The sequence below is a fragment of the Dipodomys spectabilis genome, unplaced genomic scaffold (assembly GCF_019054845.1).
Source record: "Dipodomys spectabilis isolate Male_0828 unplaced genomic scaffold, ASM1905484v1 ptg000009l, whole genome shotgun sequence".
Taxonomy (NCBI): domain Eukaryota; kingdom Metazoa; phylum Chordata; class Mammalia; order Rodentia; family Heteromyidae; genus Dipodomys; species Dipodomys spectabilis.
The window spans coordinates 16,484,736-16,628,914 of NW_024870686.1; the positions used below are offsets into that span (position 1 = coordinate 16,484,736).

At 37.7% G+C, this 144,179-nt stretch overlaps 3 protein-coding genes and 1 pseudogene across 4 annotated transcripts; 1 reads left to right on the forward strand and 3 right to left on the reverse strand.

The window, feature by feature from the left end:
* Window positions 1–250: 250 nt before the first annotated feature.
* Window positions 251–92,919, reverse strand: Snx25 (sorting nexin 25). Of its 2 annotated transcripts, XM_042700064.1 has the most exons (19): window positions 92,419–92,919; window positions 68,170–68,254; window positions 65,505–65,721; window positions 58,890–59,062; window positions 58,590–58,776; window positions 41,634–41,704; window positions 33,469–33,650; window positions 30,910–31,041; window positions 28,741–29,013; window positions 25,719–25,883; window positions 19,551–19,682; window positions 16,165–16,305; window positions 12,648–12,761; window positions 11,517–11,681; window positions 9,053–9,170; window positions 5,301–5,367; window positions 2,341–2,522; window positions 1,698–1,798; window positions 251–853 (listed from the first exon to the last, which is right to left on the reverse strand). In XM_042700064.1, the coding sequence occupies exons 1-19, from the start codon at window positions 92,833–92,835 to the stop codon at window positions 773–775; spliced, it is 3,003 nt and encodes a 1,000-aa protein (XP_042555998.1). In that variant the 5' UTR covers window positions 92,836–92,919; the 3' UTR covers window positions 251–772. The 2 variants fall into 2 exon arrangements, with proteins under 2 accessions (XP_042555998.1, XP_042556001.1); XM_042700067.1 differs by lacking the exons at window positions 251–853; window positions 1,698–1,798 and adding an exon at window positions 1,856–2,257.
* Window positions 92,920–96,872: 3,953 nt separating this feature from the next.
* On the reverse strand, window positions 96,873–110,090 carry LOC122125567 (annotated as a pseudogene).
* Cfap97 (cilia and flagella associated protein 97) lies at window positions 100,630–128,464 on the forward strand. Its single transcript, XM_042700072.1, has 5 exons — window positions 100,630–100,706; window positions 108,683–109,719; window positions 118,196–118,461; window positions 124,318–124,468; window positions 125,476–128,464. Exons 2-5 carry the CDS (start codon window positions 108,699–108,701, stop codon window positions 125,601–125,603), a joined length of 1,566 nt encoding a protein of 521 aa, XP_042556006.1. The 5' UTR covers window positions 100,630–100,706; window positions 108,683–108,698; the 3' UTR covers window positions 125,604–128,464.
* An 8,122-nt stretch (window positions 128,465–136,586) lies between these two features.
* Window positions 136,587–141,328, reverse strand: Slc25a4 (solute carrier family 25 member 4). Its single transcript, XM_042700081.1, has 4 exons — window positions 141,085–141,328; window positions 139,112–139,598; window positions 138,384–138,524; window positions 136,587–137,117 (listed from the first exon to the last, which is right to left on the reverse strand). Exons 1-4 carry the CDS (start codon window positions 141,193–141,195, stop codon window positions 136,960–136,962), a joined length of 897 nt encoding a protein of 298 aa, XP_042556015.1. The 5' UTR covers window positions 141,196–141,328; the 3' UTR covers window positions 136,587–136,959.
* Between the last annotated feature and the right edge of the window lie 2,851 nt (window positions 141,329–144,179).

The following is a 144,179-nucleotide window of genomic DNA, read 5'->3' on the forward strand; positions in this document are numbered from 1 at the left end:
ATAAATTGAAGAGAGAAGAGGGGAAGAATACAGTCAATAATTCAATGTATAATCCTATAAAATTAAAATGAATGATGAAAGGGGTAGCTAGGGGAGGGATGAGTGGGAATTTTAAAAAGGTGACACTGCTTTGTTAAATGGCAACACCTCTGTACAACTACCTACAGATAATAAAAAATATTTTGAATTGCTTGAATTATTTCAACTTCTCTTTTTGAGATATAAACATCTTTAATATTGAGCACTATAATTCATTTTTATATTTTATTGCTTCAAATGCTTCAAACTATGGTAAATCTTTGGTAAAAATAAAGACAATAAAATTTTCACAGTAACTTTACACAAAGCATTGCACAACAATGTTTCTCATACACATGAAATAACACAGGAATGTCTAGAATCCTCAGTGAGGAAATTAACTGTACAATATTCATAGTTCTTCATTTTAAAACAAAACTGATTTCCATAAATATTTAAAATATGTCCTAGATTCTTATCACCTATTAACATTTGTATTGCAACCAGCATGTTGAACTTTAAAGTATTTATAGTATTTAAATAAAATCAATAAACAATTTTGTTGTGGCCTACTATAGTATCTAGTCTCCCTCCCCGCCCCTCAATTCTGCTTGTTTTACATGAAATTAGAGGGAGGATCTAAAATAAAAATAAAAATTGCTATGGTTCTCAGTCAGGCCCTCTGTGGAAAAGAGGAAAATGTTTCATGTCTATTATTACACAGACATTTCTCTGGTGGCTGAATTGTGCAGTCTCAGACTTGACCAGCCTTGAATTGATCTAAGTGAGTTCTTAGCTCAGGACACAGTTCAATTAGCAGCAGCTCCATCAGCACCTGTACCAAGAAAGAAGAAAAAGAAGGATGAGGGTTCTTCCAAGAGTTTGCTCAAAGATCCTCTATGTCTAAGATCAAAGTCCAATTTTAGTTCCAAAATTACTCTTAGTACACAAGGGACTCTTAAAAGGAACTGAACCTATATAAACTCAGTTTATTTCATAGCCTAACCACTGTCATGCCATCCATACTATTTAATATTGGTAACTCTAATCAGATGACTGAGAGGAAGTGGAGGTGGAGCTCAAGTGGTAAGAGAGTGCTAGCCTTGAATAAAAAAGTCAAGTGAGAGTGAGACCTTGAGTTTAAGCCCCAGTGTCAGCACAAAAAAGAAGAAATAAAGATGAATGGCAAACAGAATATGTTATAAGCTAAAACTAAGCAATCATTGGAAATTTGCATCAGAGTAGAAAGAGGAGATATGAAGATGATCGTGCTGTACACACTGTGGTATTTTGTTTTTTTCTAATTAAAGAACAGACAAAAAAAATGAGGCAAGGAAAATAGATACAACATTGTCACAGTAATTAAGAATATAGGGGACAGGCACCAATGGCTCATGCCTATAATCCTAGCTACTCAGGAGGCTGAGATCTGAGGATGGCAGTTTAAAGCCAGCCCTGGCAAAAAAGTCCATGAGACTCTTATCCCCAACAAAAACTACTCAGAAAGAGCTAGAAGTAGCACTGTTAGCCTTGAGCACAAAGAGGCTCAGGGACAATGCCCAGGGCATAAGTTCAAGCCTAGGACTAGCAAAATAAATAAAAGGATTAACATTTACCCATATTTGAACAGAAACATAAAATTCAAGAAATAATTATCTGATAGGCTTTGATTTACTCACATATAATAGATGCTTGTTAGCTCTTCTTTCTTGAAGTGCCTTGAATATTTTTATTATACCATGACGGGCATTCTGCTGTCCAACAAGGCTTTGAAGTGTATCTGTAAAATTAACACTTCTGTTTTTTGGTGCATTGTTGAAAAGTGAATTCTATCACTAAGCCACATACCCAGCACTGAAAACCATCAAGATTGTGTCTAAAGTGGCTACTGACAAAATGCAGTGTGCATTCAGTGGGAGATGTCTTCAGATACATATATAGTTCAAAAAAGCACCAGTTAGTACTAACGTGGTAAAAGTGTGAGTGGTCAGTTCTTGCAAATGTTTAAAATAATGTCCATTTAGAAATTTTCAACATAAGGTTTTTATAAAAAACAATTACTATTGCTATTACTAGTTTACAAAATGTATGCATTTTGCATTGCACAGTAGCCTGATCTCTAAAGCACATTTATTATTAGCACATTTCTGTATACATTCTTAAGATTCTCAGTATAACTTCTTAGTAAGAAATGGCTTTAACAGAAAAGCCTGATGTTTAAAATTGTAAATAATGTTTCCTGAGAGACAGAAATGAAAATATTTTCACAGTGCTGCCATTTCCTTCTTATCGCTGCATCCCCTGGTAGCCAGCCAGCCTCACCTGGAATGTTTTCAAGTAGCTTTTGCTGCGCCTTCTGTTTTGTTTCCTGACTTCCTGCATCACTTCTAATTGCAGATGGTGCTGCCAATTTCCCATTTGGCCAAAAAGCATCCCGGAAAACACCGATGTAGTAAACCAACATTTGCTCACTGAAAATCCAGTTCACTGTGTCCCGGATTTGTCTTGTAAGAGGAAAAATTTTGCTTAGATGAGGTTTTTCAAAAAGTGTGTACTCTGTTTTGAAAAGGTATGCATTCAAGGGTAGGTGAAGATGCAACCTGATCGAAATGTTTGATAAATACAACTAGAAATGGAATTTTCCAACTCTGGCTATAAAAGCCTTTTTCTCATTTTCGTGGTTCATGTTTTCATTGGCACCAGCCTCTCTAAACATTTGCCCTGAAGTTCCAGTCTGTATGACAAGAACCAAGAGACTGATTTGTTTAAGCTTGTAACTGCCCTAATTAATTTATCTATGAAGCATTATAACCTGAAATATAAATCCACTTCTTCCTTTTTGGGGTTTGAACTCAGGTGACATATTTTCTAGGCAATCTATCCCTTGGGTTACACTTCCAGGCATTTTCTACACTGCTTTCTTTCAAATAGGATCTTACTTACTGTCTTGAGTACACACCTAGACTATAATCTACCTATTTTAGGCTTCCCATCATGGCTGGGATGACAGGAGTGTGCCACTTCTCTAGTTTCTTCTGTTGAAATGGAGTCTTGCAAACTTTCCTGTGCCCAGGCTGGTCTGGAATCACCATCCTCTGATTTGAGCCTCCCATGTAGCTAAGAAAAGAGATGTGTACTCCTGTGCCCAGTTATGGGTTGAGAAGGGAGTCATGTGAATTTTTATGCCTGGCTAGTGTAGTACTAGCTAGACAATTTCAAATATTCATGGGAATGAAAATTGGCAAGTATTTTACTTGCAGTTATGCATAAATGGATTTTATCTAGTTACTAAAGTCTTTCATACAATCCTATTAGTTGGTCAAATTTTAATCAGTTCCACTACCAAAAGACAAGTAAACAGAAATGAATTTGGAAGGAGGAAGCCTTTCTGTTCAAAATGAGAAAAGAATTTAGACTGTTAATGCCAGAAAGACCTAAAGCTTCAAATTTTTATAATAAATTTATAATAATAAAAAATTCTTTAAAGAATCTGACTTCCAACCAAACTTTTAAATACGATAATTGTAAGAGTTTCAGAAATGGCTCCAAAACCAGTATTTCAAACCTAGTACTTTGCACATCTTATCAGTCACTTTTGAATGAGTATTTAAACTCTACTGAGTCAAGCTGTAATATTAATTCTGTTCTAATATTGTTTCCTACGATACTTCTTTATGTTGCTTAGAACTCTACAATTCAAGCCTAGACCAAATAGAGCCATTCTATTAGTTTAGTGGAATTTCTGTGCTTTTTTATATAATTAAATTTTATTGAATGCCACCCGGAGTATATTACTGTTTATGGCTGTTTTGGGTACATAGAGTTGATAGCTGAGTTTTGGGTTTTTTTTTTTTGGATCCGGTCGTGAGGCCTGAACTCTGGGCCTGGGCATTGTCCCTCAGCTCTTCAGGTCAAGGCTAGCACTTGACCACTTGAGCCACAGCGCCACTTCCGGCTTTTTTTTTTTTTTCTGCTTATGTGGTGCTGAGGAATCAAACCCAGGGCCTCATGCATGCAAGGCAAGCGCTCTACCACTGAGCCACCTTCCCAGCCCGATAGCTGAGTTTTTTGATAGCTGTGCTGCCCCAAGGATTTTGAATTTAAGAGAACACCTGCTGACCTGCTTTCTTTTTTTGGTCAGTCATGGGGGCTGACCTCTGGACCTGGGCACTGTCCCTCAGCTCCAGCTCAAGGCTAGCGCCCTACCACTTGAGCCACAGAGCTACTTCTGGCTTTTTTCTGCATATTTGGTGCTGAGGAATCAAACCCAGGGCCTCATGCATGCGAGGCAAGCACTGTACCACTGAGCCAACTTCTCAACCCTGACCTGCCTTCTTAATTATCTTTTAAGAAAAAGCCATATCAAAGCAACATCATGGTTCCCTCTGTAGTCTTTGCTTTGAGTTAACCATGGTACTCCCAAGAAGTCAAAGGACAGAATTTCACTCTCTGATTTAAAATCAGGTAACTCTTACTTTCCAGAAGTTATTATCTAAATAGATTCTATCAGCCAAAACCTGTAGGAAGGTATGTGAGACTCTAATTATTCCAGACCAAAGGCCTATGCTGCTTAATGTTATATCATCATCTGCTAAAGGCAAAAATAACAAAGTACCAGGTGCTCCAAAACTCTCCACCTGATAATGAAAAGACTAAAAATTCTCTAAACCTTCTCTCCATTTCCATGAAAACAACAAGCAAAGTAACTTCATCACTCATAAACCACAGCTGCTCATTTTACAAGTAGAAGTCAATATCATAAAAAGGAACAAGAAATGTATTCCTGATTTTCTGAAACTGACAAGAAAAACAAATAAGCAACACTGAGGAAAAGAAGGCCATTTTGGAAATTTTCTACTAAGGCCCATCAATACTGAAGTTTGCCTAAGGTGGAAATAAGTTAAACATACTATTTTTATGGTAAAACAAAATACCAAGGCAACTAAACAATCCTCTGATGGACAACTGAAACTATTTTCATTATAATTCTAGTGTTATTTCTCTTATGGAAAGTGTCACCCCTTCTTTCGCTTTCCCTACTTTCCTCTTCCTCTTCCTGCCCTCAAGTTACATATACAACTTTTTTTTTCAATCTTAGAAATTTGGTTATGACCACAAGGAAAATATAATCTATTTGTAAATTAATATAAAAGAACACCACATTTTCTTTATAATTCCTATATAATTTATAAATTTTATATAGTAAAATAAGAGAATCATTGGCTATTATTCCTAAAGTATTTGATTGTCATGTATTCAAACACTGATTTTGTTTAACTTACTTGTTGATGGTTCTTCCAAATGTGACCTGAACAAGAGCAATTAATGTTCTTCTCACCCACTTAAACACTGAAATGTAAATCAGAGAAAAAATTTATCACAGAATAGCACAATTATGCAGATTTTATAGCTGTACAAAACATAAATCTTATCACTTAATTCAGTCTGGGTCCTGACATCAATTAAAATTTGCTTTTTACAGAATTTGGGTTTTAATAGACACAGTTCTGCTCAGGAAAATTCCTCAGACCAAGTTTTCATTTTATTACTAAGCAACTGATGAGATGAAATCTAAGAGGGCACCCCCCAACCCAACTTCCAGTCCAGGGTCTACAGAACAGCTGTGCTAGCATGTGAAAATAATACTTCACTTTCTATGTCCCGAAGCTACTGACAACATGCCTGTTTCCCACTAGCAGACAGTAGAGTTCTAAATTTAGATTTCTGTCTGGCTTGCTGAACCCAATTTTCTAACGCACAATTCTGAATGAGAAACATCTATAGTCAAATATTGTAGACAAATATTGTCGAATATTGTAAAATGGCATGTCTAACTGTTCCCATTTGAATAGTAGCCTGTAGAACATTATGTACTTTTACGTTTTATGTATTTAGGGTAAGAAAGGAAATCCTCAGCCAGAATTGTGAATGGGATCTGAATTCCACAATCTCCAACACCACTTTCTAAAGCAGGTAGTCAGACATTTGTCAGAACCTCAGATTTTTCATCTGGAAAAGGATGAGATTAACATGGGCTTTATTTTTCCCCCCTGAGGGTCTTCTGTGTGAGAGGGGCTCTACAGATTCCAATTTTTATTATTGATAAGAGGATACATTTTGTAGGTCCATAATATGAACATAAACTACAAAAGGTAAAAAAAGCTATGATTTCATAAAATTTATCTCCAGCTCCTGAAATGCTTAGCTAGTAACATTTGAGGAAAAGAGAAATTCAGACTTGGCTATAATCGAGACAAAAATTCAAGCCTCATGCATTCATCAACAAAACCTAAAAGGAGCAAATTCACAAAGAAATTTTCATTGGACCAGCCACAGAAATAAAGGTCAAGAACATAACTGTAACCTCCCTTTATTTCACCTTTATAATAACAATTAAAAAAAAAAACATCGACAAAGAATAGATCTATTACTAGATAAAGATATCCAAAGTCATTTCTAATTTTAAAAAAATTATTTTTAAGTGGTTGAACAAAAGAGTTACCTTTAAGAAAGCAGCTTATAATTACAATATACCTTGATTTAAATGCCCAGTTAACCTACTATTAATCCTCCAAATTAACAGTCAATCCTTAGAATCAGATCCATGCCTCAAAACTGCCTTGAACTCTTAAGACGAAATTTGCTGGAATACTGTCAAGTATGTAGACATGTTTATTTTAGGCCCTCTTTTAGGCTGGATTAGCATGTCCGTTATGATAACTTTTCTGCCTTTCTGGGACAAGAAAGTAGCTCATACACAGAGGGCCTGAGGACAAAAGCAACTTCTAGGAGACTGACAGCTAAGCAGGTACAAAATAAAACAAAATGCTGCTCCTGAGTCATTTTTATATACTGACCTTGAGCAGAACCCCAACTCATTTTATTACAAATACTCTCTTATCACTGATATCCTCCTGCTCCAATTTTTCCATGCCTTCAGGATCCCTCCCTCACAAAATAGGCCCATTCCTCCTTTCTCATTTGTTCAAAGCCACAGAAGCAGCTGCAGCAGCATGAAGATTTTGCTGATGGCAAATATATCACATCTCATTATAAAGGATGTTCTATTTATTCCCCTTTGAAATGTCCCTGGAGAATCAAACATGCTTCTGAACAGGCATTCCATGGAAGACATGCACACTGTGAGGACATAATTTTGAGCTCTATTCTGGCTGCTGCCTGGCTCTGGCACATCTACCAGGTCTCTTAATCTCTCAGTATTTATGGAAAGGGGCACGCCAGCCAAGGCTAGAATAGTGCATCCTTCATGTTTAACAGCACAAGGGACACTGGGAGAATTCATGATTTCAGGGGCCAGCTTTCTTTGAGGAAGACACAAATCTTAGGTGGAAAACTCTGTTTCTCTTCTTACATTAAATTAATAGTGTATATAGCTTTCAAAGTCCAAATATGGAAATGTCACAGATTTTTCAAATGAAAGAATCTTTAATATTTGTATGATATTCTACCACATGGATACTTCTAAAATAACTATTTCCCACTCCTAAAGTTTAAGTTTATCTTAGTTCTAACTTTCATTATTGAAATTGTGCTAAAATTATGAAATTATGCTAAAATGAACTTCCATATATATACATATATATATATATATCTGCCTTCAGTGCAGAATGCAATACATTGATTGCTTAATGTCAATTATGCTTTTGGATTCTTTCAATGCTAATTTATAGAAAGAAAAATCCATATCAATTTTTGTTTCCCTACAAAGTATTTTATAAAACATATATATCCAAAGTGATGATGATTGAAATTATGTATTTTCTTAGTTTTGGCTTTGATGAAAAGGTTCAATGAACAAAGTTTGTTAATTCTGGCACTTGAAATTCTCATCTGTTTACTTATCAATGTAGCCATCTTATTGATGTATACATTTTATTGATCACCCACTCAAGATCAGGTGCACTGTAAAAGACACTGAAGATTAAAATACATAGAAGATATGTTTAGGATTATATTAGCACTTTTTCTTCTGGTAATAATTTTTACATATCTAAGTTACATGTTAGGGGATTTATAAGTGTGAAAGATACTCAGCTTCATTTTCTATGTAAGACCACTCTTTGCCTACCATATTTCCCCTCAAGAGACAAGGATGCTTGACTGAGTAGGGGAAGCCAGGATAATCATAGGTTAACATTTTATTAGTGGGTGACATCAATGTGTCTCATATACTCTTGCTCTTTTCCTTTGCTTCCTCTTCTAAGTGGTTAGAAGGTATGTAGGCACATGCCGTATCTCCAGGTAGTACTGAATCTCCAGGCATGACCAATTAGACAGGTCTTATAAGTGTGAGTGTTCCAGAGCTGTGAACAGGTGAGCAGAGAGTACTAAGTTCTATTCAGGACTCAAGACTAAGGCATGTAGTTTACCTTTCACCAAAACACCGTTCTGGGGCAGGCACTCATGTAACTCTTAAGAAAAGAGTATTTTGATCCCAAGCTTGTGAATGTTTTTTTAGGAATCTCTAGGGCAGGATTTCTCAGCCCAGCACTGTCACTGTGGCTAGCTAGGTGCTATAGTGAGCATTGTAGCATGTTTTTCAGTGTCACCCACCTCCCTCTACCAAGAATCACTGCACTATAGGAATGAGAATGAAAAATGGGATAAAGGCTTTTCTACCATCCCTGGCCATAATGCTATCCTGGCAACAAAACTATACCTTTAAACAAGAAGATTCTCCCTCTGTTAGCAACATACAAAATACCTTTTGTATGTTGGATCCCATAAAAGAAATGAACTGCATTTTATCCTTTTGTATTGAGAAGATACTATAGGAACAAATCAGGATCAAACTTGGGAATACAGAGTTGCTGTCTATCTTAAGTGTCTTCAGCACTAACATGAAGCTCAAAGAATACCTTCATCATCTGGTTGGTCCTTCAGACTATTTGCTAAATGAATGAATGCATGAACATAAATACATATCTGATGAATTTTAGGAATAAAGCAAAATTAACTGAGCCTCACTTACCCAGGCAATACTATTAAACAATAACAAAAATAACAAGCTTACTTCCTCGAAGTTCAAAAATCTCTCCAATCAGCATGAAACATGGTTCAGCCAAGGAGTCTTTCTTCCCATCCACATCATCACCATAATCTGACAGGTCACTGTCTTCCTCTATCTCTTCCTGGGGATATGACAAGTAATAGGATACAGGTCACTTATCCATGGAAATCATAGCTGTTTTCCTTCTTCAAATATAAAGTAGTTGCTCTTATTTTAGCCTTACATAATTCCTCAACGTTTATGCAGAGATCCATCCTTTTTCAATGTGGAAGACAAAGTGCTTTTTCTGAAGAAAATGTTTTATTCTTAAAGCCTCATTCAAAGTTTAATAAAACAAGCTAATAAAAAAAAATACTCTCTACCCCTGGACTAAAATTTCAATTAGTAGATAGGACACTTTTCTAAAAATTATAGAAAAGTATTAAGCTTTTCACACAAATGATTTTGAGTTCATAAACTACTCTTTTTTAATCTAAATATGTGTATTTTAAAGTCATAGACTTTTTGTTTTGTTTGGTTTTTTTGTCGGTCTTGGGGCCTGAACTCTAGGTCTGGGCGCTCTCCCTGAGCTCTTCAGCTCAAGGCTAACGCTCAACCACTTGAGCCATAGTGCCACTTCCAACTTTTTCTGTTTATGTGGTGTTGAGGAATCGAACCCAGGGCCTCATGTATGAAGGGCAATCACTCTACCACTGAGCCACCTTCCCACTTACAATTATTTTTGAAGCTCTCCTCAAGCTTTCACTATGTAGGCTCATTTCCTGTTCTGCACATCATCAAGTTTCAGCTCTAAGATTATTATGGGCCACATACCAAGTCAGTACACATGAATGCAATGGAGAATATAAACTTTTAGCAGTGATACACACACACACACACACACACACACACATACACACACACACACACACACATACACGCATACAGAGCTATTTCTTTCTTTTTCTTTTTGTCGGTCGTAGGGCTTGAACTCTGGGCCTGAGCACTATCCCTCAACTCTTCAGCTCAAGGCAAGCACTCTACCATTTTAGCTATAACACCACTTCCAGTTTTCTGAGTGGTTTATTGGAGATAAGAGTCTTGTGGACTTTCCTGCCCAAGCTGGCTTTGAACCGCAACCCTCAGATCTCAGTCCCCTGAGTAGCTAGGATTACAGGTATGAGCCACCGGTGCCCGGCACACAGAGCTATATCTATAGAACAAGATGACGTGCTGTCATGAAGGCCCAAACAACAGGCAGTGGAAGACCTGAGGATGTTCAATTATGTCTGCATAGAGGTAAAAGTCATAGGATCAGACAGTGGGCTATGACAGGCCTCTGGAAACATCAGATAATAAGAGTAAAGGACTGAGAATTCTCAGAAGCAGCATCACTGAAGTCCAACAATAGCTAATATCTACGAATCACTTCACAGAGTGACTGAGCCACATGCATTTCCCAAGGGGTGGTACGAAAGGGAGGCAATAGAGGTAAGCCATAGAGCCTCAATGGAAGGCTGTGGGAAGGAGTTGGGTGGGAGAAGTTGATTTATACACAGACTTAGTCAGAGATGTGGGCTTGTCTATGGTGAACAGATAACTCCTGACAAAGAACATAGCAAAGCAACATATTCCTTTCAGTGTTCAGTCCCTCTTTGCAAGCTCATTAAGCCAACCCTGGTAAAGAGCAGAGCTATTTGGCAAAAGACTAAGGAAAAGCCAAATTCTGGACAGGTTTTCTGCAACTTTTTACCTATGGATCAAGACATCCAGGTCAGAATATGAGATTGAAATGAATACAGCCTCGGCTAGGAAGGTGACTCAGTGGTAGAGCGCCTGCCTTGCATGCCTGAGGCCCTGGGTTAGATTCCTCAGCACCACATAAGCAAAAAGAAAAAAGTCAGAAGTGGCGCTGTGGCTCAAGTGGTAGAGTGCTAGCCTTGAGCTGAAGAGCTGAGGGACAGTGCCCAGGCCCAGAATTCAGGCCCCACAACAAGACCCCCCCTCCATAAAAAAAAAAAAGAAAGAAGAAAATGAATACAGCCTCTCTCTCTTTAGACATTTCTTTGGCCATATATATTGCTGCCAGGTCATCTTGCTTCAAAATAATCCATGTTCTCCACTTCTTAAAATGAAATTGAAACTCCCAGCCTGGCATAAAGCCTTTCCTTATGTATTAGGAAAATAGCACAGAAACCTGCCAATTGTCTACAATCCAATGACTATTATCTCATAAATAGAACCTGAACTTTCTCCCCTGAACTTTCAACACAGCCAACTCCTCTACAGTGATGGTCCTGTATCTTCATTTTTCCAGCTGACTTACAAGGGGTAACAAGAAGATGATCCAAAATACGAGAGCAAAACATTACAGAAAATGGATGCATTTGCTTTGCATTAGTAGCAATATTTCAAGCAGTATGTTACTTCAAACAGACTTTTGTAGATGAATATTCTACAAGAGAGGTAAAACCTTTTGACCACTCACCTCCTGATGGGAGAAAAAGTCACGAGGAAGTTTTTCCAAAAATGAGGATAATGAAAAGGAGTTTTTTTTCCCCTGCACATCAATAACCTTGAGGTAGTCAGGAGAAGGGCTCAAAAAGGCATAAAGTGCTTCGCTCTGACACAGTCGTTCATCTGAAAGTAAATTCTGTGGGAAAAGGAGGATTGATGCATTGATTACTGCTACACAGGAAATTCTGAGCTGGTGGGAGCCACTACAAGCATGGCAAACAAGATAAAAGTGGACGTGTCAAATTCTGAACTTAAAAACTGTTTCCCTTTTTCTCTGCAATAAACTGTATGTGATTATTTTCAGTAATTTTAGTGGCAAATGTTCCTGTCTGGGGTAAGTCACTCTGTGCTAGTCATTCTGCATGGGAGAATCCCATGCAGAGAACAGAACTCCCTCTACTCAGTTCTGCTTGGTGCCACAAATGGTTCTTACCTTGCTCCTGACTCACAGATATAAGGAGCTATTGCCTTGAAAGACAATTTCCTCATTTGTGTTTGAGCAACTTAAGAGTTTTGCAAATTCATAGATATCACTAAAAATTCTTATAATTGCATTCAGACTTTGTATGCCTGCTGAGAGTTATGACAGGGTGGACCCACGTACCATTCATTTTCACTGTATCATTCCACTGTATCCCACCACTTTCCAAACATTGTTTGTTTATATAATTGTATAACTGTTTTCATTGACCTGTGAACTGAAAATCTCCTTGAGATTTGTACATATTTATCTGGCCTAGGAAAGAGGGAACCAGAAAATAAATCAAGTTTATGTATAAGCCTTTTCTTATACATAAACATAACATGTTTATACATGACAGTAAGATGCTGTGTGCACTTTGATAAGACAGAATTTATGAGTGAATAACCAATGGAAACTATCACCCACTGGTGGCTGTTCATTAAGATCCACGGCAGCTAGTTAGTTATCTTTGGTGGTGGTACTGGCAGTGATGGGGAGAAAACTGTATGCCACTAGTGATAACAAGTTTAGCATGTCTTGTAAAAACAAAAAGAAAACTAGTTGGCTCTTAGGATGGGGCTGTTTAACTCCAAATATCAAACTGTTTCCTCTCATAGCCAAAACCTTTCAGTTGCTTACCTGTAAAAACTTATTTAACTGATTCTTTGACTTTTCCAGAAACTTGTGATCTACAGATTTGAAAGGCAGCTTGCTAAGAGAAGGCAACTGGACTTTTTTTAAAGAAGGGACACACTGAGAGGGGGAAAAAAAAATAAATGTTAGTGCTTTGAAAATACACTTCAGTCTTAAAACATGTTTTACAGTAATAATCAGAACAAACCAGTATCTTCGTTTTGAATTTCTCTGCTATTTAAGACTCTGATTTTTTTTCTGCTTTCGTTGAGACAGTTTTGCTATGCAGTCCAAGCTGGACTCAAATTCATGATCCTCCTGCCTCAGCCTTCCGAGTACAGGGATACTGATGTGGATCACCATACCCTGCTAAAATCTACCCATTTAAGCTAAATTTGATGGACATATCATCCACAGACCTACAAATTCCTAGAAACTAAGAAATCATAAGGTCATGCTGACAATGCTATATATGTTAAGTACAGGTCACAGAAGTTTTCTCTTAGAAGTGTATTTTGCTGCAGACTAGTGGCCCACATTTGTAATCATAGCTTTAAGGAGGCTGAAATCTAAGGTTATGGTTCACATCCAGCCCAGGTAAAAATGTCTGCAAAATTATCTCCAATTAACCAGCCACAAACAGAAAACCAAGCAAGAGCTTGAAACCCCTAGTTCCAGTCCCAGTACCAGGAAAATAAATAAATACAAGTTGTATTTTTAATACTTTGAAAACAGTTATCAACACTAATAGAAACAAATGAAAAGAAAACCTCGTCTTCAGCTTTATTACTGTCATGAAAATTAACATAAATAATGTATCAGTGATATAATTATTGACAATGTTACTTTTCTTTTTTTGGTGGGGGGAGGTCCGGTCGTTGGGCTTGAACTCTGGGCCTGGGCGCTGTCCCTCAGCTCTTCAGCTCAAGGCTAGCACTCTACCACTTGAGCCACAGCGCCACTTCTGGCTTTTTTCTTTTTGCTTATGTGGTGCTGAGGAATCAAACCCAGGGCCTCAAGCATACAAGGCAAGCACTCTACCACTGAGCCACCTTCCCAGCCCCAATGTTACTTTTCATAGACAAAAATCTTACGTTCGATCAGACACTGTGCTAGAAATTTGCTGTTATTTTATCCTTAAGACCAGCCATATGAAATTTTAGAGAAATGAAACAGGCAGTGACATTTGGAAGGCAAGATTAAAATCTCCAGGGTCCCAAAAGGTGCTTCCAATTACAGCTGTCAACAGGAGATGTTCTCATAGTAGGAAGACAGACATAATCAGAAATAGCAAGGGTAAGAAAAGAGCCCAGCCATCAGGCCACAGATAGGAAAGATGCTAATGAGGCAAAAGGATAGTCACAGAACAGTAAAAGGTTTGTTTCTTCTTCTAATGCTTCAGGGTATTTATATCCTAAATACACTTCACTTTTCAATTATGTTTTATTTCAAAATCATCCCCAACTTATTTTTCCTTTCTATATTTATTAGAAACTACACTAAACTTTAGTGATTTGTCATGCAGTAAACAATGCAGGTTTCTGTACTGTCAATTTTACTTAACAACCTGGGGAAGAATTTACTCTTACCTTGAAATAAATATTTTGTTTTCTATTCTATGGAATGACCATAGGATGAGAAACAATAGTATGCTTTTAAAGTAGGTATAGCGTGCAGAAGTCAATGACAAAAATGGAGGAACATAGACTAAACAAATGTAACAATAGTACTTTGTAGAAACTATGTTGAAAATGAACTATATGGCTTGGGGTGGAGATGGCAGGGAAAAACTGGGAAAGAACAAAGGAAGGAGTAATATTGTCCAAAAAGGAGTCTGAGAGTTGACCACAGGACTCTGGCAGTATTAGTTTATTCTGAGCAAGAGAAGAATGGACATAAATAAAAGTGGAAGTGATTGAAAAGCTTTTTATTACTGGACTAAAGGGTAATTATATTCAACAGAAAGAGAGTTAGATGCAGTTCATCAGGAAATGTGAAAGTGAGATGACTTAGATTGTACTCCTGATTAGTCTACTGTATATACATCCTATAAATCAATTAAGTTCTGGAATTACTTTCCCTCATCTATCAAATAAATAAAATTGACCTCAATGAGTGGCTTTCAAACATTGTTAACTAAAATCGATAGCAGGGATGTACTGCAAACTATGGATGTGTGTATTATATGTGAGTGTGTGTGTGTGTGTGTGTGTGTGTGTGTGTGTGTGTGTGTAGGTTACTTTGCACTGGTTATTTTCAAGATAGGATCTTGCTCTTGCTCTATGCCCAGACATGTCTGGACTGTAATCCTCCTATTTGTGCTTTCCCAGGTTGCTAAGAATGACAAGCTTACACCTCTATGTCCAACCACTGTTTGAGATAGCTTCTCAAGAAGGCATTTGTTGTTGTTGTTGTTGTTGTTTTTTGGGGGGAGGGCCTGAGGCTGGCCATGCACTGTCATTTCTTTTTCCCAAATAGCTAGAATTACAAGATGAGCCACCACGTCTGGTTATGTGCCATATATTTTTCTACATGCTTTGTATATATTTCTTCTCTTAATAAGAACTATTTTCTTAGGGACTATGAATATCTGCAGCTAACTGATGAGGAAAAAGAAATCCAAAAGGTCCAGTGCAAATCTCAGGTCACAAAACAAATTAACAGCACACTTGGCATTCAAGGTTGAGAACAAGAACTTTTCTGTGTCCTTCAATGTATGTGATAAAAATCCAACATAATGGGAGCATGCATGAAACCCTGGGTTCAATTCCTCAGTACCACATAAACAAAAGGGAAAAAAAAGTGGTGCTGTGGCTCAAGTGGTAGAGTGCTAGCCTTGAGCAAAAGAAGCTCAGGGACAGTGCCCAGGCCCTGAGTTCAAGCCCCAGGACTGATAGAAAAAACAACAACAATAACAAAAATACAACAAATTCTATTCTATTTCTATTGCTGCAAGTCATAATTGCATTCATTACCCATTAAAGGGTCACAATAGGCAGGTTCAAAACCACTTGCCCTAGATAATCCCTGGGATCTCATCTCTGGGCTTTTGTGGTAATTTTTAATGAAATCAGACAATAGTCCCGAAGAATTTATCTAAACTAGGTGGTTTGATCTATGAGTAACCTTAAAATGTCAGGCTGAAAATGTCACCATGTCAGTATCAGCAGCAAGGAAAAAGATTAACCAGTATCCTAATTCATAGAGCCTGCAATAAACCAGGTACCCGTGGCTCACTCCTGTAATCCCAGCTACCCAGATGGCTGAGATATGATGATAGGGATTCACATAGGCCGGAAAAGTCTGTGAGACTCCTCCAAATAACCACCAAAAAGCCAGAAATGGAGCTGTGGTTCAAGTGATAGAGTGCCAGCCTTGAGCAGAAAAGCAAAAAAGCACAGTACCCAACTCATGAGTTCAAGCTCTAATACCAACATAAAAAAATGAGAATAAATCCTGTTGTAGCCTCTGGGATCTGTTGGTGCTCAGCAACTTTAGGCTCTGTGTTCATATGCATCCATACCTCACTAAGCTTCCGGTGTAAATTCTGAAATTCACTGAGTCTTCTTGGGACAGTCCAATTCTTAGTTTCAACTCCTCCGACTTCTTGTAAGCTCACTGTGACAAAGTAACAAGGCATCTGCTCACCATTCTCTTCTGTAACCTTGAGAAGAAATCAAAATCAACAACAAAGACAAGGTAAATGAATGTGGAATGAAGATTTGAAATTCTCCAACATTTTCCTCTTCCTCGTATGCCTTCCATGAGTAACTCCAGGATTATGAATGTGGAGGGTTTTATACTTTAAAACAGAGACATTCCTTGGGTGGATCTAATTTTTTTTTGGGGGGGGGAGGTCCAGTAGTGGGGCCTGAACTCTGGGCCTAGGCACTGTCCCTCAGCCTTTCAGCTCAAGGCTAGCGCTCTACCACTTGAGCCACAGCGCCACTTCCAGCTTTTTTCTTTTTGCTTATGTAGTGCTGAGGAATCGAACCCAGGGCCTCAGGCATGCAAGGCAAGCGCTCTACCACTGAGCCACCTTCCCAGCCCCGTGGATCTAATTTTTTAAGTGAAGAAGTTTGTCTGGCAAATAACAGAAAATAAAGTCAGAAAGATTGGAAGTCCAAGAAAGAAGCCATGAAGAAGCCAGAGTCGTTAGATCTACAATCACAAGAAAATAAATTCTGCCAATAACCTAAAAAAAGTTTGGACAAGTTTCTTCCCCAGTCTTCCAGACAAGAGCTAGGTTGGGCCAATACCTTGGTTTTCAGTCATGTGATCCAATGAGCACAGAATACAGTCTTATGCTGAATTTTTTTGTCTTTACAACTATGAGCTGATAAATGAATGCCATGATATGTTACATAGCAAAAGAAAGTTAATACAAGAGACTTAACCTTCTGTCTGAGGGCTTCCTAAGCTTTACTTCAGGATTCAAAAACCATGATTTCTCTTTTTTTGAAACAGGGTCTTGCTACATAGCATATGCTATCCTTGAACTTGTAAACCTCTGAAGTGTGAGAATTACTGGCATGTTACTACCATACCTAGCCTCCAAAATTCCTCAGGAAAAAAATTTTTTTTGCCATGAACATAACTTTACCTCATGAAATTTTATAGAGAAACATAACTTGTTTACTTCTCAACTTAGACATCACACACTTCAACAAGTAAGAAAAAGAAAACAGAAAATGCACTGATCTGAGCTTCAATTTGTACCATAAAACTAGAGAGCCGTCCGCAGGAAAGCCATGTAAGGTTGAATGAGCACTCCATTATTCTTTGTGAGGGAAAAATACTATCCCTCTGTGTGGATGGAGAAGTAAAGTCACTGACAGGGTCAGTTTCCTGGAACCACATATATAGTACAAGGTTTGGCTAGGATGAAAAGTCAGGAGTCTACCTCAAAATAAACAAAAACGTCCACATACTTCCTATTTGGAGTGATCTGTGAATGCTTGAGGTCAGCTGACCTCTCTCACTCCTATCTATTTCCTTTATCTTTTCAGCAAACTTTTGAATAAAAACCTGATTTCTAGGGCAAAGTTCTTTGTAGATGTTTCTACTGCTTCCCTCCCACCTTCCATGTCTGCCTTTGTAAGATGATTTCAACATATTGAGAAATGTCACAGGCAGCTCTAAGTAAAACTGAGTGGCTCCTCCCACAGTCCTCTTCTATGACCGTCTGACACATATCTCTGAGTTTAGCACATTCCTATCTATACTAAAATAGTAGTTCCATCCAAAGTTATCAATTATTATATTTTCTATATGATATCTAAGGTTGAAAACAGTTTTCCCTGTTCTACTGCTCCCTAACTTACCTCAAAAAATGTGTGCAATACTGCAATATAGCTTAATGGGAGTACTAGTAAGTGCCAATAAGTACTTGATTAAACATTCACATACTATAAATTCTTCCACAACAGTTCCCAGAGAATATATCCTGTTTTGCTATCTAGATGTGAAATTAAGATTATAAATTATAAAGAGTGCCAAGCCACTGAGAAAATGAAAGAGACGAACAACAATAAGCCTTTCAAATAGTGATGAAACATATCACTAATACCATCTTGCTCGGGATCTTGCTATGTGAGCATAATGTGAATGATGTGACTTTCATCTTTCACTTTCCACTTCACTGATAGGTGGGAGGGAGGAACTAGCAAGAATAACAATGTACAGTCAAAGCTTAGAAGCATCTTTACTCCAACCTGCAATGTTTTATAGACAAATGAAAAGGGATCAAGCATAGTCTGCAAATTAGTATCCCACAGTCCTTGAAGAACATTTAGACAGTAAAAAGGAAAAAAATTCATTATTAAAGATCTTTAAACTTCTGAGATTTAAGTTACTGAAGTCACAGCAGCAGAATGGAACAGACGTATCTAAACTTTTAGTTTTTTATTTTCACATTTCAAAAAATATTTTCCATTTATTTCAATCATCAATAAAAAAATAAATAAGTATCTCAGGGATCTTAAATAGTCTCCTACCAATGTTGCTGATAATTTTCCAGTGAACAGGACAATTTTCTGTTTGAGGTGGGTGAGATCATTCCAAGCTATGCTTCCAGGGATACCTTCTAATCATGGACAAACCAGAGTGAAACAGAGGGGAAGGCAATGGGCAAATATGATCTATAAGAATGTGGACAAAATCTTGTCTTATAAAGTCAAATTTCCAAGCACAGGTGGCTCATGACTATAACCCTACTTATTCAGAATGGTGAGATTTGAGGATCACTTTTCAAAACCTGCCAAGAAACTCACCTGTCCAATTAGCCAGAAGTGGAGTTGTGACTCAAGTGAGCACAAAAGCTCAGGGAGAGCACTCAGGGACAGCATTCAAGCCCCAGGACCAGCATGAAAGACAAAAGAAAAGAAAAGGAAAGGAAAGGAACGAAAAGAGGGAGAGACAAAGACAGAAAGAAAGAGAAAGAGAAAAAAAGAAAAAAGAAAGAGAGGGAAGGAGGGAAGAAGAGGGAAGAAAAAAGAAAGAGAATGAGAGAAAGGGAGGAAGGGAAGAAGGGAGGAAAGGAGAAAGAGAAAAAGTGTGAGAGAAAGAGAGCATGAGGAAGGAAAAAAGAAGTGAGAAAGAAAGTGTGAGAGACAAAGAAAGAAGAAAGGAGGAAGGAAAGGAAAGAAAGGAAAGGAAAGGGAAGGGAAAGGGAAAGGGAAAGGGAAAGGGAAGGGAAGGGAAGGGAAGGAAAAGGGAAAGGGAAAGGGAAAGGGAAGGGAAAGGGAAAGGGAAGGGAAGGGAAAGGGAAAGGGAAAGGGAAAGGGAAGGGAAGGGAAGGGAAGGGCAAGGCAGGGCAAGGCAAGGCAAGGCAAGGCAAGGCAAAGCAAAGCAAAGCAAAGCAAAGCAAAGCAAAACTTAGGGAGTAAGTGGAAAAGCAGCAAAGCCTACCTCTCCACTGGTAATGGAGGCTTTCCACATGCCAAGGTTCTCACACCACCAGTCTGTTCTTGCCATGTGCAGCTGAAGATCTGTGCGTTCTTTCTCTATTAAAAGTATTTCATCCTTCAACTTGGAAACAATCTGCCACAAGAAAAACATCCTGGTGTTTATGGAAACATTTTAAAAGCTATGCAACTTGTCATACACAAGCCAGTTGTTTCTATAAGCTAACAATGAGCAATCCACAAATGTTATTTTAAAAATTCCATTTATAGTAGCACCAAAAAGAATAAAATACATAGGAATTAACCAAGGAAATGAAATGTTCCTATAAAGAAAGCTACAAAACATTGATAAAAGAAATTAAAAATGACAAATCTTCATAAGGCATTCCAAGTTCATAAAGATATAATATTTTTAAGGTATCAGTACTAACCAGAGCAACCGATAGGTTCAATGTAAGCACTACCATAATTTTAATAACATATTTAGTAGAAATAGAAACATTCACCCTAAACTTCATGTAGAATCTCAGGGGACACAAAACAGCCCCCCAAAAGTTGATGGACTTATGCTTCCTGACTTCAAAACTTTTAGAAAACTTCATTACTCAAAACATTACAGACTTGGGGGGCTGGGAAGGTGGCTCAGTGGTAGAGCGCTTGCCTTGCATGCAGGAGGCCCTGGGTTCGATCCCTCAGCACCACATAAACAAAAAGAAAAAAGCCGGAAGTGGTGCTATGGCTCAAGTGGTAGAGCGCTAGCCTTGAGCTGAAGAGCTGAGGGACAGCGCCCAGGCCCAGAGTTCAGGCCCATGACCGGACCCAAAAAAAAAAAAAAAAACATTACAGACTTGGGTAAAGACTTAGGACAGGCTGAGCAGGATGGCTCATGCCTGTAATCCTGACTAGCAGAGAAGTAGAGACTGAGAGGATCACCATGCCATGCCAGTTTGGGCATAATGTTACTGAGGTTCCATCTCAACAAAGGAGCCAGGTGTGATAATGCATACCTATGATTCCAGTTATGCAGGAGGTCATAGTAGAAGGATCATGGTTGAAGAAGATAGCCTTTGACAAACAGACCTTATCTGAAAAATAATTAAAGCTCAAAAAAAAAAAAAAAAGGCCAGGAGTATAGCTCAAATGGGAGAATGCTAGTCTAACAAGCATTAGACCCTAAATTCAATCCCTAGTACCAACAACAACAACAAAGAAGAAGAAGAAGAAAATAATGATGGAGAAGAAGAGGAAATTAAAAAAGAAGAGAAAGAGGAGGAGGGGGCTGGGAATGTGGCTTAGTGGTAGAGTGCTCATCTAACATGCATGAAGCCTCGAGTTTTATTCCTCAGGACCTCAGAAACAGAAAAAGCCAGCTCAAATGGTAGAGTTCTAGCCTTGAGCAAAAAGAAGCTCAGGGACATTGTCCAGGCCCTGAGTTCAAGCCCTTGGACTTGAACTCAAAAAAAAAAAAAAAAAAAGAGGAGGAGGAGGAGAACAGAGTCCATTTACCTACAAGGATAACATGACCACTTAATGTGGAAAGAAAAATGTTTTCAACAAACTGTGCAAGGCATCTATCTCCACAGGCAACGGAAAGAAGTTGGGACCTTACCACTACAATTAATTCAAAATGAATTAAAAACCTATCAGATACAGTAACATCAGGGGATATACCATAGGGGGAAGAACATATAACAGAAAACAGAAAAATCACATAGTACATTAAAAACAACAACAAAGAAAAACCTCTTGTGTCCCTGTCTTGGAGTTCATTTCACTTAGCATCATTTTACATGGTCATATTCAGCTATTCTGCACACATCTGCTAAGATCATCCTAGATGTATAATAATTATTTCAAATAAGGAAAACCCTGGGACATATGTTTCTTTGGGTCTGGCTTATTTTACTTAATATGATTTTTTTCAAGTGATTTTTTGTTTCTTTTGTATGTTCTTCCCCCTATGGTATATCCTGTTGTCACTGTATTTGATTTTGGTACCGTGGTATTGTAAGTTTATTTGAATGAGTGAAGGTAAAGGGAACAACAGAATGGTGAGACAAAGAACCAATGCAATAGCAATATACACAAGACACTATGTTGGGAATTATCTGCACAACTTAGGGGTGAGGAGGGTGGGGCGGAGGGAAAGCAGGAGAAAAATGAGGGAAGGGGTAACATATTTGACAAGAAATGTACTTATTACCTTACTTATGTAACTGTAACTCCTCTGTACATCACTGACAAAAATCTTTTTGAAAAAAACAGAACTATAAAAATTAAAAATCTTAGAAGAAAACACAGGGGGAAAGCTTCACAACATGAGTTTTGGCTATAATTTAATAGTATGATCCCCAGAGACATGGACAACAAAAGAAAAATGAACAAAGTGTATTTCATCAAAATTCAAAACTTCTGTACATCAAAGAGCACTAACAATAAAGCAAAAAGGCAAACTGCAAACTAGGATCAAACATTTACAAATAAAATATTTGGTAAAGTTTTATAGTCAGAACATACAGGGAACTTCTAAAATTCGACAGCAAACAAAAAGGACAAGCTAGGCGCCAGTGGCTCATGCCTTTAATCCTAGCTACTCAGGAAGTTGAGATCTGAGGACTGCGGTTCAAAGCCAGCCTGGACAGGAAAGTCCGTGAAACTCTTATCTCCAATAAACCACCAGAAAACCGGAAGTGGAGCTGTAGCTCAAGTGGTAGAGTGCTAGCCTTGAGCTGAAGAGCTGAAGGACAGTGCTCAGGCCCAGAGTTCAACCCCCAAAACCTCCTCCCCCCCCAAAAAAAGGGACATGAATAGGTATTTCTCTAAAGAAGATAAAGAAATGGTTAATAAACACATACAATCATGCCATTCCACACTATTTAGTGGGGAAATACAAATTAGAGTCACAATGAGTTGTTACTTTATAGTTTTTAGAATGGGAGGAAGGAAGAAAGGCAGGAGAAAAGCAAGAAAAGGAAGGAAAGAGAAGCAAGAAAGTAGTGAGGGGAGGGAAGAAAGAATAGGTAGTTAATAAGGGAGTAAGTAAATAAGGGACATAGTTCAAATGCTGTGGAAAATAGTAAGGTAGTTCTCAAAAATTAAAACAGATTACCATATGACCCACCAATTCCACCTCTAAGCATACACACCAAAGAAATGGAAACAGGATCTCTAAAAGATACCTGTATAAACACCTCCACAGCAACATTACTAGTGAAAAATAGCCAACCGATGAAAACAAACTGAAATGTTTATTGATGGAAGAATGGTTCACACAATAAAATGTGATATATTAGCCTTACAATGTAATGAAATTTGAACACGTACATAAAGAAAACACTGGAGACATCGTGCAAAATGAAACAAGCCAGCATAAAGAACAAATACTGTATGATTCTACTCAAATGAAGTAGTTAAAATGTTTTAAAATGCTATGCTTGTTATCTTCTTGTATTTCACTCATCTTTTTATGAACCCCAAAGGGTAAGAACAGCATCTTTGTCCCTAAACTCTTCTGAACACACAGTCTACCAGTCTTCCTCTTCCTCAGAAGACCTACAGGAAGTGTCTCTTGTATATACCATCATCCTGCATCTGATCATCAAAAAAGATTGTGACCATTTTATTTTCATGAATGTTTTAATTCCATAGTCATGGCTGCTCCTTTAGAGCAGGTGTGTCAAACTGTTTCACTGATTATTCATGCATCATGCATTTACATGTTACTTCTGCTACTAAGATCCTAATGATTTACTCCCAATAATAACGCAGAATGGACAGTTTGCTTCAGACTCACAAAATCTCTCCAAAGAAATAAGATAAACCCTGACAGTAGATTTCAAGCAATCAAACTACAAGACTAAGTTCACGTTCAGCAGCTGGTGCCAAGATCTGAGAGGAGTTCTAAGCATATTCCTGGCTTGCTTCTCTGGGGAAAGAAAACTTTCACCAGTATTAACACATGCAAAAATGTTCTGACTCACAATTACATATTTAATACAGAAAAATCATTCTAATAAAAGTTCCTTTGAGGCATGTATTAACTTCTAGATCATTAAAACCTTTTCAATGTCAGTCTTGAATATTAAAACCTTAATTTTATATTTACATTTCATATTTACCAACATGAATGAAAAGAGTACAATGTCTGCTTCTGGAGTCCTGTGAACTCACACAACAGTGGACAATTTGATTTATCAGGAAATGTAGCCTGCTTTTGGAGGGATCAGAGACTAGCATTCAAATTAAACCATCATATTAGTGAATCTTTCCAAGTCTCCTGAGAATTCTTTCATGTAATTATAGCTCAGAATGTACATTCCATGGTTTTAAAATTTCTTTTAAGACTAAAGACTGTCTTTCAACCAAATTATGAACCAAACAGAAACTAATTCAATAACATTTTCTAGTTCATCTTTCATGCTATTCTCCATAAATACATTTTGATTTACAATGAGTTCATAACAAATAAGATAACTAGTCTTCGGGAATCTGCCACATTGAAGATACTGATTATTTACCGGTCCAGCTAATTCTGTTATCTCATAGCTGTTGTTTTTACCAGGAATACTCAAAGCCTCTACAAGTTCTCTATGCACAAAACCTGTTTCTTATGATGAACCAAGAAACCTAGCTGTTTCTTTTCAGAGTACTATTAGGATTATTAAAATGAATTGCATATTAAACTTCTTTTTGCCTTACAATTTTGTAAAAAAGATAACTATTGACAAATATTGTACTCCTATATAAGACTTTCCCTTTTTTTTTCTTTCTAAAAAAAAATAGTGAGGGAAAGGTAGTGGATGGGCTACCCAGCATGCAAGATGAACTAGATTCTACCTCCTGTAATGCAAAAAACAAAAACAGAAAGAAAAACATACAATGGTTTTAACTAGATAGTAACTGGCTTACCTATGAATAACTCTGCTGACTAGATCATCAATAGGTTCATAATATGCCGATTTCTCTACATTTTATCTCAGGAATATTCTTTCATTACAAAAACATTCAGATATTCATGATAGTAGTACATAAGTACTAAAAAGTACTAAAAAAAAAAAAATGTGATTCACTAAATTTTTTTAAATTCAAAGTTGCCTTCCTGTCACATGAAGTAAAGTGCCAGAGGAGACCATGTGGCAGAGCACAGAGCTTTATTACCACCTACATCAGAGAGACCTCCTTGTTAGACTTCAGAGGTACACAGGCAACGCAAAGCTTGGTTTAAAAAATGCCAATTTAGCTGGACACATGCCTGAAGCGGTAGACCTAGCAATCGTGAGGTCCAAAGTACAACCCTAGTACAGCAAACAAAGAAAAAAAAAGAAAAAAGAAAAATGCCAATTAGCAAGATCTGTTAGTTTTTAGCAAAACAGCTGTTTGAGTAATTCTGCAAAGTTCCTTAATTTGTGTTTGTGGCAGGTGAAATGAAAAAAAAAAGCTCCACCATTTCAGGTAAAAAAGAAAAACAACAGTGGAGCTGTGGCTCAAGCGGTAGATAGCTAGCCTTGATCAAAAAAGCCCAAGGCCTGGGTTGAAGCCCCAGGACCATCACAAAAACAAACAACAAAACAAAACAAAACAAAACAAAAAACCCAGCCTTACCCCCCTTCCTTAAAAGCCCTATAGTCAGGCTAGTTAGAAAGAATAGTCAAGTCAAAGATGATGGTGAGAAAGAATTCCAAACCAAAAGAATTCCAAATTCTTTTCTAACACTATTCCAGAAGCAATAAACAAAGCCATAACAACAACAACAAAAAAAACATGGAACTTGCTCTCAGTTAAAATTCTTTTTAAAGCCGGGCACTGGTGGCTCATGCCTGTAATCCTAGCTACTCAGGAGGCTGAAATCTGAGGATAGCGGTTCAAAGCCAGCTTGGGCAGAAAAGTCTGTGAGACTCTGATCTCCAATAAACCACTAGAAAACTGGAAGTGGCGCTGTGGCTCAAAAGGTAGAGTGCTCGCCTTTAGCTGAAGAGCACAGGGACAGGGCCTAGGCCTAGAGTTCAAGCCCCAGGACTGACAATAAATAAATAAATAAATAAGTAAATAAATAAGTAAATAAATAAATTCTTTTTAAAGAAAGTAGAACTTCTCAATATAAACTGAAAAGCATTATTTATCAAAGGAGACAAATGGAAATATTCAGAGTCAGCTTTGACAGCACAATATTTACCTTCTTGTCAGGTTTTGGCGCATTCTGAATAGAACTTAGAGCTTGTTTTTTGTATTCGAGTTTCTCACTTAGCTCTCTTAGTTTGCTTACAGTAAAGCTGGCTTGTTCACTAATTCCACTGGTGCCTTCATCCACTGTATCCTCCCCAGCCTCACCTCCTGGAACCTGGGGAAAGTTGCATACCATCATCTTATGATAACAGAAAATTCAGTAATCATCTACTTTAAAGATCCTGTATCAGTACAAAACACTCTTCCAAAGGGCTAGAATGTTAGAATGGGGGATTTTTTTCAGTCAAAGAGAAAAATCAAAGTATCTGGAACCAAAGTAACTGGCATTCAGAGTTGTAGTAAAAAAGGAAATGCATAATAAACTAAAGAAAGGAGGAGGATTCCATGCCATTATTTCTCATTTGGTACATCCAAGGGAATCCACACAGAAAAAGAGAAGGCCCCTAAGTTAACATTGCAACTCTATCTGAATATTATATGCCTCATCTTTGACAAAGATCTAGCTTTTCTGGTCTTCTATCAATACTACAAAAAAATGAATGCAAATCATTTTAAAATAAAAATTTCAAAACCCCACTAGTATTTTCAGCATGAATGTTGTTCTTGAAGATGTATATTATACATCTGAAGACACTTTATTGTACAAGTAAAAACATTAGCATTTAAAAGTGGCTTACAAAGAACTATGAAACGTAGGAAAATCTGAATAGCATATTAATTAGTGTCAGAAACAGCCAACAGCATTCAGGGCACTGAAACAAACTGCTGCTAAGGACTATTTCTAGTTTGTTCACTACCACCTTTCTCCTAGATTTTTTCTTGTAATTTTTATTAGTTATAACAAATTAAAGATGTTTTAAAGAAAAACTACAGATAGTTCTAAAGAAAAAAGCTGATTTCAATTCTGTATTTTGGTTCTACTTATGTATAAATATATACACTTGACAAAATCCTATGACTTGTAGTCATTCACAAGAATATTCTCTTTTTTGGAAAAAAAATGTTTTTTTTGTAATAAGCTGTTATAGGCTTACAAATTCTAAATTTTACAGATGCATGGTCTTATACTGCATTTTTGAGGTATCTTCCTGCTGTGGGTTGATTTTGCTTGTTTTCTCAGATATACTAAAATAAACTACAACAAAATCATACTTTCTACACTTTAATTATTTTCTTAGGATACATATCTAGGATATTCCCACTTCTAGGGATTATTGGAATACAGAATGCTAATAGCTTCCAAAAGTTCAGCTGTATAAACTGACCTTCTTTGAGTCCTGGGAATATGGATATTTTTCCATCTGTTTACTAATTCCTCTCATGTGAACTGTCAATTCAAGTATTTATGCAATTGACTTATTAGGTATTGACACTTTTATTGATTTAAATGACCTTATTTAGACATTTGCCAAATCACTTTATTTCTTTTTTTTTTTTTTTGTTCCGGTGATGGAGCCTGAACTCTGGGCCTGGGCACTGTCCCTCAGCTCTTCAGCTCAAGGCTAGCACTCTACCACTTGAGCCACAGCGCCACTTCTGGCTTTTTTTCTTTTTGCTTATGTGGTGCTGAGGAATCAAACCCAGGGTCTCATACATGCAAGGCAAGTGCTCTACCACTGAGCCACCTTCCCAGCCCCATCACTTTATTTCTTGCAGTAGAAAGACAACACAGTTAAAACAAACTGTGAACTATCAAAAATAAACTATAGTAAGCTCTCTCTGCTCTTTTCTAGCTCTTTCTCAGCTCTTTCCTAGCTTGCTCTTTCCCACCTGCTCTCTTTCCTAGCTCTTTCCTCTCTTTTCTAGCTCTTTTCTCTCTTTCCCAGATCTCCCAGCTCTCTTTCCCAGGCCTTTTCCCACCCCGTGGAGGGCCAACCTGGCCTGGTCCCAGCAGGTCTACTAAATAAACCTACCCCTTACCTGAAAAAAAAATAAATAAATAAATAAACTATAGTAAGTAGTGAGTTTGGACCTATCAGTTCAGTGCTTTTATATATAAAACAAAACAAAACAGATAACAAAACCAAAAGAAAGGAAGTCTATATGAACATCATGGAATTTAACAATAGTTCAGAAACCTCAAACTGACTTCTGATACCATCAAAAACACTCACTTGATTCCCAAGGGTTAGAGATACAGTGAACTGGGCAGGAAAAAAATCCAAGATACACTATTAGCATTCTATATATCAGTCTTAAAGCTTATAAAAATCACTATGCTAGGAAATGAGAAATGTTAACTGAAGTTATCCACAATGATCAAGTATACTATAATAAAGTTAGACTGAAGATATGGCTTTATAAGCTTCTTTTGGAACATTATACTTTTATCTGGTTTTTCTTAAACTCCCAATCATTTTCTATAATTCTTCCCACATTACCATCCTTTATTCATCTTTTCCTCATTCTTTCTTTCTTTATTCAAAAGCAGGACACTAGCCTACTTATTCTCTAAACTGGTGAAAGGCACAAATACCTCACACAAAGATTTTTTGCCTCCCATTTAGGAGTCAAACTAGGGGTATATCAAAGACACTTAGAAATCTCTGACTCAATGGAGTAGGGGCAGCAAGTGAGTAAGCACAAGAGGTGGACAAAGAAGTACTCAAGCTGGGTACCAGTGGCTCATGCCTATAATCCTAATTACTAAGGAGGCTAAGATCTGAAGATCATGGTTTAAAGCCAGCCCGGGCAGGAAAGTCCATGAGACTTTTATCTCCAATAAACCACCAGAAAATTAGACATGGAACTGTAGCTCAAGTGGTAGAGTGCTAGCCTTGGGCTGAAGAGCTGAGGGACAGTGCCCAGGCCCAGAGTTCAAGCCCCATGACCAACAGAAAACAAAAACAAAAACAAGTATTCAAGACTACAAGAAACATGGTAATTTAAGTTACTGTTTATATTCCACTTAGTCTTCTATGTTAAAAGACTGTTGCACACCAAATTTCACTCATCTAATTATAAAGTTTATCTAATTAAAAAAGAGGAACAGCAAATTGTGTGTGACTCACCATTTCATCCTTGTTGGAAATCAAATGGGAAGCATGTTTCTCTTCCTCTTTCATCATCAATTTCTCATACAGGTCACTGACAATAAATGAAGGGTAGTACCTCTCCTTTAGTATCTCATAAACATCTCCCTGGATTTTATAGAATACCTCAATCCCCTTATTTCCTACAAGACACTGCTGGATTTCTTTGTAAAGGGATTTTTCCACTGAGATTTCTTTGCTTTCCACAAAGAAATTCTGGTAAATTTCACCAACTAATTGTGGGATTTCATTCTGAAAAGACAAAGAGAAAAAAGACAAAGATAAAGAATATCATCTCCCAGAAAAATTCTTTCCACTAAATTGTGTGCATGTTAAAGATGAAAAGGAGTTATTTGGGATATACCCTGCTCCTAGTACAGTTGTGGGACTTATGCTTCAGAAACAGCAAGATCCTTAAAATGAACACTTTATATTGAGCAATTTCTTTTAAGTGCTAGAGAAAAAAAAAACAAATAATTATGAGAATACTCTACCTTCAATGGACTGTTTTCCATAATGTCAATTCCATAGATACATTATATAAACTAAACTCTATTTGATTTTTAACTAGTATAAATCATTGAAGTGCTCACTCCACAAATATAATTTCCCCTGAAGTTGGTATAATTATTGTACATTTTAAGGAGATTAATATCTTTCAAAATCATTACTTCAGGATAATTACATTGTCATCACCTATATTGGGCAGCTTAATCTTAGGCAGTATACCTGGGCCATCATCAGCCTTCTTCATAAATACACAAATAATTTAACAAAATTATTGCATTTTCTCTAGGAATGGTATACAAAGTCCTTCACAGTAGCAGTAAACAAAGAAAATATGAGCGACTAGTCAGTGTACTGTTAATGTGCTTTACTTCACTGACAGTTTCTATGGTACTCAGTAATTTACCCTAAATCATTCTTCATGATATCCTTTTATGAGCACCCCAAAGTCAGCTGGGGCCCAGCCTGATAATTAATAACCTTGGCAAACACCACACCAACTCTGGGTAAATTGACGTAATTTGTGGCTAGTAACTGAGCAATGAAAGGTATTCCTATTAAGATTTTAAAATACTAGTGTAGGGTTGTGGTATGTTTTAAATTTATATTTTGTCCTAACAGCACTCATGCAAATAAGCAATATGATGTATGAAATATTCCTTTTACTTTGAAGAGGGCAAAATGAGTTTCCAAGTTATATAAACCAAAGTCTTGATTTAATAAATATCTTAATTAATGAAATGTCTCAAAATTATATACTTGATATATCACATACATTTATATTTTACATGGTTATATACATTTATAGATACTATACATATATTCATATATGTGTAATGATAATGTTTTTAACATTTTAAAAGGGTGACATTGATCAAGAGACACTGTATTCAAACTGCTCTGTTGAATGGTAATTCCTTGTACAACTATCTAAAGGAAATAAAAATATATTTTAAATGCTTTTACGCTCCTTTACTTAATAATAAGTAAATTATTTCATGAAATAAAACAAGACTAATGCAAAAATGTACATTATGAACGAAGATAAGAATAAAAACACGAGGAGGCTACAATGCTTGATAAGAAATGTACTCATTATCTTGCCCATGTAATTGTAACCCCTCTGTATAGTATTTTCACAATAAAAAATAAATTAATTAATTTTTTAAAAAAGAATAAAAACACAAAGAGGAAAAGTATGTATTATAGCAAATGACAGTATTAGGAGACTGATAGGTAGGTGACAAGCTTATTGTAATAGCAATGTGGATATATACCTGCATTTTTACAGTGTGTTAAAAATAACTACCTGAAATAAAATTCAACCTCTTAGGACATCTATAAATGACTTGCTTCCTTGCTATTTATTCAGAAGCATCTTCATAAAAATGTAGTGTATTACAGTAAAGCTATTATTATAAAAATAACTTCTATAAAAATAAAGTACCATAATGGGCTGAGATATGTTATTATTGTTAAATTGAATATTTAAATGAACATTTAAGATGTACGCTTTTAATATTTGTTTACCTTAACAGTTTCATTAAAAAGAAGATTGCTGACTTTCTAACATGCAAGTTTTCATCAGCTAGGCTTAACATTAAGCTAGTGGTTAATAGCCTTTAAGCCTATTTGCCTTACCTTGTTAGCACTCTTTAAATGTTCCACAGACTCCCAAAAACCAATCAGAGCTCTCTTGTCCATCCTTTCCATGTATATTCGAAAGTGTTCTCTATAGAAAGGACTGCCCAAAATATCTTCAAATTGAAGAATCTATTAAGGAAATTGAACAGTAGGTTTTTGCAAGTCACATTTTAAATAAGTTTTCTTTAGCTTCCAATTAATTAACTTCTCCATTCATGGAAAAATACACTTTTACAATCTTAGCCAATGTAATAGAGTATCTCAAGTAAATTGAAAGATCTCTTTTATCACCTTAAATCTTAAATGGAATAAAGTTTACTGAATATTAAAATGCACATATTCAAAATATACCAAGTTCATATTAATCAGTCACTTATTCAACAGATTTTGACATCTACCTGATATCAAACACAGTACTTGGTAACAACAGAAAAAATCCTTGCACTATTGCATGGATGTGGTACATGAAAAGCAGTAGTTATCAATCATTTTTTTAAAAAAACTGAAGAGAAATGGTTCGACATCCCGCCTTCCTCACTTTTTGTAACACCATACTCATTTAAAAGAAAAGTCTTTTTAAGCCAGACGCTAGTGGCTTATGCCTGTAATGCTAGCTACTCAGGAGGCTGAGATCTGAGGATCGCAGTTCAAAGCCAGCCTGCAGAGGAAAGTCAGGAAAGTCTGTGAGACTGTTTTCTGCAATTAATCACAGACAAAGCCAAAGTGGCATTGTGGCACAAGTAATAGAGCGCTAGTCTTGAGCAAAAGGAGCCCAGGGATAAATGCCCAGACCCACAGTTGAAGCTCTAGGACTGGCCCCCAAAAAAAGTCTTTTGCAAGCATCATTTCAATTGTCCCTAATATTCCATTGTATGGTTATAAAAATAAATTCTATTATATCTTTAATATTTAATGTTCACACATAAAAAAGAGCCACCTTTATGAAGACACAGTAGGAACCATTTTGAACATTGACTGTTGTACTGTAAGAAAGTAGGTGACTCTCAATGATTTATGACTCAATTAGAAGAAAAGTCTTAAATTAATTTAGAAGGAACTTAAGACATACATTGTTATTCTGAATTAGTAGTAAGTGGTATCTAATAAATGGGACTCCAATTCACTTAAATAAAAAATTTACATTTTGAGATATTATGGCAGTAGCAAATTTTCTGAAGTATTACCAGTACAACAGTATTTCTAAAATCACATAAATGTGATCAATTCAACTTTTCTATTACGGATAATGACCTATTTTATGAGATGAAAGGGAAGAGCATTCTTTTAACAAGTTCTAGTAGCTCATTCAAGGAGATGGCTATTCATTGCTATAGACAACTAATAATTAGTTTCCAGAATTGTTTCAGACCACTACTAAGTAGTTACTTTACTAACTTTGAGAGATCGCAATATCTGTCTTTATATTCACATAGCAATGAAGCATTATTTGAAGCCTCCACCATGCTCTAAGAAGTTCATACAAACGTGGATTAGGGAAGATGAGTCAGAAATAATTCTACCAACAACAACAAAAAAACTTCCTTCACTCTAGCATAGAATCCTGGGGTACATTCCAGTGTTGCTGAAGAGGCTTTGGTGCAGACTGCACCAGGAAAACGTTCAAAGACAAAAGCTCATCACTGGAGCACGGGGACAGGGGAAAATCACAGAACTTGAACTTAAACCAAGAGATAAACAGGAAAACACCCTGAGACTAAAAATCAGAACAGGTAAATGTTAAGAGGGATATATCCAGGTAAAATTATACTGATATTAGTTTTTTTGTGGTCAACTGTCATCTCACAAAAGTGGAGTGTGGCATTTGCACAAAGTCCTGGCTGGCATAGTCAAGCTTCTTAGAAATACTGTGGCTGTTTCTTTTAATCCTAGCTTGCTTTAGTTGTTGGAAGACAAACTTGGTCTTCAGAGTTAGGAGAAGTCCCAAAATAGAACATTCCTAGGCTCTGTGATTTCAGGATAGTCCAAAGGTTTGTTGTACCAAAACAGCCATTGTTACCTGAGTGAGAAAATTTTCAGATTTGTGAAGCAACCTATACCTAGGCTTTCATCTAGTTCTGCTTCATCCTCTTTATGTAGTCTTAGGTAGTTTTTATATAATCTTAGTCTTAAATTCACCACAAAATGGACAAAATTAGGATATCAAGTAAGAAAAATAACTTTAAGATGTCATCTACTTCATAGTAACTATTTCTGCCCAAATGATAATGTGACTTCACTGGGTACTTTCAAATATAAACGCGCTCATCTTTGACCACAGGAGGACAAAGGGGAGTTGAAAAAACATGCAGGTGAGTGTCCAGACAGACTGATAGACAGATACATATACACACACACTTCCCACCTATCATATCTATTACAATTTACAGAAGACAAGGACACAAAGTAACAAAGCTCTTTGACTTATAAAACTATGTGAGGCTGTAGATATGAACTATGTGTATTAAGCTAAATATTAAAAGATTAAATAACTATATATGCTTATGTTGGATTTATGGAAACTTGTTATAGCAAAAATAAGAAACTACAAAGCTGTACCTTCTGACTTTGAGGCCCTTCCCCATCATCAAAGGCCCCATCATCCTGCTGATCATAGGAGGGACCTCCAAGGATTCTTATTCTCTTTTCACACTGTTTCTTGGCCACAGTCAGCTGGTTAATGTACCTTTTCATATTTCTGGCCCTCAGGAGATCAGCTTTCATTGCAGCAGATTCCTTACCTTGAGTCAGAGTGATGAAAGAACCCATTTAGAGGACAAAGTATAAAAGAGGGAATACAATAGCTCTCAACTAGATTAGTGCCTGATGTGGAATATTCTGAACAACTGGATTCTACACAAAATGATAGAATTCATAATAAATAGATGTATATTCTCAATACAATACGAATAGCTTCTAAATATAATTTCTAAATATATCACTGACAAATTATTCAAATAGAAAATATTTTATAAAACTCATACAATAAGTAACATCATATAAATATAGATATATAAATATAGATATTTCTTTTTAAAGTTAGATCTCCACACTAACTTTTAGATTCATCCCTATTAGCAAATACAGGTCTAGTTGGTCTATTTTGAACACTGCATAGGATTTTAATGTATGAATATGACATAAATTCATTATGCATTTAGTGGGGAAAAACCTGTTAATATACACATAAATTATCTTGCATGTATATACATATTTGATGTATTTTTTTCTTTTAGGGCTGGGAAGGTGGCTCAGTGGTAGAGTGCTTGCCTGGCAAGCATGAGGCCCTGGGTTTGATTCCTCAGCACCACATAAACAGAAAAAGCTAGAAATGGCACTGTGGCCCAAGTGGTAGAATGCTAGCCTTGAGCTGAAGAGCTGAGGGACAGCACCCAGGCCCAGAGTTCAAGCCCCAAGACCGACCAAAAATAAAAAAGAAGTATCTGAATCTCAAGCTAAATACTTAGCCAGGTGCCGGTGGCTCATGCCTGTAATCCCAGCTACTAAGGAAGCTGAGATCTGAGGATTGTGGCTCAAAGCCAGCCTGGGCAATAAAGTCCATGAGATTCTTATCTCCAATAAACCACCAGAAAACCAGAAGTGGCACTGTGGCTCAAGCGGTAGAGTGCTTCCCTTGAGCTGAAGAGTGCAGGGACAGTGCCCAAGCTCAAGCCCCATGACCGAAAAAAAAACTATTGTTATTATAAAGGTGATATATAGAGGGGTTAGTTACATCAGTTAGGTAAAGAGTACATTTCTTTTTTTTTTGGTTAGTCATGGGGCTTGAACTCAACCTGAACACTGTCTCTCAGCTCTTCAGCTCAAGGCAAGCACTCTACCACTTGAGCCACTGCGCCACTTCTGGTTTTCTGGTGGTTTACTGGAGGTAAGAGTCTCGTGGACTTTCCTGCCTGGACTGGCTTTGAACAGCAATCCTCAGATCTCAGACTCTGAGTAGCTAGAATTACAGGTGTGAGCCACTGGTGCCTGGCAAGAGTACATTTCTTTTTTTTGTTTTTATTGTGAAAATATCATATAGAGGGGTTACAATTACATGGGCAAGGTAATGAGTACATTTCTTATCAAGCATTGTTGCCTCCTCCTTTGTTTCCCCTTCCCATCCCTTCTCATCTCCCTCCTACCATTACCCTCCCCTCCAAGAGCACATTTCCTTTTGGAAAATGGCACCCCTTTCCTAACTCTCTCCCAGTTTTTCCCTCCTGTCTCCACTCATAAATTGTATAGCTTGTTTTCAACATAGTGTCCAGTATCAATGCTGCATTTGTTCACCCTTTGTCCCTCTATTTGATGGCTTTGTATAGGTGTGCAGGTATGCATATTCTTTTATAACCATGTATTTATTGGGTACTCATTTTCTGTCAGGCAGAAAGCATTTTATTTGGAGAAAGTTTTACAAAACAAATGACCAAGTGAACATTTTCTTGGGGTCTTCATATCCCTGGGAAAGTGAAGAGGCCTGACCTCAGACTTTGATTATGTATAGGAAATCTACTGTGGCACCAGCCAATCAGAACAATGCTGGGAATGAACATCCATCACCATGATCTGGCACAAAATGAGGTGAAGGAATATCCCAAAATATTGACTACTAATACTCAAAAATATCTGTAGGTGACGTAGCTCACAAAGATCAGAATCTCACTCCAACTTGTAACTAGTTCTGTTTTACTATGCTTTTTTTTTTTTTAAATCAGTCATGGGACTTGAACTCAGAGCCTGGGCACTGTTCCTGAGCTCTTTTGCTCAAGGATAGTGCTCTACCACTTTGAGCCACAGTGCCACTTCCAGGGTTTGAATGGTTGATAGATATGAGAGTCTCACAGGGACTTTTCTGGCTTCAAACTGTAATTCTCAGGCCTCAATCTCCTGGGTAGCTAGGATTACACCGTGTGAGCCACTGGTGCCCAGCTAACATATGATATCTTTTTTAAAAATTTTATTTAATAAGTTTTTTTATTGTGAAAATACCATACAGAGGGGTTACAATTACATGAGCAAAGTAATAAGTACATTTCTTATCAAGCATTGTTGCCTCCTCCTTTGTTTTCCCCCTACCATCCCTGCCCTCCCATCTCCACGACTATACTCCCCAGCTCCACCAAAGTTGTAAAGTTCATTTTTCAACATAGCATTTTGTACATCTTATTGTTGCAATGGGTCCACCTGTATCCCTATTTAAACTATTTGTTTTATTCCCTTCCCCTCCCCAAATTATACCAACATCAAATACAGCGAAAAAGGGCTGGGAAGGTGGCTCAGTGGTAGAGCGCTTGCCTTGCATGCCTGAGGCCCTGGGTTCGATTCCTCAGCACCACATAAGCAAATACAGCGAAAACAGGAGTGATACCATGGGAGAGGGACATACAAAGAGCCAGGCCCAAAGAAACATAGGTCCCATGGTTTCCCTTATTTGCAATAACTAGTATATGTCTGAGACAAGCTGAAAAGGTTAAATAAGATGATGTTAGGCAAAATGAACCCCAAGATAAGGACACAAGTGTTTTTTTCTTTCTTGCTATTGTTTCTAACATATTTATAAGATATCTTGACTTCTGAGTCATGCCAAGTTTTGCAGAGTTTTGTGAATGTATTTTTCTTAAAGCCTAGGTTAGAATCTCATGTCAGTTTAATGGAACTTGCATAACCCATCTTACACATTTGTGTGTGTGTGCTGGTACTGAGGCTTGAACTCAAGACCTAAAGCTCTGACTAAGCCTCTTCTTTCACAGCTGGAACTCTACCATTTGAAATATCTATACCTCACTTCTGGCTTTTTTCTGGTTAATTGGAAATAAGAGTCTCTGCAACTTGTCTGCCCAGGCTGGCTTCAAATCCTCTCATCTCACACTTCTGAGTAGCTAGGATTACAGGCATGAGCCAGGGGCACCCAGATTCACATTATACTTTTAATTGTTCATTGTCTTCGATTTCCTTTCATGCTAGAATCTAAAAAACTTGCCTGGGATGAAAAAAATTGGTCTTTGAGTCTCAAACACCAAGTTAAAAACTTGCACACAGTATCATAAAACATGTTTACCTGTCAGAAAAGTACTTACCACAAAGAGTCACAGGTCAATAGAAAATATTATTCAATGTGCTGCCAAAAATTATGGAATGTTTTCCCATATTCACTGAAATGTTTTTTATTTGACTTCAATAATGGCTTCTGAACCTACCCTATGCTTGAATGGCCAAAAAAACTCACTAACTTAGCATTTATCTCAACAGGAAAAAATTAGTATGTTGGAGTCCCTTTGTAAAAGAAAAAAAGTAACTGTATTTTGCCCCAAATAAGATTATTGCAAAGTAAGATACTTTGTGTGTGAGAAACACTTGCCTGGAAAGGCCAAATTTTCAGAAAAATGTTTGCTTTCAAAACATGTATCTTTAAACTGTAAAACTGTGTGCAACATTTAAACTAACCTAAAACTTTAGGGCCAAAAATTGTTTTAGACAACAAACCTGGAACTTAATTTTAGTTTGGACTTAAAACATGCTAATAATGAGAAAGAGATCCAGGAAGAAATTGACATTCATCTATCAACCACCACATTCTTCTTCCTCCCAAGAAAGCTTAAAAGCTGTTCTAAAGAACAAAAACTAGAAGCAAGTTCCAAAGAGATGGAAGAATAAGAGAATAAATCTTCCCCTAAAACCCAGCTGCAAGGCTGAGAATATTTTCCCACTTAGCTTGAATGTAGCCTTCTCACGTGAATGCAGTTCTCTGTGTTAAAGGGTAATACAATACCACTGTCTGATCACAAAGCTTGACAGTAACAAATGTAATCACTGCTTGTTACACAGACAATTCTGCTTATTTTGCCTCAGAAAATGAAAATCATGTTCAGAATTAAATGGCTAACACAGAACTAACTCTTGCATCTATGCTTCTGGCATGAAAAAAATCCCTATAAATCCAGCAATGAAGATGAATACGTTTCTTTTGGCCTTAAAGCCCATTCATTGAAGAAATATTCATGTCAAGAAAAGTATAAGCAGTGGGTGTGCGGCAACATGCTGTGACCCAACTCAAGCCAGACTCAGAGCTATTTTTCTACAGTCCTAAGTAGTAATGCTATCATTGTTAAAACTGGGTTAATCACAAACACTTAATCTAGTTTAAAACAGAAGTCAAGATAACAAACAGTGGTGGACTACAGTGGTTCCTTTAAGTTGTGCCAGGATGAATGTACAAGTGATAGAATATTCTTTCTCTTAGACAGTCTAGTTTCTACTGAGATTACAACAAAAGAATATGGGCTAATCTGCTCAACACATTTCAATTAGACATTTAGGTGAATCCTTCTGGCTATAATGACATTACAATAAATTTCTGTGGACATATCATAGAAAGTATTTTCCTATAAGTCTTCTGTCCAGTGTAAGTTCTTCCTTGAGGCAATGAACGACCTCAAATAAAACACCCACGAGCAATTATTGGGTGCTTTCTTTCATGAGGCACAAGAGTACAATGTAGCTTACAGTACAAATTGGTGACTCCAGAAAGAGTACAAGAGTATCTACCACTGTGGTTTTGAAGTATAAAAATTGTAGACAGTAGACTGTTCTCTGGTAGCATGATACCATGTTCTAAGGGATTTACCAACAACAACATTTTCAACAGATTGTATGGGGAGCTGTGGGGTGCTGTGCTGTGTATAGTAGCAGAGATTTTAGTAGTAGAGTAGTAGAGATTTTAGTAGCATCCCTGGCTCTACCACTAGATGCCAGTAGCATCCTTGCTCCCAGATATGACAACCAAAAATGTCTGCAGACACTGTCAAATCTGCTACACTCCACTTCCAGTGAGAAGTAAGATAAAGAGGCAACTGTGTGACCATGGAGAGGGCAAGGCTACACAAGCTCCCTTTCCCTGACTCCTCAGAGGTTCTCATTCTCTCCCCAGGATCCACAGATCTTCTTAAGGCCCAGATCATCAAGGTAAGAAAGGGGGACTGCCTCACTACTAAAACATACTTGATGGCCTCCATTCCTCAACCAATATGCACCCTGAAAGACCAGCCTTTAACTGTTCTTACACATTGAAATAGAAGTTTCACCAAATCCTCTTGATGGGAAGGTTCCAGAAAGAGGTTATGTATTTACTTAATGATTAATCAAGGTTTAAAATGAGTTAAGGGTGCTTTAGCAGGTAAGATGAAACTGGCAACAATTCTCATTAGTACTTACCTGAAAATCACCTCAAAACTGACCAGAAACTCAAAATTATTTACCTTGCTTTTCAACTCAAGTCTGGTTCCTTTTTTTTTTTTTTTGAAAGAGCAAATGGGACTACCACATCAAACGTCTGAAATTTCATAATCTAAAGTGTCACTCCATTTCAGTGAAAAGCCTATTTAAGAAATAAGCAGACACCATGGCAGGAGTAGCCAGTGGAACCATGCATTTGCTAATGAGCAGACAGAGACCTTGCTTAGCCTTGTCAGTAAGCCTATGTAGCCTGTCTTTTACTAAGACCTATAGGGAAAATAATGGTGGTGAGAGGAAATCCAGTATTCTCCTTAAAGTATCTGTCAAACTGTTGAAACTGAAGCAACTGTCTTGCAATAAAAATGAGAATAAGGAGAGGAACGGTGCCTGTCACCCATCAGATTTCCCGGGACCTTTCAGAGCCACTTAAGCTTCCTCACACAGCCTGCAAGTTTAGGCCTAGGGATTTATACTTGCCCTTCTTTCCCCAGTTATGCTCAAGGCCCAGCTCAATGCTGGGCAATGGTCAGATAGGGGTTAGTTCTTCCTTAACACACCATTTGAATACAAAAATCACCCTGGGCTCTAGCTGAACTAGCATTTCCTATCACTGCATTCATCCCCCAAACCCATACTTTGTTTTTCTCTGAGGCACATATCACCATCTAAAGTAACACTGTTTTGTTTACCTTTGTATCATTATCATGTAAAAAACAGGTGTTCAATAAAAGTTTCTCTTGTAGGCAGAAATTAAGAATTAGTGTCAATTCATACCCTCTACCTTCAGTTCCTTTCTAAAAATATTTTCAATTTTATTTTTTATTATCATTAAGTAGTTGTACAGGGAGGTTTCATTTCAACATGTCAGTTCATGAGTATATTACATCTTGATCAATCTCTCAAATTTCCCAGTTCCATTTTATGATAGATAGATAGATAGATAGATAGATAGATAGATAGATAGATAGATAGATGTACACATTGAATATTATGACTGCATTCACCCACCCTTTCTTTCTCCATTTCTCTACCTTCTTCTCCTTGATACCCTACCTGATGCCACAAATTCTAGCTTCTTGGGATTCATTTTGTTAAGGTATAAGTTAGTTATTCAAAGGAGTTATACCATTGCAATCTTCCCCTAGGTACACCATACTTTAGTTGATATATATGAGCATATATGCTTATGACACTTCCACATGAGAGAAAACATGTGGCCTTTGTCTCTCTGAGCCTGACTTACTTTACTTAACTATGTTTTCTTCAAGCCCATCCATTTTCCTTACAGATGACATATTTTTCCCTGACAGATGAACAAAATTCCACTGTGTGTGTTACATTTTCTTGATCCATTTTTCCACTGAATGGCATTTGACCACTTCCCTTCTAATAGTTCCTACCTCAGTTAGTGCCTCATGGTTGTAAGTCTTGAGACATTTCTTTTGTCTTTCTGTGATAACTAGAAACTTGGGGAGAGAACAGATCTAAGAAGTTTTGGATCAACTACTCATAATTTAGCATTCTGCTCCCTGACAAGGACTGGAGTAGGTATGGAGATTTTTGTGAAAGTTTCATATACAGGTTTTAAGAGCAAAACAAGATTTTTCTCTGCATGTTCTCCAACTCCACATATACAAAGGTGCATATGCTAGCATGAGGCCAACGACAAGGACTGAAAGCTATCCACATGCCTAGCCCTTCCTCAGAATCTGGCCTCAGTAAAAGTTTCACTTCATTCGAAAAGAAATAAACAAAAGAAAAAGTAAATCCAGAACCCAAATGTAGAAATAAAGAAAGCTATTAACAATATTTCATGGGGAAGATGAAGTGAATATTAAACAACTTGCTGGGGTTGTTTATCAATAAAATGCTTTAAGACTAAAAGATGAACAAATATCAAGTTTCAATTTCAGTGTAAGGAAAAGTATGTAGTCGTGTTTCATTTAAAATCAAAAGAGAAATACTACACGGTCAAGCACTCCAACCTTATAAAATCAATGACTTACACATAAAAAAGTTGTAAGAGAATTAAAAAAATGCAAACCAAGATTCTTGATAGAATAAAATATCATTTACTTTTTTAATATTAGGGTGTGTATGTGTGTGCATGCGTGCACACGCACGTGTGTACGCACACGCATACATGCCTGCGGTGCTCCTGAGGCTTGCTCCCAAGAGTCTGGATGCCATTCCTGAACTTTTTTGCTCAAGGCTAGCAATCTATCACTCCAGCTGCAGTTTTGGTTAAATGGAGATAAGAATCTCATAAACTTTCCTCCTTGGCTGGCTTCAAAATGCAATCCTCAGATCTTAGCCTCCTGAGTAGCTAGGATTATAGATGTGAGGCACTCAAGTCTAGCTTATTTAGCTACTGTGAGATTGAAATATAGGTCAGAAGAATGTTCATTATTTGCCAAAGGTCTGATAGGAGACAGAGACTATGGATAGACCCAGAACCTTTCAAATGTATAACAGAATAAATTGGTTCTTACCCTTGTGTCTCTTCAGTTGGGGAAAGCTGCTAATTGTAGTCGCTTGAATTATTTCTACTACAATCTGATACCTGGTGTTAGAAAGAGAGAGAGAGATTAAATAGTAAGAAAAAACTATTTTCAGAGACATCGCTACACTGCATTTATACTAAGCAAATATAACATAGGAGCTGTGAATCCCGCCTCATCTCATCAAAATTACGTACACTGCCAGGTGCAGTAGTGTGAACCTGTAATCCCAACATTTAGGCCTGCCTTAAGTACAAAGACAATAATGAGATACTATCTCAAAAACCAAAAACCAAAAAACAAACTTGTAGTTCTTTAGTCACACTAGCCAATAGTCACAGTGCTCAATAGTCACATGTGATTTCTGGACCACACTAGACAGTAGGAATAAGGACATTTCCATGTGTGCAGACAGTTCAACCAGAAAATGCTTCCTAAATAGTTTTCAAAGTTATCCCCTCTCCTCTTGCCCTACTACCCCTGCTTCAATGTACTCCTTCATTACTTCTCACTTATAAGACCAGGCCAACCCAAAAGTTAGAATGTCTGCATTGAGACTCCAGCATCATTTTTTTTCTAAAACTCTCTCAATAATTCTAATTTGCAGTGAGAGCTGAGAACTATTAAATTAAATCACCAAGTATATGTGTAGATAACTAAAAGACCTGAGTCAGGAAAAATAAACAAAATTTTACATTTTAAATATTTAATATATCCTGGAACTGTGGCTCTGTTAAGCATATGCAGCTGGGTTTTATAAAGACAGTTCCTAAGGGCCAGACAATGGTTATTAGGTATTTCCTTAACCAAAGTGATCTGCCCTGAGTGTTTCTTAGCCCTTAATTTCAATAACTAAAATCTGCCAGCAATGAAGTCATTTATCATTAACCCTTACTGTGAATGTACACTTTTGCAATATTCTAGAATTCAATGCTACATTTGCTGGCTTTTAAAGAACAAAATATCATATGTCCTTTTTGCTTTTCAACTGAAATCCAAAGGAGAGAAACAGATTCATCAAAGTCAGAGCTATTTCTAGACTCCTCTCAAATTTGCATCTTTTGTTCTTCATATGTGTAACATAAATATCAATGTCTTCCTCACACCAACCCAAGAGCTGGCTGTTAGGAGCTTTGTTGGTCTGTCACCTGAAGATTGTGCCAGACACCATGTGCCTGTCCAACATCCATGCATCCTTCCTCCTTCCTACCTTAAAGGAATGACAGTTCTATCAGGGAAAACAATACGTCCAGCCAAAAATGCTAGCCTTCCCCTTAGTGTTGAGTGATGGCCATCTGATACACTTCTAGCAGAGGAACTAAAATAAGAAATACCAGGGCAGCAGATGCCATTAAAAAAGCACTTGTAACCTTCTGTCCTTACCCTTTGTGCTTTTTGTCTTCTATGAAACAAAGATACATAGGACAAAGGTACAATATCTACTTTCATCCTTCAGGAAATATGAGAGAGAGAGACTGCAGACTAAAGATGGTGCAGTCACAAAACAGGAGGTATTTAGGTGCTTTCATTATTCCAAATAATGGCAAGCACAAAAACAGTTCACTGTATGAATTTTCCTGCCAGTTACTTAATGGACAAGGAAATGGCTTATAAGAAACATACAAAAACCTAGACCTATCAAAGCCCAATATCTTCTAATCAAGTCCTTAATTTAACTTTGGGGACTAATTTTCACCAAACTTCAAAGCATGTCTTCTAATAGCAACTCATATTGGCATCTGGATGTTCTGCTAATAGATTCCATGTCTACCCACAGCAATTCCAACCTTGAAAATTTTAACTTTGAGAATTCATCATAAGGAAACAATGTAACAGAAGCAAAACAACCAAAAATATCATATACGTATCTGTGGTAGCAATTTTTATAAAGAAAAGTATGAAAATAATGTAGGGGGTCAGAAGTGGACATATGTTAGTATTTTCCTATTTTCTGGACACAAAGGCATAAACAACATCAATATGGTCCCTGCTTTCAGGAAGCTCTGGGGAAAGAACAAATTAAAGGTAAAGTACTCAGCCTTATAATTATATAAAAATCAATGTGTACAAAACATTTTTAAAATGCAAAATGGCATATGTGAGTATAAAAACTAGGACTACAAGGCAAAGTGGATATGAAGGAGGGTCAGTTGTGTTAAAATGGCAGAATTGTGAATCATTATTTTAACTTTTCCCAAACTCCTCTCCTTCTCCCTCTCCATCTCTGTCTCTCCTTTGATGTCCATATCTTAGCTACTCGAACTACTTTCTTTCCTGCCTGAAAGCTTTCCTGACCTCTCCATTTCTACACAGATATCATCTTTTTTCTCAAAATCTTATTTTAGCCATCTATTCTATTAGTAAACATCAATCTCAAAGTCCTACTTATTCATTCATGGATTTTCCATCTTTTTTTTTTTTTTTTAATTCAGGTAAGGGGTTGGTTTATTCAGTAGACCTGCTGGGACCAGGCAAGGTTGGCACTCCACGTGGCTGGGAAAGGTCTGGGAAAGAGCAAGAGCTGGGAAAGAGAGGACAGAGAGAGAAAAGAGCTAGAAAAGAACAGAGAGAGAGCAGAGAGAGAGGAGAGAGCAGAGAGCAGAGAGAGCTAGAAAAGAGCAGAGAGAGAGCAGAGAGAGAGAAGAGAGAGAAGAGAGAGAGAAGAGAGAGACTCCACACGGCTGGGAAAGGCCTAGGAAAGAGAGAGAGCTGGGAAAGAGAGAGAAAAGAGCTTGAGAAGAGCTAGACAAGAGCAGAGAGAGGAGGATTTTCCATCTTTAAATAACCTTCTTTTTAGTCTCCCCTCTGGCACCCATCTGTTTTGGGCAACCTCACATGTAAGTCACTGAACTGACGAAGTCTCGTAGTCTCTCTGGTGTCATGTAACTGGCTATCATGGCAACTTGCTTGAGCACTGATCACATCACCTTCCTTCAAGACCATTTTCACACCATCTTCAAAGGAGTAACTCTATATTCCAGCCTGCCACTCCTTTCTACATGCAAATTGACTCTGGCTCCCTTGTTTTTTCCCTAGAGGTTCTTTCTGCATGGACTTCAATCACATCAGTTTCTCTAATGCCCTCTCAAAATTGGTCTCTAGGTTGTTGCTTTCGTTCTGCTTCCTTCAGGAAGGTGAAGATTCTACATGTACTTACTTCTTCCCTCCAGTCTTCTCCAGTACTTGTAATTCACATTACAATCTGTCTTCATTGAAATTTTAAATTATTTCTATTCTGTAAGAGTGCTGATTCATTTGCTATTCTACCTTGCTGTTTAAAAGAGTCATATTTCCACAAAAATTGTTAAAATGTGTTGAGTCATTTCAGAGCCTAATGTGGCCTAAAAAATGGTGACACATTTTTGTACCAGATAAAAATTGTGGCCTAGTCTATAATAAAAATATAGGCATATTTGTCTTTTCCTCTCCATCTAAAAGATAAACCTCTTAAAGAAATCTTTTGTGTCTTGTTTTCTGTTCCAGTACAAGCTGGGAACTAACATATGGTAAATATTCAATAAATATTAGTGAACTAAATTAACAAGAGTTAACATCTCTAATACCTAACAGGTACACATAATATTCTGAACAGTTTGTTCTTCTGATATTCTTAGTGATTCATCTTTTTGGAATAAATGAGTCACCAACAGAATTTTTAAAAATATACACTACCTGAATAAAGAGTTAACTTTTTTTTCAGCAAATCCATAACATTACAACATAATTCCAGCTAACATTTATAAATTTCATTAGGTGTCATGTGGCTTGTAGATGTTTTAATTTATGTGATCTCATTTAATCCTCATAATTGGTGCTATAATTATCTCCATACTGCAGGGGAGAAAACTGGAATTCAGGTGGATTAAGAAATCCATGTGATGTTCTATTGCTTTTAAGTACTAAAGCCAGAATTACAACTAAAGTTGTTCAGCTTACAGCTTATGCTATTAACTAATTTTCTATTCTAAAATTTAATATAGGTCAATACTTAATCTTGTCAAAAGTTTTTCAAAGTATATAATCATGGCTAGTAGCAGATAATGTTTCCAGACTTACTGCCCTGTATCACTTCTGGCTACTCTGCTTCTAGAGCTGTTGTGTCACACCTATAATTCGAGCTAATGAGAAGGCTTTGAGGTTCAGACCAACCTGAACAGACAAGTCCTCAAGACCCTTATCTTCAATTAACCAGTAAAAAATCTGGAACTGGAAGTATGGCTAAAGTGGTAGAGATCCAGTCATGGAAGAAGATGTTGAATGAGAGCTCAAAGCTCCAAGTTCAAGCCCTAGCATCTGCATTAAAAAGAAAACAAAACAAAAAAAAATACACTCTAGAACTTGGCTGACTCCCTTCTTCTTTTGCTCTCGTTTTTTTCTCTCTCTTATACACAGTCATCATTACTGCCTTCACATCTGTTAAAATCCCATTAACTCTTAAACACTCAATTTATGGCCATCCCTCTCTGAAGCTTTCTTCAGATCTTCTCTCTCATAACAAAATATTTGCTCTATCCACTTCTGAGTTCTTCACACTCCACTCTGGGCCCTAACATCCTGCTTAAAGCCTAGCTATTTATATCCGTATGAGTCTCCTATGTTCGATTATTTATAGCATAATCTCAAAGGCAGAGGATGGAATCTAAGGACCCAGAATCAATTCATCTTTACATACACCACACCTTCTTAGTAGTGCTTTGCACCACTGGAACTTTAAGATGATTGTTAAATCTTGTTGAAATAACTTTCACTTGGCATGTTTAGAAAAGTCAAAAATGGATGGCTTACCCGGGCAAGAAAGTCCATCAGACTCTTATCTTCAATTAACCACGAGAAAACCAGAAGTGGTGCTGTGGCTCAACTGGTAGAGCACTAGCTTTGAGCTGCAGAGCTCTGGGAGAGTGCCTAGCCCCAGAGTTCAAACCCCACAACCAGCTCCCCATCCCCCCAAAAAAATGGATGGCTTTTTTATTTTAATTTTTCGTAACAAAACCATACATAACATCTAAAAGCTGAGAACTCCAGGAAGATATTCAGAAGTACTCAGCATTCACACAGCTTTCTTCTTACAAAAAATATCGCCTTACTAGTGCTGAATATGTTAGGGGAATCATGAAGACATACTTGTAAATATCCTCCCAATCTCTGCCTTCCCAGTGGCTGGGATTACTAGTGTGAACCACCACAGCTGGACGAAAACCTAAAAACTTTAAATGCATATTCTCAGAGTTGCCATAGGCTAGGGAGAATGTTTTAATTAAAGCAACTTCAAGCCAGGATGTTTACAATCAGCTAAGCCAATGCTGTTTCTCATATCTATGGTACTAATCCAAGAACCCAGTCACAGTACTTCACTCTCATTCAGATGAGCCTATTTTCAAACCCTATCCCTAACATACACTGTGTCAACATAGGAAAATGACTAAAGTTTTCTAAATTTCAACCTCTCTCATCTGCAAACACAGTAATAGCAGTATTTTGCCTCACAGGGTTGATGATATTTTAGATAATGCTTTAAATAATACTTTAGATAATACTTTAAAAATATCTACCCAGTACTTACATTCACAGTAAGAGCTTAATAAACGTTAATATTATTGTTCTTTACTACTGTTTTTGACTCTTTAGGTATGTATGATATAGGGAGGTGGTACATATGTTTGTAAAATAATTGTTTTTAAAGTAGTCATACTTTGTCCTGAGACCTAAGCCTACAAGGATCCCTGCAATCTGACAAACCAGGTTTATGGCCCCTGCAATGGGCCAGAGGCTACACACCAGAACTATAGGGTCCCTCATATAAAGAAAAAAATAAAGTTACTCTGGGGTGTAGGGAATAGTGAAGTTTGTATAGAATGCAAAATGATCAGCGGTTTTGGTGGGAACAGTACTGAAGTTTGAACTCAGAGCCTAGTACTTGCTAGGCAAGCACTTAAGCCATGCCTTCAGGACCTCTTTTAACAACTTTTCAGATAAGTCTTGAGTTTTCACCTGAGGCTGGCCTTAGATGGCAATCCTCTTACCTATGCTTCCTACGGACGAATGTGTGAAGGATGAACCTTCACACCTGGCTTATGTCTCACTAACTTTTTTTTTTAATCCTGGGTTGTCCTTGAACCAGGACATTCCTGGTTTTCAGCTCCCAAGAAACTAGGATTATATGGATGTACCAACACATCAGCCACAAAGCAGCATTCTGATAGACTCAAAGCAGGGCTATGCAAAAGCTCTGCAAAAGGCTGGCTCGTAAGGCTGTGCAACTTGGGTTTGAGGACTATGAGCCATTAAGCCCACGCACTGCTCATCTGCAGCTTTGCATTGGGACTATATATCAAAGCTGCTTCTCAATGTGTCAAACTGACTCAGTCTCCCCAAGAAAGACTAGAATGTGTCATTGTGACTGACACAATTCCAAAGAATTAGTGTTAGATGGTCTAACCTTTTAAAGAACTAAATGTCTTGGTGATTAGGGAAGCTCAAAGGGGATTATATGACATTTTATAGCCATGGTGTGTATTGGGAGAGTGGGAGACAGTGTTTCCTGAAAACTTTATAGCTGGCTCCAGCATCTGTTATTCCAGCCTGATAAATGGATGAGCAGACTTTATTTTCTCAGGCCAAGCCAATCTTTATTTCCTCAATCCTTCCTTTTAAGTAGCATATGTTCACTTAAGAAAATAAGAAAACATACAAAGTACACTATTCCAAAGTTAACCACTGTTATTAAAATTGGTACAATGTCATCTTTCATTTTTTTCTATGTGAAAATCTACTTTATAAGACTGAGTTTATGATACACATACAGCCTTAGAATTCCTTTAACTAATTAATTTATAGTATAGCAGTAGAAATTATATTTAAATATGCTAATGCAGAGTAAATAACAATATATGTAAATTCACTGTATAAATTTATCATTCCTTTTAACCAAACCTTTATTGCTCAAAGAAGCATTCTGGTTATTTCTAGCTTTTCTGCACTTACAGTAAAACTGCAAGAAATAGTCCTGGGTGGGGAAGGAAAATCTCTCCATAGATCAGGATGATTTCTTTAAAGTATCAGTAATAATGGATAAACCAGAATGTACATTTTCACAGTAGAAATTAGTGTTACAGAAAGGTAGTAATTTATTCACCTATGAGTAAACATGAGATTGTCTATTTCCCACATCCTTGTCAACATTAGCTGTCATTAAATGTTTTAATTTCATCACTATCGTGGTTAAATAAAACGCATCTTTATTTTACTTCCTGTCTTTGTGTACTATTGAGAATAAAAAGGTTCCAAGCTATCTTTTCATGAGATATGTTCAATGGTGTTACTCAGGGAGTGTCAGGAGCACAAATGAGAAGTATTTTAAGTTTGGACTGGAGAAATGAGAGGCTGTGTTTTCTGTCTTGTAGTGTGCAAAAGGTAGTAGATTTCACACAAATCTTGAACTGTCTTTCCTTCTAAATGGACTTATATGTGTCATCTGATATGTTTGCCTCCCACTCCTGTGCCCTCTGCTGCCTCTCACCCACCAACAGGAGGAAGTACACACTGAAGTCCATGTCCTTCCATTTCTTGGTAAAAGAAAAGATCTTTTAGGATGTTTTTCATAAGCAGACTCACATCTTATTGCAGTTTTCTAAAAGTAAACTTATATTACTTATTATTATTATATTACATATTATTATTATCCTTTTCATAAAACTTGTCAGAGTTCTTTTATACTTGATGTTTTTCCATCTCCTTGTCCCCCACACTGATTTTTCCTGGGTGGTTCATGTGTGCTCAGACTTCTGACATGATACATTAGTTTGTTTTGAGGTACACTCAATTTCTTCTTTTACAACTTAATTTTATTTTATTACTCAGGATTCACAGTATGTTTCCACTATTCAAAACACTAAATAATTCAAACAATTTAAGTCCTCCACAAAACTATGTAATTTTGAGAATTTTACTATTTAATGTCTTCACGTACAAATGCACCTAAGCCATTCAGAGGTTAAAAATTCACTTTCTAAAGAGAAATATCTAGCAAAGTCCTCCAATAACCTGCTCCATCCTTATGGTCTCTTAAATTAACCCATTTATTATGTCCATGCCCTCTTACCTCTTGCTTCATTTTAGTAAAACAGAAACACCGTCTTAATCTCAGTGGTTTCCTTTTTATCTTCAAGTTAAATAACCATCACTCTTTCATTACTTTTGGTTAGTTAGTTGCTTGGTCGGTTCGAGACATGGTCTTGCTATGTAGCACACAGTCCCAAACTCTAGATTCTCCCTACTTCTGCTACCCTAATGCTGGGATTATAGTTATTGCACACATGTCAAGCACCCTTCTTTTTTGTGTGTGCTGGTCCTGAGGCTTGAACTCAGGACCTGGGCACTGTCCATGAGCTATTTTGTTCAAGGCTAGTGCATACCACTTGAGCCACAGCTCCATTTCTGGCTTTTTGGTGGTTAATTGAATAGTAGATTCTCATAGACTTTCTTGCCCAAGCTGGCTTTAAACCATGATCCTCAGATCTCAGGTTCCTGAGTAGCTAGGATTATAGGTTGGAGCTACTGATGTCCAATATCCTTTGTCTTTTTTAAAAAAATGTGTTTTATTGTTATTGTAGAAATGATGTAACTGAGGGCTTACAGTTATGTAAGTCAGGTAATGAGTACATTTCTCTTTTACTTTTTTCTAAAGTTTTTAGTTCAAGTTTCATCTGTACTATATAGTTTCATAATTTCTATTTTACTACCTAAATAAATCTGAAATAAATAAATAAATCTGAACAGCATGGTGGCACATTGTTATAATTTCAGCACTTAGAAGGTATAAGGAAGAAGATTACTAAATGCAGGGCCAACTTGTACTATACAGTTCTAATCTTAATAGGGAGATCCTCTATTAAAAAATGAAAACAAACACAACATAAAAACAAAGAATGGAAAAAAGAAATATAGAACTGAAAAGCCCAATAAAGGCCAGGTGCTGTAATCATTGCTCCTCAAGAGGCTGAGATCCTCTGGAGTCCTAGCCACTCAGGAAGCTGAGATCTGAAGATGGCAGTTTTAAGCCAGTCCAAAGAAACTCCTTGAGATTTCTTTTTTTTCTTATTGTGAAAATACCATACAGAGGGGTTACAATTACATGGGCAAGGTAATGAGTACATTTCTTATCAAGCAAACTTGTTGCCACTTCCTTTGTTTCTCCTTACTATCCCTTCCCATCCCCTCCCCCTCCTTGAGACTTCTTATCTCTAATTAACCAGCAAAAAGACAGAAGTGGAGCTGTGGCTCAAGTGGTAGATTGCTAGCCATGGTCAAAAGAGTGAAAGGACAGTGCCCAGGCCTGAACTGGCACATACACACAAAAATCTAATGAAGACTGGATTGGTAAAAAATGAAATGTAACAGTGATAAGCAAAGGCAATTCTAATTTTACTACTACTTGTTGCTTTGATAATCTATTAGTATCTTAACAATAGACAATGGTATTTCAGATGAGAGCCACAACTCACAGTAGATCATTACCTCTACACTTGGTGGGAACCCCACAAAGGTGTGGCCATGTGTCATTGCTGTTTTCTGCCTGGCTAACAGGCCATTCTTCTTTAAATTTGAAGTCAGGCAGAGCTGAGTTCAAATCCCACCCCTATTCACTCACTGGCTTTGAGATCCTGGGCAAGTGACTTTACTTTCTTTGATCACAAAATAGAAATGGTAGTATTTAACTTACATGGCTATTATAATGATTAATAAAACAGTAGTGTTCAATAAATAAGAGATGTTCTGCAAATGGTAGTTTAAAAGAACAAGTTTTTCTGTGAGCATGTGCTTGAAATCTCTTAGGCCCTGGTAAATGCCCAGTCTAGGAAAGCTCATATTTTTCCAATGCTTGTACAGAAAATACATTAGATCTGTGGTGCAGTAGTACAAACAGCTCTTTACCATTCTTTCCTCCTTAGTAACACAACTTGGCCTAAGAGTGTCCAATTGCCTAATAAATATCAATGATTCTGGTCAATAAAACATAAGCAGAAATATCATGTGGAAGCTTCCAGAAATTTCTTTAATAGCCTGGACTTATACATTACACCATCTTCCTTTGCCTTCAATCTGCTCCCTGGATCAGGTGTGATGGATAGCATTCTGGAATCATCCAGGACAATGAGAACTATGAAATTTACAGGCAACAGAACAGTTAGTTGGAATTAGCCTAGGTCTTTGCAGAGGACAGAGCCTCCAAGCCAGTCCTGGATACATATTTTACTATTATTCAGCAACATATGAGAACATGGAGGATACTATGTTGCAGGAATCACAAGGCAGACACCAAAAGGCAAATATTGTGAAATCTAAAAGTCAAATTTATAAAAGCAGGGAAGACAACAGTAGTAATTAAGGGCTGGATGTCAGAGGAATGGGGGAGATTCTAGCAGTACAAATATCCAGTTCTGCAGATAAATAACATCTGGAACTCTAATGTATGAACAGTTGTGACAACTAAGAATGTTTGAGACATCATTAAATGTCCCTTTAGGAAAAAAAAGTTGCCCCTGATTGAGAACTACTTTATGAATAATTCATCACAATGGTAAGATACTACTAGCCTCCTTCTACTGAGGCCAGGAATTCTGTTAAGCATTCTACAATGAAAAGAACATTCCTTCATTATAGACCTATCTAATCCAACATGCCAATTTTACCATAATTGGAAAATTTTAAGTTAAACATCTCTCTTAAAGGTAGGTGATTTAAAGAAAAGAGCCTTTGGTTCATTATATGTAAGAAGAATGAAGTGTTTTGATTGTCCTCGTTGATCAATATTCTCTTCAACAGAATTACCATGTATCCAAACTAGCTGTCAAACAATTAGAATATACTGAATTATATATTGTGACACCTAGCCAAGACTGTAGACTGATAGCATTTGGAAGAATTTTTCATTTAAAGTAGATAATACTGTTACATATTAAAATCAATTGGGAAGTATTCTAAAAATACTAATGCCACTCCCCTCCCTGGCACCCTGCTTTGATCTGGATATAAAATGATTCCCAAGGTTCATGTGTTAGTCTTGAACACCAGCTGGTAACACTGTTAATAGATGCTTGGATCATGAAGGCACTAAGTTATTCAATGGGTTAACTCATTGATGAGTTCATATTGAGTGAGCTATTCAAAAGGCTGGCTACTTAGTAGGGTTGTGCCTTTGAAGTGTGTATCTTTTTCCTGCCACCTTCTTGTCCCTGTTTCCTGTCTGCCCTTAGGTGAGGAGCTTTTGCTTTGCCACAAAAACAAAGATGTTCTGTATAACCATGCACAGTCTCAGAAGCAATGACACCAATTAATCATAGGTTAAAACCTCTGAAATTGTGAACCAAAACAAATTCTCTCCCTCCCTGTTTGTCTCAGGTATTCTGTTACAGTGATGAAAGACTGACTAAATCAACTACTTAAAAATTCCTGACTTATGGAATTGTAACCAGTTTGTACAACTACTTAATAATTTTTAAATTTCTTCACTGTGAAGCCCAGAGAGGTATTTTCTGAAAAGCAAATAATTTCCAATGGATTATGTCTTACAAATAAGCTGTAGAAGTATAGAGTAATAGGCATCACTGAATATTTTCTGGATTATAATAGGTTTCACTCATTTGCAAAAGGTTCTGTAAGGACAGAATCTTTCATTCTCTCCTGTACTCTGTATTTTGACCCTACTTTATCTTCATAATAAAGGAATACTCAGTCCTTCCTCTAGAATGATTCTGAACTCTAGTTTGCCTTCTTGGAATATGGCAACATCTCCCACCACACCAATAGTAGTAGGTCTATCTAGCTGCACTTTAAAGTCTGCACCAATGTGGCATTCATATTCTTAGCTCCTGTGCTGTAAGGAAAATTGATCACTGCTCCTACTAGAAACCAGGAAGAATCAAACTACTACATCAGTGTAACCACTGGATCTTGACTTCCACATCTTAGGTGCTAGAAAAGAAGAAAAGAAAGTAGCTATAAAAAACAGTGTGATGTCCAATTGTAATTTTGTTAAAGCCTAGGAGGCTCCAGTACAGAGCTAGGGTTAAAAACAACACTAGTAATGTAGAATATGACAGAAGCATTTCCAGCTCTATAATCCTTCTGTGAAAGTACTTCATGCTGACACAGAAAATAAACAAACCTTCCTAGAACTATAAATACCATCTTCAAGGGTTTGTTGTTGTTGTTGTTTTGTTTTTTAAAACACTGCAACCAAGCTGAGTCTAATGACTTTATTCCCTTTAAAAATATGCAGCTATCTTCCAAATATGTAGAAAATAAAAGTACATGATTTCATCAGCTGCTGAGTCAAACTAAAACACATTCGCTACCTTAGGCATCTTTTTCATACATTTTACTGAGAGCAATTTGAAGACAGTTATTTAAACACCAATAAAGTCTGACAGTAGAGTACTCTAATTGTACCAGAAAAAAGCAACAGAATAGTTCCAGCTTTTACTGAAGAAATCAGCTCCATTAGTGCCAGGAGTATAATAAGCCTCAGCAAATTTAGACAAGTATCTAATAAAAAGAAACTATGGCTGTCAATAACAGTAAACCGTAAAACAGTGAACAGTTTACTGTTCTCTACCCTTGAGTAGAGAAAATTTTTATGTCAAATTGTAACTAACTAAATCACAAGATTATTTACAGAGTATCACCTACATTTTGGAACAAAGGGATCAATTTGTTTGTTATGGTCATTCCTGATAACCTTTCTAGTTACACCTGTACAAGAAACAGAACATAAAGGTTCATCTATCTAGGATGCTGTAGATAAAGAAAAATAACTCATTAATAAAGATACCTCAGTGCCATATCCCCCAGAACTGCCTGAAATTCTACCATACAATAAAGCCCAAAGAATGATCTCAGTCACAGTTACAGGGAAAATGGCTCTGGATATGTAATATTTACAAAAGTATTCAAAACATGACTCTGGATGTGTAGCTATCACTAAGAAAAATGATTTCTATATTATTTACTCCCAGGGTTGTTTGATAAGGTTGTTGAGGGAATTAACATGATTTCATAGTTAACGTCAGTTGTATAGATTCTTTCAAGGGAAAGACCTTTTCAGCTGCTTGTTATTTGAGACATTTTTTTAGCCCTTCTAGAGGAAGACATCAGTATATTTCCCAAGACTTAAACAAGGAACTGAGAGTTTATAAAGGGACAGAGGTCAGCAGAACTGTCATTCTAAGTGGACTCAGTTCCTTTCTAAACTTAAACCTGAAAAATGTACTTGCCTTCTAATAAGTCTTCTCCCCATTGAATGTAAATTCTGCTGGAAATGCAAAATCTAACAGTAAGATGGAAGATACAAATGGTAATATGATATATGGATCAAGAATAATATAAAAAAGCATTATCCCTTGTTTTCCAATCACTCCTTGGTGGTAGGCACATGGTAAGGGGTACATGGCAAGAAAAAAAGATTAAGAATCTACTACATTTAATGTTACTCCCATTTATCATCAGTCAATAATAATGCTTCTAAAATACTACAGAAAATAATGTACTCAAAAGGCATTCAACTCAAATTGTCCATTAAATGACAACTGGATAAACAAATTGCTTTATCTTTAGCCAATGGCAAATTATTTAGCCAAAAAGAGGAATGAAAGTACTGATACATACTGTAAAATGAATAAACAGTGAAAATATAATGAGTAAAAGAAGCCACATACAAAGCTACAGAGTGCATTAATCCATTTATTTGGAATAACTACTATAGGCATAGTACGAGAGATATAAGGTAGATTAGTGGTTGCCAAGTGAAGGGGAAGGGGAAGAATGGGAAGTGACTGTTAATGAATGGATACAAAGTTGCTTTGACAGTGATGGAATTAAATATAGGTACTGGTTGTCCAATCTTTGAATACACTAAAAAAAACCACTAAGCTCTACACTTTTTTTTTGGCATCATGGGCTTTTAACTCAGAGGTTTATACTTGCTAGACAGGAGCTTTACCAAATAAGCCACATAGCCAATCTGTTGCTTTAATTCTGAATTGCTTTATTTTGAATAGTTTCACATTTATGTCCAAACTAGCCAGGATCCAGATCCAATTTATGCTACTGGGATAGCTGGAATCATAACTACATGCCACCACACTCAGATTTTTATTAAACTGGTATGGAGTCTTGCCAACTTTCTGTCTGGGCTGGTTTTGAACTCCCATCCTCCAATTCTCCACCTCCCAAGTAGTTTAGGATTATAGACACAAGTCACCATATCCATGCTTTCAAATGGTGAGTTGTATATGGTCTATAGATTACATCTTCATTTCTAAAAAAATAAGGCATTCTTTAAGTTCTGTATTTTTATTGTCCCTTAAATGTCTTAGTGCTCAACAGAGAACCTACATCCTAGAACTCTCTCTGGGTGCTGTCTTTCAATGTAGCCCTATTTATGAGAGCAAGAGGAAGTCATCTTTGAAAAAGACGTAAGTGCTCACAGCATTTCTATTCCATCACACATTGAAGTGGAAAAGGGAAAATGTAAATTCTGGATTTCAGAAGCAATCTCTGGTCACTCAAGTTAGGATCTACAATGTTTCTACTGTTACACAGAAAGTTGTTCAGTCATTCTAGATACCATGTATTGATCCTTTTAAGGGCAGCATTTGCTGAGCTTCTTATTTATCTACTAGAACTAGAAGATGAACTGCAACATGCAAACAAGTCTGAGCATCTGGCTAGTACATTTTTAAGAAGATGAACTAATTATTAATTCTTATCAAGATTCATTCATCTTATAACACAGGAATAGTGCTCAAATAGAAGATGACAGCTGGTGCTACAAAAGCAATCGTTGGCCATTACAATTACAAACAGTTGGCTACTCTGATTTAAAATGAAATCTCTAACAACGTTTTTTTAACATCATTAACTATGTCACCAGCATGCAGTTCTGGAATTCTTTTGGCACACAAAATGATATCCATCCACAAATCTGAGCAGAACAATGAATACTGATTCACTATATTTGACTATGGTTAGCTAGCTTAAACTCTTAAGAGTTGTAAATGATCCATGTCTAACTTTTATTGTGGAAAGACTCTTCACTATACCAGAAGAAAAATGCTTAGAAAATGAGTGCACTCACTGTTTATGAACACAAGTGTTCTTACATCTGTTCTTAAACAAGGACTTAGGAAGAAATTATAATTCTACAGAGTGGCTAGCATATGTTACTTTGTTCACACCACACAAGTTATCTAGAAAGTAGGCAGAAAACCACCAGATGGATGAGTAATGGAGCTGAATGGTTGAATGGTTTGGCAGAAGCTTGGTATGTATACATACTGGTTTTTTTTTTGTTATCTTATCAAGCATTGTAGCCTCCTCCTTTTATTCCCCTTCCCATCCCTTCATATCCTCCCCCTTCCCTCGTCCCCCCACCAAAGTTGTAAAGTTCGTTTTTCAACATAACGATTTGTACATCTCATTGGTGCAATGGGTCCTCCTGTATCCCTGTTTTAACAATTTGTTTTTTCCCTTCCCCTCCACATATACCAACATCATATATGGTGAAAGCAGGGGTTATACTATGGGGGAGGGACATACAAGGCAACGAAGACATAATCTTATAAATAGTATACATACTGTTTTAAGGAAAACAGGCAGCATAAGTGTGTCCTTGTAAGAAACATGCTTGGTTTTTGTTTTGGGGACGGGGCCTCATTATGTTGTTCACGCCATCTTGTAACTCACTATATAGCTTAGGTTGGCCTCAAACTTGCCATCTTGCCATCTTTTAGAGTGCTGGAATTATAGTCATACATCACTATACCTAGCTCCATAAAGTTATCATTTCTTTATGATAAGTCATGATAAGGGATGATCTACCTGCAAGCCTCAGATGACAAATATGGAATACTGGCTGTTGGGTTCCCTATAAGCTCACGTGTAACAATTCTCAAAATGTAGTTTGTAGATTCACATACACTCACAAATCTATAATACATGACTACCACTTAGTTCATTAAAGATTATGCTAGGAAGGAAAATAAAATATTATCCAAGTATTATAGCCCACATAGATTATTTGTAAGTAAAGGCATACAATTGAATTGAACATTATACACTTGTGGAACCTAGATTAACATATGACACAATTTTTATCAAAACAGTGTATGCCTCTTGAATAGTGAATTTATTATTTAGGTTGGAAAATTACACAGCTTGAGACACTTTAATATTAACCCTATTTCAACAGCAAATATGAGAAATCTAATCTTGAGTAGTTCAAAGACCCAATTTTAGTTAATATTTTACCTTTACATTAATGATTTACCAAATTACTAATGAAAATCAAAACTAACATTCCATCTTTCTTCTCCAAGTATTTTCATTGAAAAATATTAAAAGGGAAGGGTAAGAAGAAAAAAAAGCCTATAAAATCCACAAACTAGATAATACTACATAATCATACTATAAAGTATATAATGTAAAAGGAAAAATACACACTCACTGTTAAAATATCTCAGATATGGTCCCATATAAGAGATTCTTGTGACATTTCCAAGTATGATTTCTCAAAATAATTAGTCAGAAACCTCTTATTCCCATACCCAACCTCTGTATTTTCCAAGAAAAGTAAAAAACCAATAGTGTTCTAAATTGTAATTAAAAATCATGTCTCTTTCAAGTACTTTTAAAAAATTAAGTATCTAAGCACCTAACAACCAAAGAGCTTTCAGTTTATTAGAATCTAATTATTAGAATCATAAACACTTCAAAAAAACATTCTAATTCAGTAGTTAAGTTGTATAAATTTAGGTAAGAAGTTGCATAAATTTAGTTGTCAACAAATGGTAAAAATTTATGGACTTCTCTGAAAACCATATACATACATTAGCCTACCTATACAGAAGATGATAATTAGTAGCTATTGTGCTAAAGTCATAGACCAGGTACCTTAGTTGTTTCAAGAACTCCACATCAGAGTTGCTGTTGATAAGCTTGATGAACTCTTCATAAGAAGGAGCGTATGTGTAGGCTCTCTTGTGATGCTCATTCATCTGTTCTCTATATTCCAACTGGGCAAGCAGCATTTGGTTAATATAATTTGGATTACTTAACAATTCTATCACTGGCTTTAAGACTGTGGGAAGAAGAAAAAGCTCCACTGAAAAAATTTTCACTTTAAGGGAACTGTTTTCATATTACATAAACTATATACTTATCAAATTAGTAGTATTAATTTTATAATTCTACCTTTTGCAGTGAGTATTTCCGCAAGCATGATACGTAAGCTGAGAGACTGGGTATCCTTTGAGGGGAGGAGACAAAACACCAGAACTCGAGAACACATTTGTAGGAATCTTACTTCATCATTTGCGTTCCTCAAGCATGTATGCAACACAAAAGGTCTTGGCTGTTCCTCATGTCTAAATAAGAAAGGTAAAAGGAAGGAAGAAAATTTCTAGAAACAATTCAGTATCTCAACATACTGATTATAACTCTTTTACCTCAACAATACAAATGATCAACAATTTCCTTAATCAGAATAATCTGGAAAATTTGTGCTGGGATAAGTGCAATACATAGCCTTGCAGAAATTTAAATAAAATATCAAGTAGCACAAAGAATCATAGGTAACTGCAAATCCTAAAAATAATCCAAAAAATGTTAGCTGGCCTACTTTAAAATTTTCTAGGCACCTTTTTTTTAATTTTTTTGTCCATCGTGGGGTGTGAACTCTGGGCCTGGGCATTATCCCTCAGCTCTTTCACTCAAGGCAAGCACTTGAGCAACAGCGCCACTTCCAGTTTTCTAGTGGTTTATTGGAGATAAGAGTCCCACAGACTTTCCTGCCCAGGCTGGCTTTGAACTGTGATCCTCAGATCTCAGCCTCCTGAGTAGCTAGGATTAAAGGCATGAGCCACCGGCACCCAGCTCTAGCTATCTTTTTAGGTATAATCTACACCTTTTTCTAAAGAACCACACACACACACACACACACACACACACACACACACACACACACACACAGCATAAACTAGTGTCATTAACTACTTTTCTTGACTAGGATATCACAGGCTAATATATCTATGTGTTATTTTTATTAAGGAGAAGAACCATAACTTGATGTTATAAATTGCCTGTTGTGAGGATCTAGGTTGTTTTCCAACATTAGGCATGGACTTCTCTATCAACATGGACTCCATCCCAAGACCAATTAATTTGAGAGATCTGAGTGAAAGAAGAAAGAACTGTCTAGACTTTTCCTTTCCATAGTATCTTAATAGCAATCAAGAAAACAGTGGGAAACTAAGTTTTCTAGTATCTTCTAGCTATGAAACAGTTTAAAAAACATTCTTATAATAACTAGTGTACAATACTGAGAAAATACCATAAGCAGAGAAGAAGAAACATGCTAGATATCACATAGTAAATGAAATGAATAAGAAAATGCATGTTGGTGTCTTTGTGACAAAATGTCTCTCAGAAAATTAACATGATTTTTTTCGCTCTAGAGATGAAAGACTTGAGAGTATGTGCACCTTAAGAAAAGAAAAATTTCCTCTGTCTTCTATAGCATGCTAGAAAAATATACCCTAATATGCAAACAACACACAAAGAAATTTTAAGTGTAAACATTTATTCATACACTGACATTTGTTGACTTTTAAAAATGGTATCTTGAATTATTTTAAAGGATAGCTGCCAATTAGACTTGATATTTGAATATAATAAGATACTACTCCTTAGTCATGGCAAGCACCCTTAAAGGTTTTTTTTTACTGTAAAATATTAATTTAGTTATTATTTATTGAAGGCAGTTAGCCAAAGGAAAATCCACTTTTATAAGGGAATATGAAAATCCCTTTCTCAAAGTGCATAGTTCTTTGTCTTCTATACCAATGGGAGAGCTATTTTTAAAAAGTGGGGCAAACTCAGAATGCCATAATTCCTCTCCCTCATAAAACTGAGTTAGAAGAAATAAAAACCTGAGCGTGTCAAGGCCTAAGAGTTGGTCAGACTTCTTAGAAAGACTTCCCTCAAATCTCTGTATGAACTCTGAGCAGAAAATTTTCATTACCCTCTTGTAAAAAGACATAGGTAGAGCTTTAGAAGACAAGAGTCATGACGATTATGAGTCTTGATAGCTTTCTAGTAGATTCCAGCATTCATCTTTGTAGCACCCTTCTATTGGCATGGATCAATAATGTCTTTACTGTGGCTGGGAAGGTGGCTCAGTGATAGAGTGCTTGCCTTGCATGCATGAGGCCCTGGGTTCGATTCCTCAGCACCATATAAGCAAAAAGAAAAAAGCCAGAAGTGGCGGTGTGGCTTCAAGTGGTGCATGAGGCACTGGGTTCGATTCCTCAGCACCACATAAGCAAAAAGAAAAAAGCCAGAAGTGGCGGTGTGGCTTCAAGCGCTAGCCTTGAGCTGAAGAGCTGAGGGACAGCACCCAGGCCCAGAGGTCAGGCCCCACAACTGAACACCCCCCCAAAAAAAAAATAATAATTTCTTTACTGTAATTGCTACTACTTACCTTTGGGTTCTCATCCTTTGGTGAGGAAATGGATATTAACTTTTTATAAATTTCTTCTCACCAGATTACTTAATCCTCCCAACTACAGAAAGTATTTTTCATCATCATTGTTCTATAGAGAAAATTAAGTTCTGCATGGCTATGTGAATGAAGTCACAATTCAGTCTGACTCTCAAGTTGACTCTACATGATGCCATAATCAGATTACAAAAGGAAAAATGCCAGAGAAGAAAAAGGAAAATATATGAGTAAAAACGTTTTTCCTCACACAGCATGCCAGTACATGCAAACAGACTGTAAAGAAACTATGAAATTAAAGGTACATTGAATTAAGCCGAGCAACAGTGGCTCACACCTGTAATCCTAGCAACTCAGATCATGGTTCAAAGCCAGCCCAAGCAGGAAGTCCTTGAAACTCGAATCTTCAATTAATCACCAGATAACCGGAAGTGGCACTGAGGCTCAAAGTGGTAGAATGCTAGCCATGAGCAAGCAAAAGAGCTCAGGGACAGGCCTAAGCCAAGTTCAAGCCCCATGACCATCAACCCCCTCTCCCCGAAAAAAAACTGAATTAGTAGTATAAAAACAATTGTTTTTAGATTTTCCATCATGCTGAAACAAGACAAATGGGTTAAAAAAATGGGAAGCATCACTTAAATGTGATCTGGATTGGCTTGAAGTTGTAACAGAATGACAAGCTAGAGATAAATCCAGGTTGACCGGAAAGCTGTCGCCATATAAGTGCCGAACAGTCAGCCAAAAGATATGTTGCTTTAATTAATGCAATTCATTATTTTTTTTGTCTGATAGTGGCCAATTCAATTGGGCTTTTTCAAGCTGCCAAAGTCATTTGTAAGCCAGTGAAGACTTGCACACCAGTGGAAATTTCTAGGAAAAAATACTTTACCTGGAGCAAGCAGATATGAATACAACAACCAAACCTAGATTCATTTTCTGCCAGCCTTGCTATTTGATTAGTAGGTTATGATACACAGATAATATTAGTTCTCCATAGCAATCATCTATATGCAAAATATCAGTAACCTAAAGGCACTTTCCCAAATATCTATAAACTTCAGAGAATAATACTACGCTTTTCTCCCCCATTATTTTGTTCTTTATTCTTTGTTTTTTATCATCAACCATTATCTAGGAATAGCCTAGACAATAGTAAGGATGTAAGAAAACTAAAAGGCCAAAGAAATGAAGCTTCTACCATGGAATCCATTGTTTCTATTATTTTGATGTTTTACTTATAATTTATATTTATATTACCTTCAAAAATAATTAACCTACAGTCACAATTAAAAAAAATAATTAACCTCAGAAGCTGATTAATGTCCTAATGATAAATAAATTCTCATGATGAAATTCGGTATTTATGAGCTGGGATGTAGCTCAGTAGTACTGGGATGTAGCACTTGCCTAGCAAGTGCACCTTCCTGGGTTCGATCCCCAGTGCCAAAAAAAGACTAAAAGACTAAAAATACAATTTAAAAAATAAATTTGGTAATTATAAAGACACAAAATTTCTCTACTCACTTGTCCTTTTCACTTAAACCCATCATTCTTTTAAGTGATTTAAAATAAAAATAATGTCTCCTATTGGAGTGTAATTTAAGTAATTTAAAATGAGTTTCCACTAATTCAATCAATTCTGTGGCAGTTGTTACTGCCTGATTGTTTCAGGCAGAACAACTTATTTTTGAGTACCACAGCAAATTAGCAAGTACTTCAAGACACTGACCTATACTTCAAAAGAAGAGGCATTGACTATTGAGACTTTAAAGATGTGACCCCAAAAGTCTTGCTTCTCTCACTTTCCTTGCTTCTCTCCCTTTCTCCTTATTGAAACTTACCACAATTTCCCAAAAGTATCCCAGAGAGTTTTATCTCCAGGCTCCTTCTGGGAATCTGTGAAGTTAAAACTGTAATTCTTAGTAATATAAAAAGGTCATTTGTCTTTTGCTGTCATTCTTACAAGTGTAGTGGAGGTATCCACTGCTTGTGTCAAGTGTGAGGACATCACTGCTTTTATAGTAAATGGGAAGTGTATTGTGTACTCTTAAACTTTAAAGATGTCTTGGTTTTAATATCTAACATGGTAAACATTGTTTAACAACTTCCCCCATGGGGGAAAATTACCATTTGAAGTATTTGCCATTCTCACAATGTAAACAGATTTCACTAGAGAGTTGGGAAGAGATAGGCACATTCAGCTCCCATGTGCCAGTAAAAGCACTATAACATGACACACATAAACAAAAGCTCTAGGAGGTTCTTGATTGATTTTAAGATTGTAAGGAATCCAGGGATCAAAAAGGTTTTCAACAGCTTTTTAAGACTGTAGTGGGATCCAGAGATAAAAAAATATGAAAAAGTCTTCCAAACCATAGGTCATTACGATCAGGAAATAACAACATAAAACTAAGTCACAGACTGCGTTTTTTAAAAACATTTTTAAAAATTCAAAGCTTATCACAATAACAGCATTATTTTATGTGGGTCACTTTGTTTATCTATTGATTGATTTTATGGTACTAAAAATTGAACCTAGGGTCTTCCACATGGTAGGCAAGCACTCAAACACTTAGCTTCATCTTTAGCAACTTAAAATGTCTATCTCACTTAGGAGCGAAGGGTGACAATATTATCAGATACTTTGTATTCATATACTATCTTGTAGAATAGGAACTTCTTTGTACAACTACTTAAAGATAATAAAAAATAAAAAAATATCTACTTCATGATGTGTCACAGTTAAAGTTTGAAAAACACTGAAACAGCAAGCTAGAAAACAACTGGTAACTGATGGTTCTGGATTTTGGCCTCATAAACCTTCAGGTTGGTAGATTTGGGGAGAGAAGACAGTTCATAGGAACAGACAATATAAATGTGAATGGAGACCTGCCACATAATCACATTTAGCCATCAGAACCCACTGCAAGGATAATGTCACAGGACAGGGACTATTTTGATAAATTTATACAAGAGAGCTTCTAAGGAGAGCTACTAATGCTGACTGAACCTGATGTAGCTTAAATACTTCAACTTTTCTGTGAAAGTGAGAACAGACCATATTTACTAAAGGTATTCCCATTCCATTCAACCAAGTCCATATTCAATTAGGCAGAAAGTTATTCATTTTTTAAGACCATGTTTTTATGCACAAGTTATAAGTGCTGCAATGCAAGGTAAGAGGTACATTTAAGATCTTATCAACAAACTAAAGAAAATAAGAATTAGTTTATGAACACAAAAATAGTTTTAAGTCTTCTTCCAAAGGCAGGTTCTTACCTAATTGGAACAGACAAACCTTTTCAACTTAGCCATATAAGCATCTCCAAAGCCTATACCCACTATTTTCATAATGAAACATAATGAAGCAAATTCTCTAATTAGAGCCCAGAAACTCTAATATTAAGTTCCTTTAAAAATCAGTTCCTGGGGCTGGGAAGGTGCCTTAGTGGTAGAAGGCCTGGGTTCAATTTCTCAGTACCACATACCCAGAAAAAGCCAGGAGTGGTACTGTGGCTCAAGTGGCAGAATGCTAGCCTTGAGTAAAAGAAGCTAAGGAACAGTGCCCAGGCCCTGAGTTCAAGCCCCAGGACTGGACAAAAGAAATCAGCTTCTAAACCAGACACCAGTGGCTCACACCTGTAATCCTAGCTACTTAGGAAGCTGAGATCTGAGGATCCCAATTCAATGGGCAGAAAAATCCATGAGGCTTTTATCTCCAATTAACCACCAAAAAGCCAGAAATAGAGCTGTGGGTCAAGTGATAGAGCTCTAACCATGAGCAAAAAAGCTCAGATACAATGCCTAGGCCCTGAGTTCAAGCCCCAGGACCAGTGTACACACACCAAAAAAAAAACAAAAACAAAAAAAAACGGTTTCCAAGATATTGTGATGTCACTACACTATTAATACAGGAACTTCTCTTAATAATAAATAAATAAATACGAGAAAATAAAGTATGCTTAAAGTTTTCTAAACTTTGCAAACTCTACATTATAAAATGCTATATTTAAATTTTTCTATCTCCAAGTACCCATATTACTGGAAGTAATGGTACAATCTTAATAAAATTCATTTCATTATCTTATTTAAAAAATTAAAATATAAACCACCTATTTGAATAGTTTATATTAAAAAGTTACCAAAAAATTCCACTTTATCAGAACATCATAATTACTCTCACTCCAAATGTTTATATTTTCAGGTCAAGTGCCAATAAGAGACAGACTACTCTATAGGATTACTTTGATTTTGACCCTTTACTCAATAAAAGAACTGAAAAGGGAAGAAACTATTGATGTAATAGTTACCTGGCATTAGCTGCTTTCAGGTCACAGAAGTGAGTGAGTAGAGTCCTCACAACATCATTGCAGACAACTTTAACCACATCCACATGACTCAGCCTGTGGCGTAGCTGTCTGGCAATTTCCCAAAAGTCTTCCAAGAGCAGATGGTAAAGCTGTCCCTCATCTCTGCTGAGGTTACCATACCAAGAGAGGATATAATCTCTGTAACTGTAGTCAAACACTATCAGGAATAAACAAAGCAATGAGTAAATCTCAGATGAAAGAACCAAATGCCAAGGCAGCATTTTTACAAGACACTAGCTGCCTAGTGTTTAATATTGTTTAAAATATAAACAACATAGAAAACTCAAGACAAGACAGGTAATTATCACTACATCTTTTAAAGACCCTCATCTAACTAAAACTACATGCTCTAGATTTTTTAAATAATCTAATTTTGAAAACACTCAGTTAAGTACATGTGTATATGCGTGTATGTCATATATACACATACAATACATATACACACACATCCACTTAAAGTAGTAATATACTTTCCCTAGCCTGTGATGTTGTCCCAAACTTCTCAACCATTATGTAGGCCAATGCTACACCTTTTCCAAGAGCCCTACAACTGAGTACTGAAGTGAAGTACATTTCTTCCAAATTTATTCCATCCTCAAATGTTTTGCTTCAGTACCTAGAGCTACTGGCCACTCCCATTATATATTCCTCCTATATTATTTATTCTCTTTACCCCCTTAGTGATTAATTGCATATATAAAAGTTTTTAATATTTAATTTTTCCTGTTCAATTATTATTTGGTTTCTGTCTTCAATAAGAGGTCAATTAATTTAGGAAGAATCCTACCTCATTATGATTATCCTAGATAGACCTCATATGATTATAATCATATCTAGGATATTATCTAGGATAATCATATGAGGTCTCTCCACAACACATCATAAAAGTCTAGGGCCTGGATCTCCTGGAACAAATAACTAGTCCTCCTGATCTACTTATAACAATAAAGCACATCAATAATTCTATTGCTCATTTCCATGGTTCTTTATGGAATATGTTTCCTTTTTTATGTGGGGTATTGAACCCAAAGCCTAGTAAAAATATGTGCAATTGTGTATGTGTGTGTGTGTTTATGTGTGTGTATGTGCTTCAGTTTAGAATTTTGCCTGTTTATTGAAAATGGAGACCTGGCTAGTTTTGAACCTCAATCTTCCACATCTCAGAACCTCAATCTTCCACATCTCAGCCTCCTGAGAAGGGTTATAGGCATGAGTAATAATCCCCTGAATTTAGGATTATTTCCTTTTTGTATCAATTGATCAGTTTATTCATTGAACAAAAAGGTCTAAATATTGCATGCCAATTGGCAAAAAGTAACAAACTAAATAAGATGAGTCTAAAGGGGTGCATGAAGTCAAAGCCTTTCAGATATAAACTTTGCTTCCTTAGTATCACCATATAATTTCTGAATAGGCTAGCCTCCTCTGGAATAGCCAACAGGGAAGTCTAGTAAAAACTACAAGGGCTAGGAAAAACAGCTCAAGTGATATAGCATCTTCCTAGCATGTGTGAGACCCTGAGTTCAAGTCCAGGACCCATCCCACAAAATTATTACACATTAGATTCACCTTATCAAGAACAGATATCTTCTGTTACCTGATTGTTTTGACCCTTTGTATAGGTAGGATAATTTGTCACTGAAATTTAGAAAAGTACTAATGGGCTGAGAGTTTTTACTCAGTAGTTAAAGATTTGCCTATCATGCCTAAAGTCCCATGTTTGATCTACAACATAGCAATAACAAATAGAAACCCACTGAAAGCCAATCAAAACTAATAGAAATGTATTCACTGTGAAATATACATTTAACAATGCATTTGTGAAACCCATCATAAAAAATAGTTAAGGTAATGGTATTTCTAAGCCATTCCAACAGTAACTTACAAGACAAAGTCTAAGGTAACATCCACAATACTATGCAAAGGATAAAATCACATGAAGTGTTATATTTTCAATTCAGCACATGCTTACCACTCACTAAACGCTGGGTTCAATCTTCCACATTAAAAAGGAAAAGAAAAATCTTCACAAATACTAAAGGACCATCGAAATAAGCAATTGAACCTAGCATTCAGGAAATGACTGGGCAAATGGCTATTACTCAGTAATTGCAAAATTACCTGGTCCATACCTGTAAGACAATTCAAGTTAGTCTAGTGAAAATTAGACAATAGAACTAATCAGATTTAATAGTAAATTAAAAAGATGCTTACAAGTCTTCTATCTATATTTCAAGGAAATGTAGCTTTAGGAAAAATTTAAGGGTCTCTAGCATAAAACAATAGCTTCATCTCTAACACATTTTCCCTAGGCTATATCTAGAAGAAAAAATGTGATTTTTGATATGTACTTGAGAGACAGACAGCAGACCTGTACTTCGCACAGTAGACCAAGCTCCATCTGGCTGGGTAGCTTCATGTGATACGGATATTCCTGTTCAGTAAGTTTTTAAATTACTTCCACTCAACCAAAAATACAGATATTTCTGGTATAGTTATCAAATACTAATTCATAGAAAAATTCCTAATGATAAATGTGCTGGATTATTATTTTCCTTTTAGAACATAAATGAATTGTCTTACAATGAAATTATATAATTCTTACCTTCTTTCAAAGCTTTATCCATATTATGAGAAATGACTACCCTTCTAGGCTGAACTGTCTCTTGTGAGTTTCCACACTCCAGCTTCTGAAATGGAAAGGGAAAAAGACGAACTAAATAAACAACATATAAAAATGAAACCTGGAGTACTAGACTAAAAAAAGTATTAGGATAAGAACTAATGTTCTTCTGAAAAATAAATTGCTGATACCAGTTAAAATTTTTGGAAAAAAAGAATTTTTCCCCTCCCAGGTATCACTGCAGCATAATGGCAAGTGTAGGAATACAGAAATAAATAGAAAAATAGGAAAATATGAAATGGGAACCCAAGATTAAGAAAAATTTGAAATCAATGAGTAGACACACACACACTATTCAATAAATGACACTGAAGTAATTTTAGATTCATGTGAGAAAAAGTAGCAAGCTTACTTATACTTTATAAATAACTTCAAACTGATTGTAGACCTAAACATTTTCTTAAACTAAAAAAAAAAAGAATTAAAACAAAATATGTGAGGGCTGGGAAGGTGGCTCAGTGGGAGAGCGCTTGCCTTGCATGCATGAGGCCCTGGGTTCGATTCCTCAGCACCACATAAGCAAAAAGAAAAAAGCCAGAAGTGGTGCTGTGGCTCAAGTGGTAGAGCGCTAGCCTTGAGTTGAAGAGCTGAGGGACAGCGCCCAAGCCCAGAGTTCAGGCCCCACGACCGGACCCAAAAAAAAAAAAAATATGTGAAATGCTGTTTAATCTTGGAATAGAGGAGGTCTATTTAAAATAATATTTTATTTTATAAAGAAAAGCAATGGTACAAAATCCAAATTTAATGAAGGAAAACAAAGATACACACAACTATTTAAAATGAAAAATTCCTAGTTGATAAAAGATTCTATTAACAAAATATAAAATATAAATGATAGGCTATAAAATAATTATCTACGATTAGCAACTAACATAAGAAAAATAACTCAAGAAAACCAAGCAAAGAAATCGAAAGAGCAATCATAAAAGATAATAAATATCCAATAAATATATGAAAAATGCAAGCTTTTTATTAGAGAAACATAAACCCAAGTAATGACATACCATCAGACTGACAAATTATTCTCAGACAAAAATGAAAGAGAAAAAATTAAAAGGATACTAATAAAAGAGAAATCAAATTATTTTTATTTATAGATGATATGTTCCTATACTTATGAGACCCTAAAAATTCTATCAGAAAACTTTTTAGATTTGACAAACACTTTCATCTAAGTAGTAGGATAAAAAAAATAAGTAGAAAAGCCAGTAACATTTTTTTCTCTCTCTCTTTTTTTTTTTTTGGTCGGGCGTGGGGCCTGAACTCTGGGCCTAGGCACTGTCCCTCAGCTCTTCAGCTCAAGGCTAGCGCCCTACCACTTGAGCCACAGCACCACTTCCAGCTTTTTCTGCTTATGTGGTGCTGAGGAATCTAACCCAGGGCCTTATGCATGCAAGGCAAGCACTCTACCAATGAGCCACCTTCCCAGTTCCTCCAGTAACATTTCTATACACCAACAATAAACCAGCCAAGAACGAAAGCAGGAAAATACCATTCATAATAGCCTCCAAAAACAAAATACCAAGCTGGGCACCAGTGTCTCATGCCTGTAATCTAACTACTCAGGAGGTTGAGATCTGAGGCTCATGGTCTGAAGCCAGCCCAAGCAGGGAAATCCGTGAGACTCATATCTCCAATTAACCAACAGAAAACTGGAAGTAGTGTTGTGACTCAAAGTTGAATAGCACTAGCCTTGAGCGAAAAAAGCTCAAAGACAGAGCCCAGGCCTTTAATTCAAGCTGCACAACTGATAAAAAAACAAAACATAAAATACCAGCTGAGTGCTGGTAGTTTAACTTGCAATTATCTACTTGAGAGGCTAAGATTGGGAGGATTGTAGTTTAAGGACACCCAGGGAAAAAGAGTTCATAAGACCCCTGCTCCACTGACAAGTATAGTGGTTCATGCCTTTCATCCTACATGAGAGGCTGACATCAAGAAGCAGCAATTCCAGGCCAATCTGGGCAATGGAGTTCAAAAGATTTTTTCTCAACAGTGGGAAGCTGCACCATTCCACCAACTATGGGAAGCCTAAAACAGGTAGACTGTGATCCAGACACATGACCAGGCAGAAAAAAAAAAAAAATTTTTCCAAAATAACTACCACAAAAAAAGGCAGGAGGTGCAGTTCAGCAGTAGAGTTCTTGCCTAGCAAGGGCATGTCCCTGTATTCAAACCCGAAGTCCTGAAAAAAATAATAAGGAAATCCCAATTAAGGAGGTAAAAGACCTTTATATTGAAAATTATAAAAACTGGTACTGTCAAAGGAGTTTAAAAAAGGATTAGATGCATAGCTCAGTGGTACAGCATTTGCATTGCATGTGCAAGGTCCTAGATTCAATCTTCAGCACCACAAAAAAAAAAAATGACAAGCTATTGCACATTAATTTTTCTTAAAAATATCCTTTAGCTATATATATATGTGTGTACACACACATACACCTAAATGAAAAGTTTTATAACCACAAACACCAAACTATTAAAAGTTGATTCTTAGATGGCATAAATATATATATATATATATATATTTTTTTTTTTTTTTTTTTTTTGGTCGGTCATGGAGCCTGAACTCTGAGCCTGGGTGCTGTCCCTCAGCTCTTCAGCTCAAAGCTAATGCTCTACCACTTGAGCCACAGTACCACTTCTGGCTTTTTCTGCTTATGTGGTGCTGAGGAATCTAACCTAGGGCCTCATGCATGCAAAGCAAGCACTCTACAACTCAGCCACCTTCCCAGCCCAGATGGCATTAATTTTTAACTTCTTATTCTCTATAATAATATAATAGCAAATATGTAATAATAATAGATTATATAATATAATGTATAATAATAATGTTTTAAATTACTATTATAGCCATATTGTTTGGAATTTTTAAATAACAAAAAGAGAGATTATCTACAACATTAAAATACCATTATTTGGCAGGTAAGACCCTAATAAAAATAATTGGAGTATACACAAAGTGATCAAAAGCAAGTATAATGTAATTGAAGCCTACTTCTTGGCCCAGAGGCACATAACTTTTTTTTTTTTAATCACAAAGCCTTTTCAGTGCATAAGAAATACTCCCAGTGCTTAATCAGCATTACCATGTCACTAAGGAGCTCTAAATGGCTATCTCTATTATTGCTTTCATCCAGCAAACAAGCATGAGGAAATCACTTTGTTCTCAAGCATGCCACATCAACACAGCTGCAGTTAATTCCATGGCTCTAGGTCACCAAATTGGAAGTAGTCAATTTCTCCTCCTTGGCTTAGTTTCATGCTGTCCTTGGGACAAGTGCCAAGAATGTCATTGCTGTTCATGATTATTGTTATTAAAATCCAAAAGCCATAGCTTTAAGATTTCTTAGTAGAAATACTTTTTAAACAAACAAACAAATCTTAAGATGTATGCATTACACCCACAAAAGAACAGACATATCCTTATGTTATAACTCAACAAACATTCAATACTTTCCCATGGAATTAAAAAAAATCATAAACTAATAAATTTATTTTATGAACTAAAAAGACCAAAGATCCTTTCAAGCAATAAAATTATATGGTCAGTAGATTTTATTCTTATTTTTGTCTATTTCATTAAAGAAAAAATTGAGGAAATGATAAGGATTATAATTTTTTTTTTAAACATCAGATAGGGGCAGGGAAGGTGGCTCAGTGGGAGAGCGCTTGCCTTGCATGCATGAGGCTCTGGGTTTGATTCCTCAGCACCACATAAGCAGGAAAAAAAAAGCCGGAAGTGACGCTGTGGCTCAAGTGGTAGAGTGCTAGCCTTGAGCTGAAGAGCAGAGGGACAGCACCCAAGCCCAGAGTTCAGGTCCCACGACCGGACCAAAAAAAAAAAAAAATCAGATAGACATTTTAAAAACTTACAAATTTTCTGGGTAATCTTTAATTGAATTAAATATTTAAGAAGGCTATACGATCAACAAATAAGTTTAATCACTACCTATCAAAGCTTTGATAAGTAGTCTGGTTATAGTTTTCCAAGTATGACTATGGTAGCTTTACTGACCCATACTTGAAAAAAAACAAAACCACTTAGTTGATAAAGCCCTGATCAGAAATCCTTAAAATGCAAACAGTCTTTAAAGGGCTGGGAGAGAAAGAGGTATGAATGTGAGTGACATGCAGTGCATGTATTACACATGTGTGCGTGCATACATACACATACATACACACACACAAGTACCAGGGCTTGAACTCAGGGCCTGATACTGTGGCTTGGCTCTTTCTATTATAGCTGGCACTCTACCACATATGCCATGCCTCAAGTCCAGCCTTTTATTTGGCTGCTTATGGAGTCTCATGGATTTTCCTGCCCAGAGTGGCTTTGGACCAGTCAGATTTCAGCTACCTAAGTAGCTAGGATTACAAATGTGAGCCTCAATGACCAGTTACAGTTTGCAACCTGAATGTTACCCAAAGGCCACAGGCTTAACTAAAGGCTTGGTTCCCATTCTGTGGTATTAGTAGGAGGTGGTAGAGCCTTTAGGAAGTGGGGTAGGAAGTGAAAAACCATTAGGCTATTGGAGGCATGACCTTAAAGGCAGTATTCAGACCGCTACTCCTCCCTCTGTTTCCTGACCACCATGAGGTGATCAGTTTTCTTGACGACAAGCTATCCACCATGATTGCCCACAGGCCCAAAGGCAACAGAGCAAGTGACAATTGACTGTGAGCCAAAACATTTTCTCCTTTATCAGTTGATTTAATTCAGGGATTTGTTACAGCAACAGAATACTTAACTAAAACAGCATGCACATTTGAAACACATTACAACTTCCTTCAAAACCTTTAATTTAAACATCAGTTCCACTTTTTTTCTCTCTCTGGTTATGGATCTACTGCCTCTTGCCATATGTCTGCAGATTTCTTTTAGCTCCTCATTTGAAAAACTTATATAAACATATGTTTGTCATTACTGACTGAATCTAAATAAGGCCTCTGGTATCTTTAGTTTTAAAAGGGTAAGAAGGAAATTAGAATGGTGGTTGCCAAGAGACAGAAAGTAATTCTTTAATGAGAATAGAGTTTCAGTTTTATAAGATTAAAACTTAGTGAGATGGTTAAAAAGGATTATGAATGAATTTAGTACCACTGAGATGTACAATTAATATTTAAGATGGTAAATTCTATGAGTATTTTGTCACATAAAGAGAAGGCTAGTTCATGAGTAACATTTGTTTTTATTTTCATTTAAAGCCCTGTTATTTTGTCAATCTGATTTTCTAATCTGGTTCTGAATTTCCCCCAAACACATACACCTCCTCCATTAGGACTCACTATCCTTTATCAGAAAGAAAAAAAGTTCATATCCTTATCACAACACCAAAGCCTGACAGATATTCAATAATGAAGGAGAATAGAGAAGATTAGAAAATTGGACACAATGGGCCAGGCCAGGGGTTGAGGTTGAATGATCACTGGAACCACAAATTTGAGATCAGTTTATCAAGATGGTGATACTAAACAAAAAAAAAAAAAAACAGGCACTATGGTATAAGGCTCTAATCCCAGTACTTGGGAGGCTGAGACAGGAAGATCTTAATCAAGAATGAGCTCAAGGTTAGCTTGACTACACAAGGAGACCCTGTCTCTACTTACAAAAATAAATAAAATTCTTAAAAAGAATAGAAAGGACAAAAAAAAAGCAGAAAACAAAAACCCTAGGCCAAAAATAACTGAGTTACTATGCATATAAATTACTTTTTAAAGTTGGGCACCAGTGGCTAAAGCCTGTAATCCTAGCTACTCAGGAGACTGAGATCTGAGGATCACAGTTCAAAGCTGGCCCCAACAGGTAAGGCTGTGAAACTCTTATCTCCAATAAACCACCAGAAAACCGGAAATGGCACTGTGGCTCAAGTGGTAGAGCTCTGGCTCTATGAAGCAGGTCATGTGGCTAAGTCTTCCCAAGGGTTCTGAGCATCTGACAATCCACTGGGGTCTCATGACTAACATTCTCACAAACTATATTATTCTCAAAGTAATCCTTTAAGCACTATAAATGAGTGAAGGAGGTTTGTGACCATTATACTGATACATGTTCTAACTTTTATTAAAATAAATAGAAATCAAAACTTTTAGGTGATATTTCCAACTAATTCAATGTTATTGCATACTGTGTGTTTACACTGTTGGACCAAACTGAATCTTGTCTGACCCAAGGACATCTATCTGCAACTATTCATTCACATAAAGGACTTGGCAGAATGCCTGACAGAGGCAGCTGAGTATAGATAGCTGTTATCAATAATAAAATTTAAAATGTTACCAACTGTTAAGAAAGTTGCTTTATTGTGTGGATGGATGACTGATAACTGATTCTAAAGGGACAGAATGGTGGAAAAGAATTAAAAAGTTAAGCAAAGGGAGCTTCTTCCTTCCTTCCTTCCTTCCTTCCTTCCTTCCTTCCTTCCTTCCTTCCTTCCTTTCTTCCTTCCTTTCTTCCTTCCTTCCTTCCTCCCTCCCTCTCTCCCTTCCCCCTCTCTCTTTCTTTGTTGTTCATGGTGGGGTTTGAACTCTGGGCCTAGGTGCTGTCCCTGAGCTCTTCAGCTCAAGGCCAGCACTCTACCACTTGAGCCACAGCACCACGTCCCATTTTCTGGTGGAGATAAGAGTCTCACAGACTTTCCTGCCTGGGCTGGCTTTGAACCACGATCCTCAGATCTCACCCTCCTGAGTAACTAGGATTACAGGCATGAGCCACTGGCGCCCAGCAGGGAGTTTCTTAAGAAGCATAATGGAATGTACCATTTGCAAGTATTTTGCCGTTGAAGTTATGCTTTAGAGAAGTGCACATTTTCTGGAGATGTTCTGCTGGGCCTATGCCTTTACTTCCCATTATTGGACAAATATTTAAGTATCTAAACAATGGCTAATTTGACAAAAAGCCAGGTTTGTATTTTATTCTCCAAAATCAAAAGTTAAAGAATATCTTCTTTTCCTCAGCCATAAAGAAAATTGTCAAACAATTACACTAAAAAGTGATTGATCATATGGGGTGTTTTGTATTGATAGAAAAAGTGTATTTATATCTCCTCCCATTTTTCCAATAGAAGTTGTAAAATTCACATTAAATACACATATCATCTCCAACATTTATAATTTCTTTATGATGAAAACCTTGAATTCTTTCTTCTAAGCTGGACATAAGTAGTGCATGCCTGTAATGCCAGCTACTCAGAAAGCTGAAGCAGGAGGATCACCTGAGAACATGGATGAGGCTAACCTAGGCAACACTGTGAGACCATATTTAATTTTTTTTAATCTTTTCATCTTTCTTTTTTTAATATATATTTTTGTTGCTTTTTTAAATAGACACATTATTGTATCTGTAATCACTCTATTGGGTAATAATAGCACAACAGAATTTCCCCTCCAAGCCACCCATCATTTCCACTTTAAATACCCAAAAGAAAAGTTAACTTTTGAAATTCAGCCTTTCGTGTGTGTGTGTGTGTGTGTGTGTGTGTGTGTGTGTGTGTGTGTGTGTGTGTGTGTGTGTGTGTGTGTGTGTGTGTGTGTGTGTGTACCAGTATTAAGCCTTGAACTCAAGGCATAGGCAATGTCCTTGAGCTTTTTGTTCAAGATTATCTCTCTACCACTTTGCCATAGCTCCACTTCTGGCTTTTTGGTGATTAACTGCTGATAAGAGTCTCGGGACTTTCCTCCTTGGGCTGGCTGTGAACAGTGATCCTCAGATCACAGCCTCCTCAGTAGCTAGGAATTCAGGTATAAGCTGCTGGCATCTCAATACATTGTCTTTTTAAAAGATTATTTTCAAGTAAATAAAGAGGAGATAAATTCTATAAAACCTTGTAGATGTAAAGAATTAAGCTGAACCATAAAACCATCCCAGAGAAGATTACTGGTATTTTGCTGGGTTTACTTCTTGTTAATATATTCAACTCTCACTATTTAATTTTGGGCAAGTTATTCTGTTCCTCAGTTTTCTCAGTAAAATAGTAATAGTAAACTATTGTTTAAGGTCAGTGTATAACACCTACTGTTTAAGGTCAGTGTGAGCATTTGGTGAACTGATGCAAAGTACAGCATTGTCTGAGAACATATTAATAATTGTAAAATTATTATCAGTACTCTTTCCATATGTATAATTTTAAAGGAAATTTAGAATCAATTCCATATCTTTTTTTTATTTTAAAGGCTCGGGTTGGGAAGGTGGCTCAGTGGTAGAGTACTTACCTTGCATACATGAGGCCCTAGATTAGATTCCTCAGCACCACATAAGCAGAAAAAGCCAGAAGTGGCACTGTGGCTCAAGTGGTAAAGCACTAGCCTTGAGCTGAAGAGCGGAGGGACAGCGCCCAGGCCCAGAGTTCAAGTCCAAGGACCACCACCACCAACAACAACAACAAAAAAGGCTCATAAAGGCTCAACAGCTATGTGTATATGATCATATAAAATGATATTTATCTAAATGAACTCCAAGAAATGGAAACAATTTTTTTCCTTTGTTGCTGTCTTTGTTTTCTGTACATTTTGTCTTGTTTGTAAGTTTATCTGTTTGGGGGAGGACGAGGAGCACAGAAATGGGTGAACAAATGCAGCAGTGATGCTCTAATAGACACTGTTGAAAATGAACTATACAACAGGTGGCAGGGAGGGAAAACAGAGAAAGCAAGGGAAGGGATGACTTTGTTCAAACTGAAATGTACTCATAACTTACTTATGGAACTGTAAACCCTTTACAATAACAAACAAAAATTTTAAAAAGGTAACGTATTATGAACATCGTTTCTGTAACAGAAGACTTGAAATATATTTTGAATGGCTTGTGCCATAATTCAACTATTCTCTCATTCTACTTTTAGTTTTAGTTTGTCTCCATCTTTTTTTTTTTTTGTCAGTCGTGGGGCTTGAACTCTGGGCCTGAGTGCTGTCCCTTAGCTCTTCAGCTCAAGGCAAGCGCTCTATCACTTGAGCTACAGCACCACTTCCGGTTTTCTGGTGGTTTATTGGAGATAGGAGTCTCACGGTCTCTCCTGCCCGGGCTGGCTTTGAACCGCGATCCTCAGATCTCAGCCTCCTGAGTAGCTAGGATTACAGGCGTGAGCCACCAGCGCCCGGCTTCCATCTTTCTTTTAAAAAAATCATTTCTATATTACTTTTCTACATATAATAGTACAAAATATTTTAAGACATCTTAAAGTGTCTATGAAATATAGTAGTATTGGATTCTAACGTATGTAATGCCTCAAGAACGTTCTTGTACTTTGGGAAGAGTCTTCCACCAAGTGATAAAAAGCTGAAGGAACAAATTGGGGTGAGAAGTTGGAAGAGAAGGACTGAGCTTTTCTAGCTTTTGAGTATAAACTATGCATAGGTACCTGAAAACATCTCTTTCTAGCCTCTTCTCCCAAAAGTATACCTCTAGATAGAAAATGAGTAACAGATAGCCATTCCTAAGGGGCAGGTGGGGGCCTTCTCTTTAGTAAAATAAAGCCAACTCATTCTCCTGAAGTATAAAGCCCTAACATGATTTTACCTTTCAAGAAATGGTGAATTAGATCACCGACAACTTCTGTAGCTTATTACACCATTTATCAGTTGTCAAAGTCCATGTTGTATTCAGGCCAAAGAACAAGTCTGTCTGAATGTATAGCATAAGAATCAAGATTATGTGTATATTCATAATGAAAGATAATCATCTATTAAGAAAAAGCCTGAGACTAGATCCTAGGAAAGAATATGAAATCACATCTTTTCTCTGAACAATCATGAAATTGAAATGAACTACACACTATGGCAAAAACACAGGACATCACAATATAGTGGAACTAAAAGCAATGAATGGCAAGACTGTCATTGATTCTTTGCAATTAACCTGACAAATTATACTGAACATGTCCATTTCTTCACTTCAATTTGAAATAATGCCAGCACTATTTAAAGTATTACTATAGATTCCATAGTAGAACTACTTAAAATTACAAAGCATTACACTGATAGTGTTTTCTATTATGCTTCCAAGGCACAGTCTAATTTTTTTTTACATTTCCTTTCCAAAGAATGATTATAGCATCATTAGAGAGGATTGATTGATGCTATGTCTTTTCATACTTTCAGATTTTGTTACAAGGAGATCACTTTAGAAAAGCTTCTTAGTGATTAATTGGCTTTCTAAAAGAAAAATGAATATTAACAAGGAAGAAAAATCTCTACAAATCTGTAAGTAGAGACAAATTTTAAGGTAAGTTAATAATATGTAGGCATGTATTTCCATTTAGTTGGAAGAATGACACTTCTGGGGAAAAACATATTTTATTTCTTAGATACAAATATGATGATACTAAAAAATATGCTCCACTTCATTAAAAGACATTTAAGTATATTTAAACCAGTTCCAGATTTGGAAACAGAAATCATAAGAAGCACTTGAAAATACATAGGCAGACAGCTGTATAAATTGATATGGATTGGCAAATATAGAATGCCTACTGGGACTGAAGCAAAAGAATGAAAAAAGCAAACTAGCTTAGGAAAAGATCATTGAAAACACTGTCACTATACTTTTGCATTCCTAAAACCAGTTTGCGTGCTCTGTAACCATTTTACTACGGGTTCTATTGTAATTCTGAGGACATGTAGTTTCTATGATAAGAGCCATATTTCCACCAATTCATTCAATTTTCTAATATTTACTGAGATGTGAGCTCTGTGTGCCTAACACTTCGTTGGGCACTATAAATAAAATATATGCTCTGTGTTCAAGAAGTATAGCTTGATCTTAAAGGAAACTCATAATCAAGTAACTAATGAGCCATACTATAGAATTCTACTATTCTTCCTATTCTGAAATCTTCTTTACATTTTATTCTCCAGTCTGTGTCATGGAATAAAGCCACTCAAAAGTAAAATCAAGCCATGAAATCATTTCATAAGAATTTTGAGATTTACATATATTATTTTTGATGAGTGATACTACTGAACATAAATGATGGAGGAACTAAAATACATCTCTGCTTGAAAGCTTTTTATGTGATTCAACAACTAGAGTCAAACAGAAATCCTATTTTTTCACTGTTTCATAACTTATTACTGCCAGGAAATACCACAGTAATCTATTTATTGCTTGATTGGCTTAATAAAAAATAGTGATAAAACATTTAGGGCTTAGTTTAAAAATATAACTAATTTTATTCATTGGGACTTTTTATTTTGTAGGCCTCTTGAAACAACCATCTTGAGTCCCATAAAAAGTAACTTAGACAACACACACATACATATCATACTGAGATGTATGACATGAATTACTACAATATATACAAGTTATATTATAGAAATACAATTCAACAATCCATACAAGAAAAGTTTTACATTTCTTCTACCTTCTGAATAAAAATTTATCCAGTACTAGATATAGTGCAAAAAATAATAAATTCTTCCATTTTATCTAAAATAAATGTGCTGAATTTCTACAACTAAAATCTCCCAAGAAATTAAAAAAAAAAAAAAGAAAGAAAAAGCACTGTGTTAAGGCAGACCTTTGTGCAGTAGCCATTCCATCTTTGCACAGAGAGGACCACATGTTTGCATGTATGGGAATATAAACATGCTTGGATATACCAAATGACTCTGGGTTTCTTTTGTTCTTGTTCACACCAGGAAACCACTATGCACAGTTTAAAAACATTCTAAATTTTCAGTCACTTGAGAAAGTTGTGTTATTTCTGCCTCCAACTCCACTCTCACCACTCCACATTAAGACCCAAACATTAATGGCACGGGTCTACAAAGGCTCCAACTTGCCAATTCCAGGGGATGCTATTCAAGCTTTCTTCTGGTCCAGATCTAGGCTCTACCTGACACTGCTGGCCATTTACTCTGTTTCTCTTGTGCTTCTCCAGGGTTTCTCGCCTACTAAGTTTCTGAATGCTCATTCTGTCCCTCTTCCAAGGGCTGTTCTTCCTTTTCCTACCTTGTGGCTCATTACTATTTAATCATAAGACTACAGTGATATATGCTCTGGGCATACTGACTACCAAAAACAAATGTACTTCTGCAGATTTGCTTAACAAATGAGCTGAAAGCTAGTCATAATCATTGCATCTCAAAATTTATCTATCTTCCTCTTCTACCATGCCAAATCTATACACATGGCACTTTCATCTATTCAATCACACAAGCCAAAATCTGGAATTAAATTAGAATATTTCCTCTTTTCCCTTCAAAAAGTTTATTGACAAAAATGGAGAATATGGTAAAGCTGACTATATGGAAGGCCAATTGAGTTACATATCTAGCAATTAAAAATGAGTGCTTATAAAGGCCCACACCTATGCTGCATTAAGGTAAATTGAAGAACAGCAAGTAGTTTAATTCTAAAGTGAGGAATCAGAGGTGCTAAAGGCTAACAAGGAAACTTAGCATTAGTCTAGAGTAAAATGTTCATTAGTTTTGACTCCACAAACTCCTTCCTGTCTAAATGAGTGATGTAGGCCAGTTAGAAATTCTGTACCCCTTGCCAACAATTTGTTAGGAATGGGCACTTGCCCAAACCTGGCCAATGAGATGTGAGAGGAACATTGCCAAGGACATTTCTAAGAACATTCTCCTTGTACCAAACATTTTCCTTATTTTTCTACTGGATAACCATCCAGAGTGGCTGTGGTTCCCAATACTGATGCAGTCATCTGAGAGCCCAAGAATTTACCTGACTCACAGGGGAGGGAAACAGCCAAGATATTCAGAGGAAAGTATGGAGAAATGGTGTTGATACTACTCCATGTTCCCTACCTGAATCCTTCCTTAATCAGAGCCTATCTTACCTCTACTTATGTGTTATTTCTTAATAATAATAAATCTCATTATTTTAAGAAAAAGGATGATTTACAGAGTTAAATGAGTGTCTTTACTGTGGGATTTCTCAAAATCTTAATACAATACTACATTCTATAAAGCTTCAGAAATATGGTTTTTCTTTTTCAAACTTAGGAGTCCTCCAAACTATTTTTATTTTGGTTGGTTGTGGGGCATGAACTCTGCACCTGGGCACTGTTCCTGAGCTCTTCAGCTCAAGGCCATTGCTCGACCATTTGAGCCACAGTGTCATTTCTGATTTTCTGGTGGTTAATTGGAGATAAAGAGTGTCACCAACTTCCCTGCCTGGGCTGGCTTTAAACCACGATCCTCAGATCTCAGCCACCTGAGTAGCTAGGATTACAGACATGAGCCACCGGCACCTGGCTCAAACATATTTTTGTTGTTTTGTAATGGACCTGAACCATTTCCTAGAATTAAGCATTAACTCTCCAGGAAATGGAAACAAAAGATTTTTTTTGTTTGTTTGCTTTTTTTAGCTCTCTTAGTTTTCTTTTTTTTTCTATTTATTTATCTTTGGGAAAGTAAAGGGAGGCACAGATATGGAGGGACAAATTGTGACAGCAATTGTATTCACTAGACAGGATATTGAAAATTTGTGGGTGGCGTCAGGAAGGAAAAACTGGGAGAGAGTAAAGGAAGGGATGACAAAAAGAAATGTACTCTTTACCTGACTTATGTATATCACACCTTTACAATAACAATTTTCAAATTTTTTTAAAAAGCACTCAATCTTCAGGAATGGGTTAATCCAATCATGTGATTAATATGTGATGGCTAAACTCAATAGTAGTTCCACAATAAAAATTGGCTTGCCAAAGAAAGAAAGGAAGGAAGGAAGGAAAGAAAGAAAGAGAGGGAAAGAGAGAGAGAGAGAAAGAGAAAGAGAGGAGGAGGGAGGGACGGAGGGAAGGAGACAGAGAGGGAGGGAGAGGGAGAGAGAGAGACAGAGGGGGGGAGAGAGAGAAAAGCATTAATGGACCATAGTTCTAGAAACTCTGAGAAGAGATCAAATTGTGATTACAGACAAATATAGGCATACAGGGAATCACTGGCATTCTAGGAGGTTCTCACTTATAATGCTAGATGGAGTTTCACATTGTAAGTCAACTCTAGTAATATTTTACAGGCTTCCTGGAATGCTGTATTAAAAGGGATTCTGTGGTCTTTACCCAGATGCAGCAGGAAAAAAAAAAAAAACAACTCCCTTCCTTGACTAATAAACATTGTCATGAGCATAGAAGAGGCAGATAAAATATCATTTAAGTTCATTCTGAGACCTGCAAAATGATATTCATTCCTACACAAATCTTAGAACCATCCCAAAGATTTCCAAGTAGTTTAAAAATAAATCTGAATCATGTCAAACTAACTTTTGCAATCAAAAACATATTAAAGTAGGTAGGTGTGCAGGCTCCAGAGTAGAAAGGACCGAGGTCTAACTCATAGTTCTCTACTTGCTTCATAGCTGGGGCACATTTAGCCTTTTGAAACCTTAGTTTTTCTATCTGTGAAATGAGAATTTCAGTCTCCACATTACAACAGGGTAAAAATTAAAATGGATAATGTATATGTTTACTTGCCAAGTGCAAGAACAATAAATATAGTTTAGCTTATTAAGGCGTTTGCTCTAAGGCATTCACATTACAACTTCTACATTTGTCTACTATGTTTACAATAATAGACTACAGCAGGAGTGGAGAACATGTGAACACCAGCCATGTACAATCCTTGAAAGTAATGATAAGACAGACAGGGATATTTCTCATATGCTTCTCCTGTCAGTGGCTCATGACTATGTGTCTATATTGATCATTTGAACAGCTCAAAAATTATGTTACAAATATCCAAATGTTCCTTGTCAGAAATGAATGATTATAAATTAAACTGAGGCTATAGAAATATCCTCTGAATCCATCAACAATGCTAATACATACTATGCGCAAATGGCAAAGATGGTTCTGAAATTCAAAGTATGAGGTACTTGCTTTTAAGAGGGCACACAGAGTATATAAATCTAAATAGTCTGTGTAAAACACAGGTTTCATACATAATTTTTCAGGATGTCTCCAAAGAGGAGATCAAAAAATAATGACCAATCCTGTAACACAGCTTTTCCTGACACACAAAATAATTCTTAAAGCACAATTTTCACTAAAAGAAGCCAAGGTTTTGTCAGGCATCAGTGGCTCATGCCTATAATCTTAACTACTCGGGAGGCTGAGATCTGAGGATTTGGGGTAGAAGCTAGCCCAGATAGAAAAGTCCCCATGAGCCGGGCACTGGTGGCTCACGCCTGTAATCCTAGCTACTCAGGAGGCTGAGATCTGAGGATCACGGTTCAAAGCCAGCCCGGGCAGGAGAGACTGTGAGACTCCTATCTCCAATAAACCACCAGAAAACCGGAAGTGGCGCTGTAGCTCAAGTGGTAGAGTGCTCGCCTTGAGCTGAAGAGCTGAGGGACAGCGCCCAGGCCCAGAGTTCAAGCCCTACAACCGACAAAAAAAAAAAAAAGAAAAGTCCCCATGAGACTCTTATCTCCAATTAACCATTCAAAAACCAGAAGTGGCCCTTTTATCTCAAGTGGTAGAGCGTTACCCTTGAGCAGAGAGAGTGCTCAGGGACAGTGCCCAAGCCCTGAGTTCAAGCCCCACAACTGACCAAAACAAACAAAAAAACAAGCAAAAAAGAAACCAAGGTTATTTTGGGACAAACAACTAATTCCAGATAGGAATGGGGCTTATTTAAATGTGAGGCAATCATATTATAGCAGGAAACTCTCAAAGACCACTAGAGTCATGGCAAAAGGACTCATAAGCCAACTTGACAAGGCTTCTATTGGCCAAAGATGAAATAATATAAACTTCAAGAATGATAATGAGCAGGCCATGATGGTGCTCTCAGGAGGCTGAGGCAGGATGATGTCATATTCAAAGGCAGCTTGGGCTATGCATCTCAAAAGAAAAAAAAAGATAACCATATTTTTAAATCCAGGAATTTGTAATAATATTTAACATATTAAACAGGACCCGCAGAGGATGATAGGGAACCAACACATTGTCTTGGAAACTTTTTTTAAAACTTTTCTACATATGCTTACCACTATGAAACTAAATAACAGGTGATGGAAAAAGTTGTTGTTTAAAATTATTTATAGCAGTAATTGAAAAATAGGACAGGAGTTAGTGGCTCACACCTGTAATCTTATCTAATCAGGAGGCTAAGATCTAAGGATTGTGGTTCAAAGTCAGCCTGGGCAGAAAAGTCCCTGTGACTCAACTCCAAATTAACCACTAAAAAAAGAAGAAACCAAAAGTGAAACTGTGGATAAAGTGGTAGAGCACCATAGCCTTGAGCAAGAATGGTAAAAGACAGTATAACCCTTGAGTTCAAGCCTCCCCCTTCCCTCAAAAAAAAAAAAAAAAAAAAAGAACACATTATATGGGCTTGGCTCAAGAAGACAAAAGATATGCAGCTTTGGGAGATGAAGACAGTGGTACTTCAGAAGGAAATGAACTTTAAAAAACTGGCTATGGTGGTACAGTACGGAAACCTCCCTCCAATATGCCTCAGGAAATAAGAATGAACACAAATGAGCTTATTATAGATTTGTGGAGGAGGTGGCAAGGGAGGCAGTAGGGTGTGCAAAGGGATGAGTTTCTGTAGGAACAGATAGGAGTAAATATCTGTACAATTTTAGTTACTATTACTTTAGGCAAGCTCACTCAGGCATGCAGACATGAAGAAATTCATTTCCTTTAGAAATGAATACTTGTAAACTGATTTCTCAAAAAGTGTACTCAATGTTAAAGTAGGAAGTTTATTAAATAGATCTGAGTAGTTTAAACAAGTTCATACACAATGTACTACTTTTTGCAAACTTTGGACCCAGAGGCATTTTACTTCAAATTACTGTATTTATGTTTCTTCATATTAGCTTGTGGCTCTCCATGCATGGAAACCTCAGGATGACAAGTCTGCCAGAACTAGACAGTGTCAAAAACAGCTGATTAAATGAAGGTTCCCCTCATGAACGGAGGCAAACAAATTCCCAGCTACCTTCTCCCAAAGCCGCATATGAACAAAGAAGCCTAACACATGTCCTAATTCATGAGTGTTGCAGAAAGTTCCACTGTTCTTGGAGAATTTATAGGAACATACCCCAGGATTAAAACTGAGTGTGGCCTGGACCTAAACCCTGGCTCTCAGGTAGCCAGGAGAGACCCCTGGGAAAGGCTAACAACTTATCCTTGCCTTCCTCATTCAACCAGTCAACATTAGATTAAAAGGTGAACTAACAGTAAAGGACAAAAATACAAGTTCCAAATTTGCATTTTTTCTTGCATAAGAAAGCTGTGCCTTTAAAACAAAAATCAAGTTTTTGTGCAATCATTTGAGTATTAGCAGCCTTTCCCAGAAACTACCGTGTCTGAACCCTCAGCAGCAAACTTGCTGATTCATCATTTTAGTACAACTGTCTGCACCATTTTGATTACAAAGTATACATTTTAAAAAATCTAGGACATTTTCTATCCCCAAAATAATACCATTTGGCACAATAAAGAATTTGAAAAAATAATAATACCATTTGGAAATGAAACCAGATAGTCTTAAGCTGGCAACATCAATTACCAACGTAACATCTTAGTACATACACACCTTTAACAAAACTACCTTACAATTCAAGAGAAGTAGAAAAACTTCCCAGAATTTTGAAGGCTTAAAGTATGGTGTTCACATCTCAAGACTTGAGTCTTCCTATTTGTGAATAGGACTTTTGGTTTGGGACTGAATGTATTGGCTAAAAGGAATATTAAGACACTGGAGAATTTCATTGAACCTATTTGTAATGGTAACCAGAGACATCTAACACCAAAGAAAGATGTCAATTACTCTTGGATGTACTGCTTCTTCTTTCCAGCCATGCAACTCCACAGACTCAATTTTTTTTTATTTAATCATAGCAGCTGTACAGACTAATTACATTTCCATTTGACTAAAGCTAGTCTGAAGTTACTGCTCTCATACCATACTCTCATTGCTCAGAAAATATCAACAGCTGCCATGCACAGAACAGGTCTCATGTTATTTGAGGACTGCTAACAATGATTTGGCCAAAGCCAGCTTTCCAGTCCTCACTCTCCTGACCCATTTCCCATACTCACTGGCAACTCAAATCTCAAATGGTCCTTTTACTGTCTCTAAACCAGTTCTCCAGATTCTTTTAATAAATTATAAATACATGTGTGTGTGTGTGTGTGTGTGTGTGTGTGTGTGTGTGTGTGTGTGTGTGTGTGTGTGTGTATAGCTTTCTTTAGTCAATTTTGCTAACTTCAAATACACATTATTTCCTACAATACATTTTTGATTGGCATTTTTACTGTTCCATGTACTATTTCTTCCTACTTTGAAGTTATTACTATTCATATATAACTTAATCTTTTATCAATCTTCCTAAAAAGAATCAAGAGAAAGTAATGTTCCCTTATGTGTAATCACTTCACAGATCAAGATGTATAAAAAATATATCCTCTTGAATACATATTTGCATGATGGTATATGTATAAATAAATATTCTACAACAACTATTATTAGTGGCTGCATATAGGAAAGGAAGATTTTCCATTATTTTTTGATATTACCACTTATATGATTACATTAACATATAAATTTAGTTAATAATTTGAAATAGTGTGAGTTTAAAGTGCAATGGTCTCTTATACCACAAAGAACTAGGTAAGATTCTATAACATTAAAGGTTTTGGTTTTGGAGGGTTTTTTTGGTTGGTCATGCAGCCTGAACTCTGGGCCTGGGCGCTGTCCATGAGCTCTTCAGCTCAAAAGTAGCGCTCTACCTCCTTGAGCCACTTCCAGGTTTTCTGGTGGTTTATTGGAGACAAGAGTCTCATGGACTTTCCTGCCCGGGCTGGCTTTGAACCACAATTCTCAGATCTCAGCCTCCTGAGTAGCTAGGATTACAGGTGTGAGCAACCAGCGACCAGCGCAGCGGCCAGCGCCCAGAGCCCAGCTTAAGGGTTTTTGAAAATCTACCTTCCTCAAAAACAAGTGCCAGTGATTCATACCTATAATCTTAGCTACACAGAAGGCTGAGATCTAAGGATTCAGAAAAGTCCTTGAGTCTCTTAGCTCAAATCAATTAGCAAAAAGCTGAAAGTAGCATAGCCTTGAGGAAAAAAGCTAAAGGACAGCATCTAGGCCCCAGCTCAAGCCCCAGTAAAAATTTTCCCCACTGTCCATTGTGACTAAATCCCCTAGCTAAAATGCAAACAAATATTCTAAAGACAGTAAATGTACAAAGCCATTATTCATTATTAAATCACCCAGGATTAGTTTATCACATTAGCATAACAAAGGCACAGAGAGGCTATGTAGAGTCTCCCTAATTCCTGTATCTTTTCCTTTCCCTCTCAAGCAAATTAAATTTGTTTTACTCAAAGAACATTTGTATTGGTAAATGAACCCATTTAGGAAATCTAGAAGTCCAGCCCAAGCAAAGTAGAGTGGTGGATCACCGTATGAATGTTTTCACTGTCTCTATAAACATCTGCTTTCCAATTCAGGCTTCTCAACCACTGTAATCTACTCAGGCTAAGAGGAAGGACAGGGAATACTCCTTCCTGTTGACCTTGGAATCCTCCCCGATACCACACACTGTGCCAGGCAAACAATTAATCAAACAATTAATCAAGCTCTAATATTACCTATTACAAGGCACAGACTCTTCCCTAGGAAACTGGTTGAAACTGCAAATCTGAAAATGTCAGTTGGCTTCTTAAAGTTATTCTCATTAAAATCAGCCTACTCAGGCTGGAGGTATGGTTCAAGAGGTAGAACATCTGCCTAGCAACACAAGGCCCTAAATTCGAAGCCTAGTGACACCACCACCAAAAATAAAATAAAGTCCACCTATTGATTACATACTTTATGTCTGATACTGGTGGTAAGAAACTAAGGAGATCAGATTATGAGATATATAGCAGATACTCATTCAATGTTTATTAATTAGAGTTGGTGAACTTCTTGAACACTTGTTTCTGGCTGAACTTTGAAGCCTTTCATTAATGTTTTCTTCATAAGGTCACAACCTTTAGTTTTCCATATACTGTTAACCACCCAACTTTTGTAGAGTAATTTGTCCAGTTCCCATTAATGGCTCGTTTATCTATAAAGAGCAAATCAAGTACTTAAAGTAAAAAATGTATTTGAGATAATGGATATATTAGTTAGCTTTTTAATTATTCTACATTGTGTTCATAACTCTTAGCATCTTACACCCTATAAGTATACCCAATTATAAATTAATTTACAATAAAATTTTTGAAATACCTACTAAGCCATAGACTTTTCCAGAGAAAAAGTTGAAAAGTTATTCTCTCTTTTACCTTCCTATCATCAAAATAAACAGTATTTCCTTATTTTCCAATATGAGACAGACTGATTTGCTGCTCTCATAATGATAAAAAGATTTCCTCACAGAAATGGAGGGACAGACACTAGACACTATGTTGAAAATGATCTAACAACTTATAGATGAGGACAGGAAGGAAAAACTAGGAGAAAGCGAGGGAAGTGGTGACATTGTCCCAAAAGACATTTACTCATTACCTGACTTATGTAACTGTAACCCCTCTATACATCACCCTTATAATAACAATTTTAAAAAAAAAAACTGGGGCTGGGAAGGTGGCTCAATGGTAGAGTGCTTGCCTCACATGCATGAGGCCCTGGGTTTGATACCTCAGCACCACATGAACAGAAAAGGCCAGAAGTGGCACTGTGGCTCAAGTGGAAGAACACTAGCCTTGAGCTGAAGACCTCAGAGACAGTGCCCAGGCCTAGAATTCAAGTCCCATGAACAACGAAAAAAAATTAAAAAAATAAATAAAACATTTCCCACTCATAGCCCTACCTTGCTCTAATCCCAATTGGATCAAGTGCTAGAGTCAAGCACTGATGACCAGTGAGTCTGTGGCTTACACCTAAGCAATTTAAGTGGCCTACAAGAATACTAAACTATCAAATAACCTTGGACTAGAAACACCATGACAAGCCACTCAGCAAAGCTAAACAACCACATCACACTAGGAACAAGCTCTAAAATCCAAGTTTTTCTGAAGTGAGGCCCAGATATCAATTATCAAGACTTTGGCAGCAACCTTCCTGATTGTACTCAGAAGCTTTTCAACACTGAAAATACTACCTAGTGTTTGAAACAAAACTTCTATCTGGGATAAAAACTACTTTTATCTACTTTATCAGTAGTGGTTCTCAAGTAAAATCAAAGCCTTTACATAAAGAAAAAGTCCAATAGATAGATACTAAGATTAATTGGAGGAAAAAAGCATTAGTTTATGATTTTTAAAAAAAACACTTTTTTTGTCCTCTAAGTTTAGCCTTCTCTAATTTCCTACTTTTAACAATATGCATTATTCTTTCCACATAAGAATAAAAAAAACTGGGAAAAAAATAGAAAGCTAGATACCAGTGTCTGTCATATTGAGCTCAGACAAGAATTCAAAATGCACTATTTATAAAAGATTGTTTTCCAGTCAGGAAAGTCTTTCTTCTAGCTTGCATAGAAGATGCACACCTGTACTCTCAGCTATTCAGGAGGCAAAGACAGGGATGATTGCAGTTTTGAGGCCAGCCTCAGCAAAAAACAAGCCATCTCAAGCAAAACAAGCCACGGTGCTACACACCTGTAATCAAAGCTAAGAAGGAGGTACATGTAGAAGGAGCTCCATCTGAGGCCCAACTGGTGCAAAAACACAAGGACCCTATTTTTTAAAAAAATCAATAAAGATAAAAAAAAAAAAGAATAGTACTTTCCTACCCAGTACCCTCAAAAAATAAGAGGATCTTTTCCTTCCCATTAAATGGAAATTTGTGTAGTGAAGGAATCAGTTATCCTAAGATGTTCCATTTGGCTCACTGTTTAACAGACTCCTCCTCCACATATGTTAGATGACCCATCTGGTCCAGTTCCTACCCCCACAGAACAGATACTTTATACTACACCACATGTTATTCTTCTCATCCTTCCATTCATAAAGAAAAGAACATTTTTAAAACACGAATTATTACAAATATAGCAAAATATTAGCTTGATTAAATAGCACCAGTACCATAAGGACAATAGAATTTTGTGTGAATAATATGCATTTCAATTCTAAGTAATGCATAGCTTTGAAAGTAATTTCCTAATTTCTTCTTTTCTTTCTTTCTTTCTTTTTCTTTTTGTTGGTCTTGTGGGGCTTGAACTCTAGGCCCAGGCACCATCCCTGAGCTCTTCAGCTCAAGGCTAGTAGCACTCTACCACTTGAGCCACAGCACCACTTCCAGCCTTTCCAGTTTATGCGGTGCTGAGAAATTAAACCCAGGGCCTCATGCATGTGAGGCAAGCACTCTACCACTGAGCCACCTTCCCATCTCTACTTATTTTCTTATTTAAAGCTATTAGAGAAATTCAAGTTCAAAAAGCACAATCAATTGTCACTTTCCTGAGGGTATATTTTACCCCTTCTATTATCTACAATCGGCAGATACTATACCTGAGAGATTACATCTGCTGCTTGTTTTCTGTCACTTTTCAAGTGTTATTTTTTTCTAATCCCTTTAGAAAGCTGTATCTCTAGATGGCAATCCAAATTTTACCTATAGAATGCCAAATCTAGTAAGTGAACCAGTAGATTTGGAGGAATATATTTTGCAGAAAACAGTGGTAACCCAAAATGTGAGGTTTCCTGGCGCTCAGAGATGGACCTAAATACTATGACTTTGACCCTGACTTCACCATTTAAACTTCTGTCCTTCCTCACAAGTCACTTTTATTCACTATTTCAGAAGCATTTATCGCTGTACTAAAGTCATTTATTTACTTATTTAATTATCTATTTAGTCTGGTCCAACACAGGAATATATTCTCCAGAAAATAGTTAAGATTGGGTTTTGATTCAATCTCAGGTTCCACAACACCTAAGAACTTGATTCATACAAGATGCTTAAGAAATATGTACTGAATGAATAATGACTTCTTACAATATTTAAGAACTGGTACATCTTTTGTAGATCTATTTTTTAAAATGTTGGGATAAAATTTTGAGGTCTATCACTGTATGGGGGAAAAAATAGCAAAGGAAGGACTACATTTGCTCAACCACTCGCTGAATTAGAAATGAAAAGCATTTACCAGTAAGAGAAATAAACACGACTTACGCTTGAGGCTACTGAAGTGCTCTATCCTTAATACCATGAATCACTTATCCATTTACTAAGTGAGGGTGCCTGCCTGCCTGCCCGCCGGCCTACCTACAATCCTTCAGTGGTGATCTCAACACCAGTCTGAACTGACACACTGGGATGCTTTTTTTTTTTTTTTAACAAAGCAGTAAACAGCTTAAGGCATAAACAAGTACAAACCTTCGGAAGAATGTTCTGTCATTAACAAACATTCTTAGCAAGGTGAGCCACTGTGAGCCCAAAGTATTTGGGCTTTTTTCCTCTCATGACAGGGTCATGGGTTAAGCTGTGAGTTCAGGCCACAATAAAATGTTATGAGAAAGGAAACAAGGAGGTAGAGAAAATTTGACACTGGGGAAGGAAAAAAAAAGGTTCATTTACAATAGTCATTTCCTACATTCCCTAACCACCTCCCTAATGTCCCAGACCTGGCTGAGGCCAGCTTTCCTTGCTCGGCAAACAACAGCCGTTTCTGGCGTTCCGTTTAAAAAATCAGACACCGTGGAGGGCCGCACTGGAGCTGCGTTACTACTACTTCACCAACAACATGGTGGAAGACAGCCTGGTGTGACAGGAAGTGGACAGGCACCGGGCATGTGAAGTACTGGGTACAGTGTCGGTAACCTAACTAAGTTTCCCGGTCTGTAAATGGTCAGAAAGTTCTCTGCCACCGAGAACGGCTGGAAGAACCCCATGCGATCGCGGGCGCAGAGCGCGGTGCCTGGGTGCGGGGAGTGTTGTGTCCCCAGTTCCCAGGCACCGCGCCCGCCGCACGTTTGGCTTCAGCCACGTAGGTTGTGGCTGTGGACCGTGGATGAGTAACCACAGAGCGCAGGGCATGTCGGCACAGCCCGGGGAACCCACAGCCCGGCCGCGTGGGGCGTCGCTCCCCATCTCCATACCCTAGCCCGGTAGTTCTCCGGCTTCGGGCTGCCGGAGGGGACTCGGGCGGACGGAGAAGGCCACGCCGCGGGCGGCGGGGTCTCCGAGGGCGGACGGCTCGCGCCGGGGGGCGGGAAGGGAGGCCGCGGGGCGCGCGGGGCAGCCGAGACCGGTACTCACCCCCAGCGGGCAGCGGGCGGCCGTGGCCACCCGGCTCCAGGCGGAAACGAAGTCGGGCGGCGGGGCGCGCAGGCTCCGGCAGACGAGGGCGCAGAGGGTCCCCAGCAAGAGGGCGGCCGCGGCAGAGCTCAGGTACAGGAGGAGGCGGAGCAGGACGGTGCACGGGCCCCCGCCTCCCGCCACCAGCCAGCAGCCGGGTCCCAAGAAGGAGAAGACCACGGCGGCGAGAGCGGGCAGGACCACCGGCACCCACCGGCTGCCGCCTCGCGGGCCCCCAGGCGCCGCGGTCGCCGGCGCGCTCTCCTCAGACTCCCTCCGCTGCCGGCCCGCGGAGCCCGGGGCGGGACGGCCGCGCACGCCTGCGGCCGGCGCGGGGCCCAGGCCGGCGCCGCTGCTGTCGGTGGCATCGGGGTGCATGCTGTTTCCTGGGCCGCTAAGGACAGGCACATCTCCCGCCCCGCTGCCCCCCGGCACTGCCCTGGACGGTGGCCTCTGCGCGGCGCCTCCTGGCCTCGCCGCTCCCGCCGCCGCTCGGGAGGCTGAGGGAGCCCGCGCTCATGCCCTCGCCGGCGGGCCTCCGAGGGAACCGCTCCCACAGACACCGCCGAAGCCCCTCCCGGCGCCCGCTCAGCACCGCCAGCCGGTGCCGGGCCCGCAGCAGCCGGACCGCCGGGCGCACCCAGGTAGCGGGACCGTGTTGTGACTGAAGCCCGCGAGGCCTGACGCGGGCGGGGCGGGGGCGGGGGCGGCCCGGAGCGGCTGGAGGGGGAGGAGGGGCCTCGCGAGCCGCTGACTGACAGCGGGGAGGGGCCGCCGGGCCGCCCACCCACGGCGCGGGGGCGGGCCCCAGAGGAGGGGGCGCGACCAATCGCAGAGCGCCCTGCTCTTTCCCGCGCTCCCCCCTCCTCTCCACTCTGCCAGGACAGAGTCAGTTGGTGGAAATTTTTGCTGCAGGTGTCAGGAACGATTGTAATTCTCAGGCCATCCCTTTAAATCCTCCCAGCCTTGCTTACAGATCGCAGCGCCCCCCGCCCCCGAGTACACCCAATTTCTACTGTTTGCTCCGTTAGGATTAAACGGCACCCGTCCTGAGCCTCACATTTAACAGTTTGTCACTAATACTTTCTCTCCTTCCCCACTCAACCGCCATAGGAGAGGAATCAGATAAATGTGGAGATGTGATCTAGTTAGGAAAAAGGCCGGAAGAACTCCACCTGGTGCCAGAGGGTGTGTACAGCTGCCAATAATCAGTTTGGCTCCAGTTCTGTGTTTTTTCTTGCCAACTGTTCAATATACATGCTGTTACCCACGCAAACGAGAGTGGTCCAAATAATGTTTACAGTTCGTATTCGTCTCTTCTCTTGTTACAGTCCCAGCCGGTAGTATACTGATGATGCTTGCCAAGATACATGTCAATATGCTGCAATCACTGCACTGCTAAGACTAATAAAGCAGCAAACGTCCTTGATGGATAATGGAAATAGAATCCTGAAGAGATTAATGGTTTCCTTAACAGGAGTGAAAGATTCCAGTGAACAAATTAGGAATGGAAACAGGAAGAAAGGTAAATTAGAAGTAATGGTATCAGCACTGTCTAAAGGTAACAGCCTAGAAACTCTCCTCACGCTTTTTAATGAAGAATTTCAATATCGGAAAACTACTGGTTTCCAATAAATGTATTTATGTTCTGATTACCTGGGACTACAAGAGAAACATAAGCATTAAAATGTATTTTTCAGATACTGTGACTATACTGTGTTTTATTTTTTGTTTTGTTTTTGTCGGTCTTGGGGTTTGAGAACTGTCCCTGTGCTCTTCAGCTCAAGGCGAGCACTCCACCGCTTGAGCCACAGCACCACTTCCGGTTTTCGAGAGGTTTATTGGAGATTAAGAGTCTCACGGCCTTTCCTGCTCGAGCTGGCTCTGAACCATGATCCTCAAATCTCAGCCTCCTGAGTAGCTAGTATTACAGATGTGAGCCACCAGCGCCCGGCACTATACTGTGTTTTTTAGTAAGGAATAATTCCATCTGTGAATAAGTAGTATTACTGTCACTTCAACAAGCAAAAGATTGTAAGTTCATACGAAATATTTATTGGTTTAACACAAAACTATTACCCAGGACTATGGTGTCCATTATATACTGCCAACCTACATATTCATTCCAGGGATTCATAATAAATTTGCCTGAAATGGATTGCAAATTGCAAATGAAGATATCAAAAAATGATCCCTAACATTTAATCCTAACAAAATGGCATACAAGTAGTTATTTTATGTATGTGTATATTAAATATATTTACATTTTCCATTTTTATAAAGCTTTTTGTTTTTAATATTTATTAGCATTGGTAAGGCATTTCATTCTCTTGTACTTTGTAAGTCAAAAATAAGGACAGTAACTTGTACCAAAAGTGATAATGCCATATCGACTGCTGGAAATATTTCATTTTCACTACAACTTTGATACTGTTATGCCTTTTGACACATGGGGAAACAGGCATGGATAAATCAGCATGCTCAACATTACAAAGCTAATATGTATTACACCTAGGATTTGGTTATCTAGGTGTAGGGGCTATCTTTAGTAGTTACTCATTTAACTTTATAGATCTTGTACATCTAGAACTTATAACACATAACCACCATAACATAGCACTTACGAAAAACCATGATTTAGTCATCTCATAGTTCAGAGGAGGAAAAAAAAAAAAACATTTAAGTTCATGAGCTACCGTGCTTTAAGATGTTTAGTGTTGTTGCTTTGCGAAATAGCAGCACTTTAGCACACTAACAAATGCCAAGTGACTATATGTTGAACCAGTAAAGGAAAAACTGCCATCCCAGGTCTTAACAACTTATGACCATAATCTTAAAACACAGCTACATTGTCCCCAAGAGTAATGTAGAACTGGAGAGATGTAAAGCTAGGGTGGAAAAACTGTTTTTCAAGTCAGTAAACATTCCTTATAAACTTAACAGCGAAGTGTGGTTTATGGAAAATACATAAAGAGATAAAAGGATATCAATGTCTAAGGAGAGGGAAAGGGATGAGTGAGAGAAAAGGAGAAATATTACAAAACTTTGAAAAGGAGGCAGGTGGCAGTGGCACACACCTGTAATCAGGAGGCTAAAATCAAGAGGATCGAGGTTTTAAGCCAGCCATGGCAGAAAAGTCCATGAGACTCTATCTCCAAAATAACCAGCAAAAAGTAGGATTGGAGGCATGGCTCAAGTGCCAGTCAGATCAAGAAACCAAACTGAGTGTGTAAGGCCCTCACCTGACCCTGGTAAAAGGGAATAAAAGGCAATAAACTATAAAAACCATAAAAACAAGTAGTAAACTTCTAAAGCTTAACAGAAACATATAGTAATGCTTGGAAAATAATGAACCTATGAATAAAATAGTGACTGGGGTTCCATACTGATAGGTAAAGATACTAGAAAATATAGACAGAACTACCTCTGTTATTAATCTTTAAAGAAATTCAGTAAGACTGGAAACTGTAACTCCTCTATAGATCACCTTTAAAATAACAATAAATACTAAAATAAATAAAAATTGGAAAAAAAGATAATGGAAACTAAATTAGCTGGTCTCAAGACAATTAAAAGGTAGATCATAAAAAGGACGATTTCAACTTATCTAAGTGTTAACGTTTAATTGAGGAAAATACTGTGTTGATTATATGCTTTCTCATAACAAACCTCTACCCCTAATAACAGTTACATTGTTTCCTTATTTTGTAGCTCAGGAATGTGGGCTGAGGTCAGCTCTATTACTAATCTTAGCCTACTGCTACACAGCCTAAGGGATGTTTGCTCTATAGAATCTCCGTTAAAATGGTTTCTGTGTCTTTTGTTTTTAATCCTCCAAGAGGTTAGCTTGGGCTACACATCACCAAAGTCTCAGGGATACTAGTGTGTGAGTTCTTTTAAGCTGTTGTTCCTATTGTGTTTCCTAATATCCCCTTAATCAAAGCAAATTATATGAGCCATCTAGGAATAAAGCAGCAGCTTACATGTGAATTTTTTTTTAATTCAAGTGTGTTTATTTGTTTCATTGCTTTAACAACTTACCACCATTAGATAAATTAATCAGTGTTCTAGTGGATCATCTGAATGTTCAAACCAGTAGCATCTAGTGACATTGAAAATCTGTTTAAATTCACATTTCTGGTCCCAGGAGTTGAAAATTTTCTTAGTCTGTTTAGGATACAAAAAGAACTCGATTGAGAACAGGATCAAAGGAGATAGTAGACAACTAATTAGGACAACCATTGGCAGATTGGAATTTATTAATAAATCCCAAACGTATCTATTTTCAAGTTATGAAACATAAAACAAGGAAATACAAACTTACCTCGATTTGCTCTCTAGTACTAGTGGATTGGAAAATTATAAAGAAAATAAATTGTGACTTCTTTTTTATTTGCGTTTATTTTATGCTAAATTTATTCCTGTGCCATAAGTTTTTGTTTCTTCAGTTTCTTTGGGACACCTTTTTCTTCTGTGCAACCTCCTCCTCTGATTTAGGAACAATTTGCTTCTTCTCAGTAAGGATCATCTCAATGTGGCAGGGGGAGCTCATGTATGGGTTAATCCTACCATTGGGCTCTGTAAGTTCGATGGCGCATCTTAGGTGCTTTGTTCACCTGGATGTGTTCAATGACCAGGGATCTACATCTAAACCCTTCAGTTCTGCATTACTCTCTACATTCTTAAGCATGTGCAGCAGAAATTCAGCACTCTTTTTGGGCCACGGACCCTGAGTCCAGCCCCACTGTTTGGCCTGGGCACACCTGCCAACTCCACCATTGTAACGCCGGAATGGCACACATTGCTTCTTTAAGGTGACATCTTTCAGATACTTGGTCGCTTTTCAGATATGCATACCCTTGATGGCCTGGGCTGTTTCTCTGGTATTCTTAAAGTGTACACGAAGATTGGAACCTCTTGACTTGCATGATTTTGTGGAGTTTTCTGGGTCTAGAGAGTAGCGAACCATTTTCACAGGTCACCTCTGGCCACTTACAGGAAGAGAAATTGTGACTTCTTAATAACTAATTTCTCCAAAATACAAATTAGCCAAAACTCTGAATTCATCTATATGCTATTAAACTGTATTTGTTATAGTTCAATTATTGAGTAAATGCTTGTCTGAATAATGCAGATAACTAGGGTCTGAATAATTTACTATGATCTGAATTGTTATATCTCCTACAAAATTCCTACAATGAAATCTAGTCATCAATGTGTTGATATTAGGAGGAGGGCTGCTGAAGGTTATTAGGTCACAAGGGCAGTTTACATGACAGGATCAATGCCATCATAAAAAGACTATACCTCTTAGACTACATGAGGACAGACAGAAAAGAAACTATCTCTGAGCCAGGAACCAAGCCCTCACTAGACAATCTATTAGCATCTTGGTCTTGAACTTCCCAATCTCCAGAACTGTGAGAAACAAAGGTTTGTTGTTCATAAGCCAACAAGATTTTGTTGTAGCAACCTGAGTGACTAACACCTGGGGTAAGATGATGCTTACAAATTGATAGCCCCCACCAAAATAGTCAAAATTACTTTTAAGATCTGCACTTTCAAATCGTTATTTTTTTATTGTGGTAAAATATATACAATATAAAATTTGTTACTTAACAAGTAGTTTTATTTTTTTCATCAGCATCTATTAATTGTACAAAAGGATTTCATTGTGGTATTTCCATACATGCATTTGACATACCTTAATTGCTGTATTACATTCTTACTCCTCCTCTAAACAATTTTTGTCTCATTCTATTTTTATACATCCATATAAAGTACTTTGGTTATATATAAGTACAGTTTAGTAACATTAAGTAAATTTACATTGTTTTGTAATTATCACCATTATCATCTCCAAAACTATCAATTCATACTTAAACCCTAAGTCCATCAAATAATTCCCATTTCCTGGGAGCCAGGATTCTGCTTTTTGACTTTATGAATGTGATAATTCTGAGTAACCTCATACCAATTATACAATACCTGTCCTCTTGTATCTTATTTCCCTATACTACTAGTAGAGTATCTTTAAAGCTCATCCATGTTATTTAGCATGTATCAGAACTTTATTCATTATGGCTAAATGTCTTTTTGTACGTATATAACCACATATACAACATTTTATCTGTGTGTTGATGGATGTTTGGGTTGTTTCTACCTTTAAGCTATTAGGAATAATGCGGTTATGAAAGCATACAATTATGTTTGACACCCTATTTTGATTGTTAGGTATACATACATATATATATATATATATATATATATATACCCTGAAGTATATATAATAATTGGCTCAATATAATTTTCATTGTTTAACTTTTCGAAGAGATGCTACATGGTTTTCTGTTCTATTTTACATTCACATAAGCAGTACACAAGGGTTAAAATACCTATACAGCTTAGACAATCCTTTTTTGTTACGTATTTTCTTTCCAGGAAGCATCTTTAAAATATAGCCACCCATGCAGGGGTGAAAAGGTAGTACACTAGTGTCAAAAGTTTCATAAAGCAGAATTGAAATGAAATCCTTTCATTTAGCCAACAAAACATAACATAAACGATTGTTTTTATTTACTGGCACAGAAATAAAACTTGTTTAGAAGGTACATTGTTCCTTGTCTGGGATTCCTTAGGCTATAGTTAAATCGGTATTTCCTTAAGTTTGTTTTCTCACGTAAATAATATTTTTTCTCAGCACTTACTGTATTAGTATCCTATTGTTGCATAACAAATAACACAATGTAAAGGTTCAAAACAGCACAGATTTATTGGGTTATATTCTAGAATTCATATTATAATTCTGGAATTTAAAATCAAGATGTCAGTTAGCTGTGCTACATTCTTTCAGAGGAGAATCCATTTCCCCTCCCTTTTCAGCTTCCAGAGGTAGCCTGTATCCCTTGGCTCATTGCCTCTCCCCTACATCACTTCAGTCTCATTTTTATAGTTTTGAACTTTTTGTCTCATAAGGACTCTAGTGATGTGAATAATTCAATTTTTTAAATTTGTGTGTCCAATCACATCACATAAATTCCATTTGCCGTGTGAAGCAACATATTCATGTGTTCTGGGGATCAGAGGTGGTGGACATTTTGGGGGTGCCGTTATTCCGCGGTGTCAACCATATGTCTGATTGTTCAAATGCAAGGAAGTAGAGCACTCAATACATTATGAAGAATATGTACACCGATACTGGGCCTTGAATTCAAGGCCTGGGCACTGTCCTTGAGCTTTGGAGGGGTGGAGCACCAGTTGGGGGGCTTAAACTCAGGGCGTGGGTACTGTCCCTGAGCGTTGCTGCTCAAGGTCTAGCCCTCTATTATTTGAATCACAGCTCCACTCCCAGCTTTCTAGTGGTCAATTAGAGATGAGCGCTCTGATTTTCTTGCTGACTTTGAACCATGATCCTCATATCTCAGCCTCCTGAATAGCTGGGATGAATATCGTGAGCCACCAGCTCTGGCATCATTTTTATTTTAGATGGTCTTAGCTACACCTCCTGGACCCGTAGGAGGGCTTTCCCTGGTGCAGAGGACTGGGGTGCTGATATTAAAATACCATGAAGACGGGGCTGGGAAGGTGACTCAGTGGTAGAGTGCTTGCCTTGCATGCCTGAGGCCCTGGGTTCGATTCCTCAGCACCACATACGCAGAAAAAGGAAGTGGCGCTGTGGCTCAAGTGGTTGAGCGCCGCCAGCCTTGAGCTGAAAAGCTCAGGGGAAGCGCCCAGGCCCAGAGTTCAAGCCCCACGACCCATTTCACTTACTGTCACTTGGTAAATAATAATAATAACATGACCGAAACAGCTTTCCCCATTCATAACTCACGCTCACAACCGACCACTCCAGGTCGGAGAGAGGCTGTGAATGTATCCAAGGCCCGCAGGCCGGCAGGCAGGCCTGGGCTGACCTTCCCCTCCCGCGATTGCTCTGTGACGCCGCAGGCAGTAGCGACACGCGCGGACCCCGCCGTCCACCGCACCCCGCCGCTGGGTTCGCGACTCCCAAACTTTCCCTCCTTCCCATCCCGACATCTTCCGTTTCCGGAAGCCGCAGTCTGGTTTACGGAGCTCGGGGGACGCGCGCGCGCGCGCCGCCGGGAGCAGGGAGCTTGCCGGGTCTGGGGAGCGCGCAGGCGCGTGCGTGCGTGCGTACGTGCGTGCGTGATAAGGTACGAGCGAAAGCGCGAGGCAGCCGCGAACGCTCCTCGCGGCGTTCCAGGAGCCGTAGCCGCCACGGCTCCCAGGTGAGCGTTGCGCGAGCCCCTCCTTCCTCCCTGCCGCGGTGCGCCCGCCACCCTTCTTCTCCGTTCGGGATCCGTTTCCCGGGTCCGGAGCTCAGGAGCGGCTGTGAGCCGTCGGGGTGGGTACGGGGGAAGCGTGGCGCGGAAGCTCGGGAGGCGGGCCCGCCGTGGTTCCCCGCTGTGTGCCCTGCGACCTCCCAGCCCGGCCCCCACCCCCCCAGCTCGGAGGTGCAGGGGGTGGGGGGTAACCAAAACAAAGCTGGAGGAGAACGGCGTGCAGTTGGCTCGGGCGGTTTGCTGCCCGCCTCTGGGTGCTCGAATCCGGAGGACCTGAGGGGCCGCTAGTTTTCTCCTCCTCCCTGCCGGGGTTGGAGGTGGTGGTGACACGGTGGTCGTGCAAAAACTGGTGGTGACTGGGTTTTCCAGTGGGGAGGGGGCGGGGGGCTCTTCTTGGGAAGTGTGATGTCAGCTGGACAAAAATGACGTCTTTTCTTAAAAAAAAAAATTCCAGGGTCCTTTATATATTAATGTGTCATGAAAGCACTAATCTTTCTTTTGCTTTCTCTGCATGAGTTCCAGAGGACGGTCCCAAGTGACTCCCAGGCAGCTTTGGCAAAAAACCTACTGTGATCCAGCACCTGAGAGAGGGGTTATTGTGGTCTGACGAACTATTATTCATTTGATTTTTTTTTTTTTTTACCCTTTCCCTATGCGTTCTAGAGAGAATCATAGGTCCTTGGTGAAAAAACCACTGCTTCTCTTACTCTGATGTGAATCGAGCCTAACTCTGAAGTAAATGTTAGCAAAAGAATCGCTTAGTGGATAGTATTGTCAAGATACGTTTTCCTGGAAATTGAGTGATAGAGAAGTCTTGAAGTCCTTACCGTAAGCCTTGTCTTTGTAGATATTGTGAATGTAAACTTATACCTGAAAAGTTTCCCAGACACCAGACAGCACACCACCTCTCATGAACTATGGCCACCTAGGGCAGCAGGTGGCTTGGTACATAACAAAATGTGCATAAAGGAGGTAGTTCTGGCTTGTGTATTTGTGGAGGGGGTGAAGGGACAGGGCAGAAAACAATAAAAGATGCTAGGTTGGAAACTATTTGTTAGGTCCTAATTAAATGGCCTAGGAAACGTGAAAATGAACTAGGCATCAGAAGCTCCCATTCAATAAGGAAAAGGTTGGAAGGGGCTGCTTGTTTTTTTAGTCAGGCCTTGCTAAGTTACAGAGGCTTATCTCCAGCTCCTGGAGTCTAATAATCCTCTTATCTCTCAACCTTCCAGATAGCTAAAACTACATTAAAAGAGAAAGACAGATTAATGGGAGAAAAAGACTACACACTTTTATTTGATGTTAATTTTTATGGACCTGGGGTCTTCCTGGAAAAGGAAGCAAAGGGATCACCCAAAGAGTTCATGTAAACAAACATTGATAAAGTTATGGAAGCAAGAAAAAGGAAGAAGGGGGGTTTATCTCTTTAGGGAATTTAAACTGTGGGAGTTAAATAGGAGAAACATAATAAAAGCCATTTTAGCAAGCTTTATTTTTGCAAGCCCATCTCAGTGTCACCTTTCTTATTCATGGCCAGAAAAACTGAGGAGTCTTCATTTTTCACAAGTTGCTGGTATGAGAGGGCCTCTTTATATATTTGTTTATTCTCGATTCAGCTGAAAATGATCTTTATGCTAAATAAAGATCACAAGAAAGATGGGAAATAGGGATGAAAACTAGGGATTTCAAGGAAGATTCTATGGTCATTTCACTTGTGGGTAAACTTTAGAATTTAGACCTATTAGGAAATTAGGAAAGATGCTTTTCTCCTAATGTATAATCCTTTGTAGCATCCCAGCAAGTGCTCATTCAGTTTTTGCTCCAGCCTGTCTAGCGTCTTAAGGTTTAAGTCTTACAAAGTAGCGCATTCTATTTTTGAGGCATTCCTTTGTTAAAATAGCTTTCATATTTACTCCATCTTTTGATTCAAGTGTTTAACCCCTGAAACTACAAATAAACCATCTAGAATCCTTTCTGATATCACAGTCCTGAAATGAAAAGTTCTGCCCATTTCCTTTCCTTTTTTTATGAGCCCCTTGTGTTTATGACTTAGATTCTAGACATTTTACTATATGTCTCCAAAATAGATCATTTAAGAAGTTGCTTTACCAAACAAAATGCAACCAGTTTGGGACTGTATACTACTATCCCAGTATGATTTAAGAGCATAATATTTTGGTTTCTAAGTTACAGTTTGTCCTTTGGTGAGCTAATCTAGCTCCTTTTTCTTTTTTTGGGGGGGGGGGGGAGGGGGTCTGGTCGTGGGGCTTGAACTCTGGGCCTGGGCACTGTCCCTCAGCTCTTCAGCTCAAGGCTAGCGCTTGTGGCTTGAGCCACAGTGCCACTTCCAGCTTTTTTCTTTTCTCTTATGTGCTGAGGAATCAAACCCAGGGCCTCATGCATGCAAGGCAAGTGCTCTACCACTGAGCCACCTTCCCAGCCCTCTAGCTCCTTTTTCAAATGAACCTTTTTCTTTCTTTTTGAGAGAAGTTCTCACTATATATCCCTGGTTGGCTTGGATCTCAACATCAGGGGTGTAATAGCACATCACTCATTTCTTCATTCATACAAGGGCAAAGTATTTCTTGAGTTTTATGACTCCTCTAGGCCTGCATTAGTCCAGTCAAGTTGTAGAAAACTTGTTTCAAGTCTAATTGGGGCACTGTGAGGGTAGGGGTTGGGAAAAGTGTCAACACTAACACAATGTGCCATATGTTATTATAGATTTTTTTTACATAGATCTCTTGTAAAATTTTCAAGGATTACTAACAAATTCTTGTTATGTCTCTCTCTCTCTCTCTCTTTCTCTCTCTCTCTCTCTCTCTCTCTCTCTCACACACACACACTCACACACACACACGGAATACTGTAAACATCAGAGTCCAAAATTGCCAATGTCTATACTGGAAAATACTGCTATCTTTGAAAAAGGATTTTAATCATAAGCTCAGCCAATACTTTGTTTGGAATTCAAAAGTCTTCCTACCTAGGGCTATTGGTTTATTTAATTTGTGGTAAAAATATAATTTGTTCACTTTAGTAGAGGAAAACAGTACATAGCAAATCCATCCAGTATGATTTATGACAAACTGCAAAACTGATTTTTTTTTTAGCAATATGACTAAACAGGTCCCATATGTTCGTGTGTGTGCTGCTCATTGGGGCTTGAATTTATGGCCTGGCATTGTTCCTGAGCTTTGGTGCACAAGGCTAGTGCTCTACCACTTGAGCCACAGCTTCATTTCTAGCATTTGTGTGGTTAGTAGGAGATCAGAGTCTCATAGACCTAACTGCCTGTGCTAATGTCAAACCATGATCCTCAGATCTCAACCTTCTGAGTAGGATTACAGGCATGAGCCACTGGTATCCTTCAACAAGGTCTCATTTTCCTTGTAAAAATTACTACTGGGCCACCAAAAAAAATCATAGATATTATATACATAAATGTATTTTGATTTTTACATGGTATTCTACTTTTCTTTAACAATTAGTGTGAAATACTCAAATAATTTGAAGATACATTAAAAATATAATTGCAGAGGTATTCATAACCATGAAATAAAGTTAAAAGGAGTATAATCACAACTCTTATTCTAATTTGGTTTCCAAGGTCAATTATTTCACAAAGAAGTAACTTTTCTAGATGTTGAAAAAAAAAACTGTCCAACCTTCATTTAGTGGTAATTAGTGGCGCTGTGGCTCAAGTGGTAGAGTGCTCACCTTGAGCTAAAGAGCTGAGGGACAGCACCCAGGCCCAAAGTTCAAGCCCCACGACTGACAAAAAAAAGAAGAATTGACAAACTCTGTATACCACAATAATGACAATTTGTCTCATGAAGGTTAGATTAACTATCACTATCTCACAGTACTGAAATTTTTGTATTCACTTAATCACAATAAAAAATTATAAAAACAAAAAACATAGCTCTCTGATAGAAACTCTTACATAATATCCAGGGTCACACAGCCAGAAAGTAGCAGAATTCTCCTGTAAGTCATCAATCTTCAAATACTAAGTAGACTCATTATTTATTGCCCAAACATCACAATAACAGTAGTGGAAATATTTATTTATTTAAGTGATTGTTAATTTTTCTTCTATCAGGTTAATTCTTGGTATCCCCTTCACACAAGTTTTGCTTATGTATATATTGTATTATAAAAACAACTTTATTTTCTTTTTCATGCTAGCATATTATCTAACCAGATTTACAAACTGTTTAGTTAAAGATCATATGATGAACATTAGTAGCCATAAGGTCTCTCTTTCAACTGCTCAACTCCAATTGTAGTGTAAAAGCTGTTTTTTGAGTTTTTCTTTTGTGGTTTTGCCCGTGACTAGTTAGGCAAGCTTTCTTATAACTAAGCTACACCCCAGGTTTCCTCTTAAAATTTAATTTTGTAATGTAAATACAGCATATATCTATGCTATACATCTTCGATCTTAATAAGTACTAGACATGAATTTGATAAGCTGATATTTCTTAACTTTTAAGGTGTACTTTCACACATTATGTTTCTGTTTAAATTTTATGCTAAAACTTAAAAACCCAACTTGTATTTGGTCAGTGATCACTTAGCTTATAGAAAATACTAAGTTTTCTGTCAGATGCCAGTGGCCCTCATTTGTAATCCTATGAACTCAGGAGGCTGAGCTCTTAGGATCAAGTATATAATGTATTTGTGTACATATTTAGGTCTATGTACAAATATATATAATGTATATATAACCATTTCCCTGAACACTGTACATCATTTGCAACCCTGTTTATTATCACAGTCTTTTTTATTATATAAACCTCAAATTCCTAACAAGATTCACTCATAGGAAATGTTCCTAAGCATTTAGACTTTGCTTATAAACCTAAAAATCCATTAAGTATTTAAAAGTAGGTTAGAGTTTGATTTTTATAAGTCTAAGGACTAAGTTGAGTGTAAGTGGTAGAGTGTTTGCCTAGCATGCTGAAAGCTTTGGTTTGATCTTCAGTTCCACAAAAACAAAATTTATAAATCAAGTGTACAAAAGGCTCTTAAAGGCTGACAAGTTTTCTTGTAAGTGGTAATAAAATATACATATTGAACCTATTTAACTGTAACACCATTAATACAAGTTAATCTTCCCTTAGATTATGATGCTACTCTGCTTTGCTATAGGATGTCCTGGTTAGTGCAGATTATACATTATATAATCTTTACTGTCCAATTTGCTTTACTGTAATTGGTCCTAATTTGAATACATTAAGTACAGAGTTGCATTGTTGGCTACATGATTCTTGTTGGAGGTATTTATGTCTTTTCACATAACGAATATTCCCTTTGAATGTCATTATGGACTCATGGCTTGCCACAGAATATTTTTTTATTACTACATATATATGTGTTGGGATTCATGAGGGTTTTGCCTGCCTGTGTAGTGATACCACTTTAAATGGCATGATGGTTAATTTAGTTGGATTGATAAATACCTGATATTACTATGACACATTTCTGAGTATGTCTGTGAGGACATTTTCAGAGAGAATTAAATAAGAGAGTAAGACATCCTGAATGTGAGCAGAACTATTCTATAGGATGAAATAAAAACAGAAAGCCCACTATAGCCCAGATACTCTTTTCATCTCATGGACCATGAGATGAGCGGCCTCTACCACATTGCTTCATTTGCTATGTGTGAACTACTCTGCTCTGGTCTCCCTGCCATGATAAACTTAAATATCTAAAACCATGAGCCAAAATAAATAATTCCTTCCTTTAAATTGCTTCTACCAGGTGTTTTTGTCACAATGACAGAGCTAACACAAATTGAATCCTTTATTACCACTACTCCAGGAATATTTGAATATTGTGCTTTCTGGCAACAGTAGATGGTCTAGTAAGATGCTTGTTTTTCTTTGCTGGCTTCTAGGGAATCCTGTGCATTTATAGTGGAGAAATCAATCTCTGAACTCAAGATTAATAATAGATAATGAGACACTGCTTCTAAGGCTACTCTAGTAATTCTAAACATTTTAAAAACTTTAAACTCCATAATAATAATTCTAGTTTAATTCAAATTGTTTTAGGTATTAAGATTTTTTTTTTTTTTTTGGTAGGTCCTGAGGCCTGAACTCTGGGCCTGGGCACTGCTCCTCAGCTCTTCAGCTCAAAGATACTGCTTTACAACTTGAGCCACAGTGCCACTTCTGGCATTTTTTTGTTTATGTGGTTCTGCAGAATTGGACCCAGGTCCTCATGCATACAAGGCAAGCACTCTACCACTGAGCCACCTTCCCAGCCCCATTTAAATATTTAATTATTTTTTTAAATTAAGATTTAAATTAAATATTTTATTATTTAAATAATTGTACCTATAAAACTTTATAGGTCAGCTGGGTGCCAGTGGCTCATGCCTGTAAGCCTAGCTACTAAGGAGGCTGAGATCTGAGGATCGTGGTTCAAAGCCAACCCAGGAGGAAAGTTCATGAGACTCTTAACAACCAATAAACCACCAGAAAACCGGAAGTGGCGCTGTGGCTCAACTGGTAGAGTGCTCCCCTTAAGCTGAAGAGCTGAGGGACAGCACCCAGGACCAGAGTTCAAGCCCCACAACTGACCAAAAAAAAAATGTATAGGTCAACAAGTAAGTTAAAGTTTACGACAAAAACAGGTCTCTGCCCATTTATTCTACTGTTTAACTTAATATTTAAAAAGTATGCTTTGTTTTTTCTATTTTTTGATGGTTATTGGCTGTCTGCTAGAAAATGTCTCTTATACAAGTCTCCCTTTAAGGCAGTGAGAAATATATACTCTTCCCCTATAATCTTGCCTATGTATTTATATGACAGATTATGATAATAATAATCATCAGAAGTTTGACTCTAAGCTATGTGTACAGTCTATGTAAGCATTAGTTTTTATTCCTCAATGAGAAAGGATGGGAGAACTTTTAATAGAACAAAGTAAGTACTAAAACATGAGATTTTGTTAGTTTCCATTATACTACTGACATTGGAATAACTGATCTTGTGAAATTTTAATACTATCTATATAATTGTTAATCTTCACTGTCAAGAGATGCCTAGAAATTTGTAAAACACACTTCTGTATGTGCCTGTGAAGGGTGTTTCTAGATATGACTTTAAATCATTCATGAATAACTTAATCTTTTGATGGATTAAAATTTTGAGTATACTCTTAGGAGGAGTAGGGAAGTAATGGGAATTGAAATATATGGATTGTTTGGAAGCAGTAGAACATTTTGAGGATCTGTCCTTGAAGGACTTGTGTTGGTCTCTTCTGGCTATGCTGTGCTTCCTGGTTGCTATTTGGTTCTTGCTGCTGTGTGGTGTCCTCCCTGCTGTAATGACCTGAAACCTGAGAACGTGGATTAAAATAAATCCTTTTTCAAGTTCTTTTGATAAAATATTGTCACCACAGTAAAAAACTGGCTAACACATTATCCTTCCTTCTAAACTTTAAACTGAATTTAAACTATGAAACAGATTTTTCTTTTTTTATTTTATTTTATTTGTGAACATACTGTACAGAGGGGTTACAATTACATGGGCAGGATAATGTGTACATTTCTTACCAAGCATTGCAGCCTCCTCCTTTGTTTATCCTTCACATCCCTTCCCAGCCTCCCCCCTCTCCCTCCCCCATGAAACAGATTTTTCTTATGGTTCATGTAAATACCTATCTCTGTGATGTGCCTACCTTGATGATCTTTGTGAATTTAACTATTAGACTTCTTTGTCTCCAATAATTGGTACAATTTTATTTATGCCTAAAGCCCCATCATCAATTGACTGTGTTTTGTAATGTTTCTCTTTAGCTACTAACCAAATTTCTCAGTTGAGTAAAATTATGTACTTACAGTCTAAAAATGAAAACTATTTGGAAATTACTTTTCAATCTAATAGTTACACTTTACTACTTTTCAGATATATTTTTGCCATCATGGATCGGTTTGGAGATATATCAGAAGGTGAAGTGGACCATTCTTTTTTTGACAGTGACTTTGAAGAAGCAAATAAATGTGAAAATAACTTATTAGTTTTTGACAGACAGAATGATGGTCTTAAAGAGAGAATAGATAAAGATACAGAACATGTACATTTGACATTTGGAATACAAACAAAGGAAAATTACCTTAATGAAAAAGGAAATGAAAGAAAAGCAAAACTTGTTTTAGATGAACACCCTGTAGCAAATGATATACAAATCAAAAGTTCATCATTAACTACTTGTTCGAGATCAAAAAAATTACGTGATACTACAACAGGACATAAAATACACTTGCCCATGCCGAGTAGAATTCCTAAAATTGTAAAAGAAGGTGAGGATGATTACTATACAGATGGAGAAGAAAGCAGTGATGATGGAAAAAAACATCTTGTGAGATCAAAGTCAGCTAAACCATCTAATAACTTTAAAAAAAATGTAAGTAAAAAGTATTCTAAGGTCAGTTCCTCTTCATCTTTATCTTCCTCATCTTCAGATTCAGGTACAGACTTTTCAGATACTGAAGCTAATGTCCGTAAATCTTCATCAAAGAAACAAATACCTAGTGTAACTGTCTTATCACCAAAACAAAAAAATAAGCCAAGAAAAAAATTAACAGGGACACAACCTTCAAGTAGTAAGCCAAAAATGGGAGACACTGAAGAATCTGAAGATACTGTGACAGATGTTACTCCTTTGTCAACTCCAGACATCAGCCCTGTTCAGTCTTTTGAACTGGGAACATCAAATCATCAAAAAGTAAAAGTTAAAAAACAAGAAAATGTGAACCAAGAAGTTTATGAAGATGTTGAGGTTTTAAGAAAGGATTCCAAATATTTGAAAGCAATCAAAAAAGGAAAAGAAAAACACGTGCCCCATCTTGCCCCAAAGTCACCAGTGTTAGAGTCTAATTTAGACCAAAGACATAAACAGAAAGTCTTGCATGACACAATGGACCTGAATCATCTTTTAAAAGGTAATTTTCAACATTTTTATATTAAAAACTAGATACCAAGCTTAAATATACCTTATGAATTTTTGCTGATTAATAAGATTTTTATTTTAAATGATTGATAATTTAGCAGTTTTACCCAATATCCTATTTTACCATAAATATCTGGAATGTCATTTCCATTACCACATAAGATTGGTCGCAAAGTCAATTAACTAGGAATATAACATTTAGACTAATTTTAATGGCCTTATAGAAGACTCAAAATGCTTACTACTCTTTTTCCTGCCTGGTGCTTTTCTGTCTTCATTTTTAGCCTATCTGCATCAGTTTTCACTTGAGACATTGCAATGTCCAGAGAGTAAGGAAACATTGTAAGGAAACATTCCTAGCTAACTTCCACTTCGTCTCATGCCCAGAATTAAGTTATACTCCTACTCCCATTTTTGTCAGTTGTGGGACTTGAACTCTGGGCTTGGGCACTGTACCTGTGCTCTTCAGCTCAAGGCCAGCACTCTACCGCTTGAGCCACAGCGCCACTTCCGGTTTTCTAGTGGTTTATTGGAGATAAGAGTCTCACAGACTTTCCTGCCAGGGCTGGCTTTGAACTGCAATCCTCAGATCTCCTGAGTAGTTAGGATTACAGGTATGAGCCACTGGCACCTGGCTTCCTACTCCCATTTCTTTTTTTTGTGGGGGGGGGGGGGGGTTCCAGTCGTGGAGCCTGAACTCTGGGCCTGGGCACTGTCCCTCAGCTATTGAGCTCAAGGTAGCGCTCTACCACTTGAGCCACAGCACCTCTTCCAGCTTTTTTCTTTTTGCTTATGTGGTGCTGAGGAATCAAACCCAGGGCCTCAGGCATGCAAGGCAAGCGCTCTACCACTGAGCCACCTTCCCCTGCTCCCATTTCTGATCCAGTTATTGGCAAAGGAAATAAGATTATCCTGAGCCAGTCAGAATCACCCTATATTAAACAGTGGGAATTTGGAGAAGAAAGATCTGTACAGGAGTGGAATAGGAAGCCAGGCCCGGGAGGTTCATACCTATAATCTTAGCTACTCAAGAGACTAATTGCTCAAGAATTGTGGCTCAAAGCTATCCCCAGAATAGCAAGAAGCAGGGCTGAATGCATGATCCAAGTGGGAGAGCTAGACCAACCTAGAAAGATTTAGGCTCTGAGTTCAAACCAGTACCACCCCCCGCCCCCCCCAAAAAAGGCAAGTAAGAATATATATGAATTAGTCAACTTTCTCCACCATAATTCCTCAAACTTTAAAGTGCACACAGGTCACTCTTGTAAAAATTAAGATTCTGGATCAGAAAAACAAAATAGAACCCAATATGCAACTCATGCAATAGCAGTATCAAAACACTAAGCTGTTGGGTTCCATTGGGAATACAGGAAGTCATCTCTCACTATGCTTATCTATCCCATCTCTGAAACTTATCTGGATATAAGAAAATCTATTTTAAGTTGTAAAATTCTTGATTCCTTTTTCTCACCTGTAATTAAAATAGTGAGGAAAATTTTCAACATAGAGCTGAGCTGAATTGAGGCATGCCTCATTCTGCACAGTAGAGAACCCTGCTCTGAGAGACTTACCAGTAAATGGTGCTCAGGCTTTTTAAGGTACTGGAACAAAGGTGGCTTTTTGCCAATTGGGACATTTTCTGTTGGAATACATAAGCCCACCTAGCATTCTTTATAATGAAGCATTTTAAGCATTAAAGTCACTATCAGCACATTGTATAAGGTATGTCTTTAGTTATTCATATTTGACTTACCCAATAAAGTTCTCCAGTTCTAATATTTTTTTCCTAAAATTTTTGTATCTTTTCCCATATAACTAAACATGGTCGTGGTCATGGTAGATGGACATGATTGCATATCCAGGCTTGTGCTTTTTCTACATTTTATGATACATTTTATCATTTTCAACTTTATCACTTTCAGTTTTTCTAGGCTTAGCTTCCTTGGCTCACCAGTTTTTTTTCAAGGCCCTGTTTCATTTTCTTTTTTTTTGTTTGTTTGTCATGGGGCTTGAACTCTGGGCTTGGGCACTGTTCCTGTACTCTTCAACTCAAGGCCAGCGCTCTGCCGCTTGAGCCACAGCACCACTTCTGGTGTTTTAGTGGTTTATTGGAGATAAGAGTCTCATGGACTTTCCTGCCCAGGCTGGCTTTGAACTGCAGTCCTCAGATCTCATCCTCCTGAGTAGCTAGGATTATAGACATGAGCCTCTGGCACCCGTCTCTGTTTGATTTTCTTAAAAGATAAATCCTCTTAATATGGGGGAGGTGATAATGTATGATATGCTTAATTTTTCTTTAATCATAACATGATCCTATCAATGAATAGCTGAGGTAGAAACTCAGAACACATTCAACATTCTCTCAATTTAAGCATTTTCACTGGCTTACTCATAGAGATTCATTTGAAGAGTTTATTGACTCCAGTAGTGAATTTGGAGTAAAAAGATTAACAACAGGTTGTTAAAGCAGATATTAGGCAAGTGTTCAGATAGGAATGCCTGTGTTGGTAACAGTGTTAAAAGCACTATTTAAATTAAAAAACTTACTGTTAAATATAAATTTGAACATAAAATAAGCCCTTGAAGCAGAAAATAAAAAAAAATACAAGTGTGGTCCAGAACGGTGCGATAGTACTGTATTAGATACTTATATAGCAAAGTAGAGAAAGTTGTGAAAGTTAAAGCAGAAATGTTTAGGCTTTTTGTTGTTCCCTATGACTATCAACTAGCAAGTAACTCTCCTGAATTCCTGATTCTTCATTTGTAAGATAATTGTTTTAGGTTGTTAGGATCCATTCTAGATTCAAAGTTCTGGGTGCATCTGTGAGAAATATTAGAAAAAGGGAAGAATAATGTAGACTGGCTATTAGATATGTGGTGTTAAAGTGAACTTTGAAAGATTAGTAGAATTTCTCAGTATCCAGCCTCTTTTAGACCCAGTGAGGAGGTTGACTTGGGAATTTTTCATCCCCATCCCAACTGTGCTTTTGCTATATAAATGTTGAAAAAAATGTGATTGGAGTTAGGTCTTTCACATTGAGCCATAAAATCATTGAATAAGCATCGAAGGCTTTATAAAATGGAATAGTAACAGAATTTTGACGCCTAGTTATGATGTGAGTGACATTTGCAAAATTCTGAAGAAGTTGATAAGACTGAATTTGAAGGTATGTTTCATATTTTGTATATGTAAAATTAGGTCAGTTTAGGAAGAATCTTTCAGGGCAAAATAAATTTTATCACTTTGATTAAGAATGAAATAATAACTGTGGGATGTATTTTGAGAAGGCAACTGAATATAAGAAATGGGACAAAGCAAGCATGGATGAGGAAAGAAACTGATTAATTCACTGGTTAGTTTATTAGTTTTTTTAACTTCCTGTAGGGGAGGAATGAAGTAGGTACTTTGTGGAAGAGGAAATATACAAACCTTGTTATTCTCCAAAATGAGAAGGAGATGCCTGTGATGAGATCAGCATATCCTACCTGGCAGCACATTTGATCCATTCCCTGGCAAATTGTAGGAAATATTAATACCCTCAACACACAGCCAAGTGTTAGCAAGCATTTGTGAAACATTAGCTAAAAACAACAGAGAAGACCCAAGTTTCCTTATTATTATGATAAAGTACATAATATTGGAATTGTTGAAAACAGCTCAATGATTTCAGAAAGGCTCTGGAAGGACAAAACTGTTTTCACCAATAAAACTATGTTTAACTAGCCTTTACAGTCCCCTTCCCTATGTATTGTGAAGTAAAATGTGCTAAATGATGAACATAACAGTGCAGAGCAGCTATGAGAATCAAGCTTTCACTAAATGTTTTTAAAACTTACTGTAATAATGCATATTGGTGTAGTTAACATCAGAAAAAAATAAACATCTCTATAAAGTTTTTCTCTTTTTAATTTTTTTTCTTTTTCAGTGCTGGGGTTTGAGCCCAGGAACCTATGCTTGCCAGGCAGGCCCTCCATCACTGAGCGACCACTTACAGCCCCTTCACTTTTAATATGTGATAGTGATAGATGTAACACATATAAACATTTAGATTTCAACTTTTAGAGGAGTATGAAGTCCTCAGATAAAAAAAGATTAAGAACCTCTAGGAGAACAGAATTTGAATATGTGATTGCAGTGTTCATAGTGTTCTAAATTTGGAGAAAATCTTAGGGAAAGAATTTTTTTAACTTAAGCGATCTTCCAAAAGAGAAAACAAAACACAGCAACAAAAACATTTTAAAATATTGGAAAAGAGACCTGACAATATACATGAATGATTTTAATTTATCAGAAGGCACTGTTATTGTATTAAAGTAGCAATAACTGTTCAGCCTTAAAAGGGACACCTGCCACAGTACAGATGATCCTACAGTACATTCTACCAAGTGAAATACACAAGTCTGAAGAAGACAAATAATGTGTGATTCCATTTATATAAGGTAGTTAAATAAAAATCATAGAGAGGGCTGGGAAGGTGGCTCAGTGGTAGAATGCTTGCCATGCATGTGTGAGGCCCTGGTTTTGATTCTTCAGCACCACATAAGCAGAAAAAGTAGAAGTGGCGCTGTGGCTCAAGTGGTAGAGCTCTAGCTTTGAGCTGAAGAGCTGAGGAACAGCGCCCAGGCCCAGAGTTCAGGCCCCCCAACCAACCAAAAAAAAAAAAAAATTATGGAGATAGAAGAACTGTGATTGCAAGGGGTTGGAAAAAAGAAGATGGAAATTAACTAGTATAGTTTTTTCAGTTTTCCAAGGTAATGAGTTATAGATGATGGTTATGGCTGCACAACACTGAATGTATGTAATACATGAAAAATAGTTAAGATGGTAAATTTTGTCATGTATGTTTTTATTACAATAAAAAGATGGGAAGTCAATTCCTGTTGTGTTCATTAAATACCAGTTTAATTCGGGGGTGGGAAGATAAACAACCTAAAAGGATGTTTGAAATAGCATAGGAAGGATGATAAAGACTTTAAAAAGAGATGCTAGTTATGTTCCTTTAAAAAAGAGGAAATATGGGCTGGGAAGGTGGCTCAATGGTAGAGCGCTTGCCTTGCATACTTGAGGCCCTGGGTTTGATTCCTCAGCACCACATAAGCAGAAAAAAAAAAAGCCGGAAGTGGTGCTGTGGCTCAAGTGGTAGAGTGCTAGCCTTGAGCTGAAGAGCTGAGGGACAGCGCCCAGGCCCAGAGTTCAGGCCCCACAACCGGACCCAAAAAAAAAAAAAGAGGAAATATATTAGCATACAAGATAGAAATGAAGATATAAAGGCCGGTGCCAGTGGCTCATGCCTGTAATCCTAGCTGCTCAGGAGGCTGAGATCTGAGGATCATGGTTCAAAGCCAGCCCAGGCAGGAAACTCTGTGAGACTCTTATTTCCAGTAAATAACTAGAAAATCGGAACTGGTGCTGTGGCTCAAACGGTAGAGCACTCACCTTGAACCGAAGAGTGCAGGAACAGCACCCAAGACCAGAGTTCAAGCCCTACGACCTACAAAAAAAAAAAAAAAAGATGAAAAAAGTAACAAGGGACTAAGAAGAAAGTTTTTAGATTAGTAAATGAACTTAGTATACCAAATAGACACATAAAATGTATAGTTAAAGCAAGACAAAAGGGTGGGTGCTGGTAGATCTTAGCTACTGAGGAGTCTGAGGTTCTGAGGATCCCAATTCAAAGCCAGCTCGGTCAGAAGTATAAGAATCCCATCCTCAATTAAACAGCAAAAAGCTGGAAATGGAACTGTGGTTCAAATGGTAGAGTGCTATCCTTGAACCAAAAGACAGAGACAGGACTCATGTCCTGAGTTCAAGCTCAGCACCAAAAACAGAACTAGGTAGTGAAATTGAGGAAGGCGCAACTATAAGGGAAGACTGTAATAACTTACACAAAAAAAAATTTTTTTTAAGTATTTGTAGACTGCACTGTCATTGATGTTTTGGCTTTAAAAAGAAATGAGTTATTGCTGCATAAGCAGTTTCCCTATCACTTAATGTGGAGTAACTCAAAAGTAAGGATGACCCGCTGGCTGAGGATTGAACTCCTTTGAGTACCCATTTACTCACGTGTCAGATACTTGGCATTGGGACAACTACAGACAAGGGCTGCTAACCAGAAAACCAAACACAGACTCTCCTTGTGACTTCTTCACAGATGGCCTGACTTTCACATGGGAGCCTCAGGATAATTGGCTGAGGGTGGCAGAAGTTTTCTAGGAAGCAGTACAGACATCTCACTGCCTTTTATGACCTAGCACTTGAAGTCACATAGCATTGTTTCTTTTATACTCTTAGTGCAACTCATCATAAACCCTCTCAAATTACAAGTAGAAGGACAAAGACCTTACTTTTTAATAGGAGGAATGGCAAATAGCTCATAGCCATAGCTTAAAATCTCTTCAGTGATATTTTTGGCCACACATTTTTGTTCCTCCCATATGCAAAAATATATTTCCCCTTTCCAAAGATGCCCCCAACCTCAAGATCCAGGACCTAGATCACGTCCAGGTACAGCTGAGATTTCTTGGGTATTGTTCTTCAGGTACAGCAAAATGTAGAATTCTTTTTAAATGCTTTAAGAATCTTCTTAAAGTTGGGAAAAAATTGTTCTTCAGGTACAGCAAAATGTAGAATTCTTTTTAAATACTTTAAGAATCTTCTTAAAGTTGGGAAAAATGAGGGTGGTAGTTTCATTCTGAATCCTCTAACTCCTGCCTCTATTATTGCCTGTTTTACTTGAAAACTGACCAATACCTTTGCTTCAGTAGTTTGTTTTTTTCCTCCTAGCTCATCTCTATTCTGTCTTTTTATGGATAAAATAAGCAATTATATATTAAGTAGTTCATTTGGAGATCTTAGCCAAGTGCATCAGTGTATGAGATCTTTTTCCATTTTTCTTGTTATCATAGGCAACAGTTGTATTACTAAACTATCCGCCAGTTTATCCTCTCAGATTTCATCAGCAATCATCACCAGGCTCCTCTACCTTTACTTGCCATCACGTCTCAAACCTAGTGCCATGGATTTTAGGGCTTCTTGATTAACTTTTTCTAATAGCACTGTGCGTCGTCATGCCTATACTTGCCACTTTATGTGATTTGGTTTCCTCATTGCTTGAAGTCTCAAGACAGTCAGATATGTGTAGTAACATAGGGCTCTGAGCACAGGGATTCCAAAAACGAAACGTGTGTGAGGGGCTATTTCTCCTCTTATTACTTAACTTTGAAAGTCCTTTCATCATTTTGATTATGCCATATTGGTCAAGGCAGTTACAAGCCTGCCCATATTCAAAGAAAGGGAATAGGAAGACTGTCACAGAATTTCTTATCTAGCAACTTACTGATAAAGGGAGATTTGCTTAGTAAATTTGGTTATTCCCTGAATTAGGACTTCTGTTGTAAGGACTGAATTTTTTAAGTCATTATGTGTTTATTGACAAACTCAGGGCATTGAGTTTGGTATGAAGTGCTCGGCCATCTCATTTGTCTTCAGCCCTTTTGCCCATTTTATACCAGCCCACCTCAGAATGTGATCCTCCTGCCTATGTCTCCCATATAGCTGAGATTACTTATCTGAGCTACATGCATGTCCCTTTTTAAAATCTCTTAAAAGAGACCCAGCTGGGATCTAGTGGCTTACACTTTAATCCTTACTCATTGGAGAAGGGAGATTTGAAGCCTGCCTGGACAGACAAATCTGAGACTCTTACCTCCATTTAACTAATATAAAGCCAGAACTGGAGGCAGTTGGTAGAATCCCAGACATCGGTTAAAAAGCCGAATAAGAGTGTAAAGTCCTAAATTAAAGCCCCAGTACTAGCACACACACACACACATAGGGATCATGAATATTCCTCTAGTTTTAATACTTTTAAAGAACTAATATGAGAGTAGAGCTTGGGATAAAATTTTCAGAAACCTAAACATTGACATCATGCATAAATTTATAAATGCTGTTTTAACTCAAATAGCTAAGTGAAAAGTACATCTAATAATGGAGAAACTAACAAATTAGAATTAAATTACTTCAGCAGTGCTTCTAGTGAAGCTAGAGCAAAATATATTTAAAGAGTTTGAACAGAATGTTTCACTAAGAAAAATTAGGAGAAAGCAGTATTTCTAAGTATGTAAGTTTAAGTAGATTTATTTATATAAATATATCTATGTCTGAAAGTTTATTCAGGTTAAACCATTTTTAGGAGTAGAAGCATGGCTATAGTTATAGAGCACCTAGTAAGTATAAGGCCCTGAGTACCACCCCTCGAGAAAAAAAAATTAATACGTATTATTCAGACACTTTCATTGGTCTGTGTATAGCTTTTGTGCCTAAGGAACTCTTAATTTTTCTTCTAAATAAAGCCATTAGGATTATTTTATACTTACCTTTTCATTAATTGTATTTCGAAGGTTAAAGTATGTACCATCATAGCTACTTCATTTAGCCATCTTCACTCTTTTTGTTCACTTCTTAGCTTTTCTACAATTAGATAAAAAGGGATCACAAAAGCAGCACTTTGATCAGCCTTCGGTACTACCTAGGAAAAACTACTCTTTCACAAGAGAGGAGGTGAGACAGATTGACCGGGAAAATCAGAGGCTTTTGAGAGAACTCTCAAGACAGGCTGAAAAACCAGGAAGCAAAAGTATTCCCGGGAGATCAATTGGCCATCCTCCTAAGTTGTATCATAGTGCTCTCAACAGGCAGAGGGAACAACAAAGGATTGAAAGAGAAAATCTGGTAAGTAACTGAAATCTTTTAATCATTTAAAAAAAAAAAATTTGTGCTAATTTAAAAGTACAACTTAGAGGAAACTTAAGCAGCCACATTTTCAATCTTAATTACATAAAATCAAGTATAGATATGTGTGGCATGAACTGTGTGATGAGCTATGAGTCTGAAGATACGTATGGTTTTTTAAATCTGGTAAAGTGTATATTAAAAGGGACCATTAGAGGAAAATACTGAAAACTTTTGTCTAGTTAAATCACTGCAGTAATACAAGAAATGATATTCAGGAAGTGGCCCTGTGGCTCAAGCAGTAGAGTGCTCACCTTAAGCTGAAGAGTGCAGGGACAGCGCTCAGGCCCAGAGTTCAAGCCAAAAAAAGGAAAAAAAAGGAAAAAAAAGAAATGATACTCAGGATCGGATGCATTCTCTTTTTGTGAAATATTGTTCAGTCACTGGTTCAATCTGTTTTGCTTCATTATATCCTAGAAAGGTAATAAATTATATATCATTTATTTTAAAGAATAACTATATCTGGAATAAGTTTGATAGTATATCTACTGAAACATTGTTTCAAACCAATGGTTGCAGGTTGAGATGTTTTTGTGTATGTACACACATACAAAAGCTAGTTGATACAAGGTTGACATGAGTTGCTTCATAGCTTTCTGTATATCACATAAATACTACATATATATGATATATTGCATATATATATACACACAAGGACTACTGAAACCCTTGATTATATTATAACATCATCTTCATAAAATTCAGTTCATAGTAATTGTTGATAGTAAGCATTTATTTAAAAACTAGGCATTGTACTAAATATCTTTCAAGGCTGGGAAGGTGGCTCAGTGGTAGAGTGCTTGCCTTGCATGTGTGAGGCCCTAGGTTCGATTCCTCAGTACCACATAACCAGAAAAAGCCGGAAGTGGTGCTGTGGCTCAAGTGGTAGAGCATATTATCTTTCAAATATTGTCTTATTTAATTTTGAAAAATCTTTGAGGCAGGCACTTTTTAAATACATACCTTATAGATGAAAAAACTGAGGCCTCAAGTGTTTAAATAATTCAATATATGGTTAAGCCAAGATCTTAAACCTAGTTAGTGTCTTAAACTAAGTAACTTAAAGTTAGACCTTTAATAAGCACTCAAAAACTCATACCTAAAATTGTTTTTGAGGTTTTTAAAACTCCCAAGACAATCTCCAATATTAATCCTCATTAAATTTCATCATCAGTAAGATCCTGTTGAGCCACATAATCCCTCAATTTGTTAACAAGTCTAGCTGAATTAGTATATTTATTAAACAATTTAGTCTGTGCTTAGCAGAAAATAGATAACAATAAAGCAAGTTAGGTTGGCAGGTGATGAGATGCTATTTGATAGTTTTCTGTACTTAGTTAGCAATATTTGATTTGTTCACATTTTGTGAAATTAAATGTCACCAACATTTGGGTTTGTTTTTTGTCTTTACTCACTTGACTCTGAAGTGTTTTTTATTTAAGATGTGATCAGTGCCTATTTTACTAATGTTAGGTCATTCTTTTGTTTTTATTTTATTGTAAAGGTGATATATGGAGAAGTTACAGTTACGTAAGTCAGGTACTGCGCATCTTTCCTTTTGAACAGTGTCACCTACTCCCTTGTTTTCTCTCCCTCCCATCTAAGGTCATTTAACTCTCATAGCTACCTTATGACACAGTATTGTCGCCCCAAGTTGCAGAGCTCAAACAGTAAAGTGACATTTTTTCCATTTTACAAACTGTCTTGTAACCTTCCTTAGTAAGGTTTTATAGTTTAGTTAATAACTTTTTTTGGGGGGGGTCTGGTCGTGGGGCCTGAACTCTGGGCCTGGGCGCTGTCCCTTAGCTCTTCAGCTCAAGGCTAGCATTCTACCACTTGAGCCACAGCGCCACTTCTGGCTTTTTTCTTTTTGCTTATGTGGTGCTGGGAATCGAACCCAGGGCCTCAGGCATGCAAGGCAAGCGTTCTACCACTGAGCCACCTTCCCAGCCTCTTAATAACTTTTTTTATGCTATGGTACATGAAACTTTTTCATTACATTTCTTAGTATGCTGCTTCAGTGAAGCTCTTTTTACGTATTTGTTTATATAATCAGCCACCTACCAAATTCTATTTAATAGAGCCATATTGGCTTTAATAGTTCTTCCATGTGATCTGATATGCCTTTTAACCTGTTTTCTAGGCTGTTTATACACTAAATTCATGTACATCTGTACACACACACACTTCTGTAGTTGTTTCTATGTTGGTTGTGTGCACAAGCATCCATTAGTTTGTAGATTTTATTATTTATATCCCTTTTTAGCCCAGTCACCAATGACAGGTAGTTCTCAGTGGCTAAAAGGTATGACATTCTTAGTACTTATGTTTTAGTACTTTTCCATTAGCATTTTAAAAGCTATTTAACTGGATATAATCAGGAGAATAAAGAAGCACTGTACACAAAAAGCAGAGGAAGGCAAATGTATAAAAAAATAGAGTCCGGGGCTGGGAAGGTGGCTCAGTGGTAGAGTGCTTGCCTGGCATGTATGAAGCCCTGGTTTTGATTCCTCAGTACCACATAAACAGAAAGGGCTGGAAGTGGCACTGTGGCTCAAGTGGTAGAGTGCTAGCCTTGAGCAAAAGAATTTCAAGGACACTGCTCCAGCCTTGAGTTCAAGCCCCAGGACTGGAAAATCAATCAATAAATAACAAAAAGTAATTTTGTCCACTAGAGGGAGTGCTTGATCCATATAGTCAGCTATAATGGAATTTACATTAGAATTATATTAGAACTGTATTTTGTTTATATGTATAGCTTACTTATTTCCTTTCTTGTCTAGTTTTCAAATAATGTTAGCTGCTTCTGTAACAGAAAAAAAAACTGATGACTACGTTAGACTCTAGCTGTGGAAAACTGTAAGGAGCAATTATCTTGATCTTCCCTGAGGTTGGGAAACTTGTTATCTCTTAATCGACCTTTAGAAATCTTTTCTGCTAATAGCTACAGAAATCACAAACACATTATTCATTAATTTGTTTTCATCTTTCAAACTCAGAAGATGGGCCAGATGCAGGGTAAGGTAATTTTCTTTTGAAAAAAAACTACCATTTTCTGGATGTAAAAAAAATTTTGGACAAATATAATAACGATAGTCACTGTGCTGGACATCAGGTCTGTAGATGGCTTCACAGTGTATATATTTATCAAAACATCAAGTTGTGTGCCCTAAATATATATAGTTTCAGGTAAAATACAATTTCCAAAAAAATTACGGATAAAATTTTGAAATTCATTAGTAGAAACTAATCTTAGGATCACCTAAGATTTTGTAAACCATAAGTTGGATTTTAAGTAACCATTCTTACCATTTTTCATTCCACTAAACAAGTATTTAATGTGTCATGAGCTGAGTAAGACAGTAGGAAGTATGAAAAACAATATCTTACTTATCATGCAGTTTTATAACTTAGCCAGAAAGATAATATTGTTGCATGTCAAATAACTAGAATGTAATATAAAGCAATGTTAATGATGTCAAAATCTTTACTAGATAGCTGGGTACCCCAGCGGCTCATACCTATAGTCTTAGCTATTCAGGAGGCTGAGATCTAAGGATCATGGTTAAAAGCCATCCTGAGAAGGAAAGTCCAGGAGATTCTTTTTTTTTTTTCTTTTTGTCGGTCATGGGGCCTGAACTCTGGGTCTGGGCACTGTCCCTCAGCTCTTCAACTCAAGACTAGCGCTCTACCACTTGAGCCACAGCACCACTTCCGGTTTTTTGGTGGTTAATTGGAGATAAGAGTGTCATGGGCTTTTCTGCCAAGGCTGGCTTTGAACTGTGATCCTCATATCTCAGCCTCTTGAGTAAGTAGGATTACAAGCGTGGGCTACCAGCACCAAGTAAATTATACCTTTTTAAATGTTCAAATTGATCAATCCTTTACTATATCACAGAAAAAGAAAATGATTATATGGAGAAAAGTTTGTCTTATGAATTTATGAGACTGATTTTTTTATGTGAATCTTAGTACTTATCAATACACTCTTGCAATAAAGATCAGCTTGATCCAAAGACATTTTAAGGCAGTGGAGAGAGTAATAGAACTATGGATCAATCTCCTAACCAATTTCGTCTGCATATTCCTTTCCCAAAAATGCCTTTGAAATTAAGCCAAAGAAACTCTTTTTCACTTTTTGATTTAAGAAAGAATTAGAGTTTGGAATGTTATACATTAGACTTACAATGAATCAATAAGAAAATACTATGCTATCAGATACTAAATTGCTTTGGGCTGTTAATTTATATACCTTTTAAAGCATTCTCTTTTAGTAATTGGTTTTCTTGCTAACCAAATTCTTTTCTTTTTCCTATCCCTGAGCTCTTCAGCTCAAGGCTAGTGCTGTACCCCTTGACCCAATGCCACTTCCAGCTTTTTCTGTTTATGTGGTACTAAGGAATCGAACCCAGGGCCTCATGCATGCGAGGCAAGCACTCTACAACTGAGCCTCTTTCCCAGCCCCCTAATTTTTTTTTCTTTTGTGTGCCAGTATTCAAGCTTGAACAAGGCCTCAAGCTCTTGCTTATCTTTTTTATTCACAGCTGGTACTCTGCCACTTAAGTCACACATCCACTTCCATCGTGTAATTTAACAGCAAAGAAAAGAAGCACCTTTTGGGGCTGGGAAGGTGGCTCAGTGATAGAGCGCTTGCCTTGCATGCCTGAGGCCCAGGGTTTGATTCCCCAGTACCACATAAGAAAAAAGAAAAAAGCTGGAAGGGGAGCTATGGCTCAAGTGGTAGAGCGGTATCCCTGGGCTGAAGAGCTGAGGGACAGCGCCCAGGCCCAGAGTTCAGGCCCCACGACCGGACCCAAAAAAAAAAAAAAAAAGAAGCACTTTTTTTTTCAAAAGTAAATTTTACTTAAAATCTTAAGTAAAAATATCAGAATATATAAAGACCCTATTCATTTTGGACCCTTATATCCTAGGAGCCCCTGAGATATTAATATAAGGAAACAGTTAAAACCATTGCTCTCCAATGTATGCAGATAGAATTAATAGTATTTGCTTAGATATATTTGTGATAATGTTAAAGGTTTAACACTTGAGTTCCTAGTATTACAAAGCTTACTATGCTGTTTCTGTATTTACCATATTTCAACATATAATACCTTTGTTAAGGTTATAACTTGACATGAGATGCCCTTGAGAACTGAGTTGTGTGTTAGCTTTATGTTGCTATGACAAAATACCTGAGATAAGCAACTTACATAGAAAAAAAGATTTATTCTGGCTCCATAGCCTTTGGCAAGACAGAAACATGTCAAAAGGTCATGGCAGAGGAAACCTGTTCACCTCAGAGATAAAAGAAGGTGTTAGAGACAAAAAATAGTCTTCAAAAATATGCTCCCAGTGACCTACTTCCTCCAAATAAAACCCTACCTTCTACAGTTTCCATCACTCCCAGTAATGCAATTATAACTCCACCAGTGCATTAGTCCATTGATGAGCTCAGAGCATTCATAATACAGTCACTTTCTAAAAGTGCTACACTGAGGACCAAGCCTTCAACACGTATGTATTTTGGAGAGACGCTTTATACCCAAACCTATCATAGTAAGTTGTTTTAAACATACTGGTTTTCTTACCTATAGGTTAGGCAAAACAAAAAAATTTTTTTAAAAACCCTTAGGTTTTTTTTCTGATGCATCTTGAATGAAATGTTTCTTTCACATGTACCAGGAATGACTTAAAATATTTTCTATTTTAGCAAAAATGCGGGTTCTAGAAAGTATTTACTTTTTTAAACTTTATATTTAGCTAATACTGACTTTCATATCACTTTTAATGAAGGCTTTATTGAAAAGGCTTGAAGCTGTGAAACCAACAGTTGGTATGAAGCGCTCAGATCAGCTAATGGACTACCATCGCAATATGGCTTATCTCAACCCAGTTACACCCTCAAGACGAGTGAGATCTACTCTTAGCCAATACAGTTCATTACGTAAGAATATGCAAGACTGTTTTGTATTTGTATCTTTTATCCTTTTGGTAAAAAATGTTTTTATGACAGAGTTTTAAAATGCTATCTTCTGGAATTCATTTTATTCCTTCTTTTACTGGCCTTTTTTGCTTTGTAATAGTTCACTTAATTTTAGGTTTTGTAAAGAAATAAAACAACTGAAAATATCAGTGCTTTCAAGGGAGAAATGAATACCGTTTGAAAGTTGCTGAAATATTCTCCCTAGTTATGAGTTATTTCTAATATCTTCTAGTCCTTATGTGTGCTTTTACAAAATTGGATAACTAAAACAAAATTAGGAAACAATAGTATCAGATATAATGCTTTTTAATGTTTGATATAGAAAGGGAGTAACTCTATACTATCTAGAAAAGCATATACCATCTAGAAAAGGTCCAGACAATTCCTATGTAGATGTTGATGCTGTTCCTGCATGTTTGCATTCTAAACTATATAAAAATAGAAGCCAGTACTAAAAGTGGAACCACTTAAAGAGTGTCACAACTTCCTGATATTTTTGTGAGTCTTAAAACAGTGACTGACAATTCTTTTTATTCATTTTACACATATTGCTTCCTTACTGTAGTGACTAAGATAGGGTTATTCTATTGTAACATGTATTTAGCACTGAGTCTTGAACGTAATAAACTAATGTGAAAAACCATTATAAATGGCTACACAAAGTGTTTTTGTTTTCACTTGAATCACTTTAGCGAATCACTTAAAGTTTTACAGGGATTCCTCATGAGAGAATGTATAAAAGTATTTGAGTGTTAGACACATATAGGCTAAAGAAGTAAAGTTATTCTGGACTTAAAATTAAGAGAGGAAGCCAAGAAGAAATGTACTCATTATCTGGCTTATGAAACTGTAACCCCTCTGTGTATCACCTTAATAATAACAATTTTTTAAAAAATTAGAAGAGGAAGCTTATCAGATGATTGCTGTGTTTAAATAACTGAAATAATTTCTTCTTTGTGTATTTTTAGGAGGTGCTTCCAGGACATCAAGTGCTACCAGTGGTCTCAGTTGTAAGACTGAAAGATCACTTTTTGACAAACCCAGTAGCCTGTTGCTAAGACCTAAACCCCATAATGTTCGTACTGCTTGGTTATAAAACCTTTTTTAGTTTATACATTGTTCATCCACATTTTACTGATGGGCTTGTGTATATTACTGTCTCTGTAAAAACATTCATATTGTTTTTCAGAAATTTGTGTAGCAGTTGTAATTTATTAAGTACACAATTGTCATCTAAAAGATAATTTAATGTGAAATCAGTATTTCTTATGATGACGTATTTATATGAGATACATATTTGGTAATATGCATGTATGTTTCCTTAGTATAGAAACTGATCAGGTGTCATGCTGACAAAACAGTAGTAATAGTGTTGTTGCATGCTGAAGCAAGGTGTTCATATAATTCTCACTTCATTTTTTTGTTGTTGTTGTTTTTGTAAGTTTTAAACTGAGGGTTTATCTCCTCAATTTGACTTACTTTCCTGTTTGCTTTAGAGCTTGGTGAGAGACACAACTTGATTGTATGAGCATTATGCTTATTATGAAACAAATCTTGAAATTGTTTGCATGAATGGAACTGACTTAGATTTGATGAGCAGATTGAAAGCAGTTTGTACTGGGGAAATCCTTGCTAGTCCACCAGAGATATCTTGAAGACTATGTAAGAGTCAGGCTTTAAAATTTTGATTAGCCATTCTAGACCATTTCACACTTTGAATAATAGAAAGGTTAACTTGCAAGCTCCTCTTTTATGTTTGCATACACTCAAGTGAAGTACTTTTAATGATTCAGAGAAAGGAGGTTGGCTTTATAGCTACAGGGTACTGCCTGTGATGAGTTTGTCCACAGAACATATCAGTTGCATCATAAGTGAAAGCAAACATTCGTTAAATTAGTGACTAGCACCACAAACCAATCCAGAGAGACAAGCAGATCCTGAGATGTGTCAGAGCAGTGTTTTAAATGATACTATTATCATGTTGTGCTGTAGTTTCGTGCTTACTATGTTAGAAGAAGGTTTAGAACAAGAAAGAGATGCTTTAGAAATAACAGCTGGTGTTATAAGGTCTGGGAAGGAAAACATGACCAGTAGGAGAAATAAATCACACATTGGTTGAGACTACTGCTTTTAAATACTAGTGAATTTTCTGTTTTAGTTTGATTTGGTTTATTTGGTTGAATCTAGGAAGTCTGTTTTTTACCAGTTTTACCATTTAAGGGCCCAGTGATCTGGATGGGATTCTTGATGATAGATAAAGTAGAGAAGAGTTGATTTTTGAAATCAGAACATTTTTCCCTCAGTCAGTAATCTCTTGTTTCATAGAACAAAATCTGATAGATAGCACTGCTACTTACTACTGGCCTTTTTATTAGCATAGCACCAGTAAGATTTGATTTTTCCAGTACTCAAACTCGGTAGTATGTGTGCTACACCTGCTTTTTTTTTAGCACCTTTAGCATTGAGGCAAACTGCACTTTACAAACATCAATTCACAACTTCTTGCTCTTAGTTTGTATTCATAGAGTTTGCTTAGGGCATTGGAGTTAAAAATTGATGAGAATGTCACTTTTCTGTGAGGGTTTTCTGCTGCTTTCTTTGAGCTATAGCAGTTGTCAACAATGTTTTGATGCATTTTTTGATGCAGTTTTTATGCCTGCTTTACATATACACTTGAACTATAATAAACCAAGATTTATTTTCTTTTGTTTTTTAACTTATTGCATTTTTTACTGTTTGTATGGCAACTTCTCTTTAAGGAGAGATAAGATAAATGCTGAATTGGAAAACTCAGCCTTTAGACATTTGCGCAATAGTGAGTACCTTTTAAAAATAGACTTTGTTGAGGTGAAAAAAAATTCTCATGTATAACTTTATGTTCATAGTGGCCTTAGTCTTGGAGTACATTTATGTTTTCTACTGCCAAGTGCCAGGGTAAGAAATACCTAATTTCATAAATAAAACAGTACTTGGATTTTATATCCTAATTTAATGCCTTTAGTGTTTAGTACCTTGAAAGAGAAGTTTGTCTTAAGTATTAACAAGCATCCAACTTGAAGGAAAAATTGGGTAGAATAATGATATCTTAACCAGAATTTACAATATTGTTGTCACGGTAGATTATATATGATGAATATAAACAAAATAGATGGACAGGAGTTGAAAATGTGTTCTGATATAACTCAAGGTACTTTGAAGTAGTTATGGCTTATGAAGTATTCTCTATAAAATAATCCTAAATATATCACTCTGCATTTTCAAGGACGGAAAAAAATAAAAGATCTAGCACTGTTTTGTATTTGTTTAATATGTGTCCTTTGAAGATTTACATGTGTAACTAGACAGTGTACCAGTCTGAGGTCTAGTTATTTGACCGGATCCCTACTCTGTCAGGTGTTAAACTGACATTGCCTCCCTTATAATAGTTTCTGTGGAAGATTTTAAACTAGTAAAATTAAGGGATAGCTAGTGTCTCATACTTGTTCTATTCCTTTTTCAATTCTCAATTTTAAAAAAATGCTTCCTTAGCTACTGTTCCAAATAAAGTTTTCTGGTTCAGTTATAAATGTAGTGTTAAGCAGTTGTTTCAAACCTATTATTCCAATGCCCAGAGTGGATATTTAGACAACTTTTAAAATATGATTGTGATAGGTATGACTGTGTGCTTCTCAAATACTGCAGCTCTGCAAAGTATTAAGACCAACTAAGAGATGTGATTTTATTTTAATAATTAAATTCATAAAAAGTTTACTATCTTAAATGCTGAAGTCTTAACCTATAATTGATTTTTATACCATCTTAGAAAATGTAATTAAGGTTAGTAGCTAACTTTATTTTCATGAGTAAAGATTAGGAAGAAACTTGAAAAACATCTGTAGTCTATTGTCATGGATTTTAGGCATGAAGAACTAGCTTGGAGTAGTGGAAAAGGAAATAAAAGAATTAAAGATAATTGAACCTTGATCTCATGTCTTGTTTCTATTTATTTTTAATAAGATTAATATCTTCTATGTGCTTTATAAGACTAAGAATTGGAAAGAAGTTGGGAAGAGGATATTGATTATTAACATTTTTGAAAGGGTTAAAAATGACATTGATAGCACTATTTTAAGCCACATCATCCATTCGTTCTGTAAAATTGTTATGGTGCCACAATTCAATGGACATTCTTGTAGAGCCCGAAGGAATGGTTTTGTTTTTCAGTGCTAGGGATGAAACCCCTGACCTGTATATCCACGGCAGATTTTCTGACCTGGTCTATTTCCCTAAGCTGGTAGAGTACAGTTTAAAAGTGACTATACACACCAGCATTTCACTAATGTAGTGCATGTCATATATGATACTCTTTTTACAATTTGGTGCTAAAGCACACAATTTTAAAGGGTTTTTTTAATTAAGGTTTAATAAAAATATATCACTGGAATAAATCTGTAGCTCCAAAACTGATATATCTGAACTCTGAACTAGAAAATTAAAGTATACTTGGTGTTAACAATATTATATTGTGGCAGAAATTTATTCTAAGGATAGGTTTAACTGTTTTCAAGCAAGTTTTTTTTGTTTTGTATATTGGCTCAAGTTTTTTTTTTTGTTTTGTATATCGGCTCTTTTCAGTTTATTGCATGAAGGAGTTACACTAGTTCAAATTATAAGTGGATCCCAAATGATTACACAAGCTGTGAGATTTTTAAACTTGTGATAAAGAACAGAAAAGAAACTCTCACTGCAAGGAAATCCTTACTGAAGCTTTAGTGACCCACAAGCACTTAAAACCCATGAACCCGCAGCCTCTACCAGGAACTGGCATGTGTTCTTGTGCTGATTATCCTGAAGTTTAATTATTTCTCTATATTCTGGATGCTCAAAAAAAAAACCAAGCTCCATTGCAAGCAAATTTCTTCTTAAACACCTTCACTAGTTTCTTTTTATTTTTTTTTTAATTTTATTTTACTGTAAAGATGCTGTACAGAGGGGTTACAGTTACATGAGTAAGGCAATGAGTACATTTCTTCTCAAGCATTGTTTCCCCCTCCTATGTTCTCCCACTATCCCATTCCTCCTCCACCTCCTTCATCCCTCCCCTTCCTCGCCCCCCCCCAAAGTTGTAAAGTTCATTTCCAATATACTGTCTTGTGGGTATCATTGTTACAGTGGGTCATCCTGTATCCTTGTTTCATCCTTTTGTTATTCCCCTTCCCTTCCCCAAATTAGACAAATGTATATACTAGATGCAGGATACCAAAATCAACAGGGCATATACCATAGGGGAAAGAACAGACGAAGGAAACAAAAAACACATAGTACATTAAAAACAACAACAAAAACCTCTTGTGTCCATATCTTGGAATTCATTTCACTTAGCATCATTTTATATGATCATATGTACAAAGCCTTTGAGTTTTTCTGCTAGTCTGATAAAATTATCCTAAATATATGCTAATTATTGCAAATGAGGGAAACCATGGGACCTATATTTCTTTGGGTCTGGCTTACTTAATATAATCAGCAATCCCTTGGACAGTAGTAAGGCTCTTCTTGACGTTTCAGTGCCAACAGGAAGCAGGTTAGTACCCTAACTTGCATCAACAAAGTGGTCAAAAGAGTGGAGGATCTGGATAGTAGACGTGATATGATTCCTTTTCCTCTGTGGAAGTGGCCTACAGAAGGCAGCAGTGGGTCAACACAGAGTGTGGGCAAGCAAAGGGGCACAGTGGGGAGGCATCCGTGTCCTGGAGCAGCTCAGTGACTGGAGCTCAAATTTTGATAATGTGGCCTTTTAATTTTCATTAAGTTAAAAATACTTCCAAATTTCTCTATGATTTCCATGTTCAACCCATAAACTCTTTAGAGTATATTTTAACAGAATGCCCTAAATTATATGTTTGTTGACTTATATAAAAATCACAATTTAAAAAAAAACACAACTTAGGAGTTCTATATCAGATGCCACCAAATTATAGTTCATGAGAGATAAAACCTGCAGCCTGGTGTTTTATATGGCTTGGGTTATAGTTTGGATCTATAGAATGTCTTGCTTCTCTCCCCTCTTCAACCCCCATTCCCACCACGGCCCATGAGGCCCCCCCAGGTGGAGTTATTGGGAAGTGTTAGAACTTTTAAATGGTAGGTCCTAAGGAGAGGTGTGCCCTGAAAGGTATGAGGCTGGTCTTTTCCTCTATGTTTTGCTTCCCAGCCCCATGAGATAACCAGCTTTGCTTCACTAATGCAGTGTTGCACTGCTTTACCACAAAGCCAATCAACTGGGCTGAAACCTTCAAAAATAGGGACCAAAATAAAACTTCCATCTTTTGAAGTTATCTCAGGTGTTTAGTTAGGGTGATGGGAAGCTGACACAAGAGGGTGAGCTGTCAGAATAGCCTTTTGATTTATGGAGAACTGAGGAACCTCACTCTTGGAATAGGCATGCTCTGATACTTGGGTCATGCCCCCAGGCCTTTTTTTGCTTTATATTTTTTCAGAGGAGGTTTAACACTTTGCTTGGCCCACTTAAGTGTGATTCTTCTACCTTTGCACCTCAGAATCAAAGAATAATGTGGTTATTGACATTTCTTAAATTTTATTTTATTTATTTATTTTTTTTGTCGGTCATGGGGCTTGAACTCTGGGCCTGGGCGCTGTCCCTCAGCTCTTCAGCTCAAGGCAAGAGCTCTACCACTTGAGCTACAGCGCCACTTCCGGTTTTCTAGTGGTTTATTGGAGATAGGAGTCTCACCGTCTTTCCTGCCCGGGCTGGGTTTGAACCGCGATTCTCAGATCTCAGCCTCCTGAGTAGCTAGGATTACAGGTGTGAGCCACCGGCGCCCGGCCATTTCTTAAATTTTAAATGTAGTAGGAATAATATATACTAATGGAAGTACTGTGTAATTTTTTTCTGAGCTATTTTTATTCCATGTATATATTTTATGATCTTTAAATAAGGTTAAGCATCTATTCAAATGTTTGAAAGACAAATACCAAAAGTTAGCTTTTAGAAATATACAGAATATCTGTAGTCACCTTGCTGAACACTAGAATTAATGTCCACTGATCAACTTTTCCCTATGCGCCCTCCCTGCTACCTTTGTCAGCATCTAGTAACCACGTTTCTACTCTCAACTTTTATGAGAGTGGGATCATGTGGTACTTGTCTTTCTGTATTGGACTTATTTCATTTCACCTATTCCATGCTATCCCAAATGACAAGATTTCATTCTTTTTTTTTACAGCTGAAATAATACACTGTGGTAAACAGGTGTCCCATGTTTTCTACATCCATTGGTAGAGATTTAGGTTGCTCTTAGTTCTTGCCTTAGATGTTTCCTTTGTTTTGCAGAAACTTTCTAGTTTGATGTAATCCTGTAATAATGTTTTATGACATGTGAAGACTATTGCTTTTCAAAGGTCAATGTCTACAATAAGACTTATGGAACACAGCCACATTCATTCCTTTTATGCCTTGTCTAGGATTGTTTGTGCAATGTGACATTGCTGTGTGATCAAAGACCATCTGGCCAGCAAAGTGTAAAGTATTTACTATCTTTTACAGGAGGAAAAAAAAGATGTTACCTTCTACTTTGGGTTTTCCATTGCTTCTAGTAGCATCAGGGGTATGAAATATCTCAGGTGACTTAATATAATTAAGGATATGGTGTGAAATTTGGCAACAACTGCAAGGTCCCAACAACTTCCAACTGAGCAGCCTACTAGGTTTCCTCTTCCTTGATAAGCCTAGACTCCAGTGTTTGTCCCTCTGTCTCTTGAGCAGTTTCAGAATCTCTCAGCACTTCCTCAGCCTTTTCCATAGCAGGCAGAAACCCCATGTGGAAATTAGCTCACAATGCCAGACTCAACCTCAGGGTTTTCTTTCTCTTCTGAAACCTTGGCCCCATAATGTTCTGTGCTTTCCTTAGCTTTCCAGTGCTATTAGCAGATTTTCATTTTAAATAATTTGAGCTCCATTTCTAAGCATTTTCTGAGAGAGCATTAGTTCACACTACCTACTCCACCAATATGGAAATCCCAGACCATTAATAAACTTAATTTCTGAAGATAACTCCTAGATCTTATAGCAAAATTTTGCTGAGTGATGTTCATCTTGAATCTAAAACAAACTATGCAGCTGTCAAGTGAGTCAGTACCACCCCACCCCCCATGTTCCTGCTAGAATTGATGGTGATTGTTCCTAGTTCCCACGGAGGCAGAAACCTACAAGTAATTCTTGTCTCTTTCCTCTGTTTACTTGCCTGTTAAACACCATCTAAGCCCTATATAGTAGTCCTCACATTATCCTGTTACAGCTTTGGAGCCATAATCATTGCTCACCTCCTATATGATCTCGTTGCCCCTCCCCCCATCTAGTCTCCCTACTACTGAGAAAGTATTAAAATGGAAATTTTACTCTGAACCACTACAAGTTGTGTTGTGGTATGACAGAACATCCTCAGAAGAGCACACTAAGGGCTTTCTTATTTAGCCTCACCTGCAGCTTCCCGCAAATACCTTTGAGAAAACTGGAGGCATCTCAACTCACTACCTGGGGTCTTATGTCATGCTGCATCAGTAACTGACCTCATGCCTCTTACATTCCTGTCATTACCTAGCTAATTAATACCTACTAAAAAGAGCTCCAGAATCACTCCCAGAAAACCTTTAGTCCCTAAGGTTCCCTAAAGATATATTTCAGATGTATTTGACTATATCCTCAAGAGATAACAAGTATTCAAATAATGTAATGAAAAAGATGTTTCATACAACCATTCCTTTTACTTTTTTTTTTTTTTTTTGGTCAGTTGTGGGGCTTGGATTTAGGGCTTGGGTGCTGTCCTGAGCTGCTTTTGCTCAAGGCTAGCACTCTACCACTTGAGCCACAGTGCCACTTCTGGTTTTTGAGTGGTTTTGAGTGCAGATAAGTTTCATGGAGTTTTCTGCCTGAGCTGGCTTTGAACCAGGATCCTCAGATCTTAGTAGTTAGGTGGTATGAGCCACCAGCACCTGGCTTCCCTTTACTCTTTCCCTCTTACTCCTGGGCTTCATATAAGACATTTTTTTTTGGGGGGGGGGGTCCGGTCGTGGGGCCTGAACTCTGGGCCTGGACGCTGTCCCTCAGCTCTTCAGCTCAAGGCTAGAGCTCCACCACTTGAGCCATAGTGCCACTTCCGGCTTTTTTCTTTTTGCTTATGTGGTGCTGAGGAATCGAACCCAAGGCCTAATGCATGCAAGGCAAGTGCTCTACCACTGAGCCACCTTCCCAGCCCTCATATAAGACATTCTTAATTTGAGGAGAGACAGTGTTGCCCTTACCTAACCAGATAACCTAGAAAGAGCTTTTTTTTTTTTTGCCTTATTATTCCTCATTGTCTAGTCTTCCGCTCTTTTATATAGTCTTTTACTTTTCATATTCCTCCTGGTTATTTTTACTATTCAGTAAAAAGTTTTATCAACATTGGAGTCACCTTTTCTCAAGTGCTGCCTCTGACTTCAGCTGCCCTCGGGTTTTTTTTTTTTTTCTTCTTCAAAACCAATATGACAAAATGTTGTCTTCAGGAAGAGCAGAAAAATAAGAGGAAGAATGTCAATGTAAACTACAATTTTTTTTATTATTTAAGGACTTGAACTTTGAATGTAAGGAAGTTGTATACTTTTGTCCATTGCACTATATGACTCAAATAAGCTTATCTGGCACTCACAGTAGTCTTTCAGAGTTCAACGTGTCATCAAAATGAGTTTCCTTTTCCTAATTTTTGCCTAGACTCTATGTGCTTTGTAGATGTTTTTTTCTTGCCATTCTCACACTCAGCAGTTACTAAACACTTTCTATGTCCCAGACACTCTTAAATACAAGTGTCCTTAGAGAGCTTTTCCTCCAAGCTTTGCCCCTTTTGTGGTTATTTAGTATTTTATGGCTATTTATATTGCTCAACACAAGTTGCTATGTGTTTTATAAAATTCAAGGAATGGAAGCAGCCATCCAGTTAATTGCAACTTCAGCACAAAGAATTGAGGCCAAAAGAAAAAAAGCCTAGTACTTTTACTCATTTAAAATTTAACTAAGATATAAAATGTCTAAAGGACAAACTACATGAGCAAAGGTCAAGAGTAGTGAGGACTATATTTAGGAAGAAAGCTTTTGGGGGAAAGGGACTTTATGAAAAATTCCCTGGGATAGGTTACCCAAGACATTCAATTTTTTTTTTTTTTTTTTTTTTTGGTCGGTTGTGGGGCTTGAACTCAGGGCCTGGGGACTATCTCTGAGCTCTTTTCCATACTCTACCACTTTGAGTCACAGCTACACCTCCAATTTTCTGGTAGTTAATAGGAGAAAACAGTCTCATGGACTTTTTCCTACCTGGGTTAGCTTTGAATTGTGATCCTTAGGTCTCAGCTTCTCGAGTAGTAAGGATTACAGGTGTGAGCCACCAGTGCCCAGCCACACTCAGTTCTATTTGTTACTTTTAAAATGAACCCTTTTGTACACTGGTGTTGATACAACAGTAAAAGGAATCCTTGTCTGTGCCCCCTGCCAGATCATGGCATAGTATGAGAAGCTGGATTTTAGAAATTCCTGCTGAATGGTTATAATGGAACTAACTCAGCAGGACTCCAGACAAAGTACATTAGAGGTAACCTTAGCAGGAGAGGGAAGCCAGCATCTGGGACACATGCAGAATGTAGATGAGATGTATTTAATACATGTCACTCATCTCCCATCCCCAATGCATGTCAGGCTGGATAGTTTAAAGGCTAGAAAAAAAAATGGCTCTTGGTTGGCCTGGGATGTCCAGTTTCCAGCAGTATTGCATGGTCTCTTTGTGTCCCCCTAAACCATGAAGTTTGAAAATACTTAAAGTCCTAGCTCTGCACTTAGATTCCCTGCACAAAAGAAATTTGTCTTACTAGCCTGCGCTGCTGTTATTGTCTATCTATTAGCAGCAGTATTAAATCATTCCCATTCTAGAATAGCATGATGGACAGATGCTTGCTCTTAGCTCTTTTAGCTTTGTTCATGCCCCTGGGTATCTACTAGGTGAGGTTGGATATAACATTAGATATGGTAAAGTCCTCAGGCCTTGATTATTGGGGTAAAACAAAAGCTGCTGGTATTTTCATGAGAGGCTAGAGTGAGTAAGGTTTGGATACAATGTAAACTGACTTCTCCAGGTCTCAAAAAACTTACAAAAAAGTACTATGGGATACTTTGTATACCCAAGTACCTAAATCTAATTGTTTCAAGGAGTCTTTCCTATCATTCCCCTTGCCATTTTATCATACACCCACTTCTCTTTTATCCAAGAGAGTTACTGTATCAAAATGCTATTTAACAATGCCATTTTACTCTCACCTCTGCCTTGAGCTTCTTTCGGGACAGAATGATTGATTGGCTTCTTTCTGTAATCTTCCACAGAAACTAGTCAGTATAAAGAACTCACTTGACAACTTGTGTTACAGACAATGTTTTTATCACACACACCTGTCTGTGCTTTGATATCCTTACCCCTCAAGTTTATGGTATTAGGAGATGGTGCCTTTGGGAGGTGATGAGGAGGGGCTTCATCATGCAAGTTAATTAACATCAAAGTAGGTTAATAAACCTCCACAGAGTTCTCTGGTTCTTTGTATCTTGTGAAGATACCAGAAAAGATGGCTGCCCCACAACCCTACCATACTGGCACCTCAAACCATCTTCCCAGCTTCCGAATTGGTTTCATAAACCAGCTAGTACTTCGTTTTACCAGCCCAAACCAGGACAACTGATTTTTAATAACTACTTACTGTGTCCATTTGTTTTAAAATTCCAAGAATGGAAAAGTCTCCAAAAGGACTAAAACAGTACTTCCTTACCATACAAAATTATTTGCACATGTGATTTAAAGTTTTTAGCACAATCTCAAAAATTCTATGGATTATATGAAAGTGTGAAAAATAAAGTATGACTATGGAAACATGATCTATGCCAATAGCAGTGTTGTGTGACAAGATAGTGTGTCATTTGCTGAAGTTTATATACCAGAAAGCACCTAACACAGTATATAATATCTAACAGAAGCTTGTTCACTAATAAAATGAGTCATACTAGAAAATGTGCATTTAAGGTTTTGTGTTTGTAATCCATTTAGCAGTTAATAAGAACTCAATAGAGAACATGCATTAAGTGGTCTTTATTGATGATTCACATTCAGTTATTTCTTGATTATCAGTTCTTGAGTTAATTGTACAAGTATGATAAGTTATTTTCTATTTGCTGTGGGAATTTAAGTGTAAAATAAATATAAAATACACTTGTGGTTTAATGAATGGTCAATGAAGCACTTTTTTTTTCTTAAAGTATTCTTGATGGCCTGGTTTTATCCCAGATCTGTCTTCTTATTTCCCCAGGAATAGTTGATTAAACCACACAATGGATCTGTTTGTGAACCAAGTTCACTGTGAGCCAGTGAACTTGAGTTTTAATCACATTAGACATATTTCTTGATCTCATCATACAATACCAATACAAAAGCACCACCCATGCCTCTCAACACATTGGACCAGGCACCTTTGAAGAAAGCTTTCCCTCCTTCATCTTTTGCAATCTTCCTCCAGCAGTCAAGTGTCCCCGTGTACATGATATCAGCTGTGGAGACAAATGTAGATCAGGGCTCCATACATGGAGAAAAGAGACTTTTCCCCAGATAGACACCTACATACAGTTGGCAGTTTTATAAGTAAGCCCCAGATTTTTCAACACGCCAATTGGATGACTTCCTCACATAACTCTTAGTCATTTCTACCCTTCTGACTTGAGATCAGTTAAGACATGAGGCAACCAACTAGTTTGCACACTGTCAAAAAGTAGAGCAGGATAAGAGCAAGGGGGAATGGATCTATGAAACCATGTAGTTGCTATGTTGTTCTTTTTCGTACTAGTCCTGAGTCTTGAACTTAGGGCCTGTGCCCTGTCCCTGAGCTTCTTTTGCTCAAGATTAGCACTCTACCACTTGAGGCACACCTCCACCTCCAGTTTTTTTTGAATAGTTTATTGTCTTCTAATGCAACCCACAGACATCAGCCTGCTGAGTAGCTAAGATTACAGCTGTGACCCACCAGCACCTGGTGTAGCTTTTACCATGGATGAGAAGACTACACCTATTTATACTGCCCAAGTTGATATAACTGAAATAAAAGACTGTAATCTTTGAATTGAGCCATATGAATCTGCCTAACATTCAGTATTTTCTTTTATAACTGCAATTTCATCTATAAAAGTTCAACTTTTTGGGCTGGAAATGTGGCTTAGTGTACAGTGCTTTCAAAACAAATTAACAGTGCTTCAGGCCATCTCTCACCCACCTAAAAACACCCTATCCTGCATGAAGCAATAACTACATAAAAGAAACAAAAATTCTTTTTAAAATGAATTAGCAAATATCTCCCTACCCTTTGTTTCTGCCTTATAGCAGTTAGAGTTAAGGTCTAAATACTACTACTTAGTTTCACTTTTTTTTTATGAAGATGTTTTAGTGGCCATTTTAGTTTCACTATTAAATAGCTCATTTTTGATGTTCTATCAGCTCTTTAATAAAAAAAATTCTGTAAAGGCTTTTTTTTTTAATAGCAGGAGGGATTATAGTCTTTCAAGATTTTTTGTGTGTGCGTGCTGAACTATAGCTTGAACTTGGGCCCTCCCACTCTCCCTTAGCTTTTTCACTCAAGACTTCCACTTCCTGGTTTTTGGAGATGAGTCTCTTGGGTTTGTCTAGGCTGGCTTCAAACTGTGATCCTCAGATCTCAGCCTCCTGAGCTGAGCGTGAGCTACCAGTGCCTGGCCTAAGTTCTTACTGCTGATTAGTTGAGGAAAATAAAAATCAAGAAGATTCACATTAATAAAGATCATACTTACCCCCTTTCCGGCCAGACTGCATCATCATCCTACGACGAACAGTGTCAAAGGGGTAGGACACCAGCCCTGCAACTGCGGTCACACTCTGGGCAATCATCCAACTTACGATAATGTGCACATTCTTGGGGTCAGGCAACATACCTGTGAACAGAGCCAAGAAGACAAGCAGTTATCAGGTGACTGCTCTCAGCAGCTCAGCAAAAAAAAAAAAAAAAAAAAAAAAAATCAGGTGGATGTGGAGCTGTGGCTCAAGTGGTAGAGTGCTAGCCTTAAGCAAAACATGCCAAGGGACAGTGCCCAGACCCTGAGTTTGAGCCCCTCTACCAGCACACACACACACCAAAAAAGAAAAGAAAGGAAGAGGCTACTGCACCTCCTCTACCTGCCCTTCCAAAAGAACCCTCTCTACCCTCTCTGATCCAGCCAGAGTTCTGCTTGTTGAAGTTGCTTCATGTTAAAATAGGTAACTGAAGCAGCTGTGTCAGGAAGGAATTCAGATCTCAGTCTCCCTTGCTGACTTACTCAAAGCCAGAGTATCTGTCAGTAGGACACAAAACATTGTTTACTCATTCACATGTCCAGGCCATATTTGTGCCCTTCCCATGCAGAATCCTGAGTCTGGCCCAGAGATGAGGAAGAACAGAATAAATCTAGTCTTTTTTGTGTTATAGCATCCTCTCCCCCTCCCCTCCTCCCTCCCCGCTCCCACCCCCAGGACCCTCTCTCACCCTTGGCCGTATCATACACTCCGAAGTATGCAGCTCTGTAGATAATGATGCCCTGGACAGAGACGCTAAAGCCCTGGTAGAGCCCCTTCAGGCCATCGGACTTGAAGATCTTGGTAAGACAGTCGCCCAGCCCATTGAACTCGCGCTGGGAGGCGCCCTTGCCCACATCAGCGGCCAACCTGGTCCTAGCGAAATCCAGAGGATAGACAAAGCAGAGGGAGGTAGCCCCAGCTGCCCCACCGGAAGCCAGGTTTCCGGCAAAGTAGCGCCAGAACTGCTTATGCCGATCGACACCCCCCAGGAAGATCTGCTTGTACTTGTCCTTGAACGCGAAGTTGAGAGCTTGGGTGGGGAAGTAACGAATCACATTGGCCAGGTTACCCCTCCAGAAGGAGAGAAAGCCCTGCTCCTTGGGGATTCTCACGACACAATCCATGATTCCTTTGTACTGTTTCTCAGCACTGATTTGTTTGCTAGCATGCTGGACCTGGAGGAAGAGAAGGGAGGGGAGGAAGTGGCAGAGGACACACAAGGTCAAGAGAAGGGTAGAGGAGAAAAAGGGTTTGTACTTCCTTTTTAAGACAAGGTCTAGCTAGTAGCCCAGCTCGGCCCCTTGTTTCAGGATCAGGACTGCTGGGATTAGAAGCATGGGTCACTGTACCCCCTACCCCTCTCCTCTCTTCACTCGTTTCCAAGAGACAAAATAAACTCAATTTCCTTTTGAAAAACATCCATCAATATATGTAGCCATATTTACATACATATTATACACTGGTCTACTGTGTCTGAAAAAGTATCCAAAAATCAAACGGGCATTGAGAATATGCAAATGAGCACATTAGTTACTGGGATAGCAAGCCAAAAGGTCCAAGTCTGCCTCAGTTATCAGGGCACTGAAGAGAAAACTTCTCCTCAAATAAACTGGAAAGCTGATTTAATCGGGTAAAGATAGTCATGCATTTAATCCATTTTTCCTAAGGGTTTACTGGGAGCTAGACATTGCCTTCAAAGGACTCCTGGTTACCAGACATGTGACAATTCCTCAGGGTTACTCTGCTCTCCTAGAGCAGAGGGCCTTTCCGTAGTAGATGCTCTAATATGGAGAATAAACCCCAGGAGGCATTAGCGCCTGAAATCTTTCAAGCAGATTATCCAAGTCATCAATCGGTAGAATTTGTAGCGGTTGTAGGTGATTTATTGTTCCCTCCCCCCGACGCCGGCCATTTTAACGCCCAAATTAAGCTTTTCTTCATTGAGCAGCACCTGCCTTTTGGGCACTTAAAGAAGGAAAAAAAAAACAAAACCAAAAAACCAAAAAAAAAAACCCCACAGTGACCAGGCAGAGGAGAAAAACGATTTGGAGACAGGATGAGTAAGGTGATCTGAAAACTATGTCTTTATCTCCCAACGCCTTAAGTTTTTCTTCATCCACAAAATGGAGGATGATTCTTATCTTACAAAGCTAGCATAAAATGGACCGAAATATGCGTCCACCAATATATAGCACAGTATATGGGCACAGGCGAGCTCTCAGGTAGTGATGATTGGTTTATTAGAAAAGGTGATTGCAGATAAGGATGTTGGGGGGGGGGGGGAGGAAATCAAAAGATGACGAGGCTCCGCTTAAGAGGCCTGGCTGGCATAGAATCCAAGGGCTGTCCCCGGCGCAGGATCTGGCGTCCCTGTAAACTGACTCCGGATGGGTTTCCATATATAGCCACCCGAACGCTGGGCGCCACCCGACACCAGCAATCTGCCACCGACGCCGGGCCTGCATCTACGCAGAGGGCACCTTCCCCTTGGTGTAGGCCAGGCGCCTGAGGCCTAGCACAGATTTGCTGCAGCAGCCCGCACCCTACGTCACCGCGGGCTCGCGCCGCATCCCCCGGCACCCTGCCCGGCCAGTACCCCGCCGGGCCCGCACCCCCGCTCGCTGCATCCGCGCCCGGCCCTGTGCCAGCTGTTGTCCTTACCTGCAGCAGCAATTTGACCCTCTCGATGGGGGCGACTGCAGTTTTGGAGACGGCGGCGGCGATGCCACCTGCCAGGAAGTCCTTCAGGAAGCTTAGCGCCTGATCACTCATGATGACAGCCGGGCACACACAGTCAGTCTGCAAGGAACCGCGCGCTCTGGCTCTGGCTCTCGCCTACGCCCTGACCAGGCACCGCCACGCCGTCCCCGGCTGCACAGTCCCTGCGCGGTGCAAAGGGGCCGATCGGCCGGCCGCAGTCCGCCTTTTATAGTCCCCGCCTGGCCTCTCGCGAGAGAAGGAGGATTCGGGTGGTGCGCGCAGTGCGCATTGGCTGGGCTGGTGAGTGACACCCACTCTTCGTCCCCGCTTTGCAGAGGGCATTGGGGGCGAATGCGCTTCCGGGAGGAGGTAGGGGTGGGCTGGGGGGCTGTGCTTATTGCTGGGGACGTTTAAAGGGCAAATTCATTTTATCAGTCCCAGCAAGCACAGGGAACACGGTGTCTCACTGCAGCCTGTGGCCGCTAGTATTTATAGCACCAGAAGGCTTATCCTGGGGCCGACCTGGGGACAGTCTCTGGAGCAAGGCTTTCTTTAACCCCGGGGCCTTCACTGGACGCCATCCCGACCAAGAGATCGCCAGCCTTCCCTCCTCTCCCCCTTTTCGTAAAGGCGTTCCTCACCACAATGCATTGCCTGGGTTTGGAGACCTTCAGAGCTGTGCGCCCTCACAAATAAATTAGGATCCGGAGGATCCGGTATAAATCCTGTTGTCACTTGATGGTGGGGTTGCCTCATGTAATCTGGCAACCTACTGCCTTCCACTTCGCTTCATTCATTCTGGTACCGAGTATCGATGTGGCGAAATGCCCAGGCGTTTGCCACTGGGTAGTTTTAGTAAATAGGTGCAAGTGTTGCGCGCGCGCGCGCGTATACACACACACACACACACACACACACACACACACACACACACACACACTGTGACACACAGCCTGATGACTTTTAAGACAGGACACTCCTTTTGTGTCTGTCATACATCTCGTAGTTCACAAGTAAGGTACCACCTCAATGGAAAGTCAGCACATACCTGGGCAGAACGTCCTTAGGAGCTGGCACCTTCTTAAAGATCATAGAGCTGTACAGCCTTTCAGAGAAGGTCGAATTCTTGGCTAAATTTGCCTCTTTCGTTGGCAGCTGGGGGGTCCCAGAGACGTGATCAAGTCCCAAGAAATTTATTGCTATGATGATGATGATGCTGCTACTGCTGATGATGATAATTGATGATGATGTGCTGGTTTTAGGGCTTGAACTCAGGGGCTGGGGTTTGTCCTTTATCTTTTTCCACTCAAAGCTAGCTCTCTACCCCTTGACCCACAGCTCTACTTCCAGCTTTTTGCTGATTAATTGGAAATAAGAGTCTCTGGGACTTTTCTCTCCCAGCTGGCTTTGATTCTTGATCCTCTGATCTTGCCTCCCGAGGAGCTAGGATTACAGGTGTGAGCCATCCATACTTAGCTTGCGATTATTTTTTTTTAATATTCACATGAACTTAACTTTTCCTCATCCCTTCTTTTAAGACAGTTGGAATAACCATACAGATTTTCAAATTCTGCTTTTCCTACCACGAGTGCAATTCAATTTTAATCTCTCAATCTGTTTCCCTGCCATGTTCCCTACTGTTTATCTGTACATCTGCAATAATTACTCATTTTTGCACAATTTTTCATGCCTGCTGGCACCCTGGCAGCATCATGCTGGCAGGCCTCATGCTAGGTGTGTATGGAGGCACAGCTATGTGTCACTCTTGGCCTAAAGACTTAAGTAGAGCAGAGGTCATGAGATGGCAGGACCATGGAGGATACGCATTTACACAAGGTTGAGGTAGGCTAGAGTTTGGACCAGGTGAGCAGTATGAAAGCTTGGAACTCTTGCAAAATTGGCAGAGGTTGAACAGAGACACAGGCAAACAAAAGTGGGCATGCATGCATTCATTCAACAAACATTTGTAGATCATTTATTGTGTAATAAGGATAAACTTGGATAGTGTAGATTCAATGTAAGTAAAATATGACTCTATGGAAAAAAAAACAAAACCTTGTTGTTCAGTGTGCCTGTCACTTATTTTGACTAATTTTCTGAAGAGATTCCCATGGATAACTTGATCAACCTGTTAGTCCTTTTCTCTTATAATGGCATATTGCATCCTACTTTCTTAATACTGAACAGTAGCTTGAGCTGCTTTCCTTTAATTGTGCATTAGAGTTTTTATTTTTATTGTAAAAATTAAACACTCTTGAAAACATTTTGCTTTTCTCCCTTTAATTTTTAATCCCATCTATTCCCAAGGTTGAATGCATAGGTTAAATATTTTTAAGGTTTTACAACTCCTTCTCTATATTGAGAAATTGCTTTGTAAATGTAGAGTCATCAGTATGAATGATGTGCTCTTCTTCCCCTAATACTGGCTTCAAAAAAATTGTGTCTATTACTAAAAACCAACACTGTTGTCACTCAACTATGAGTTTTTGTCCTTCAAAATTTGTCCTTTTAAATTATTTTTGCCATCTTTAGTTCTAATGTGCACCCTTAACGTGCTATGAAGTTGCATCTATTTTATATTATTCAATTTAAATTGGCAGGATTTCCCTTTTGTACAAAATTTTAATCTTCTAAGAGAGTGAAAGAATTTATATTAACAATCCTTTATTATAGTTGGTCAGTAAATATGTATTTAGTATTTCTTTTGTTGTTTTCTTTTTGATATTTTTCTTGTTATATTCTTCTATCAGTATTATTTACTCATATATGAACAGATCTGTATTATGAAGATATACTCCATGTTTCGGTGTAAATATGGTTCTCATACAGATACATTAATCTATTTTCTTTTTCTTTTGGAAGAAAAAGACTTTTGGTTGTAAGATATCTACATGATTTATGGTATGGAGATATGGAGACAATTTCACTTTTGTTTTGTACCATTCTTGGGGAATCTCAGCACTAATTCTTTTTTCTTCTTCTTAGTGAATGTATTGATTGATTTACTTTTGATGTTGTTTTGTTTGCTTAGCATAAATTACTTGTATAAAAGGGGT

Coding starts and splice junctions, on each gene's coding strand:
- Slc25a4 (XM_042700081.1), bottom strand. CDS start 141,195: ATGAGTGATCAGGCGCTAAGCTTCCTGAAGGACTTCCTGGCAGGTGGC. Junction 138,525..139,111: donor AGTGTATGATACGGCCAAGG/GTGAGAGAGGGT, acceptor CTCTGTTCACAG/GTATGTTGCCTGACCCCAAG. Junction 137,118..138,383: donor GCAGTCTGGCCGGAAAGGGG/GTAAGTATGATC, acceptor TTGTCTCCACAG/CTGATATCATGTACACGGGG.
- Snx25 (XM_042700064.1), bottom strand. CDS start 92,835: ATGCACCCCGATGCCACCGACAGCAGCGGCGCCGGCCTGGGCCCCGCG. Junction 25,884..28,740: donor TTTCCAACAAGGATGAAATG/GTGAGTCACACA, acceptor AACTTTCCCCAG/GTTCCAGGAGGTGAGGCTGG. Junction 11,682..12,647: donor AGTTAAATAAGTTTTTACAG/GTAAGCAACTGA, acceptor CTTTTCCCACAG/AATTTACTTTCAGATGAACG.
- Cfap97 (XM_042700072.1), top strand. CDS start 108,699: ATGGATCGGTTTGGAGATATATCAGAAGGTGAAGTGGACCATTCTTTT. Junction 118,462..124,317: donor GGATTGAAAGAGAAAATCTG/GTAAGTAACTGA, acceptor CTTTTAATGAAG/GCTTTATTGAAAAGGCTTGA. Junction 124,469..125,475: donor TAGCCAATACAGTTCATTAC/GTAAGAATATGC, acceptor GTGTATTTTTAG/GAGGTGCTTCCAGGACATCA.